This window comes from Syngnathus leptorhynchus, chromosome 15, assembly GCF_054491065.1.
Source record: "Syngnathus leptorhynchus isolate UIUO chromosome 15, UIUO_Slep, whole genome shotgun sequence".
NCBI lineage: Eukaryota > Metazoa > Chordata > Actinopteri > Syngnathiformes > Syngnathidae > Syngnathus > Syngnathus leptorhynchus.
In genome coordinates this window covers 3,734,951-3,835,967 of record NC_141209.1, presented here as the reverse complement: position 1 = coordinate 3,835,967, position 101,017 = coordinate 3,734,951, and the positions used below count along the sequence as shown (strand labels likewise).

The 101,017-nt window shown below is 42.0% G+C and overlaps 9 protein-coding genes and 1 long non-coding RNA gene across 15 annotated transcripts; 7 read left to right on the top strand and 3 right to left on the bottom strand.

Moving 5' to 3' along the window:
- Window positions 1-1,020: 1,020 nt before the first annotated feature.
- On the top strand, window positions 1,021-7,545 carry LOC147045180 (uncharacterized). Of its 2 annotated transcripts, XR_015068379.1 has the most exons (4): window positions 1,021-1,711; window positions 1,848-1,937; window positions 2,163-2,294; window positions 6,327-7,545. It is a non-coding gene; the product is annotated as an uncharacterized LOC147045180 (long non-coding RNA). The 2 variants fall into 2 exon arrangements; XR_015068378.1 differs by having other exon boundaries at window positions 1,021-1,937.
- A 2,818-nt stretch (window positions 7,546-10,363) lies between these two features.
- id3 (inhibitor of DNA binding 3) lies at window positions 10,364-12,416 on the top strand. Of its 2 annotated transcripts, none has more exons than XM_085931962.1 (3): window positions 10,364-10,927; window positions 11,035-11,113; window positions 11,945-12,416. In XM_085931962.1, the coding sequence occupies exons 1-2, from the start codon at window positions 10,616-10,618 to the stop codon at window positions 11,086-11,088; spliced, it is 366 nt and encodes a 121-aa protein (XP_085788088.1). In that variant the 5' UTR covers window positions 10,364-10,615; the 3' UTR covers window positions 11,089-11,113; window positions 11,945-12,416. The 2 variants fall into 2 exon arrangements, with proteins under 2 accessions (XP_085788088.1, XP_085788087.1); XM_085931961.1 differs by having other exon boundaries at window positions 10,374-10,927; window positions 11,035-11,109.
- Window positions 12,417-14,215: 1,799 nt separating this feature from the next.
- e2f2 (E2F transcription factor 2) lies at window positions 14,216-20,961 on the top strand. 2 transcript variants are annotated; one of them, XM_085932723.1, is made up of 7 exons: window positions 14,216-14,986; window positions 18,150-18,240; window positions 18,302-18,521; window positions 18,615-18,776; window positions 18,856-18,970; window positions 19,234-19,399; window positions 19,554-20,961. In XM_085932723.1, the coding sequence occupies exons 1-7, from the start codon at window positions 14,738-14,740 to the stop codon at window positions 19,814-19,816; spliced, it is 1,266 nt and encodes a 421-aa protein (XP_085788849.1). In that variant the 5' UTR covers window positions 14,216-14,737; the 3' UTR covers window positions 19,817-20,961. The 2 variants fall into 2 exon arrangements, with proteins under 2 accessions (XP_085788849.1, XP_085788847.1); XM_085932721.1 differs by having other exon boundaries at window positions 19,539-20,961.
- A 2,361-nt stretch (window positions 20,962-23,322) lies between these two features.
- Window positions 23,323-36,344, top strand: asap3 (ArfGAP with SH3 domain, ankyrin repeat and PH domain 3). 2 transcript variants are annotated; one of them, XM_085931538.1, is made up of 26 exons: window positions 23,323-23,692; window positions 25,601-25,673; window positions 26,824-26,969; window positions 27,191-27,265; window positions 27,655-27,704; window positions 27,990-28,107; window positions 28,921-29,006; window positions 29,249-29,324; window positions 29,926-30,012; window positions 30,074-30,183; window positions 30,516-30,585; window positions 30,715-30,802; window positions 31,194-31,242; window positions 31,671-31,837; window positions 31,956-32,089; window positions 32,805-32,896; window positions 32,964-33,144; window positions 33,488-33,573; window positions 33,723-33,838; window positions 33,906-33,973; window positions 34,068-34,175; window positions 34,242-34,455; window positions 34,553-34,820; window positions 34,993-35,194; window positions 35,373-35,500; window positions 35,689-36,344. In XM_085931538.1, exons 1-26 carry the CDS (start codon window positions 23,567-23,569, stop codon window positions 35,690-35,692), a joined length of 2,922 nt encoding a protein of 973 aa, XP_085787664.1. In that variant the 5' UTR covers window positions 23,323-23,566; the 3' UTR covers window positions 35,693-36,344. The 2 variants fall into 2 exon arrangements, with proteins under 2 accessions (XP_085787664.1, XP_085787663.1); XM_085931537.1 differs by having other exon boundaries at window positions 23,325-23,692; window positions 35,373-35,504.
- A 2,621-nt stretch (window positions 36,345-38,965) lies between these two features.
- LOC147045176 (uncharacterized) lies at window positions 38,966-40,258 on the bottom strand. Its single transcript, XM_085931543.1, has one exon. The coding sequence runs from the start codon at window positions 39,947-39,949 to the stop codon at window positions 39,311-39,313; it is 639 nt and encodes a 212-aa protein (XP_085787669.1). The 5' UTR covers window positions 39,950-40,258; the 3' UTR covers window positions 38,966-39,310.
- Window positions 40,259-40,853: 595 nt separating this feature from the next.
- LOC147045175 (kelch domain-containing protein 1) lies at window positions 40,854-43,954 on the top strand. Of its 2 annotated transcripts, none has more exons than XM_085931539.1 (13): window positions 40,854-40,969; window positions 41,190-41,310; window positions 41,379-41,449; window positions 41,756-41,873; window positions 42,040-42,152; window positions 42,231-42,318; window positions 42,394-42,552; window positions 42,616-42,674; window positions 42,740-42,849; window positions 42,924-42,996; window positions 43,081-43,165; window positions 43,230-43,282; window positions 43,363-43,954. In XM_085931539.1, exons 2-13 carry the CDS (start codon window positions 41,203-41,205, stop codon window positions 43,511-43,513), a joined length of 1,188 nt encoding a protein of 395 aa, XP_085787665.1. In that variant the 5' UTR covers window positions 40,854-40,969; window positions 41,190-41,202; the 3' UTR covers window positions 43,514-43,954. The 2 variants fall into 2 exon arrangements, with proteins under 2 accessions (XP_085787665.1, XP_085787666.1); XM_085931540.1 differs by having other exon boundaries at window positions 43,211-43,282; window positions 43,363-43,510.
- LOC147045174 (uncharacterized) lies at window positions 43,514-45,285 on the bottom strand. The gene is made up of 3 exons (XM_085931541.1): window positions 44,638-45,285; window positions 44,353-44,420; window positions 43,514-44,250 (listed from the first exon to the last, which is right to left on the bottom strand). The coding sequence occupies exons 1-3, from the start codon at window positions 45,106-45,108 to the stop codon at window positions 44,151-44,153; spliced, it is 639 nt and encodes a 212-aa protein (XP_085787667.1). The 5' UTR covers window positions 45,109-45,285; the 3' UTR covers window positions 43,514-44,150.
- A 6,996-nt stretch (window positions 45,286-52,281) lies between these two features.
- Window positions 52,282-88,514, top strand: LOC147045172 (uncharacterized protein C14orf132). The gene is made up of 4 exons (XM_085932452.1): window positions 52,282-52,343; window positions 73,704-73,767; window positions 76,084-76,248; window positions 87,009-88,514. The coding sequence occupies exons 3-4, from the start codon at window positions 76,222-76,224 to the stop codon at window positions 87,243-87,245; spliced, it is 264 nt and encodes an 87-aa protein (XP_085788578.1). The 5' UTR covers window positions 52,282-52,343; window positions 73,704-73,767; window positions 76,084-76,221; the 3' UTR covers window positions 87,246-88,514.
- Window positions 53,144-56,016, bottom strand: tunar (TCL1 upstream neural differentiation-associated RNA). Its single transcript, XM_085932724.1, has 2 exons — window positions 55,987-56,016; window positions 53,144-53,329 (listed from the first exon to the last, which is right to left on the bottom strand). The coding sequence occupies exons 1-2, from the start codon at window positions 56,014-56,016 to the stop codon at window positions 53,144-53,146; spliced, it is 216 nt and encodes a 71-aa protein (XP_085788850.1).
- Window positions 88,515-98,564: 10,050 nt separating the features above from the next.
- Window positions 98,565-100,111, top strand: bdkrb2 (bradykinin receptor B2). Its single transcript, XM_085932271.1, has one exon. It carries the CDS (start codon window positions 98,565-98,567, stop codon window positions 99,591-99,593), a length of 1,029 nt encoding a protein of 342 aa, XP_085788397.1. The 3' UTR covers window positions 99,594-100,111.
- The last annotated feature ends 906 nt before the right edge of the window (window positions 100,112-101,017 follow it).

Below are 101,017 nucleotides of genomic sequence, written 5' to 3'. Positions count from 1 at the left end.
TGTCTCTCATTTTTCCGAAAAGCTCAGTACAAGAACTGCGTTCACAGAAGTGTTGACTCATATAAATGTTGACTGTAGGTGAGTCTCAAACTAAGATACTTGGAAGAATCTTTGCTTGACCACAGTTGAGTTGTAGTCATTACTGTACATTCTAGTCAGCTTGAGAGCTAGCATGCCAGCTAGTAAGCAACTTAGCATGTTATCTAGCATGTGAGCCAGCATGTTAGCTAGCCGCTATCTCCCACTAGCGAGCTAGCTTGCCCGTGGACTGACATTTAGATGGGACAAAGCTTTATTTAATGCAAAAAAGTGATTTGCCGTCATCTTGTGGCATTCGTAGGCAATTTAAAATCTATTTTTAAAATATTTGTTTACCTTATAAAGAGCTACAATTCAGTTTTTTGGTCACTAAAAAGGTGAGAAAACGCTTTAGTGGAGGTCTGCGCTCTGCGTGCCCTTTCTCTCGTAGCATGCGGGGTTTTTTTTTTTTTTTTTTTGCAGCTGCCAGATGTGTTTTGCATCCTCTCCCTCCGCCCCCTTCTGGTTCCTGCACGGGCGCAGGGCCTCTCTATCGGAGCGCCGGGGCTCCAGGAACCGGAGCACAGCAACGCCTCTGTGTTGCCCAGAGAAGCGCAGCCTTGTCTGGGTTGCTGCATCTGCGGCCCTACAGGGCGAGCTGTGGGAAGAGGGCGAACCCCGGGGTGCGCCTGGTGTGCGTTAGCCTCACACATCCTGCATTTCTACCTCAGCCGCAAATGCCCGTGACAAAATATAACACTAGATGACAGTATGGGGACATTCACACCGGTAAAAACAACAGCCATAGGAATACAGCGTGCTCCTTTGGAGCTGAGGGCCTTCAGCGATGCTACGCTAACGTCCATGTCTTGTTCTTTCTTAACACTAACGGGTTAAGGGCGGCTGTGGAGGAGGGCAGCACGTGGCCACGGGGCCCAGTTGGCTTGCTCACTGGGCCGCCAGCATATTGGCTCACTTCCCACACTGTGCACCTGGTAGCCAGTGTGCGTCCGCCCATGCTAGCTGACACACACGCACAGTAAGTGCAGAATTAAGTGCAGCGAGTCATTGTCACAATTGCCACTTAGCAACGGGCGGGCTCGAGACATGGAGGATTCGGGCTGCCGACTTACCCTCACCTTATTCTCATTCTGGTATCATCAAAAAGGTTACATGTGGAACGTGATCGTTGTTGGGCTACGTGAATTCTGCCTAGCACCAAACGGATTTATTTGTTACTGTACGTATCCATCTTGTCATTTACAGTTGGAGCATCGAATCACTGCTCCGTATTGCTTCTTCCCATCTTATCTTTATCTGTGCCGTCCATCTGCTCGCAGGCAAGCCACGCCTCGCCACCGTTGCCGGCATGCCAGTAAGGCCTCCGTTACAACACAACACAGGAAAGTGCCGTTGCGCAACGTTCGCTTTTCTCAGGTGCCACGCTCATGACACACACGTACTCAAAGAGGACGTGCGTAGATGGCGTGTTTTCACAAGCTCGCACAGCGGCCTGCACCTTTTCTATCTGCAACACATTTGAAGGGCATGTTCCTTTACATGCCAGTTAGGGAAGACACAATCATGGTGGAGGATGACAGATCAAAATGAAAGGAGATTATGATGACGATGATGATCATGCAAGCAGCTGCTCCGTAACACCCACACTCTTCCTGCTGCACATTTTGTGTGTGTGAGTAAACTCAAAAGTCTACCGCAAATTCTTCCCGGCTAACTGTGACACATTTGGGTTTGTTTTTTTCTGACAATTTGATGAGTGCAATAATGCTTCTCCTGTCTGTCTTGATCGACGCTATTTAAATCTTTAGAACATATCTGAGAAACGAAAGCCACCTCAAAAAACATCCGGTGGAAACTCTGGCCTACCAAAGTCAAGTCAGTTGATGGAAACGTTTGAGGTGAGTATGTGGCCGTCCTTGAGGTGTCGGCAGGTTGCACATTTCTATTTGTGTGAACAGTGTACTTGCGCATTTGCTGTGTTTGAATTCTATGCATGAGTCAAACTTAAATTGACATGGAAACTATCAAATCTGATGTGTGGAGCGTCTGGTCACCGCCTAGGGTACAGCGCCGCTCCTAGTTATCATGCGAACAGAGACAACATCCCGCTTTGTGGTTTCCAGATTGACACGCTTGTTCTTCTGAATCCGGCTGCGTCACTTCCTGCATTCTCTGACGAAAGTGAACGCCATGCAACAACGTCTTCGTCATCTTAGACGCATTCAACTTTTTCTCCATCGGCCAGACAGTTGGAGGTGCATTCACCAAAGTCCGAATCCACCATTAGGACTAGTTAATGGGTGAAATAGTTAACCTGTCTGTAAAGCTGTGGTTAAAAAAAAAGAAAAGAAATAATGCTTCTCAATTGTTGGTAGTGCCCTTCAGCTAGCAAAAAAAACAATTCTTCCTTAGTGCTACTTTAAACTAGATTATTGCACAGCCTCAGTCAAGGTGCTGCAAGAAGCTGGCTGGGCCTGCGGTGAGCCACAGACCAAAATAACTGATACACCCTCGCCCCACCACCACCACCACGACTCGTCTTGATAAGAACATGTGCATCCACCCACACATCAAGTCCCGCTTGCACCAAGCCAGACTTTTTTTTTATGTAAGAAAAACTAAATAAGAGAGGTTGTGCTCAAACTGGACTTTTCATTACGATGCAATCATTCATCTCAGGGTGACGTATTTGACCCAAACATGGTGTAAAGATTAAGAAGCATTTTGCAATTGTGATCATTTCGAGTAAATACATTCATCTCCCTTTCCGCTGAGCTGTGTCACTTTCACTCAATGTCTCAATGTCGTCTTTTCTAGCTGTCAAGCTGGCATAGTGGCATCATTCTAAAACTGGTATTAGGCATTTCCTGCTGCGTCCGTTGCTGTGTGTGCTTACGTGTGTGTGTGTGTGTGTGTGTGTGTGTGTGTGTGTGTGTGTGTGTGTGTGTGTGTGTGTGTGTGTGTGTGTGTGTGTGTGTGTGTGTGTGTGTGTGTGTGTGTGTGGGGCGGAACGCACCTGGTCGACGCAGCTGTGGGGATGCTAGCAGGGGGGAGAGCGACCTAGAGGAAGCAGAGGAAGAGAGAGAGAGCGGGATGGGAGGGAACCAAAAGGAGGCCCTGTGTGCTCAAGCGCTGGGTGACCCGTACGGGTTGAAACGCACCTAGAAATGAGGAAGAAATTGAATTCTGGAACAGATTTGCTGCATTGTTTTCGAGCAAACTAACGATACTAAACAAAAGGCTTGGCTTGGGTGCAGTTCGTCCGCATCCCTATAGGGGGAGCAAGCCATCCGGTTGAAGGAGATAACGCTTCAGTGGTGACGCTCATCACAAATCAAAAGTGATTGTTATTATTCTTACAAACGTTAATGTTGCCGGAAAGAATATAGCTGGGGGGGTGTCATGGTTGGTCAATTAAATTTGTCTTTTTAAAAAAAAAAATCTGAGGCGAAACTCGCTGCAGATTGAATTGGACTTTGGAGGTTCCACCGTATTAAAGTGACCACGTGATTATTGTTAGAGCCGAGATAAGAAGTGACAAAACAAGTGTTTGCTCCCTTTTATCAGTCAAAGTGCACACAGTTTCTACAGGATATATTGCTGAGACACACACATGCATTCTTAGCCTGGTCCACAGCTGGATGAGTCAGGAGGAGTAAGCTAGGGAGGTCAGGCGACCAGGTCAAAGGTGACACTACAGAGAAGTGTGATAGAGGAAAGAGGAACATTCGTGCACACACATACACACAACGACAGTTAATGAATGATCAAAACAAACTCCCTCTTCATCAACATGTCGCTCAAACAAATTTAGCCTCATTATTTAAAAATATTGTTTGTGCCTTTGCCAATTAATCGGCCGGCTGATGAAATCAGCCCATATTAATTATTTCCAAATTGGCGATTTTTTTTAATAAACACATTAACACAACGTAAGACAAAGATAACATTTTACAATCCCCAAATTCAACAAAAATAAATCACTCTATTTTCGCTGAGTATGTGTTTTGTGAGAGAGAAACTCTGTTGCAAAGTTTAACAAATACCAAAAGACAATATTCTTCTTGCAACTCATATCTTTATTAATGTAAATGTTAAGGGACCAAAAAATACTTTGCAATTGGTCATTTGTAACTACATTTTTAAATTCACTTAAGCATTGGCTGTTTTTGAGTGTTTTTACAGTGCTAAACTTTCCCGTAGCACTAAAACTCTTATCAGCTAGTCTCCTCGTGTTTAATTGCGGCTGTGATGTTATCAAGATAGGCTAAGCAGCACGCACGATCAGCGATGCACGCTCGTGACCCCGAGTTCAATTAGCTCCGGCATTTGATGCCGTGACCCGTGCTGCCCCTGCTGCTGGGCACACGCGCTCGCGGATGCTCCCTCATCAATGCAGCCTTTGGAAAAAAAAGCCAAGAATAAACATGTAAGAAAAAAAAAAAAAGATGTATTTTCTGGAAAATTATTTTTACTGAATAAATTTGCAATGTAGTTAACTCCCATTTGATTGTTCATTGCAACAAAATAAACATTAAAAAAAAAATGCCACTTTATGTATTTTAAACAAAAAGGCCTTGCTAGCTTAATGCTAATTAGCATTTTTTCACCGACGGATTAAACGCCAACAGTTCAGCAACAACATTTAGACAGACAATAAAACAGTTTACATTTCATTATGACAAAAAAGTAAAATACTGTAAAAAAAACAAGATTTTTTCAAATCTGATATCTGATGTTGTGCTTTAAGCACCATGACCTTATACCAAACTAATGCACAACCGCAATTACTCGCTACAGTATATGTAAATGGTGGCGGGGGGTCACAGGGATGTTCTTGACTGTGTCATCTCCAGCAGCTGTTTCCCCAAAACCCTGTGTCGACCCACCCCCCAACCCCACCCCTGCGCTTCACAATGAAAGCAATACAAAGCAACAGGAAGTGCCTCCCGTTAACTGGGGGCCCAATCAAAGCCATGATTATTCCCTTGTCAGACTTTTGACAGGAAATAGCTTCTCTGGAAAAAAAAAAAAAAAGGCAGCTGTGCAGGGAGTGTGCTCTTATTGTCTCATTAGACTTTTTTTTTGGTCTCTTTAACTCGTCGGTCGCTGTTGACAAAAGGCTGTGTAGCCATTTTTTTAGAATACGTTTTCACATTTATTGTGATGCCCTCGCATGGGGGAAAGGAGAGCCAAGGTGGTCGATACACTTGGAGCTGCTATCAGCCACAGCTCGCACACAGATACTCACACACAGACTAGTTATCCCTGTACAGCATAAACTCTATACATTGTGCTTTTAAAAGACACAGAATTACATTTCACATGGTTGAAAAGAAGCTAAAAATGGCTCTGGATAAGGTTTGCAGATGGGGTGAAAAACCGCAGGGTCCGGCTCAGAAAGAAGATAATAAAAAGTGGCACTTGAAAGGCCGCCGATAAGCTTCACAGCGAAGGACGTATCACACGCCAGCGAGAGATAGGCCCCTGACAAAAGGCAGGCGAGTTAAATTGATCATATTGTATGGACGAAGCCAGCGTCACTCTTCGCCACTCAGCGGTAATACAGCGACCGGTTGGACCTGATGGGCCTTAATGTGACAGCGGGCCAAAGCGTGTGTGTGTGTGTATGTGTGTTGTCTTGTAATGACTGTTTAACCACCATGACGGTGCTCACCTGTGTCAACGCGTAGCGGGACTTAAGTGAGTTAATTATTGCCCCGCAGACGTCTGCAGCAAGGGGGGCGGCGATGGGAGGGGGCACACAATTTAGATTAGATAAGCAACCGCTTCAAGTTCTACTGTTTAAATGAAACAAATAAAGCAAAAGGAAACATGATCTAATTCAACTTAGAACAACTCTCTTTTTTTATTTTCATGCTTCTTAACTGTAACTGTGTAGAAGGCATCGAAGCAACGATGCTTTGAAATAAATGGTGGCCTTGGAGGAACTCGACGCTCTCAGCTTTCCAGTGCATGAGACACAACTTCCTCAGTCCTCTTTGAGTTACTCTGGAGGAAGCAGTATTTTTAGCACTCTTGAGTAATAAGGAGCAGTATTTCCAGTAAGTGACAGCACAGCTGGAGAATGTGTGTAGGAAATGTCCATAATATCAAACAATACACACACACACCGTAGACGGGGTTGAAGTAATTTGGGGGTTCTTACAGCAGTGATGGGATGATACTAGACAACGGTCCAGAAGCAAGGTCGGGGGGGGTGGGGTGGTTGATTAGCCACGCAGCTTAGTTGTGCATGTGTGCATATGTGTGTGTTTTTTAATCAGGTCACTTGAATCCCAGACCTTTCTTCTCCCACTCTGCCCCCTCCCATCTGAAAGACTACAACAAGGATGACCGAGAGGGGCACCGTTGACCCAGATTGAGAAATTGCAAGTGTGTGTGTACGTATATATGCATGTGTGAGAGATCTAAGATTTTTGATGACCCACTTGACCTAGATACACGATTGACACACACACACACACACAGGTGCAGATATACCCACTAGGGATGTAGTGTGCCTTTGTGAAGTGTGTCCAGCTGAACCCCTGCAGCATCACAGCATTTGCGGTTGTTCTCTCATTTGTTTGAAGCGTTTGTCAGCGTGACCATTTCTCAGCACCATTTAAGTGTCGCTCACATTTATTCCGAGTATTTTCTCTTTAATTGGTGATGCAAGATCCCCACCACCCTTGTCTCAACTCGCTGGATTTCTATATGAGCTAACTAGCTAGCTATCTGTCATTTAGGAATGATCAATGACTCTATTTTAGTACACACACACCGTGAGACTATTTGAATCGGAACCTCTCACTGTAAATTCTCCTCCCATTGAAGGCCTTGGTGTCTATAGGACAGACGGAAAACACCATCGACCGCTAACTCGCACCGAACGGAATGGATGACCATTCATGGAAGCGCGGCAGGGGCCTAATCTCTCCATTGCGCTCTTTTGGGAAAGTCGAATAAACACGACAGAGCAGCTTGTGCAGACATGACAAAGGCAAGCTGGCCTCCTCTTGGTCCACTCTGTGATGTGAGACGGAATCCACTCTCACATGCAGCGGGAGCTTGTGCAATTATTGTCTGCGGGAAAAACACGTGTTTTAAATTAATCCCGCTAATGACTCAAATGTCACAACTTGTTGCGGTTTGGATTAAAAGTCAATAGTTGGGTTCAGGTCAAAATTCCATTTCTGAAACATTCGGTATAAGCTATTTTCAATGACATCCCTGATATAAATAAGTCGTGCCAACAATTTACCAACTTTAGCTAACACAAAACCAGGTGCTGACACTTACCGGACGGCTATCGACTACACGGACCGTTCCATTCAGGGTCGAGTCAAACGACAAAACAAAAGTGTGACCAGCAGCTGGTAGTCTCCATCGCTGAGTCACATCGCGAAATGCTTGTTTTGGCCCCCGCATGCTGGTGGCTTTTTGCCGCCCCCTCCTTCTCTTGCCACCTGCCGTACGTGTTGCTTTGCCTCCATTTATTCACGCGTGTCAAATATTCTCATCCAAGGACGCTGGCAGGGTCACCTGACTACATCAACAGCCTCGTTCCCACGCAGAGAAGCCAAACCGGTGTAGAAGTGGAGTTCTGGTTGACAGGCATGCGCTTTGTAAGGCCTCAAGTCTATGGTGGCCTTTTTCCTGGAAAATAATTCCATGCTAGTAGACATTTAATTTAACAGGATTATTATTACATATGATGCAGCCTTTCCCATTACATGATTTCGGTGTTCAAAACATTCATAAAACATGTATTTGTATCGTCACTCAGCATGTTTCACAATTAGTAGGAAATCATAACAAAACTTATTTTTCAGTACAATAAACTCCATGTTCTAAATGTTTTTTTTTTTTTAAACTGCTATAAAAACTGTATTTATGTACTGATACCCTGCCAACATGGCCGCCAAGTAGAAATGGCAGTTAGCTGGGCTGCTACAGCAGGCTGACTGATGTGTAACTAATGGGTGAGGAAAAAAAATTATAATGATTGCATTGAAAGGCGTTAAGAGCTTCACAGCCCCCAACATGCTATGCTACAAAGGTATTTTTGTAAAAAATATCAAAATCATTTCACACTTGCTAGCCCTCGCTTGATTATCATATTTTGTGGAATATATGTGAAAAACAAAATAATTTTCAGAATCTTCTGTTTTGGCTCCAACGTGATGATTTGACATGATCTTATTAGTGGAAAAGCGCCGTGACCTCCCAGGATGACACGCAGCTATGACATCACCGCATATCTTTGCAGACGCCACAACTTTGTTGGTGAGTAAGATGACCTTTTACTTTAGTTTGTTGACACGAGTCCATTCAAATGGCTTCAAGCTTATTTTTTGACATTTTTGGGCATGTTTAGTTTGTTAAATATATACTAGGATTGTAATTTGATTGAGCAGAGAAGAAGAGAAGGAGGAGTGGAGTGGTGATCATTATGCGTGGCGATTGTTGATGGCTTGATTGTCTGCGTCCAGCTGCAGGGAGGAGGGAGGGAGGGAGTGGGAGAGAAGAGGGGAAGGAGGGGGGAGGCAGACTCACTGACGCCAGGCTCGGAATTCTCCCATCCATTGAAAGAGAGAGGCGATTGTGTCCGTGCTCTTTGCGGGGCAAGCACCTGATCCCGCACGTGCGCATGCGTCAAGTCAGCTGAGATAGTTTTCTATGAAGTACCTGAAAGTGTTACTTGAGTTTAAAAAAAAACATTAAACATTTATTAAAGTTTGTGGTCTTGAAATTTTCAGTTGGATCAATGTTTTTTTTAAGTTTGCTTTTCTACTGTCATAGATTTTGGTTTTGTTTTTTACTTCAATGGGATCTTAAAACATCCATAGCTGCACTTAAATATGAACAGTTATTTTATCATATTAAATGTACTTAAGTATTGGTGTAGAAATTATCATTTTTATTGATTTTCATTTTAGTGTTATTTTTATATCTTCGTTTCCATCACTTCATACTCTTTTCCTTTGTGAACAAGAAACTTTCACTTTTATTTTGTTATAATGACGGTTTGGGGAATTGCATAGATTATTTTCATGAATTGTAGTAAAGTAAAAGTGAAAGTTGCCAAAACTATAAATAACAAGTAATCTTTGTTACTTTCCCACCATCTCTTCATGGGAAGTTTGAAAAGTGAAATATTTATCCACAAAAAGGCTCAAAATAAGTCATATGCATCTTAAATCATACTTGGTATCATCACACTATCCCATTTGACAATTTTCCGCCATAACTTTACATTTAGTTTCTAACATTTTGGCTTTATGGCACTTTTACGCACTAATTTGAAAGGTAGTATTGTTGATTGACAGCGGGTAAGGGCCAATCAGAGCATTGAGCGTCTCTGCGCGAGGGCGGGAGCAAGAATCGACGGGAAAGGAGGGAGGGCTTGTGAGGGGAGGACGCGTCGGCTGAATGGATGACGTCGGGAGGCTGGCGCCAGCATGTCTGGGACTGGCGCGTTAGATCAACACAGCTGGGCTGGGATAGGACACACAGCTGGCTAGCCGCTGCATTCCTCTACAAAACAGGATTGTGTGTGTGTGTGCGTGTGTGTATGTGTGTGTGATAGAGAGAGGAGAGGAAAATAAGACATAAATATAAGGAGCAGAACGGGACGTGCTTCCCTGGCAGCCAACTTGTGTCTGCAATTATTTCACTGCTGTTGTTGTTTTTTTCTTTATACTTTATCATTCATTTATTTATTTGCTATTATTATTTTTTTTTACAAGAGACAGATGTGCATTGTGCGCTATGTGGCAGAAAAAAGTAGCTAACAAGAATAAGGCACCACTTGAACTTTTACCTTCATTGTAACTGTCTGTAATACTGTACTAACTGTAATATTTTAACTATAAAGTTAAATGGGCCGTGTAATGTTATTTTAAGGGGGGGGGGGGGATTATTTTTTATTTTTTTGCTGAGGTTGCACGTTTTTAAACCTATTGCAAAATGTTTAGACTGTGATGAAACGTCTTGAGGCAGCATATTACGCAAGAAACTGATTCGGTCTGCTGAAACAGGAATCAATAGAATAGGTTAAACATTCATAGAACATTGAAGCAATCAAACTGTTTCATCATACAAATGTAATGAACAGTGAGTCAGCGCAATGGATAAAATAAATGTTTACATAAAAAGAAACCAAAATATTTTGAGTAAACCCGTGAAAGAAATATTTGAGAATTTCAGTTTTAGATACAGATAGAAAACGAGTTTAACTCTAACCCTAACCCTAACCCTAACCCTAACCCTTTTCTCACAACATTGATACCTCTTGCTCGGAACTACCTGGAAAAGCTCATTGACAATCCCTTGAAGGCAACCACGGTCCATTTCCTCATTCTTCACCACTAGGCGGTATCTGCCAATGAGAACCCGCCTCTATTCGCTTCTGCCAATTGCGACGCGGTGCTTCTAAATGGGGGTGGTTTGACGCTCACCGTATATAGGCGTACTGTAGCGCTTGTCTTGACATCAACGCAAAAACTCCTCTCACTAAGGCGGAAGTTAACAATCCGAGAAGACTCTTCTTTATCTGTCATAGTCCGACATGAAAGCCATCAGTCCCGTTCGCTCAGGAAGAAGCTGCTACAAGGCCGTGTGCTGCATATCGGAGCAAAGCGTGGCTATCGGCCGGACGTCAAAGCAGCAGCAGCAGCAGCAGCAACAGCAACACGCGTGTGTGGAGGTGCCGGCGGGTGACATGAACGACTGCTACTCGCGTTTGGCAGCGCTGGTGCCGAGCATCCCCCGCAACAAGACGGTGAGCCAGGTGGAGATTCTGCAACACGTCATTGACTACATCTTCGATCTACAAATCGCACTCGAGGCCGAAGAGGCTCCGAGGCGCTTGTCGAAAAAGGTAAGCAGGTTTGGACTCGTATATATTGAGTCATTTGGGTGCGAATTTAAAAATAGTCAAAAATACAACTAAGTTTTGTTAATTGCATCTTGGATCTTTTTTTCTAGACTGCTGACCTGACCAGAACATTCTCCAAAGATGAAGGGCGTTTGTGCCATTAGGATATCTCATGTCTCATCATGGTAGGTACGACTTTTATTTCCCTTAACCATTCAAACAATCTTTATTACTAAAAGTTAGACTGGGGAATGTTGTTTTACCTTGAAATGTTCACTAATATACTGTCATTTGGGATGGAGAACGGTGGGCAACATGTTGTGCGTGGGCCAATATGTGGCCTACAAGAAAGTACTTTTCCACCATTAATTGTAAAACAAATGATTCTAATTCAATTATAATAAATATTTATTATTTTGTTGCTTTAAAGGTTGCTTGAATTGACTATTATTGAGATACAAGATGGTGGTCGTTGACCTGTCAATTTTGACCTTTTTGATCCCATTTCAAGGCAGATATAGAGAGCAACATCTGCATGTTTTTTACTGACATGATTTGGATGTAATATGACTACTTCATGAATATTCATTAACGACATTTAATAATGTTGGTCTTCCGCTTGAAATGTTCCGACCGGCTGCATTCATAGCCACACTTCCCATTAAGCTAACAGATGATGAAAAAACATTTTAGTCCCTTAGGTGAACATGAACAAATGTTTTCCCTGCTGTTAGAAAGCTGAAGAACTGGCCTGGCTTTGATGAAAAAGGGTTGTAAGCGTGAAATCACGTGAAAACGAAGTTAAGATAAAGCAGCCCATTGATATGTGTGGACAATCCAAAGCTACGGCTAATTAAGCAAGACCCGGCTTCCATTTGTAAAGCGGATTCATCGCTATCTGCCCGGGGTTAATGAACGCTCCACGCTCGGCGCCAGTCTGTCTGCGGCGCTGGCCAGATAGGGGGAGGAGCGAGAAGCAGGAATCTCGACTTGACTTTTTCTTTCCTTCTCTCCATGCAGGTGCAGGGAAACACATGTCTCCACTTCACTGCAGGCCAGAAGAGCACGCGGGGGGGTTAAGAGAGGGTGGGATAGGTATGCAGACGAGATGGAAAGCGATGACTGGTTTTCTGCTTGCTCCGTCCAGGATGGACACATCAACACACCAAAGCTTCATCAGGCCTCCATTTTGGATCCATTCCTATACTGCACCTTGAAATATTTGCATTCCAGTTGTCACCCCCATTTGTTTTCTCACCTCCATACAACACATGTACATATCTATTAGGTGTGTATGTGAGGTTTCTTTTTTTTTTAATTATTATTATAACAATCCAGAAACTCTATAATAGAGTTACTTGTAAACTGTCTGTGGGGATTGTGTTATTTCCACAGATGATATTCCACTGAGTTTCATAAACTCTTTACTGTAAAGTTTTTTGTGTGTAATATGTTGTTATGTCATGGAATAAACACAGTTTAAAAAAAAAAACAGGGTGGTTTGATGCATGTGGTGTAGCGAGCAGTGTGGCTACCACAGGATGTGTATGGGTGGAAAATCTAAAGCGGGTGGGGGCGTTGCAAGGGGGGGCGGATTATTTGATTGAAAATTTAGTGCTGGAGGCTTTCAAAAAGCAATATTGAAAGTGAAAGTAAATTTAAATATGCTATATTCTGTGCCTGATTAATTGGGCACTGCTTATGAGTAAGGACGTCACCAAAAGTCACTCAAACTGCTGACTTGAATGTCGTGAAGTTTACATTTGACATGCAGCGTAAAAACAAACTGGAAGTTAAGGCATTGTAGTTTTTTTCTTTTGTGAGTAAACAACGCCCCCTAGTGGCACTCACTGCCAACTAACTGGCTCGTCTAACACATTGGATCCATTCTCTGTCCAAAAGTTTGGTAAAGTATATATGTTTGTATTCTATTGTTTATTGTAAATTGTCATCCGTATCTCATCAATTACAAAATGATTTAAAATGAGTACGTGTATAGCCTGAAATGTTGGTTTTTGGCGCCGTCTAGTGGTATTAATGAGCTATTTCCTCCATTCTTTATGATACAACACTGACATCTAGTGGTCATGTGTTGTACTGCATACTGTGCAGTACACCACCAAACTACTCTAACTACAACTAAGTAAAACTGCTCAGCAGAAGTCACGTGACACATAATTAGAGGCTTTCTTTTCGTCCCATAGTGTATGGGTTAGGGTTAGGGTTAGGGTTAGGGTTAGGGTTAGGCATGTTTTTTATTTCTAGCACAGCAGGTTTTGAAGTGTCTTACTTTTTAGTTAGGTTTGACCTTAACTGAAATTACTGTTGACTTGTAAAAATATCAATAATTATTTTAAAAAAATAATTTAAGAGATTGTTGGAGAACTGATGATGTCAAGATGCATGAGGGGGTTGCCAATGGATGGATGGCGGTGGGGGTCATGTCATATGGCCTAGTGTGTACGTGTGACATGCATGTGTGTATGTGTTAGGGGTGGGCCTGTTTTCATTCAATATCTCCTCCTAGCCAATAAGCAAGAGTGCTGCTACTGGATGAATCCAATTATCACACAGAAAAACTCTCCTCCTGCCAATGGCCACAATAGCCTTTGTGTGTGGGCGCTGACCCTTTTTTTTTTTCAAGCCATACATACTCGTATTGAGTCTGATGGAGTCCATGAGGCAATATGTAGCGTTTTCTGCATTTTAGAGCATGCCCTCTTTGTGTTTGTTAGGTCATTGTTGCTATTGTGTGCTACATTTTGGTAGCTACATGCAAATGCAATGGAGGACATTTCATTAGAGGGTTGTTACATATTAAAATTACACAGCAGTAGGTTCAATAGTAATATAAAGAATATAAATGACAATCACTGATCTGCAGCTGTTGATTATATAATTTGTACTATGCAATATATTTTGTACTATTGTATGTTATATAGATATATGTTTTATGTTTTTTTTTAATATCATAAGTATAATCATCACAAATAACTTAAATGAACACTTTAGTGTTATTTAATCAAGCTCATCTTCCCTAGTGTATATCGTGTACTGAGTGTATGGTACAATACTATTGCACTGATATCGTCCTTGGTAGCTTTGAAATATAACATTTCAAAAACAATATTAAAGTTATGTTGGTTATATTCTTCTTAATCGTATTCAAAGTTTCGCTTTTTGTTCAGTTTCATCCCCAGAACAGTGTGTCCCCAAAAGAAACAAAAAGAGCCTACTGCCTCTTTAAAAGGACCCAACACGCCTCGCCTTCCCCCTCCGTGTCTACTCAACTGTTTTATGCAAATGAGGCAAGGCGAGCGTGCCGCCGGCCAATCAGTGACGAGCTCCCACCGCGGGAGCTCTGAATTTCGCGCGACGAACTTTGGCGCTAAAACGCGGACTTGTTCTTGTTGAATGGAGAAGGGAGCCTGGTGACTTCGGGGCGGATTGGGTCACACTCAGCACAGAAGGGTGAACAAAAAAAAAAAGAAAAAAAAAAGCCGGAAGCACAGTCCTGCAAACCCTCGGATGTCTTTTGTGCGAACCCGTGGAACTTTAAACACACTTTGGCGAACTTATTTGTACGTTGTGCGCAATGTTTTGTGACTTGCGAAGTGTATATTTCTGCACTTATCAGACTTCGTTCGCCTTTTGACTGACGTCACCGCTCGGACCCAAACCGTTGTTATATATTGCGTGTATTCTTTGCATGTTATTTAACTTTTAGAATTTGTACTAAGTGTAAACTTTGCGTTTTTATATATTTTTTTATTGTTCGATTATTTATTTGAAACGGGTCCTCCTTGCGGTACAATGATGCGCCTGCCGAAAGGCGTCTCTCCGGCGTCGGGACTTCCGTGCAGTCAACCCAAGATGAAGCTCCTGGCCGGTGAGTTCTTCAGCACCGGCTTGTCCAGTCCGCCTCTGAGCACGGTACCGGTGGGCTACTTCAGCCAGATCTGCCCCAACACCGCTGCGGTGGAACAAAGAGCGCACAGCCTCTACTCGACCCCCCACGGACCCGATCAGAAACCCATCAGATCGACTACCGGACGGCTGCCGGTAAGGAATCGAACAACACAAACCTTGTGTGCCTGTGTGAGTGTGGGTGGAATAATGTGACACTGGTATGCATGTTTTACTCTGTGTTGACGTAGAAACACACAATAGAGTCAAACATAGTTGAAGGGGTACATACCAGGGAAACAATTACAGAATATGAGGAAATAGGCTCGATTAGTGTTGGATGAATACGATACTTTGATAAAAGTCTTCCGATACTGGACAAAATATCATTATAGCCTATAGAAAAGTTATTATTGGTTCTGTGTTGAACCTATAGCCACTGATACCAGACCTCCAGATACACTACATCATATCCTTGATCAAAAAGTTTTTGTTATGGAAATATTAGATTTTTTTTGTAACTTTTATGGGAAGCACGATTATTGACTGATGGAAGTAGAACTAGAATTGTTTGACTTTTTGTCCATCTTTTTCGCGATGACACTCATGACAGTTGCTCCACCTGTCTCCCTGTGTAACCTGTTCACCACAGGAGGCAAATGGCAGGTTCAAAGGTCATAATAGGCAATTGCTGAAGTAGACAAGCGCAAGTCAAGTCGCAAATAAAGTCCGACGTGAACTGTTTTACCCCCACCAAGCTGCCCCATAGCAGCTGTTCTATGCCAAATCGGGCCAAAGCTAAAAAGGTTAAGGGGGTGACATAATGGTTATGTTCAGATTGCACTGACCCACCCCTCGTCCTCATGCCTGCCATCGCTATTAGCCGCCACAAGAGGATTAGTAAGTACAGCGAGGGGGACACCTGCCCTTGGAGACAGCGAGGTCGGATATTCCAATTAGCTTAAACAGTGCGTTTAATTTTAGTGGCAGATAGCTTTTATTGTAGTAGTGGGCGACAAGTTGCTGATAAGGATGCAATAGACTTGGAGTGTTTTTGGACTGATAGTGGTCTTTAACTCCCTCCCACATATGTGCACATGCTTGTGTATAGTATGTGGCATGTTTGTCCTTGTTAGGTTTAGCTGAGTGTGCATAAAATTATTAGACCTGATTTAAAAAAAAAAAGATGAAATTGTCACTATGATTATAGATGGATGTCTTTATTAACACCAAATTGTTTAAATTAGCTTAATATGTAAAAAAATAATTTCACCCAGTTTTCATTTTGAAACCATATTGTGGCAATGTATGTTTCATTGCTGTAATTGTTGCAACACAGTCTATTGTTCAATTCCTCTTTGGCTCGATGTCCTCATGTGACACGGCGGCTTGACCAAAGTGCCGGGAATCTTCCAAGTAGTCATATTAGCTTGAAAACAAAGTGGTGCTTCATTGAAGCTATAGAAAGTAAAAGGACAAAGTTGAGTTTAGTGTGTCAATAAGATTGTAAAACGAAGGTCATGTATGACTAATGGAATCACCTCACTGTAGTAAAGGCTATCAGCGAGTTGATAGTGGTGTCAATGTATCAAAAAACATTCTTGATTTTTCACTTTCACATTTGACAGTTGCTCCTTACTTTAAATTGAGTGGAACGGACGCACAACAGTCAGTGTTTAGCCAATAACAGAAAATTGATGGCTCTGCCTGTGTCCCACGCATAACCAGCGTATTCAAGTGGCAAGTCAAAGAGTTTTTTTTTTTTTTTTTTTTTCTTCAAGTCAACGCATGTTTGTTTGCATTGTTGGAACCACCACGTTGGACTTCTCCAACATTGTTGCTCTGATACAATGATGACAAGGGTGTGGTAGTCAGGTGGGGGGGTGTTAAAGATTTTTTTGGCGGGCCTTCTATAACTTGTTCTTGTCTTGGATCAAGCCTGACAGGAAATGTTTGCTGCCGGTGCTGGTAATGTTATTTTTATGTGACAACAGAAATTCTGCGACTGAGGCGGATGATCATGTGACGCTGCTTGGGTGTAACGGCGCAAGCAGGCGGGGTGAGGTCGCACTGAGGTTGCCGTGATACTGCAACACTTGCAGATAAACTAAAAGGAGCAGAGTTTTCTGTTTTTCTCACTGGAACTCTAACTAGCCAAACAAACCACATAGTAGCTTACCTCCCCTCCTAATGTCATATTTCACTTCTGCTGGAAAAACATGTCATGGTTCTTAAAATATAAAGGTCCAATTTGATCATAATGGAAAATGGTAGCGTTCTTTTGACATTTTACATTAGCCCACATGCTTACTATCCATTCAGTAAGTCCAGATGTCGCTAGCTAACAGGTGGACGCGTTGTCCTTTAGCACGCTAGCACAATGGCGGCTTTCACCGTCTGACACAACTCAGCACATTTTGCATTGCCAGCTGTCTCGAAAAATTAGCAACAAGTAGCTTCATGGAAATAGCAGAGGAGTGTAGAGTTGCCAAGTTTTTTTTTTTTTTTTTACTGTGGAGTAAGATGGAACAACACAAAATGAGATCCTAAACGTTGGCAGCTTGATGTCTTGCGGCATCCAAACACACTCTCAAAGCTAGCATCAAACCACAATGTTTAATTGATTCCAACGTATGACCTGTCAAGCAGGTTTGATAGCTAAGGCAGTTTCCCCCCTACCTTTTATTTCACATTAAACAAATCTCACGCAACACCATCCGACAAGAATATCCCGAAAAGCATGAATGAACTGTGTAAAGTTTTGTTGAACACAAAGCTAATTTGCTAGCGCAAGCAAACTTTAGCCCATAATGGATGAGGGCTAAATTGTACGACCTTTCACTCGATCGTTAACGCTGATGAGAAAATAACTAATTAAAAAATTATTTTGAGTTATTTTAATCAAGTGAAATGAAAGCATCCCTGCTGTTTTAAGCTTTTAATTGTAAACTGACAGTTTAACACAGTGTGTGTTAAACTGTAAGAGAAAATGCTTGGGGGTTTTTTCTGAGGAGTTCAGGCGTTGTGCAAGCAGTGAGTTGAGAGATGTTTTAAAGTCCCCAGCCTTTCTTCCACCCCCTTGTCTAAGTAGCCCCTCTTGAATTACTTGGGAAAGTGTGAGGGGATGCTTTGTTCCTGCTCTTGAGGGCTGTTGGCACATTTATGACGGGCCTGCATTGTGGCACACGTTTATTATTTAACTCTGGATTCTTTCTTATTCAGTCAGTAGGGCTTGTTACTAAGTAGTACTCCGCAGACTGGAATAGAAAGTTCCAATTTTTATCTTTTATATGTTTGCTTTAATCTCTTCTTTCTTTAGGCTAAAAGGAAGTTGGATCTCGAAGACCCAGTTTTCCTCCCCGAGTTCCGCACCCCTAAAGGCAAAGGCGGCTTTGCGGCAAGTCCAAGAAGTAAGAATTTAACACTGTCTATTTTTTTATTTCAGGGTACTAAAGATTATTTGCCTTTCAGCTCCAAAGTCGCCAGGTGAGCGGACGAGGTATGACACCTCGCTGGGTCTGCTGACCAAGAAGTTTGTGGGCCTCATTGCCAAGTCCCCTGATGGCGTCCTGGATCTGAACTGGGCCACGGAGGTGCTGGAGGTCCAAAAGCGGAGGATTTACGACATCACCAATGTCCTGGAAGGAGTCCAGCTCATTCGGAAAAAGTCAAAGAATAACATTCAATGGCTGTAAGTTGCCCCCCGGAATTCACAATGACCTCCTCTAACTCAGGAATGTCAGATCAGCTTTTAAAACAAACTCTAATGTGTTTGTTCTGGTAGGGTTGGAGATGTGTTCGAAGGCGGCACCAGCGGAGGAGCGAAGGCCCGAGCGCTGCAGAAAGAGCTCGGAGACCTGGAGCGAGCCGAGCGATCGCTGGACGAGCTCATCCACTCGACCAGCGCGCAGCTCAAACAGCTCACCGAGCACAAAGACAGCCAAAGATATCCTTCAGATAAATCCAACCTCTTCTGGATCTTCTTCAATTGTTTTCTTCTTTGCCCCTTAACTTGACACTTGCACGCTAGGCTACGTGACGTACCAGGACATCCGGTCCATCAACAGTTTCCGAGAGGAGACGGTGATCGCCATCAAAGCCCCCTCCGAGACCAAGTTGGAGGTGCCAGACGCGGCGGGGGTGAGGAACCGTCTCGTTTGACTCTTGACCATTTGACACTCTTCTGCTTTCTCTCGCTCTCTCCTTCTCACCAAAAATCCACTCTCCACTTTACTTCCTTGACACCGATTATAGGCTTTGGTGCCATTTTTGGCACTTTGGAGGGTTATAGGAAAAAGACAAAAAATAAATTCGTTTTGGGTAGATATTTAGATTCTTCCATCCCCTCAAAATAGATCTTTAAAAAAAATGTCATTCATTGATAGTTCTTTTTTTATTGTCAGGGTTCGTTACAGATCTATCTGAAGAGTAGTAATGGTCCTATAGAAGTCTACCTGTGTCCAGAGGAGGGTCTCGAAGACGCCAGTCCGGTTAAAAGTTTGGTCACACCAGAAAAGACCACTGCAACACCGGCAAGCACCAGCTGTGTCAAAGAAGAACCCGTTGAAGGTAAGTTTGGGATTTTTCTTGGTTTAAACTTAGGGGTAGAAGCCACTGTTAAGGTTTTAAGATCGGGTTGAAAGAATGGCTTGGGTTTCCAAACAAGTTCAGTCAGGATGCTTTTATTATCTTCCCCAAACAAACACAGCGAGCATTTCCACAGCAGCTGCTGCGACCTCCTCCTCATCATCATCTGCCTCGCTGCTGGATGTGGAGCATCTGCTGGGTTTGCCCCCCAGCTTGCTGCAGATGACTGAAGACCAGCTACCCGGCACGTCCTTCTCCGCCGACTCCAGCGAAGGCGGCGGCGCTCCCTTTGTCAGTTTCTCCCCGAATCTGGACCATAGTGACTACTTGTGGAGCCTGGAGGACGGTGAGGGCGTGTCCGACTTTTTCAACACCTACGACCTTAATGATCTCTTGTAAATGAGAAGATGACAATATGGAGCCATGTTAGCCCCGCCCCTCCAAAAAGGTTGTAGGAGTTGATTGGTTTGCGGCGGAGTCCCACCAACAGGCCGGAATATTAGGTACACACCTAAAATTTCATCGGTGGTCATATTACATTTGCAACAATTCTGCAGTTAAAAAGGCCATTTGAATGAAAACAAAATGGTGAAGAAATTGGTTTCTCATTACATTTTTGGTTTTGACAATTAATGGACAATTAATAAAAAAAGCCATTGATTAAAAACCTCAATTTAATTGGCCTTATTTTGGCATCGAAATAGCATTTTCGTTTTTTAATATCAGAAATATGTCCAAAAAGGAATCAATCATTACATAGAATTGATGAAACTGAAAGAAGAGTATATCATTTGTTTCACTCAGGAATTTTCTTTGCCTCCAAACGTCTTGGCAGCCTTTGGCCCACAGGGGGCAGCATTGTTGTGTTTGCTTTAATTGCCCTTTGAGATGCTTTACAGCAGGTTTGAAACATTGGAAAGGACGTAAACTAAAGCCATAATACAGCACACAAAAGGTCATCTGCAGTCATTTTGTTAGCAATGTGAAGTATTTTCAACTTGTGTTTTTAGAAGGTGCTAAAGTGTCATTAATGCCAAGCTAATAATAAAGAAGATCAGGCACTCTTGCTTATTTGGAAGCTTTGATTCCAAATTGGCACAAATACTATTGTATTTCTGAGGAAGTCATTTGTGTTTTCCATGACTATTTGTTATGATAATATTTGATATGTTGGGGCTTTTAGGAATAAGCTAATGGTCCTGTCCTAACAAAACTTGAAAGTGTGTATGTGTGTTTGGGTGTGATGTTTTTTTGTTTGCCAGCATGGGAAAATAAGTCTTATCCAGTGTGTGCCTGAGTGATTTTGTTTTATTACCAGTTTTGTTTTTTTTACTATGTAGATTCTGAGAATTTGTAGTAATTTCAATCAGCAATGCATTATAGTATTGTACATAGAGGATTTTGTATTTATACCTATTTTTGCTGAATTGTTTTCATACAGGCTTTTTTTTTTGTAGGACATGCAGCACTTAATATTTTTGTAATAATGTGTTTGAAAATGCAGAAATAAATAAATAATGAAGCCATTGCTACATCTCCACTTCTGCAGTATTTCTCATTTTAGAGAGGAGGACTTGCTCCAAAGATCTAATGAGGAGTGACATCGAGAGAAAAGGTGGACACGAAGCGTGACAACGAACGAGGAGCAACTATGAACCCACTTGGCTGGGTGGACAATGGTGGGTGCGTGGTTTTCTACAACTTGAAATCCCAACAAAAGACTGGACCCCCCAAAAGGTCAGAGTTTACTAGGTCACCGATGGAGGGATTTCAAAGTGTGTTTAGTGAGTGCAAATACAAGCAGACAAGATTCAAATTATTAGACCAATACTACCATATTTAAATGATTTCTTTTTCATTCATGAGTGTTTTCATAAACTGTCGTAATGGCGTCTGTTTTCTGCAAACGCTGACACCAGGTGTCGATTAGCGCTAAGTATCTATTAGCCAAAGCTGCATGTTTAGTTAACTGCAGGCTATAAAATGCATCATACACAGCAGACTTTCTTCGGTCTTAAATTGCTTGTCTAAATGTGCCCTTTGTGTGCTAGCATGGCAGGAGGTCATCAGTGAACTGCACTATAATGATGGGCATATAATTTAAATTATGGCTTCAGGAAGTTATATTTTTACGCTCAACTAAGTAGCACGTAGGTCAGTCTTTCAGCATTTATCTTCAAACATGTCAGAAATGTTTAGTCAGGCCCTAGTATTGGCTAGTGATAAAAAAAGTGCTTTGGCGCCACATGTAGACAACCTATAAAGAATAAAGTACACGTGTAAGCCTGTCCGTAAATGCATCACGCTGCATTTGCGGTTCAAAAACAGGTTAGACAACTAAAGATGGTTTGATGTTTTATTCCCATGCACCACCCAGTTCTATTGTATTTTTGCTGAGTCAGGAAATCACAGACATTTTGAAAACGGTCCAACATGTTAAACAACATCAGTTAGCAATGAATTAAATATCCAATGTCCGTTTTATTTCAGTCTCGGTCATGCATGTGGACCAGAAGAGGGGCCGCATTACGGTAAAACGGTCTCCTTGACGTCGCTCGTAAATTGATAGCAGAATCCGGTGGAGCTGAGTCAACAAGGGGGAATGAAGAGAAGGAAGGGTGGGAGGGGGGGTACATGGTCGTCCTCTGGACTGCTGGGAAGTTTACTAATCTTTCGGGAAGATCTCTGCTGCTGCAGAGTTTCGGTTCATAAACGAATTAGCAAAGTGAGGCTATATTCAAATGTTGCTAACAGTTGTAATATAGTCTGCCTTTAATTCTGTAATTCTTTAGCATACCACTAGAGGGAGCTATGACAGGTTTTACTTTTTCTTCCACTCCCTATTTGCCCTCAAATCCCACCTTTTGCCTTTAGGCTTGGGATCTGGCCAGTATTCTGGTGCTTGGCCAGAGCAGACCGGTTCGTTGGGTTCGACAAAAGCTACAGCGGCTTGAGAAGGCTGCACAAAAGCCGGGCCTCTTTTCAAGGGGCCACAAAGAAACTGAAGGAGGGTATTGTCGGGACATTGCATGACATCAGCCCCGGACGGGCATGATGTATGCAGTATGCATAATACACCTACATTATACGGACAGAAGTATGCAGACGAGATTTAATGGATGAATTAATCAATCAGTGGGCTTAAGCCAATCGGAATTCTTCCGGCATTTGAGGTTTCCGATTCTGTGGAAAAACTTTGGGGAAGGCACGTACAGCGGACATAAAGGCATGCTTGGATGAGTTGGTGTGGAATAATTTGACCCCATCAAACATTTTTATGTTGTTTACCAATGGCCAACATGGCTTCTATGTCCAATGACTACTTTTAATGTACGCACAAAGCAATCAAAGAGGTTCTGTTGAATTTTTGGTTGGACTTTGAGGCCTCGCTTCTTTGTGAGTGAGCTCTAATGATAAATAGTGTGTAAGTGTTTTGCGCATGTGGCCGACATGAGGCATGTTTGTGTTGGCCTTCACATTAGGCCATGTGTAAACATGTACAATGGCACACATGCAGCAGACTTCATTGCCAAATGAAGGACAAGCGGCACAAGAAGGAGTTTGTCCATTTATGTGTGAACACAGCACCAGTGTTGTTGTCTATTCCCCCTGTTTTTGGGTCGGACAGAAATCCGAGCGTGTTTTAAACCAGCTGATGGTTTGGATTTATTCAATAGTAGATTGCAATACACACTGTGACTTTTGATTTTTCAGGAAACTCTTGTGCCATAAAAAAAAAAAAAAGTGGACATACAGTGCACCTAATGCAAATAGTAGCGGCTGGAGCAGTCAGCTGAGTTACCATGGAAACCACACACCATCCAACTGTGGCAAAGGAGAGATGAGAATAAGTTTGGAAACTTGAAGTGCCACAAAAACATTCCCACGTGATGATTGCCTTCGCTACCTCCCCCTTCTCCTTCTTTTTCCTCCTCCCTCTAGTCAGTGTGGCGCACAATAGAGTCAGAGTGTGCAAACACGCACACACACACTTCTTTCAGTTTGGTCTCGAGCACACTTTTTGGAGAACTTTTACGCGCCGCTCTTTGGCTTCCAATGGGAATTAATTGTGCGGATTTTGCGTCGTTTCTTGGAACGCAGTGATTTGTATTTTGTTCCTTTTGTTTGGGGAAAACTTTTGAGGCAAACATGCCGGAGAGTATCAGCATTTCGGACTTTGTGGTTTTGACCAATGAGGATCTGTCGTCACCGGCCACGTCCACTTTCCAGGCCAAAATGAGCGATTGTCGGAGCACAGTGTCCGCCGTGGAAGAGGTGAGTGTCCATAGTGTTTACCTGCAGCGTGCATTCTGGTTTACTTCCGTGCAATGCTCACCTTTAGACTGACCTACTTATTGCTGGTTTTCGTTTTGCTGTAAACCTACTCTGGTATGCCGAATTGGGCTTTTTTTGTATTAAAAGGTGTACAGGTGTACCCTAACCCTAACCCTAACCACACACACACACACATATATATATATATATATATATATATATATATATATATATATATATATATATATATATATATATATATATATATATATATATATATATATATATATATATATATATATATGATTTGGTTTATTAATTTGTTTATTTATTTCATTTTAGTTTTTAAAAGTTAACTGTCTGATTAATCGACTATTTGAATTTTTATTCTTCCAAATATTGAAATCGGCTTCAAATCGGTTAAACCCCATTTGAAATACTGGTCACTGTTTGCAAACCTGTTAGGTCGTTTTAATGGATGTGTAAATGGTCACCCTGGATTTGATTGGCAAGTGGCGACCAATCCAGGGTCAACTGTACCTGAGAAATTGCATCATTGTTTATGATCAGCAAATGCTTCCTTTTTCTTGAAGTTGTCGCAGCAATAGGATTTGGATGGACACATTGTATTTATACAGCCTCTTAGCTTGAAGACCTGTTTTCCCCCCTTTGTTTGTTAGTCTAAATGCTGTTCTTCCGAAGCTTCTCGGCCAAAGGAAGAGAGGCAGGGGAGACTTCCGTGAACTTTGCCATTAAGCAAATAATCCACACCAGTTAGTCCTTCCTCTCCTATCTTGTGCAAAACAAGCAGTCAATGCTGAAAGATTCTGGCATATCTTTGCAGTCTTGATGAGTCAGCAAGAACATCACAGCATTATTGGAACCCATTTGAACATGATGAAATCAGTTTTTTTTTTTTTGCAAAGTCAGCAAGATGATCACAGCATTATTGGAACCAAATTGAACATGATGAAATCTTTTTTTTTTCTTCTGCAAAGCATATCAGTGTCTAGGACATGTCGATTAACTGTGAGGGGCTAACATGTGGACATGATTGTGGTTTGCAGTTTAGGCAATAGCTTCCCCCATCTCCCACCCCCAAGTGCACTTCTGGAGCTTGCTTACTAACCAACTATGAGATGACGAATGTTTTTCATCTTACGTATCATTGCTGTCATTTCCAGGAGATGTTTTGCAAGAATACTCTAGAGCAAGGTTTTGCAAATACATCATCATGCCCCCAACGTGGCAGTTGTTGATGAAATATTACACTTGCTTGTACACTTGCCCCAAGCCTCTTTCACACAGAGATCCTGCAAATTTTAATTACATTATATTATTAACTTTCCTGGTGATCTTTTTTCCTCTAAGTTATTTTTAACGTTGCATCTTAGGGTTAGGGTTAGGGGTTAGGGTTAGGAAAAGTGCAGAAAGTGATGGAACATGCAAGTGAATTGAAAAAAGCCGTCTGCCCACGTGTAAACACCAAACAGTCGTTTATCCTGTGCCACCAACACACTCCACTTTAATCACTTTCCCATTCTCTGAGTCACATCTCACAACATCCCACTCAGCCTTTTAATTAGCGGACCCACTCTTGAGGGTTAGCGGGGGAGATGGGAGTGAACGTCACCAAAAAAGTGAACGAGGGCGCTTAAACGGGACCGCCTAACGACACAGAGTCTGTTAGGTCTGAATTTCTGCCTCATTAAAGTTGTAAAGTAACGCCTTATGTCTGGATCAGCGGAAAAGCGTGTCTGCGTGAGGTCGAGTAAACAATTTTGAAGGCTATGTCATAAAATTGAATGCAAAATGAATGAATGGATTGTTTACATTTTCAATGCCAAGTTCAGAACATGACAACATGCCACCTTAATTGGCTCCTAATTTGTTGTGTTGTTTTGATAGTCCCTGGAGATGGATCACGCCAGTCTACAAAAGATGAAGAAGATGATCAAAGCCATCTACAACTCGGGAATCAGTGAGTGTTCAAAATTTGCCGCCTCGTGTTTAATGTCGTCACGCCGTTTTGCGCTGGCTAGACTTTGCTAGCGTGTGGTGTGTCATCTGTTGATGTTAACACTGTATTTGTCTTTTGTTTTTTGTTGACTGGGTGTGAAGCAAAAAAAAAGTTCATTCATGACCTCGAGTAGTGCAATCAACTGTCTGGGGGGTGGTTTGATTCATAGGAAAGAGACAGGAAATAAAACATTTGACGTCATTTTGTGAAATTGTGGCAGAAGGCCAATGTCAACACTATTTTGAAAACTGCCCATTGTGGTCAGTTTTATGAAATTAGCTTCGGATCTTTTCAAAATGGACATGGATGATTAATTCTTACAAAAAGCTCAGATTGTTTCCAAAATGAGTTAGAGGGGCATAGTAGTACTCTCTGCCTCAGATTGGGCTCACTATTTGGCAAGCATATCTAAAGACATGTCCGCGTGTTGCACAGTCTGAATGAATGTTCAGAGGCCAAGGTGTAAATGGCACGCGCGTTTTCCGTCAGCCGCCAGTAATTGTGTGTGTGTGTGTGTCCTTGAGTAACACATAGCAGTTCCTCGTGACGTTCTCTAAACTTCCCATTCCAACCCAGAAGTGAGTGAGTCAGAGATCTGTTGCCCAGAATTCGGCCAAGCATACAGCATAAATTGGAGTTGTAGGAGAGGATTGATCGTAAGCGCCCGCCTTCCACCATTATGTTGTTTCTCTCTTTAATCACTCTCGATGGAAATCGTATATCAACACCATGAGTCAGCTGAGCTGCAAGCCATTCCTGGCTCACATCTGCAAAAACACACATATATGCCATCGAGTCTTCCCTTCCCGGTCGCCCGAACCTCAGAGAATTTGACTGCAAAGTTGAGTGTGTGTCAACAGAGGAGCTGTAAAGATTCATTTCATGTGCACATTGTGTGATACTTTCACGCATGTCGTCTGTTTTCAATCTTGTAACCGCTCTGAGGTCACAAGAAAGAAAGGGCACAGGGAATGTCATTTCTTTCCACAAGATAAAAGAGTTCCCGAGTGTAGAGGACATATGAAAGTGTTTGTGTTTTGGCCTCACTTTTGAGTGCCCTAGATTTCACTCTCTTGCATGGCTCTGAATAACATCATATTCATTCTCGCAGCTCACATGGAAGCCAAGGAGCAGTACACAGAGGTTCTGGAGAACCTGGGGAACAGCCACCTGAGCCAAGACAACAACGAGGTCTCTACGGGCTTCCTCAACCTTGCCGTCTTCACCCGAGAGGTCACGGCCCTGCTCAAAAATCTGGTGAGGAAAGAAGGAGGGGTGGAGGACATTGTAGCTACTTGACATTCATTTAGGGCATTCTGGAGCACCGCCTTTTATTTATTTTTTCATTATTTTATGAGTTTTTATTATCTTATTTTATTTAGTGTATGACCTCTTATGAACCTCCTATAAACACACACACACACCCAGAGTTGAAAACCTGATATATGGTACTTGTGCTGCGCTCTGACACATTCCAGGTGCAGAACCTCAACAACATCATGGCCTTCCCTTTAGAAAATGTTTTGAAATCGGAGCTGCGCGACAGCAGATTGGTGAGTGAAAAGTCCCCTCGAATAGTCTCCAAACAAGCGTTTGACCCGCTTACAGTTAAACAAACTTTAATGAAAGAAGAGCACTCGAGAGTTAGGGAAGTCAGTGAGTGATCCTAATAATAAAAAAGAAGAAATGTCTTTGAGTGATTGAAGACAATTGGGGAAAAAAAAATCCTAAGCAAATATAACCTGCTTATTGTTTGACTGTAATGGTCTCCATGGTACCAGACGAGCAAAAGAGTGACCTCAGCTAATGTCACTGGTAGTTGGCGGAAGCCGGTTTAGCCAGATAGCAGACGAGTTAAGTGTTAGCTGAGCTATGATGATGCTCCGTGCAGTCATTTTTCAAACTTATCAATAAAGCCGTGCCTTCTATGTGTTTTCTTCAGGAGCTGAAGAAACAGATGGAGAGGAGCTGGAAGGAGTACGACGTAAAAATGTAAACACCGTACACAAATTGATTCTAAAATACATAAATTAAAAACAAATGTCATTAAAAAAAACTTAGATTTCTAGCCACATATTTAAAATAGTAACCAAGCTTACTTAATAGACTATTTGTTCTTTGAAGTAAGTGCTAATGCTAATTTCCTCATGATATTTTTTTCCAGATGTTTCACTTGTTTCTGCTGAAATTTTCCTTTCATCCTTCATTACTTCTAACCACACCGACTTAAAAGTCACACTTGATCGATTCCATGCCTTACGTCATGTCATGCCTTAGAGCAAAACTGGAGAGGGAGCGCAAGGAGAAGAGCAAGCAGCTTATCCGGACGGAGGGATCAGATGGAGGAGAAGACATGGAGAGGGAGAGACGGACTTTCCAGCTGCAGATGTGTGAGGTGAGTCGCCAGTACAAACAATACCTTGCACATACCTGAAACCATTTTTACCCACAAAGACATGGGTGGTCTTTTTCTTCTAAAAAGCTTCCAAATGATACTTCCAACTTGTTTTAGCGGAACATTATGAGGGGGGAGGGTGTTCCGGGGGGAGTCAGGCCGGGATCTAGTTGGCTGAATTTTCGTCATCCATTCGGAAGAGCCTTTTGCTGGTCCAAGTGAATGCTGACAATTTTTTTTCACAATCCACAACTGGACCTGAGTCTGCAGTTTCCAGTCTGATATCAAAATATTAAAAACACCAACCAAGTGTATGCTAAAAAAAACCTCCAAAAGATTTCAAAGATCTATTATGAGGCTCCTCAGGGTTCTAATCTAGGGACTTTTTAATCCATCCATCTGCTGTATCAATCTAGCCTAAAAGGTTCTTATCTCAACATTATTTCGGCCATGACATGTATTTTTTTCAAACCAACTGTGTATATTTAATGTTTTTGGGGCTCAACTTTCTGTCTGCCGTCCACCTTCTATTCCTGATTGACAACAATTGAGGAGGCAGTTCAGTTGGAAAGTGGAATTTCCGCTTGTTGCAAGCTGCTCCACCCAACTGCCGCAGTCTATGCGCGCGTGTCATCTCTTCCTAGCACAACAGAATAACGTCATTACTTGCCTACTTACCTAGTGGAAAATCATACACACGATCGTCATCTGCTTTATTTGCACAATCTCAATCAAATTTCTGTGATTTGGTGAATCATCAATCAAAATGTCAACAGCCAAAAACTATGTTGTTCCATTGTTGTGTATTTTCAGTACCTTTTGAAGATCCAGGAACTGAAGGTCCGTCAAGGCCCGGATCTCCTACAGAGCCTCATAAAGTTCTTCCAAGCCCAGCTCAGGTTAGCCATTTTCTCTTGCTGTACTTTCCACCTATCAACATGGTGTCATATAAGGGGGGCGGGAGTGACCGAACAACTCATCTAGTGTCCGTCTTGGCCTGAAATTCTTTTTCTGCTGTTGGTTAACCATCTTGCCAAATGGACCCATACCAGCGGTTTGAAGCGGACTGCTTGAGCGTGTGATGTTATTTGGACACCATGAGTCATCCTGTCTCCCCCCCCCCTCCCTCCTCTGCTCTCAGTTTCTTTCAGGACGGTTTGAAAGCAGCAGAGAATCTTGCTCCTTTTGTGGAGAAACTGGCATCTTCGGTTCACACGGTAATAAACAGTCGCTTTGTGCCTGTCCTTTTTTTTTTTTTTTTACTCTAAAATGCTGAAGAATGAAATGGATTGAGGATTGTAATATTGGAAGTGTTTTCGAAAAAATAAAAACAGCTTGACGTCAAGTTAGCTGAATTTAAAATGAAGTACAAACTAACAAATGAGAAAAGGGAAGAACTAAGTTTAGCCTGGGTTGTTAAACAGAGTCTTCGTGAGCATTATGAATTGCATTAAACTTTTGAATCTCAAACTACCCGCAAGAAGCAAAAACAACTGCGAGCACAAGCCGAGATTGTTATTGGAAGACATATTTCCCTGTCAGCATAAGGTGAACGCCAAAGATTCTGTCAAACTTTCCCTTCAAACTCTCCTTGCTTGTTCCGCTCTGCTCAGACCTGCCCTGGAAAGGTGGCCGGAACAAAACAAAAAAAAAAGCCGTTTAGATGTTTTTCTGGTTTGGCATAGGTTCATTCAGTTCAAGTTCACATTTGTTTTGATGGAAGTCATGAAAATAAAATTCAGATCATCTGTTAAAGATGGCTAACATGCCCATAATTTCTTTTGATGATCTTTTCTGATGTTTTTGATTTTGCCGTAGGTTCGCCTCGACCAGGACGAAGAAGTCAAACAGCTCACTCAGCTGAGGGATTCTCTCCGCTTGCTCCTGCAAGTGGACGGCAAAGAGGTAAATTTTGAAACGTTAGCGGCACGTTCAACATGGTGTCATCATTTCTTTCCCCTGCCAGGAATACCTAAATAGGAAGAACTCGGGAAATGGCTACAGCATCCACCAGCCGCAGGGCAACAAGCAGTACGGGACGGAGAAGTCGGGTTTTTTACTCAAAAAGAGTGACGGGTGAGTAAAATCGGAATTATATCTGAGAGATGCTAGAAAAGAAGGAACAAGAAGGGGGAAGGTAGTCATGATGGTGGGGGCAGGGTAAAAAGGGTCTCATACTTGCCCCCCTTTCCCTCCAGCTGGTTTCCATTACCCTGACATGAAGATTCAAACAGGGGCCCCTCCTCTAAATTTAAGTGGTTTTGTTGAGTGGACCCAGCTTTTGGACACAAACAGAAAACTTACGTACACTTAGAGAACATGCATGTTGTCCCATGTGTATGAAACAGGGGAGGGTTAAAAAGGGCTTGGCAGAAATGATCATCACTGCCATTATTTTTCTTCAAAAGGATCAGAAAAGTGTGGCAGAAGAGGAAATGTGGAGTCAAATTTGGCTGTCTAACCATCTCTCACAGCACGGTAAGGATCATAAATAAAATGTGTAGAACGCAACACAATAAGCATTTATCAGTCCTGCAGTGGTGAATTTCTTCTTTTACAGTAGCACATAATAGTAATAATATATTTTTTAAATGTGTGTGTTTTCAGATCAACCGACCACCAGCCAAGCTCAACCTCCTGACCTGTCAGGTGCGACCGAACCCGGAGGACCGCAAAGTCTTTGACCTAGTTACTCGTGAGTTTTATCTATGGCCCTTAACCCAGACTTCCTTAGCATTCTTGAAAAGATTTCAGTTTTTGCCACAAAAGAATAGCAAAATGTGTCCTAAAAAAGAGTAATAAATCTTTTTTTTAAATTTAGTTTAGCTCTTATACTGTTGTGATATTTTATTATTTATTCAGTAATTGTTATTGTATTTTTATTACTTTTTTGTACGATAGAATAAAAATATTTGTTCTACTTTTTTCTTAATGCTATTTAAAAACAATATTTTAGTGTACTATTAAACTTCCTTTCACTTTCACTTCTCGCCAGAAGTTGGCTCATCTTTTTCAGTTAAACTGTCCAACCGTCACTTTTGGAAAACAATGTCAACTTAATCATTGCCACTTCTTGTTTTCACCAGATAACCGGACATACCATTTCCAGACAGAAGACGAGCAGGAATGTGTGATGTAAGAATTAGATTTCCTTATCTCTTCCTCATTGTGCTGCAGGTCAGCACATGTCATGCTCTGTTAATATTCACCTTAGGTGTGTGCTTCAAGGTCGACTATGAATAAAATAAAAAATAGGCGAACATTTTTAGATTCCATTTCATTAGACAGTACAGCTGTTCCTAATAAAGTCCATCCAGAGTGTCATCAGATTTGGACAATAGTGGGAAACTAAAGAACATTGAAATGGGAAGGAAAGCACCATTAATAAGATCATTTTTAGTCCAGATGGTCTTGGGTGGGAATTCCCTCTGTGCCTATCATGCAAGAAAGCTTTGTGTGTTTTCATGTGGAAACGGGGAAAAGTACACAATAGACAACTGGATAATTAGTTTCATGTTTTATGGCACGTGTCACACGCATTGTCTAAAAATCGTGTTGGTCAGCTGGGTGTCGGTGCTGCAAAACAGCAAAGAGGAGGCCCTGAACACGGCGCTTGGAGGAGACCAGCTCCACCTCCAGGATAGCGGCCTGCAGGAACTTTCCAGAGCCGTTATCGGAGAGCTTCGCCACATGCCCGGCAACGAGGCCTGCGCCGACTGCGGAGCGCCAGGTCACAAGACTTTTAATTTAAATGATTGAACATGAATGCCAGTACAAAAAAGTCTGATTTGTTTCATCATATGGCGTTCTTATGTGGATTGACTTTTGACCCCATCATTTCATCATAGATCCAACATGGCTGTCCACTAATCTCGGCATCCTGACCTGCATCGAATGCTCGGGGATCCACAGAGAATTGGGTGTCCATTACTCCAGGATCCAATCACTGACCTTGGACCTGCTGAGCACCTCCGAGTTACTGGTACCAATGTCATGCACTAGAGACAATAGACATTTGCACAATAGAAAAAAAACCCGACATGAAATAAATCACAGTCAAAAATAGAACGCAAGCTAACGTACTATCCTGTAAATAATATGATGACTTCTTCACGCCACATTGCACAATAGATTCAATGATTCATGTCATATGAATATGTTGGCCGTCCACAATGGAAATAAACAGTATCACTAGAAATAGTCCACAGTTAAAAAGATTTCACGTGTGCTATGACTATGCCATCGCTTTTGTTCACGGTAATTACTGATCACTGGCGCAACAGAAATGAATACAACTGGCAACGTTGTTAAGGAAAATGCCTCCTCTTGCTGCAATCGAAATAAATACTTCAACTAGAAATAACCCACAGTCAAAAAAAAGTCCCAGGCATGCTCCGTCATGCTTGGGCAATCATCTGCTTTCTAATTATTGACAACTACCACCTTGCACAATATTCCACACTATTCAAATCATTTTGTTTCAAAGAGCACTTCAAAAATAATTGCAGGTGAAGCAAGGTGATGAACACAAATAAAGCAAACAGTTGGACAAAACAGTAAAAAAACGTTTAAAACACTTTAAAAAGGGCTCTAGTATTGAGCCTTGTTGAACACCCAAAAATTAGAATGGGTTTTAAGATACGTTTTAAAAACTTATGTGCACTGGGAAGTGATTCCATCATTTTTGTTTGTGACAGCTGGCAGTTAGCATTGGCAACACAAGATTCAATGACATCATGGAGGCGGGTCTTCCAAATGACGCTGTCAAACCTTTACCACAGAGCGACATGTGAGTCCAGTTTCTTATTTAAAATACCATCAAATCCTAAATATTGAATTTAAAGGCGCTCTTCCAGGAATGCCAGAAAGGAATACATTGTGGCCAAATACGCCGAGCGGCGCTACGTCCTGCGTAGGGAGAACACGGAACCCGGCCAGCTGTACGACGCCGTGAAAACCCGGGACATGACGTCTCTTCTGCAGCTCTTCGCCGAGGGGGCGGACCTCGCCAGACCGCTCTCGGTGACTGATGGGCAGGTGAGGACCGTTGACACAAGTGCAAAAATAGACCAATAAGTGACTGTGATGTCATTGGATACATTTCTGGAGAACATTAAAAGAAGTTTCTGCTCAGTGTTAACCGAGTGGGCGTTAAACCGGGTGACTTTGTTTGTACTGGTTGGACGTCGTTTGTTGTTTCAGCTTTGAGGCCGGAGCTGGTGTCTCCGGAGAGTGAAGGAGACAAGCTGGTTGAATTACACGCATGCTCTCCATTGCTTTGTTTTGCTTTTATCGTCTTGCGAGCGTGCATTAATCTGTACGGTGTTTTCAGATGTTTATGTTTTGCCCTCCTAATGTTTCTTCATGTTTTCCGGCCAAGGCTCTGAAAGAAACCGCTCTTCATCTGGCTGTCCGTCTGGAAGAGAGAAGCTCTTTGGCCATTGTGGATTTCTTGTGCCAGAACAGGTCAGACATAAACACAGAAGGTGGACACTTTGTTGACTCAGCAACACTTTCTGACATTTTAACCAAGTGGGAGAGGACGTGGAAATGGGATTACCAATATTGTGAAAATCTGCATCGAGTGACGCTTGGCGGTGTTTTTGCCCCGATAGCAACTGCTTGGAGAAGAGGACGACAGAAGGCAACACGGCTTTGCACTACAGCGCCCTCCATCACAAACCCGAATCACTCAAGTTGTTGCTCAAAGCCAAGGCCACTCTTCACATAGGTACCAACTACTGCATCTCGTTATACATTCGGACAATTATTTTTATAATTGTAATTGTTGTGTTTAGTGAACTCTGCGGGAGAGACGGCCATTGATATCGCCAGGAGGCTGCAGCACACGCAATGTGTTGAGCTGGTGAGAATTCCACACTTTCTTTATACCAAATGCTTTCAAATAGCCAGTTAAGACTTTTTTTTTTTAATTGTGATTTCTGTGTTTGTGGGAAAAGTTGGAGTTGGCCCACAATGGAAAGTTCAACTCTCAGATACATGTGGAGTTCATGTGGGACACTCAAGCTCAGGAGATTTACGACAGCGAGGATGACCTGGACGAGAGGGTAAATATCTCTGAGCTGTGCCAAGGCACACATTTTACACAATTTTTTCTTTCTTTTTTTTTGCAGGTGAGCCCCGTACCCAAGAACCGCTCTCCGGTGTCGTCAAATGGAAGCGCCGGAGCCCGCTGGAGTGTGATGAGCGGCACCGGCGGGAACACGGGCGGCAGACCCTGTCAGACTTACGAGAACCTAGAGTTCCTCTACAGAAATTCAATGGCCAACGGCGCCCCCTCTGGCGTATCCGTGCCACCGCCGTTGCCTGTTAAATCCACCCCGAAAGGTAAAAACTATTGTCATGGTAACCAAGAAATCTCAGCATTACAACCTGTGGTGCTTGGTCAATACCTGCCCACGTTTCAATTTCTTCTTCTGTTTAGGTCGCTCCGACCCGCAGCTATCGGTCTCAATGCCGGACGTGAGTCTTCAAATTCCCAGAAGAGCCTCCAACCCGTCCGCCAGCACCCCTGGCTCGCAAGCCAGACAGAGCCCCCCTTCGCCCGCCGTGGAGAATCAGGCCCCGGCTGGAAAAGCTAGCAAGGGAAGCGTGATGAAGTCTCAGAGACATTCCGGGGAAGTGCAAGTCGGCAATGCTTGTGGCTCTCAAAGCACCGCCACGTCCTCCCAGAACCACATCGGGCCTGTCAGGTACATTTAAGTTTCGCTTTTCTTTTGCTGTCCATAAATGTGACACTATTTTTTACATTTTTAGCTGTGTGTTGCTTCTTTGTATATTCATTTTCCTGATCTCTTTTGTCTCATACACCCAACATAAATAATATATATATGTGCTTGTGACTGAAATCCAACTTCCTTCCAGTTCTGAGAAGACCACATCTTATCGTCGCACCAGCAGCGGAGGAGGCAACCAAGGCAAATGTGCCGTTTTGTCGCCCACCAGCAACCTAGAGGAGCCATATTGTACTCTGGGAGGGAATTGTGCCGGGCTCGGCCAGGTACCCATTGCCCAGTCTTCTTCTCCTGGTGTCACCCCCGCCCTGCGACCACGACGGAATGCGATGGTACGCCCACTGTGGTGTAGCTGATGATGACACTTTGAGGCCTGACCAATTGTCACTTATCCCATAGTCATTTTAGGTTCACCCTGGAATTTCACCTAAAACCAAATACCCCCACTATTTTTTTTCCAAAATGTTCTTCTACAAAGGATTATCTCATTCTATCCTTTTTGACCATCAGGTTTCGGGCAGCAGGCACCCCCAGAAGCGAGTCAAGGCTATAGTGGATGGTAGACCCACCAATTCAGAGCAGCTGACCTTTTTTAAAGATGAGACCATTGTGGTCACGGTCTCTACTGACCCTCACTGGTGGGTAAGTGCAACTATCATCTCTTGTTTTATTTATTTTATTAAGGTTATGTTTTGTTTATCTGAAAAGCTGAGTTTGTTTATACTTCCTACATGGCTTTTTATATTTTCACTGGATATACACAAGCTGAATATTTAGTGCATTATTTTGAGAGATGTTTTTAATTTATTTATTTGTGTTTCAACAGGTAGGTTACATAGAAGGGGACTCGTCCAGGAGTGGGACCTTCCCTGTCAATTACGTCCAGAAAGTGGCAGATGAAATACGTCTGCGAAAGACAAACTGAACCAGCATCGGATGCTCGTTGGCTTCTTTCACGTTTCGGTGACCAAGTGGATTTGTATGCTGTTTTCCAACTCGGATTTACTCAAACTGGAACACGGTGAGCAAATTCGGGACATTACCCGCTAGAGGACTACACAATGAGATTTGAAATTGCTGACTTTTCTCAGTTTTCTCAAATGTTTTTATGAACAAATACGGAAGGCGTTGGCCATACGCAAACCTTTCCTTACATTCCGAGCCTATCACTTTTAAATATGCACTTTAATCTCACATGGAAAACTTCATGTTCATGTCACCATCCAGTGTAAATCCAGCCACAGGAATACTTGCTATATCAGTGATTACTAAACATAGTTACTGAAAGTGTGTGTGCATCATAGACACACATTTGTACTTATTGTACATATTGTAAATAGCTACTGGTATTTAGATTTTTTTTTAATACTTTCATATCACAAAAAAAATTGTAACCCATGTAATGTTGATTACTGTACATACTAGCTGATGTGTATATATGTCTAAAATGTGTGTGTATGTAAAATCTGTATTTTTCCCCGACATCCACAATATTTGTCTGTTTATTATTGTACTCAAATTGACATTTATTGTCGATTGTGCAAATTTAATATGTCGAAAGCACCATACAGGGTTTAATATCTCCACGCTGGACGCTTTATTAGGTACGCCTTCACTCAGTAGGAGTTGATAGACGCAAGTAGAGCAGAAGCGGTAAAAAAGAACAAAGCTTCTAAGTGCTTCTTTTCGCTCCATACAAGCACAAATCGATTCAATTATTCAGTGCGGCCGGCGTTCGCTGCACGCATTCCAAACATAAAGCGCTTCTCTTTTTCTTGTAAGCGTTGCGTAACGCACGGTACATTTGAATAAAATAAACACACTGCTGTCTATTGCTTCTGACCACATTGTGCACTGCCTCTAAGATCTGGATGGGTTTTTGGCGCTAATGTGTGCACAACACACCGTGCTAATCCGTGAAAAGCAACAATGAATACATCTCTGGGTTTATTTAAATGGATACACTATTAGTGGCTCTATTTAAAAGCTAGCTGTGTAAAATGAAAATAGAAAAGAGAATGTTCAGAGATGTGCCCTTAATGCTTCCATCAAGTGAGCAACAGGGAAAACATTTAGCTTAATGGAAGTCTGTAAATCCCGCCGTGAATATAATGAGTGCTAAGATGGAAGTGGAATGCATTTCTAGTTATTTGCCATTAAAAGATGCAGTTATCTAACTTGGATTTTGAATGCATCACCCCAAAGAGCATTGAGAACTGCTGCTCATACAAAGAGATGCTTTTAAAAAAAAACACACACATCAGGCATCAAAGGCTGGTAGTAAATCCAAACAATTAGGAATTCACATAAAAACAGCTTTGAATCTTATGTAACATTTTTTTTAATCATTAAGCCAGTTTAATCCTAACAACATATCCTTTTAGTCTTGTACATAGCGGCGCTGGGCTTACACAATCAAGAGTTAGTATTTGACTTTAAATGTGAAACAAAAGTCAGCAGAAAATAGAACAATGTTGTCTTTTTTTGTTCTATGTGGTAGAAAGCTTGCTTTGAAAAAAATGTTTGTTCTGTTAGCAAAGCGTGGCATTAAGGCTGTCAATTTAGAAATGAACACCAACAAATGTACAATCCCCACGAGAACAAAACATTCAATAATATACAGCAATTTGTGACCCAAAAAGAGGGAATCAGTACATATTATAACTCAAAAAGGGGAATAAAATAAGATATTCCTGTATTTGTCAACTAATGAATAAATAGTCAATATTTATTTTTCTATTGTTTAACAGAATCTCTATATTATTGTTCTCCCAATATAATAAAATCTTGCCAACCAGAGGGCCAAATAAAATAGAATTGCAAACAATATATTTAGTTTAAAAAAAAAAAAAAAAAAAAAAAACACACACTTTTGAAAGAATACAGTACATTCATTCTAGAGCTCTTTGGGAAACATTGTCCTAAAAGTAGAGGATCCGATTTGAATGCGGTACCCCGACTAACTTTGTCAGCAGATTTATCATTGCCGATGCACAGACATTGAAGAAGGCAGATGAGAAGCTAGATATACAACATTATAGTTTGAGCTATACACTGTACATACATATATAAGGCCTAATCTGAGTTAGCTCCTCGCTAATAAGAAGAAGCGCTCCCTTGGCAGAGTGGAATGCTAAGAGAGATTTTTGTCAATCGTAATGTCGTTATGGCTATTGATGTGAAAGATGAGAACCGTCGGTCTCCGCCTAGCTCGTCTCGTCACAATCCTTCCAGCCCTTTTGAAGAGTTGATACAAAAAAAATCAAATGTGTTCTTTGACAGTTTTGTTTCTAATTTGAGAAAATGCTGACTAAGCATTCTGCGTTAACTGGATTTGAGGTTTTTTAAATTTTTTATTTAATTTGTGTGAAGGATGGTTCTAAAATATTGATCTAATAATGTCCAGTTTCCCGCTCCTGCACTCACAGATTGAATTCTCTTGAAAGCCGAGCTGAGAGGATGCTCAGCCTTGACCTTTGAATTCCAGGAATAGACGTCCCTGGCGTGTATGCTCTGTTTCGTGTGCATACTCGCCGGCCACAACATTAGATACACCTGCAACCATATGACTAGATACAAAATGGAGTATTCATTTTGCAAAAAAGAATGTCCACAAAATCACTTACAGTTCGTCTGGATATGAATTGTGCAACTAAGATGATGATATAGTATTATTTATTGATTGGATTATTTGCGAATTTTTATGGGCATCTTGTTTGTATATCAGATGGGTGTACCTAATGATGTGTCTAGAATCTTTGTGAAGCATGCAAATTGCACTACAACATTGCTAAATATATATTTTTTTATGTCAACCAAATCCCAAAGCGTCTTTAGCCAGATACATTTTGTGCGGCTGTGTGGAGACAAGCTTGAAGAGCAAACAGTGGTTGCCAAGGAGACTGGAGGCCACAGGTGGAGTCGCGTCAGGATGTCGCGTCTCCTCCTCCTCCCCCTCCACAATGATGAATCAGAGACGTCAAGGCACATCTTTTATCTCTGTGTTGCCAGGTCTACTTTTTAACCTATCTTGAGTTCCTGTACAGTGAACCCCCACTAGATTGTGGTCAGGGGCGACAAGCAAGTACGCATAGCCTCCTATATATATAAATATCTCCTTACTCTATGGTCTCTCGATATTGTGTCTTTTTTCACCTACCGCAAATGACTCTGGAATATACATCAACTAAATGCAATCTAACTCTATACTCAGCTGTTGTGAATCCTGTCATACGTGACTCATCCATGCAGCACCATGCATCGCTACCCATTCTCTCGTCAGTGTTGGGGAAAAAAAGCAGCAAGGTTTCCATGACAACGAGGAAGAGCATCACTTGGATTGATGGGCTCCTGAGTCCTTTTGTGCAGGCACTCCAACAACCCAAAGGACCAGCCTCAGGTTACGAGCGCAAACAAGCGTAGATGGCGGTAGGTCATTATCTTTTGCCCTACTTGAGCTTCACGGGCCAAGGCAGGCATGTTCGGAGTCCCAGCATGGAGGAGAACACAATGGTGGGCCGGTGCTTCTTGAACTTCAGTCCCTTCTTAAGTCGCTGGTTGCCCTCGGCCACGTAGATCTCACTTTGCTGGGCGGCACCCGATATCCTGGCCAGCCGCTCCCCGTGTACCACCACTTCCTGCTCGGAGTGCACAAACACCTCCCGCAGCTCCTCTAGTCGCCTCTCCATCTCTCGTACGACCCGCTGGCGCTCCTCCACCTCCAGGAGGCGCCGGCGAGCAGCTTCGAACTCCATGCTGGAGCTCGGTGTCACTAGCTTGGAGGACGGCGCCGTGGCCGAGGCGGACCCCGGTTCCGAGGCGCCAAGCATGGCGCCCGTCACCCTCCGGAAGTCACCCATGGAGATGGAGCGACGGGTGGCCGGCGATGCCAAAGCCAGGAGGGCGGACGCAGAGGCAGGCATGGCTGAAAGAGGGGAGTGGGAGGAGGAGGAAGAGGATGGAGGAGAGGATGGACGCAGCTGTAGGATGTCCTCGTCGGGGTCTTCATCCTGAGGGGACCTCTGTCGTCTCTTCATGGCTGCCGGCGAGTCACCTCCGATAGCGATGCGTCCCTGGTGCAGCTCCATTCATCAGTGATGAAGGATGCGAGCTTCTCTGTCTAAAAAAGGGGAGGGGGGATCACAGCCTCCTCGAAGCTGATTGGCTGGTTGGCTCACCAAGCCTGCTCGCTCCTGATTGGCTGGATGGCCACTGTGCTGCCTTCACTTGCTTTTTCACCTTGAATGTTTTTTTAAGCAGATGATTTATTTAATCCCCCTCTCGGTTACATCAAAATGACTTTTCTCTTTCTTTTTAATTTAAGACAAAACATTTCTCCAGAGCCTATAACTTTCTCGCCCCAGCAATAAAACATTCCACAATGCCCACACCTAACCCTAACCCTAACCCTAACCCACACCACACAGAGCTACAAAAAGTAATTGAGGTCCAAAGCAATGTTTTAAAATCGGCTTTTACTAAACTTTTAGGGATGAAGTTACACAGCTGCTGTTGGTATATTTGGTATAATGCCTACTTTTTGGGAAGGAAGATTGGTTTGAGTCCACAAGATAATCACTCACTCCAAACTAATCCTACATGTGCAATCATCACTGGCAAACAGCAACTGGTCTATCTGCAGATGCACACATGCAAAACTGTATCTATGGACTCAAAAAAAATATCCTGTCCATTGGAAATAATGTATTCCCGCATTTTGTCTCGGCTCCCTTTAATAAGCAAAACAATGTGATTAAAGCTGCATGGCTTCCTATCTCCCAAAGTACGCCCTCCCTCTGTTTCGGATTACATTAATCTGTTCCATTTGTATTTAGTGCACAAGCGCCCACAAGGAAAGACTTCAACCTCCACTGGTGACTATTTCGCGCATGTGCGACAAAATATATTTTATTTTGAAAAAAAAAAAGCATCCCGGATGTGTAGAATTAATTTGAAAAGACTCGCACTGGATATGGCGTATTATTTTGGGGCCGTTTTTTTCACGCAGGTATGTGTCAGGGATCTACGGAAGAGGATTAGGGATCCCTGCAGTCGATGACATGTTACGTTTTCGAGTCATCCCGGCTTCAATAACATGAGAAGAAACAGTAAGTTTATATACTGACTTTGAATTGTATTGTGCAAACCTCTTCAAATTAACTGCTATTATTTTTTCCTACTGTTAGCCATTTTTGCTTGTATTTGTATGTGAACTTGAGCGACCAAAACAAGATGGAGGTGTATTTGTTAGTTTTGCAATCTCAACCCGAGCAGATTTTTTCCTGAATTGAACATTTTTACTGACTCCCGGTTGGTGTTTATATGTAGCCGCCCGGCTGTCATGGAATTGTCGCTGTTCGAGAGACGCTCGGAACTGGTAGCCCGAGAGCGCAGCGGCCACACGGCGGTGGTGGAGGGCAACCTGCTTTATGTGTGGGGAGGCTACATGGTAACTAACATAAGCACTTTCCTCCCATTGTTCTTCTTCCACTGATATATTCCTGTTGCTCTCCACAGTCTGTTGATGAGGACGAAGTGTTCCTACCCAATGATGAATTCTGGGTGTACGATCTCGTGCAAGGAGAATGGTAAGAATATTAATATATAAAACCACACAATGTAATATCATCATAAGCCATTGTAATATTATCTACAGGTTGAACAGTATCACTGTGGTAACATAAGAAAATACAAAGCTACTAAAATGAAACAATTCAAATGAATTGCACAAAAGTTGAATGCTTGGGAAAACTTAATTCGGTTTGAAATATTAAATGTAATTTATTACAGGATAAAAAGAAAATGTGAGCATTAAGTGTTCTCAAAATGACAGGCTTTATTTTTTTCTTTTCAATGGGTGTTGTTTTTTTAAATGTTTTTCTCCCTTCTCAAAGGCAAGTGTTCCATATGACAGGGGAAGTCCCACCATCCATGTCAGGTGCCTGCAGCTGTTCCCTAAATGATCACATGTATATATTTGGAGGTTGTGATGACAATGGCCAGACCAATCAGGTGAGATTTAACATAAAAACTAGATGTCACCAATATTTTCTGAGGTAGAGGGGTCTGGAAATTAATAAACGAAAAAATATGATTGCACATGTACACACCCTTATAATTGGGATTTTATACTGTGCTCAGAATTAATCACAATCAAACTCGTGTTCATTTGCAACAGATCTATCGCGTCAACCTGGCAGGCGATCATTACGCATGGACCAAAGTGGAGCACCGCGTCGGTTCGGCGCCATCGCCAAGAGACAAACTGTCTTGCTGGGTTTACAAAAGAAGGTGAGGACAGTAAATATACACGACTTCTTCATCTCAGATATTTAAATGTTTTCCTTCATCCTGCTTCATGTACTTTAGGATAATCTACTTTGGAGGCTATGGTCACAAATTGCTGGCAGAGGTTGATAGAAGAAACAGGAGCTTCATTGTAGATGATTTGTCGGAGGTAATTTTCAGACTTGACGGTTTGGTTCATGTTTGACACTCCATCAAATATTTTGTTTGTTTGTTTTGGTTTTAGGACATTGTGTGGGGTTGGAATAATGAGGTTCACATATTTGACCCCACACAATCCAGTTGGACTCGCCCTCAAACACACGCCCGCGCTCCAGCCCCCCGAGCCGCCCAGGCCTGTACCATGCTCGGAAATCGGGGATACATTTGTGGCGGACGAGTAAAGGTGAGAGACGGTTTTCTGCAAGTGTGTCACCTAGGGAGTTAATCTCAATTTTTATGAATGCAGGAAACCCGAACGAATGACATTCACTGCTTAGACTTTGACTCGTGGACGTGGTCAGAAATGTAAGTCACTGCAACGTGTGTCACTCTTGATCGGAGTCACAGTCTTCTAAATAAATTATCTCCAGAGTTCCCGTATCCAGCGTTCCAGTTGGCAGGTCATGGCATTCGCTCACAGCGGCGTCTGACAACACTTTGTTTTTATTTGGAGGTCTCAGCGTGGATTGCAAACCTATGAGTAAGAACTTTTTGTCACACTTTGTGGGTCTTTTTTTTATTGATTCCTATTCATTTGTATGTCTGCATTGCCAGGTGACGCCTGGCTCTTTGATATGCCGACAAAGAGATGGAGAGAAGTTCAGCATCCTTTTAAGAACAAGCCAAGGTGTATTAAGAGTTGCCTTAAGCAGACTTAACAAATGTTATCTTTGGGGAGTTTCGTCCATATTTGTCTTCTGCACAAATTCAGGTTGTGGCACACGGCTTGTCCCGGCAAGGACTCTGATGTGATTGTGTTTGGAGGCAGCTGTGATTACATCCTCCTTTTTGACACTGTGAGTACCATCTTTTCATGTTGCTTAGTAAAACGAAATAAAAAGCCACTGTTGCTGTCTACAGGGACACTGCAATGATGCACTCGTCTTCCAGATGGCGCCTTACCCACTCTTCAGGTAAATCCTCTTGTTACCTTGACGTGCAAGTTTTTCTTTTTTTTGCCACTTGCTGCTGAACCTTTGTATGCTTCCTACAGGATTTGCGAGGACTACATCGCAAAGGAGGCAAGCGAGAATGAGGTGCTCCGAAAGCAGCTTCCACTTCTTCCTCCCAAATTGTGCGCAGAGGTACAGAAGAGAATGTCTTTCTACAGGCCTTCAAAGAAACAACACACGCAAGTTCTGTAAATGCCAACTGTAATACAGTTTATTTTTAATTTTATTTTTCCTCACACGGTACTGTGGTTTATTCTTAACGCTGAACCTTGAGAGCAAATATGTCTTATGTTTTAAATACATGTTGAGAATTATATTTTTATTGTACAAATGTGAAAATCTTACGGCGCCGTTCGCCTGCTCATTGTGGTGATTAAATAGCACGTGACAAAATGGTCGACAGTCTCGTTCTGGTGAAAACTCACCGGTCGTTAACAACTCATTGGTTAATTTTAAGATTATGTTTCCACTAGATGGTAGCAGAGCTCCATGATTAAAAGAGATGCAATTGGTTCCAATAATGAGAAATTTTGGCACACATTCCTTTCTTGAAAGGGTGGAGAAGTTCTGCTTTAGCTGTGGTCAGGAAGGAAACCTTAAATAAACATGGCAAGCAGCAGCAGCAGCATACGCCTTCCTTTGGTGCTGCTTGACCTAAAACAAATACATACCATCTTTTTATTCCCAACACAAAGGTTAAACATTAACGCTCCAGATTCCAAAAGCACACAAAAATAAGGAGAACCAGTACAATACGAATTGGCTACACACGTTCCTGTGCAAACAAACAACAAACACAATGAACTTAGCGTTACGTAGAAAGGAGGGGTCAACTAAATTCCCTCTCAATGATGTCCATCAGTTCTTCTTCTGAGCCGTCATAAAGGATGACTGGTGTGGCGAGGTGGGGCGTGTTATGGCCAAAAGTGCTGATGAGAGGGGATAAATAAGAGTCAGTGTCAGTCAAGGAGGATGCAGTAGAGCGACCCAAGTGACGTTTTTCGTCACCAAGATGTGAGTATTCAACTTACGTCTGTGTTGGGGATAAGGGAACAACATCTTCTCTTGGTCCTGTGGTCAAGAAGGCTTGAGGAGAACACTGACCAAGAGACGCAAACAGAATTGTTTACATTCTGTGCTATGATCTTCCAGCCATGCAAATACATCATTGCAGTTAAATGTCCAATATTTCTCAAATGTTAACAGAAACAAACAAAAAGTTTTTAATTAGCTGCAACTATTCAAAATATATAAACATACTGGCCAATATTGCACTGCAGGAGTTATAAAGAAATAATTCATGAAGCCGTCCTTACATGAGGCGGAGGTGCGAAGGCATCATGTCCCCTCTGGTTGTTGCCTGCTCCCCGGGAGCCTTGTGGCCCCTGTGTCCCACCGAGCCCGGAGGAGGAAGAAGAGGCAGAAGACGCCCCCTGCTGCTGCTCGTCTTCATCCCCGCTACTGAAGTGACACAATCCGTATGTCCTGGACCTCGTGAACGCCTTCTTGGACGCCGCCTGGTTCTTCTTCCCTCTCTGGCGAACCGCCTCCTCCGCCTCGCCGTAGCTGTCCAGCTCGGCGTCTGCATCGTCGTCGTCTCCAGAGAGCTGCGAGTCGTGGCCAGCGCTGTGGCAGTCCATCGGTGATCGGCGGCGTGCATGGACCCTCAAGGCGTCGAAAGCGTCTTTTTTGGAGGGAGCGTCCGAAGAAGAGACTTTCTTTGCAGGCTTGCCATCGCCGAGCCCCGCAGGTGCCACTTTAGTTCCGCGGCTCGATCCGCTGCCCATCTCGAAGTTAAACTACACAAGTCATCTTAAAGTCACCTCGAGAGTCGCAGTTAAAGTTAAAATATCACACAAAAGTAACAAGTCCGCTTCTGTTTTGACTTTAAAGTCACTTTGTTAAGCGCATGTCCTTAAGACCCAAACGGAGCTCCTCATAAGGATGTGAAGCAGCGGCTTGGTTACATAACACCACTTGGACACAGCAGCACATGGGGGGAAAAACACTCCGCCTTCTCATAAAAGGACAAACATGCATCCTTGAGCTTTCCAGCTTTTTTTCCCCCCCTCTCTCATGGTAGCAAAAAAACTCAATAGTAAGAAAAACAAATTAAAACATTTTTTTTTAAAAACGATATTTTGAGATATAGGTCATAGTGACAATTTTGTGAAAACTAATTTCAACTTTTATATAGATATAAATGAAAATGTAATATGCGAAAAAGTAATATATTTTTTTAATACTATTGTGCGAAATAATATAAATTTTCGTCCGGGTTTGTTGTAAAAGGTGTCTGAGGACGTCTGCTTTTGCGGTATCAAGCAGGGGCCATTACATCACCCTATACCAATAAAACAGTCGGGGTGATTTATAAAGCATCAGATCATCTGCAAAGAGAAGCCCTTCGCCAGCCTGTGATCAGCTAATAAGACTTTAGTGAGGTCAATTGTGATCTCCTTCTACCCTCATCCACTTTTTTTCTTCTTTTTTTTTAGAGAAAGTAGTAACATTCCTTACTGACAGCAGATTCATTATGAAGTTTTGTGTGTGTGCGTGCGTGCACGCAGGCGCGTTCCTGGTCCACTTGCATATACAAAAGACACAACGGGGGCATAAGCTTGGCCAAGTAAACCCCCCCCCCCCCCCCACCCCCTTGCCCAATCCTCTCCAAGTCAAAGATGTTTGCTATGTTTCATTAGCAGGGTCCCTGTGTTGCCTTTGTGCAAGCACCCATGCGTGAGTATTCTGGACCGGGACCAAGTCAAAGACACCTGCGCAACCTTTTCAAATCTTCCCAAATTGTGGAGTGGGAAGCATTCGAGGAAAGGAATTCTGACCCAAAATGTCATTGGATGGTAAGGTCTTACGCACTTGTTTGGCAACATTGTGTCGGGTGGAAAACATGAAGCAGTGGAAATGTCAAATTCGATGCAAAATCTGCATTAAAAAAAAGTCAGAGATACGTTAATTATTATTAGTGTTGGAGGTTATTTGCAATCGCTTGAACTCGCATGTGGCAAAAAAAAGAAAACTCCAGGTCCAGAATTAGAATCCCAGCCAAATTTTAGCTTTAGCCACAGGTACTACTAATCAACCGGCAGGTAAACGAGCTAGTTAGTGAGAGCTCGTTCCCCTGCTAGCTCGGTTCATAGTCTCCAGTTTTGCTACCTCCTTTCTAAGTTGTGTTGTTTCCACTCTCCCCCGTGTTCAAGTGTGACTTATTATAAAGAGATGAGGCACACATCTGGACAAAATGTCAACAGCTTCCAGACGAGTGGGGAGGAGTCTTTGGAAAAAGATGAACACCACAGCCCAGTATACTGCATAACTGTGGCATTTTTTTTCTTTTTTGGACAGCTTCACTCTACTTCCTGCAGAGAAGAAGAGGAGTTACTACATTGACAAGTAAGAGCTCCATTCACCACTCACATGGATTTCTGTGATTTGTTTTTAGGCCACAAATGGTGACCAGTCCAGGTTTTCCCACAAAGCATGTTGTCATTGTTATTGTATGCAAGTCGAATAGCAGAAGCATTCTGTAACTGTGATGTCGGCACGCAGTTGTGTCTTTCGCCGCTGGGCAGACCTGTTGAGGCTCTGGCGATGGTTCGGGTTTTGCATTGTGTGCTAATTATTTTTGCGTGAATTAATTTGTATTTCTTGTTGTTTGTACATAGTTTGTGGCGGTGTCTTATTGGTATTGAGTTACAATAGAAACCAAAAGTAAATCCAATTTCGAGTGCACTTCCTGTTTCTGAAAAAGAAGCGGGAAGGTGACATAATGCAACAGAACGCTAGTTAATGGCCGACCTTTGACACGTCATCGCGACGTTAATTGAATAGGTTAAGTAAAGTACCCGGTTGTTCACTGGCAGGCCAAAGTGGTATGTATTTGATGTGTATGTTTTGTAAAGCTAAGTTTATATATGTATTGTCTCACCAGTTCTACGGTGTGGCTGTGACGTCAAAGAATTAAGATCACACTAAACATCTGGAACAAAGAATTCTTGTCATTCCATTAGGACTTAGTAAATGTGTTTAGATGATACGATTCATTTATATTCTGCTCTTGAAGGCTTTTTATAAACAGGTCAGATAGAGCCTAACGTTTCAAATTGATTTGATCTGGATTAAACTATTCCAGGTAGACGGCGTTTTTTGGGAGAGGGTCCAAATTTCTATAGTGTGATGATATTAAAAAACAGCAGGTGGCACCATTGCTCAGTATAATTTAACTTCGGTTGAACACCAAACATGACATGATTGATATTCAAGTTAGTTTCATTTAAATAGGCATTTAAATAGACATTTTATATATATTATATTATTTCATATCTATCTAAAGCAACAATCATCAACATAAGAAACTAAGAATATATGCACACCAGTATAGAGTATATCTGTTTACATGAGATGCTCAACTGTTGCTAACATCAATGCTATTTATTAGCTTGTCTATGGTGTTTTGCATTCTCTGTTAGCGTGTGAGACAAAATTCTTGAGTTGCATCGCTCGTATCACAAAGCTCTCCAGTATTTCTAATAATTTCACCCTCTTGTGTAAACCACACTCTCACCAGCACGGTTAAGTGTCATCCTTTCCAGACAAAATGGCCGAGCAATCAACAGAAAACAATTAGTGCTCCCCTCAGCCTCTGCGAGCTGCTCGATAGCAGCATGTGCTCACTTCCTAATTACTTACCAGGCGAGAGGCTTCATTGTGAGAGTTGGAAGGAAAAGTGGCTGCTAATCAATCCGCGTATTATACCTGAGCCTGTTTGTCAGCTTCCAAATGTGTCGGACGGCTCTATGTAATTAGCTTCTCCTACGTGTCTATCAATGTCGACCAATTATGCTCCCGTAATTACCACACTGTTGTTTTGTCACCATTGACGTCTCGAACGAGCGTGATATCGATTTTGATTTAATTAAGGTGATGCGAGTGGATTGAACCAAACGGAATTATTCCACTTTGAAAATATATCGACATGCGAGATATATATATCGTTAAAGGGAGTGCCACATTAGCCTTTTGACAAGTTCATTCAACTCATTGCCTCTAGAACTTGGCGCTACCATATTCAATCGAATCCCACTGAATAGAATCAAGCCCCCCTTAAAATAAACTGCCTTTGTTTTGGCATTCTTGATTGGAAGACGAGATCACAAAATGCTTTCATGACAGCCAAGAGACAACTCGACAGAGAGCACAGTCTGTGTGTGCGCTTGTCTGCGTGTTTCCTAGAGAGAGCGATGGCGTGGGCAGTATCCGAGGTATGGAGGAGGCTCACCTCTATTATCTGCTCACATTGAACACCTCGGCACTGCCCGCCTGCAAAGAGACGTCTACAGTATGTAGTCTTCATTTCTTTGACATCCACATAAAGGGGGAATATTTGAAACCAGATGTCAGGGAGAAGAATCATTACACCAAAACTCATTGCAGTCATAGCGAAGCATTTCTTTTGACTGTATTATGTCATTCGAACTCAATTTTTTTGCAGTAGGAAAAAAAAAAAGCCCTTCCAGTTCCAAATTATACCCTAAATTGTGTGTACAGCTTTGGTAGTCTTTTTTTCTTATTTTTAAATACAATTTGTATTTAGTGGTTTTGTTTTCCTGCAACAACAGATGCCTTTCGCTACAGCAGCAGCTAAAAGTAAATTAAACCCCTCTTTGAGTCGGGCAACAATCCAGTGGAGAAAAATTGAATCGGGCAGCCGCAAGTTGAGGGGACGGCAAGGTTAAGAAAATACAACAAAGGCGTGCAGTGTTTTCATTGAAAATCAATACTGTGCTTCTCATTAATGTCCTGGTGCTGCTGCATTAAAATCATACCCCCCCCACATACACTCAGGAATATAAAGGTGCACTGTAACTTCTTAAATAACTTCTTGGTTTGCTGATTAATGCAAAGGGTTACACTTCTGATTATACTTTGGATATATTACCACGGTAGTTGTTAATTAGGCTGTGGTAAACCCCATTTACAACCGTGTTAATCCCTTGGATAGTTACAGTATCTGATTAGCACCTGCACTAAACAAGCCGTCACATTAAAAATTACTCCCCCCAAGCTCAATTAGATCTCAGTAAGAGCAGTTAATTACGCCATTGGCCAAATGTGTGTCACACCTGGATTATTATTATTATTTTTTGCCAGTGTGACATCGTATGAGGGTACCGTGCCTCGGTGCTGACTGAGACGAAGGTGGACGTTTATTAGCAGATGGGGGAAAGGTCCACTAGGGAAAGGCGCCGGCGTGACATTTTAGAAGTGCAGCAGGGCAATTAACTGGCATTGCTCACTGGACTTGTGTTGTGGATCAGCTCAGGAGTGCTTTGATTTGGATAAAAATGGCTAGCTAGCTGGCTATACTGTCAAAATCAAGCCAATTTGGGTAAAAAAAAAATTGACAACCTTCTGGGTTGTTTACCACTGGTAACTTTTCGGTGACCTGTATTGATTGTTAGTTTCTCTTGACTAGTATTTGAAGGACTTGTTTGGCAGCATTGGCTGGTTCGGCTGGAATGACAATGAATTCCAACCTTTCACCATTATGAAGCCATGAATACAAAACCTTGCTAATCATCGTGTTGCCATTAACTCCCCCCTTCCCATCATAACTCTCCATCCTGTGGTAACGTTGCCGCCTGAAGGTCACGGCAGCCTTTTAGCATCGCATGCCATCGAGGACTCTTCGTGGCTGACCTTTCGGCATCTGTCACTTCACAGGCCAGCACCGATCTCGATGTAAGATCGTGATTGCCTGGAACCTCGCCCTGCCTTGTCTTGATTGTACCCCCTGTCCATTTTCAGATGACTTTGGGCCAAAAGCGAGGCGCTCACTGGAATAGTCGTCTGGCAATTGCACAATGTCTTCCAAACCTTTATTGAGCCAAGTTTGCAAAATCTTATGACACACCACCAAACAAAAATATCGCGAAAAAAGTATCAATTAAATATTACGTAAACACTCCTGGGATGTTCTGTCATCCCATCGTTCGTAAGCCAAGGAATTCAATGGACTTCTCAGCTCTGTGTAAAGTTTGTATTGTCTGTTAGTTTTGACACTGGTGTATTCACATTTGATTAAGTGTCGCCGAGTCCCATCGTCATATCTACGTCGCGCCGCAAACACAGAAAAGATGACAGGTAGACGGACGAACGGGCATTTTGACGCCCGAGGGCGGGGAGCGGTGGGCAGTCATGCCGCTTGTGTTGACGGAGCTTTTATGTGAGTGATTTGTTCTTGACGGCATCTGCTCATTAATCTTTTACATCTTCGCCTCTGGTTGTTATTTCTCAGAAGTCAGTCAGCATCTCCTCACTTATTTTGACAGCAGCAATTACTTTTATCTTCACCACAGAAACGAGGGATGGCGAGCTAAAGGTGGACAGCCATTGTTGTCATTTCCCCTCACCTACTTCTGAGATTTTATTTTTTTTGTAGGAGCTGAGTTTTTGCCCAATTGGTAGCTTAAAGCTGCACTTGGTAGGATTTTGAGTTTCTTTGCTTATGTTTTTCCTTTTTTTGTTGTAATATTAATATTGTCACGTCGCTAGCCTAAGGATTGCATGTAATTAAAATGTAAAACCATTTAATTAAACTGTCTATTAATGAAATAGCATCTTGGTGACTTTGACAGATTAATTAATTAATTAATTAATTTTACATTGTATGACATTGTTCGCCACACTCTTGACTAACATTGAACTTTGTGCGATGCAGCGTCGCAAACTAATAGGCCATTAAACAAAAGGCCATTTAACAAGTCCCTAAATAAATTAGTGTAACTAAATAAAAATGTAATTGAATTAAAATCCTATTAAGTAATACAAATTGCTGTTTGATAAAAAAAAAAAAAAGATGAAGACCTTCACGACATAATCAGCCATGAAAAAAATGATAGCAGCATGATACGAGTCTTTTTTTTCAATAAATATTCCAAATTGTGTTTACAATGAGTTGCTGATCCGCATTTGAATTCTGCGGGTTGTAGCTGACAGTGATTTTGAAGGGTGCGCCTGCTGAGTCCAGGTGAAACAGAGTTTAAAGCCAGCTGAAGGGCATGCAGGAATTCAAGCAGCTGGGGTGCCTCAAATACCCTTTTGATGCTAATTTGCACTGTTAAAAAAAAAAAAAATCTCCACCAAAAGGGATTAAATCAGGTGTTAACAGAGAGGATCAAGGAAGGATTTTGACTTAAACAGTGTGTGTCCTTAAAGTGAAAAAGTACACAAAAATAATAAAAAGTTAAAAAGTAGATTTATTCAAAGAGATTCTGTTTGTGTTTCAGTGCTGTCGCACCATCCTGCTTCGTCCTGCAGATGGATTTGCAGCTCAGTAGAGAAATACGTCACTCTGGATGTGCTGTAAGTCTTTCAGCTCTGGTTTCCTCCTCCATCTTCTCATCTTGTATACTCGTCACACTTTGAATTATTATTATTTTGGTTCTCTTCAATGCACCAATAGTTTGAAAACACAGAAAATAATGTTTGTGTAACAGGGGCGTAGCTAGAATATTTTCACACCAGTGAGGGGTGGCCAGGGGTGCCCAAGCATTATTTGATTAATCATTCCTGGTGGTTATTTTTTATCATTTGACAACAAGTGACATTCGCATGTGTTATTTTGGTCAAAGTGAGAAAGGCTTGCAAGGTTTTATGAATAATCATAACAAGCAAAGATCCATCCTTGTACACCAACATCACTTTATTACTTGGATGTTTTCTTTTACAAAAAGATTGCAGTATGAAAAAAAAAAAAAACCTTACATTTGCAGGTTACAAGTCAAGGAGTGTTATTTGAGATTACACTTCAACAGCTGAATAGTGTCAATACATTTCAGAAAGATAGCTTCATCACAGGTAATCAACACTGGCGATAATGAGGAATACATTCGGGATTCTCTGTGTGCTTAATTGGCCTTCCTTTTTTTCCCAACAGAATCCGTCATTGATCCGCGTTAGAGGCGTGCAGTCCCTACGGTGGTCGGATGAGGATGCAGCTTTTCCAGTAGGTATCGTTTCACTTTCCCGTTTGGTCTAATTTTACCTCCTTCCACGAGAAGGTGATAGTGAGACGCTAAAAGGTCTCAGGCACTTTTTGAAGTCATGAGGTTTTTCACAACGTAGTCTTGATGATGATTTATAGCTATATAAATTAAAAAAATCTTAGACAGTAAATTAGTTGTTGACTAGAATACTTGAATGAAAAACTCATGCATTGTCCCCTCCGCTTGTCAAAATCAGATGATCTGATTTTGTTGGCTTTAATGCTTCAGGGCATTTGGGTTGTTGACATTAAAATTCAATCAATTATTGAATCTGATGAATGCTGGACTACTTGGCTTCAAGTAGTTTGCTATCTGAAAGAGAAGGAATGGCCTTTGATCATTTCAGCACATTAAACTGACACCAATTTTACACACACCCCAGCCACACTTACATTTTTCCTGAAGAATAATATAAAGAAACTTTAATTGAACAGATCTCAAGTTTTATTAAGAAACACACCTCTAGAAAAACTCACATTGTTCATTCCGCAGAAATAAGTCTGAAATGCGTATTTATGAAGGTACAGTACAGTCTTATAAAAGGCTTTTTCCAAAAGTCCTTGAAGTCCTTTGTGATCCATGTGAAGAGGGCAGCTGCATTTTAAAGTTAGCATGAGCCTCGTGCGTTCTGTACAAGCGAGCCAGTATTCAGATTTGCACATCCACTGCACGGTCTTGGATCCCATTCGATCCCGTTCCTGTCTTTGGTCCGCCTCTGTTGTCCTCCGGTCTTCATGACTCTTGTTGATGTCGAACGCCTCTACAGCGTGGTGTAGATGTAAACAAAGATGATGACCAGTAAGTTAAGAATAGTCCCGATGATGCCCAACATGGCCAAGATGGTCTCCTCTTTGCTTTCTTTGTCTTGGCTTCCCCTTTCCTCATCACTGTAGACAGAGTTGACCATTTTCCCTGGAAGCATCTGGAGTTTACGTCTCACACCTGTCTGGAATGAACATAGAAATAGTGTTGAGGGGTATTCTTTGCAGTTTGAAAGTGCCCAAATCAGAAGTTTAATCAACATATTCTGCAAATGAAAACAGTCGTTTTTGAAAGTTGGGTCTCCCAGCTAGCTAGAAAGCTAGCTAACAACAAGCTTGGGCTACAAGTTCAGCTAATCATGTCGCAGAGTCACTACTAAGTCTGTAAATAAGCTACATTTGGATTAAATAAGTTGTTTTCTTTTTGTCGTTGAACAGAAATAATAAACCCGGGCCCCCACACCGCTATATCCCTCCAATCTGTAAATAGTAAATAAATAATTTCAGTCATCTTGCTTCTCGCACGTTGCACCGCGTTGCTGCCATCGTGTTTTATTCACGACGGCGAGAATTATTTTCCCATCAAAAATAAATTACGTGGAGGCATTTTTGTTCTTTAATAGAATATCAGCCATCTGCTTCATTCGAAGCGCATGGCGATGAAACATTCATTGTCTTTGTCTGTCGGTCAAAGTGGTCTCATGGTTGGAAATAGCAGGTTATCGGATTCGCCTGCATCTGTTGCCATTAAAAACGAGTTTCAACTAGTTGGGTATAGTTTTTGGAGCCTGCAGTAAGTAGCAGTAGTATGTTTAATTTTTTTGGGTATAACCCAGAGGCGCAGCAGCTTGTGCAAGCTGGCATCCAAAAGCTCTCAGGAGAAACGCGTTTTCTTTTTGCAGGTCAGTGGGTTCCACATGACGACTAGCGACAGCAAAAGCTTGTAGACACAAAATAAACTTCTTGACAGGATTTGAAAATCTTGTAGTGCGACGCTAGGTGTAACACGTATGGCGGCCTTCTAAAATGATATCATATGTGAATACATTTTAGTATGAACTTATTATCCCCTGATAGGAAAAACTCTTTTGTTTATTGCTATGAGCAGAGAAAAGATCATTTTCCCTTCCCCAATGGCTCCGATTGATTAGTTATTTGACTTTGCCCCCATCCGGAAGAAGTACAGATGATTCTGTTATCTCTCGCTATTGATTGCTCCTGCTAGTCATCAGCTCGTTTGAACACTTTCACGCCTGATAAATCCGGGCCGTGCTTGTCAAGGCCGCTCAGCAGTCTAACCTTTTTCTTTTTCCCTGAGTTATTATCCCTGCGAGATCGGGCTCGCACCTGCGCAGCAACAAGCCCGCAGGCTTTACAAACAAAACACAAGATATAAATATAAAAAATAAAAAAAGGGCAGACAGAAGAAGTGATGCCAGACAACAAATCCCAACACTCCTGCCGGCTTGCGCCTAATAGCGAACATCCGCAGATCAGTGGAGAGTGAAACCATTTGCCACGCGAATAATCGGCAACATGTCAAACAAGGGCGCCAGATGCTAACGCGCTCCGACAAGGCACGCTCGCTTTTGGCGTGGCGGAATGCGCATGCAGGTGCACGCCCACCGTCATACACTCGAAGATTAGAAAGCGTCTCGCGCTGTCAACTGGAAGGACGATCCGGTTTCTTTTCGGTCTTTGACGGAATGACATTGTTGTGTTTACAGAAAATTGTGAGTGATTGCCTGTCTTTGCTGTTCAAACTGTAAATATCTCAAAACAGGTTATCATGTCAAACTTATCTAACAAGAGTACATTTAGAATTAAAGGCAGGCGAATATTTCCACTAACAACCCAGGCTAAACTCTAAACTCACAAAAATTGTCAATCAAGAAGCCTAATAGATTGACAAAAAATTGTGAACAAAGACATTGCTAAAGTTTCAAACTGATGCAGTATAGCGCCAACTACTGCCCAGGAGGACTTTGTCAGATTTTTTTTTGTGTGCCTTACGTATGGTATCAGGAGCTTCCATTTTAAAATAAAGCCAGTATCGATATTGACAACTAGTATCATTCTCACCCCACCCTAGTTATTAACTTTTTTTTTTTTTTTTTTGTAGTGCGAGTTAGAGAATCACTAAAAGGTAATGACCTTCTTTTACACTATGCGAAGATGAGTAGTTAATAGCAATGAAAACGGGCAGAGAGGTTTCAATTAGCCAATGTGGTTTCCTAATTTTATCTGGGCAGCACAGAGGATGGGTTGGTAGCACGACTGAGGTTCAGGGTTCAAATCTCGGCCACGACCTCCCTGTATGGAGTCTGCATTTTCTCTGTATTAGTTATTTAATGCTGTCTCAGCATTTCCAAAGTTAAGAATTTTCCCCCAAAATCTGATTTGTCAAATAAAAAAATAAAAAAAGTTTTGGTTGCTTCAGGGGGTAGCAATAAGGCGCTGGAGGGGTCCATGCAACCAGAATTTTAGAAATACCTCTCGCTATGATGTAATGTCTGACAAGTGTGCCATGATGTATTGAATCGAAAGGCTTCTAAAGGTCAAGCCGGAAAAAAATGAAAAATGCACGGCTGAATAAATCCACTCAAAAGAAGCCAGCATGTTGCCGAGGGTCAGACGTCAATTAGTCAGCGTTGGCGTTCCTTAAAAGCCACTTCAACTTGTTAAGATCATGCATGACATGACTGGTACCACCCGGAGCGCCTTTTCTGACCATCTCCATTAATTATTCAACCCCCCCCCTCCCGTCTGCTCTCTATATTTCTTTTACAAAGTAGCCATAACCACACGTCACACATACATTTAGACTGTTAAATTTGCTTACCTTGCAAAATATCAGGAATAACATGGACATGCTGGAGGTAGATGCTTCCCAGGAGTACACAGACAACTAAAGTGACGGCATCACCCGGCGGGGGTCACTTGTCGTCCGAGTGCTCCACTTGAATGTTCATCTCTCAACTTGCCGTGGCTTGAAAGCGCAGATTCTTTGTCTTCTTCTTGTCTGGGTGGAAGGATGTTGTCAAGTTGAAGATTGGATGATGGGCTGATGTGGGCGGGAGCGAGAGAGTGGAGCTATGGCATCCGTCTTTCCTCTCACTTCTGCAAACAGACAAACAAACAAAACACTCGCCAAAAAAAATAAAAAATAAAATAGTTTGCATGCCCTGCCTTGCGAATGACTTTTCAGATCAAACTTATTTTTTGAAGCGACTTTAGTCAGGAGTGCCACGAAGGGCACCCGTCACCTTGCGCTGCTATCAGACAAGAGGCATCCCCCTATTCACTCCCTTTCCCTCGCTTTCTTACTCCCTCAAACCCCCCCGCCCCCCCCACCGCATATTAATGCAGCTACGGTTGCCTGGCAACGCACTCGAGGGAGTCACACACACACACACACGCGCACACACACTCGCACAGCCTGGCGACAAGAAGCGATTGTGACAGAGGCCAGGATGAGGGCCGATGGTCTCCTCTGGTATCTTCGGAGGACTTGTGTGTGTGTGTGTGTGTGTGTGTGTTTGTGTTGTGTTAAGTGTGTCTGTTACACTTATAATTAGGACTGCGAGTTGAGAAAATCAAATTGCGATACTCCCCCCCCCCCCATATTACAATTACAATTAAATTTTTTTTTTTCAAGGACATCTGCATTACAATATTGGCTTGTTATACATAAATGTTTTTGTCTTTTACCTTAGGCTTATGCTAAATTAAAAGCAAATAAATAGTTAATTGTTTTTATTTAAATAGTCATTTTCAAGTTCTTGAGCTACTGCTGTATCGTGGGAATTGTCGTCGCTAGCAAAATATTATCATAATTTTGTTATTTTTTTCCTTTTCCTTACATCGATTCCGATACTTGCAAAATCCACCATTTATTAGCTGGCTAGCGCCATCGCGCCGTCTTTTACAAGGCGATGAAGCACTAGGACAAATCGTCCGTCCTTTCCCTCACGTCACCTCTGCTAGACTAAAGGACGCCGGCTTTCAGTGTTTGTCTCCCAAGAAGAAGAAATGACTCACACACAGAGGACAGACTGAACATTTCTCATTTTAAGACACTTCCACGCCTTGAATATTTATTCGTCTTTATCAGCTCGCGGTAAATTTAATTGTAGCCTCTTCCTGGAGAATCTAATAACATCCAATACGAGTGTTGGATCATATTCTGCCTTAACGGAGCTTTCTTGGTATTTGGAAAGACATGTTTGGCTTTTGTGTTGAATCTCTGAGACGTTTTGTTTTGCTCTTGGACTGGTTGAAATATCATTTTGAATTTTGAGGCATGAACCAGGAAATACACTGGTCCATACGGGATCAAAGAGTTGCTATTCATCTTGAAATTTCACGCCCAATAGCCCAAAACAAAGCTTACACCTATAGTAAAATCCATTTACCAGACACAAATGTGATCAGAATATTAAAAGACACAAATACATTTTAAGTTATGAGCAGAACATAAAACATTCCTTTGACCAATATTCCATTATAGGGTAGCGTTTCGTTGCTCGCGGATATGTTTGAAACGTCAAAGGGCTGACAACAAACAAGGCCGCGCGCCGCTTTGTGCCGCAAATGACCTGCAAAGTCCAACAATAAAAATGGAAATGTATAAGGACGATTCCACCCCACCAAGTGGATGCCGCTGGTGTGCATAATGCGATGCCTCCTCGTGTCACTTCCTGCAAGGACGTTTCTGATAATTAATCTGGGTTGCCATCAAATTTTGTAAACAAATCTGCACGGAATATTGTGACGTGTTTATTGGGGGATACAATAAAATTAATATTGCGGTAAAATATCACATTTGCAGTGTCACGTGATTTTTTTCTTGTAGCGTCATTTGTCATATGATTTCCTCCGGTGACAAGTTTGAGTTCATTAATTAATCCAATATTTGAATTAATTTTGCCGTCACAGAGACAAAAACACATAAGGTGCAAGTGTCAAAAGTGCTTCACAAAACATTTTTGTTTGATTAATTGCAAAGGATGAACTTCCCTAATAGACCTTTTGTGGGGTAAATGGAACTAGTAGCACAAATTTCAACAAGGGATTGTCTGAGCGACCTAAATTAATGATGTAATGGGCAAGGAACACACACCTGCTCTTTTTTTATGTGTCGGACCGACCGTCCTTTTCTGATTTGTCCTTCAGAGTACCGCCGCCCTTTTAAATAATGATCAAAGCTGTAAAGTTTAGCTCAGTGAACCTTCTTGTATTTCTATTCAGCCAACAGTCCTTGAGTCAGGACTCGAACCTACATTTGTTGCAGGAATACGTTTCAGATCCACAATAAGTAGGTGAAAAGTTGAAATATTGAGAAAAAAACTTTTTTTACATGAAGATTTTGGAGATGACTTAAGATATATACTTTGAGATAAAGCATGGTCCAGAGGCACGATACCATTAATCCTAATTAGCCAAGAAAAAGATGAGATTTTTTAATTTATCTAAATAATTAAAACTAAAGAAATAAGAGACAATTTCAAATATTTTTTTATTTCTGTGCTGCCGAGAGACGGATGAGCTTCTATCGTAGGCCGGACAGTGTAAAAGCATTCCGGAGGACGCATCGCTCGGAATGGGAAGCTGAGGAATCTAAAAGGCGGGAGCCCGAGGAAAGCCATTAAAGATTGACTTTTGATTGAGGTGTCCTCAAATCTGATTGAATAAAAAACAAAAATAGAATTGCTGGACACACTGAAAAGGCAAATTTACTCCGAACGACTTGATGTAATGCTTTTAGGCTTGATTGGCTAATGCTTGCAGCGGGCAACTCAAGACCAGACATTTTTATTTTTAAATTAAATTACAATTATTAAATGTGTAGCTCGGTAATCAAATAAGACATCACATGTGTACTGGAAGTCAAATTTGACCTCAGTTCCGCATTTTAGCAGTCCGTCTTATCTGCCTTCAAGTGCATGAACGTCAAAGATCCATTTGGCTGGCAGCGAATTAGTTAAGCGGCTAAAAAGGCCGGATGCTACTTGTCAGCAGGAAGTTATAGCTACACTGAAAACCAAAGTGACAGCTGTCTGTCTCCTTCCCCCGAAATGCTCAATTAACCCTTCTCAACCGCCGGCGTCCATTGGCACCCGCATGGCGAGAACGCGAGGCACGATGCATCTCTGATAATGAGGCTCCATGAAACGCTGGCACGTTCCCCCGCATCTCTAGAGATCTATTGTGCCGGGAAAAAGACCCCGGCGGCTGTGGAAACTAATGAGAGCTTTAAGGCGTTTTTAACATGAAAGTGTGCGAGACGATCTGAATTTGAGGCAGGCTACGGCTACATCATAAAAGAAAATGTTACCTCAAACTCTAATGCATTCAAATGTATTCTATTTAGTGAAAAGCACAAACAAAAAGAGAAGTTTTGATTCTCGGCTTGTTCGCAATTCAGACGAAGGGTCTCGAGATCATCTTTTGTTCCATGCGAGGAATGCAACACTCTGATTCCTTTATTAGCTTGTGTAAACAACACCTGCAATGTTTGTTCTTGTATAAAACAAATGTGATCTCTGGGCGTCGGCAGTTTTCGTAAGACTTCTTTAATTGTCTAATAAGTCATTTAAACGTCAATTCTTCTGTATTGACGTACAGAGATACTGAAATATATATTTTTTATTAACCCGAAAAGCTCATAAGAGAAAAACAAAGGACATTTACGCAATATTTAGTTTTCATTAGTTTTATAACATTAGTTAACATTTTTTAAAAATCATCAATTCTATTTTGTGACAAAATATTTTTCTATTTTAAAAAAAATAAATCTTTTTTTTGTAACTTAAAATAACCTCGGTGTAGGCTGGAACTCCATGTCTCCATGTTAACAATATGCAGACAGCCCGGAGACAAGGTTCCGATGTCATGTATTGTTCAAGAAAATATGTTCATGTCTATAATTGAAGTGCTTTAAGCATTCATTACTTTTGTGTTTGTATAATTAATACAATAAGGCTTTATATACATATCTCTTCTGGCACTTTTATTTTTTATTATCCTTGAATGTTAAATTCTGTATGGGGTAACTTTATTATTAATTTTTTTACTATATCATATTTTTGTAGCAGTTCTGTCTGATTTATTGGATGTTAAGCTTGAGTCAGTAAGTCAAAATTTCACTTGGGTCTAAAAAAAAAAAAAAAATCTTCATATCCAAATTACTTACGTCAAAAGATCACTGACATCGAAAGAGTAATAACGCAATAAAAGAACGTGGGATAGTTTCTCTATGACAACCGCTTTAATATATTTCATAACAAAAATTGTTTTGACTAAATGGCCTCATTATGGAAAATACATGTGCGCAGAATCGTGCAATCTTGAGCTCAATTGATGGAAACAGATGACAATGAGTTGCAAATAGCCCTCGCCGATGAATCACTGTTGATTAATAGAAATGAGCAGTCCTCGCTTTCTTTCCTCTCTCTCGTTTTCTCTCTCTGGATGGAACAGAAGGTGCTAGCAATAAATCATGTGTGGCATACCAAAACATAACAGCCTCTCAGCTCAGGGCTACTCAAAATGGAGACGTCGGGAAGTCCGCGTCCTGCCCCTTTTAAATCTCCCCAAAAATATCAATTCGCTTATCGAGCTCATCGCCCCCCCCCTCACATTTCTTCCGTGCCCGTCGCCTAGAAAGACACCCCCCATCCTGACGCAATAAAAAGTCTCCTTCCCAGCTAATAAATAAGAAACCTAATAACGAAGGACACAACTGCATTAGTCCTCGACATCAAATGATTATCACGCCTCCAACACAACACAAGTTGGCCAAGTAGGACACAGTGAGAAATAGATCGTTATCTGACTGAACAAAAAAAAACAACTGAGGGATGAGGCCTCCACTTCTCGGGGAAAATATCCCGCCTCTCTTTCATCCTTTAAATACGTCCATGGATTCAGTCGCATCATATGGATATTGAAGTGAGGGATTTACCGATTTAGAAGGATTAAAAATGCATTAAGGATTCTCCACGATTCTTTTTTGTACTCCGGGAAACAATACGCCAGGCATTAGCAATCGATGACGGTTAACTTTAGAGAGAGTTGGAGGCCGGTTCGTGGGATTTTATTCTATCATTACTCTTTTTAAGATTGCTCCCCCTGTGTTTGTTACACTTTCGGAATTTAGAAACATTCAATTTATGAAGGACTCCTTGAGAGGTCTATACCCTCGGAGACCAAAGATAGTTTGTCCATACTTACGGTTATTTTATTAAATACGTTGGAACTGAATCTGTTCAAGGATTCCGGTTGGTTTCGATTTTTAGAATTTATAATTGAAATAGAAACAATCTGATCCAAAGTTGTTGCGCACATACGGCGTAAAGTCCAAGTTAGTATTGACCGCACTGCCGAATTGTCAAACACAAGCACCGAGCCTGACGCCGATATAAAGAAAATCGAGCATCCTTTTAATCTTCCCCTCTTGTGATTTGGAGGGTGGCCTCGGTTGCTCTTGTTCATCTTGGATAATAGTTTTCCAAAAGTCCAACAAAACCACCAGGGGTGTTTTTGAGGGGGGAAAAGACGAGATCAAAGCAGAAGGCGCTCTCGCTTCCTTTGACCAGAAGCACCGCGAGCTTCATCTGCCCCCCAAATAATATGACCACAGCAGCCAATTAAAGCATCAAAGCAATTCGACTGGATTCCAGCCAACCCCTCTGAAAATGTTTTTGGCCTTTAATACGGCTCGCAAAAAAAAAAAAAAAGAAAATCTTAATTGGCTGAGTGAAGGTACAGCAAGAGAGGCAATGTTGTCATTTTAATAAGTCTACTTTTAGCCAGCCACCAATTAAAACTCCCAAAAGAACCAAACAAGTCTCTGAAGACAGTGCCCGCAAGGTAATGATTCAGTCCCTCGACTGCTGATAAGCTTTTGGCAAAAAATGCATGCTCGCCATTTCTTGACTGATAAGGAATGTGTAATTTCATAAACATTTAAATTTCGTTGAGGAATCGAATTTCAACTTGCACTTAAGACTGCTTTTAATCTAAGTTTTCCTCCTTCCAAGTATAACGTCCAGTTTTGCAGCATTAGCATCGGCAACTCTTAATACGTCCCATTGAGTTTATATACATCATCGATGGCACAGCGTTATACATCTTCTCGGATGGTCGCCTTCTGAAGCTCCTTGATCTCATCAGCACATTTTGAGACTGTCCGTACAGTCTCGCTCTCACCTGTTTTCATAGAACTGCATTAGCAACAAGCTTTTGCTGTGTCAGCTTTATTTAGATTTGTAACAACTGCCATAGTTGTGGAGAGCACAAACATCAAGGCGGAAAAATAACGTTTAGTGGGAGATGGATGCTTCCTCGCTTAGCTGCTATTGTAACACTCAGTACGAGAATAAAAATAATCCATAGAAATAAAATTAATCATTAATATTTATATTGATGTATTTCATTGATTTATTTTATTTATATTTTATTGAATTGATAAATAATCAGTAATATTTATATTTATTTACATATTTTTATTTCTGTATTCTTTTATTGATATTTAATTAAATTAATAAATGGTTAATAAAAAATATGTTTTTGGTATTGTACTCCAGTCCTACAGATGGCAGTGTTGCCCATTAGATATGTTTACAAATAAAGGAGAATCCGTGTCCTTTGAGAATGGCTTCACTGTCAATTCACATTCCAGAGTTAGGCGAATCTTTCGACGAGAGCAAAAGCTGCTATGAGACAAATGCCTCTTTGGATTGATATTGTCACCATTGGTTACATGAACAGTTGAGGATCAGCAAATGTTCATCTGGTGCAGGCAGGGTCGCACAGCCCCGGAGCGAGTCCGAGTAGACGATGGAAGCAGCCGTCAATAAGAGTCAGCCAATTAAAATCACTCTTCATTTAAGTCCTGATCTCTATTGATCTGCCTTTCACTCCTCATCTGTCACGCCAGTCGACTGAGTGCCTTGAAGGCTCCTGGGCATGCTTGCGTTGATGTCTGAGTAGCGCTCTCGCAGCGGCCTCTCGGTAGAACCAGGTGGGCGGTTCCGCTCTGTCTTTATAGAGTGGGAGAGAAGTAGACTTCATTTGCATAAAGATTTGAAATGTAACCAGGAACATGCCTGATGATGTTGCTGCTGCTGTTGGAGATAGCAGGCGTCCAATATTATATCTTCGCGATCTGCTTTGACTTCCGATGTCATGATTTTCCTCTCAAATTAGCCTTGGCGAAGGTCCGCGCTCGACCGAGTTGGATTCTATTAGCCGTTTCCCCGACGTTCTTTGTAGTGTTCCGTCTCAAAAATGTCCATCACTATCCTACCAATGATCAGCATCGTGTGAAGGTCAAACAGGAGAAAGGCTTTTTCTTCTCACAATCTTTTTCTCCCTCCTTCTCCAAAAGGAGGGGGTTGGTGGTCCTGACTTGACATGAATTGTAAATGAGCAGATAAAAAAAAAAGTGTGGACGTGAGCTTCCATCTATACTGCTCCTATTTTTTTCCTCTCCGCCTCTTGTGTTTTTGCTTACTTTGATTTAATAGTGACTGGTAAGCATGTCTAAATATGAATAATTCCAACGCGTGCAGATACATTTCTCAAAGGCCTTGAACTGACATCGTCTTCCCCAGCGAGCACATGCTTCAACTTTCCGCTTCAGCACCTTTTGATAATAATCTGACCTCGACTTGACTCCAAGTTTGGGCTCGGCTTCCCGAAGCCCGCCACGCCGCCTCACAAAGGTTATTTCGTGACAACAACACTCCTCTGATGTTGTTTTTGACGGTTTCATCCTGGAGTGGAGCCATGTTTTGTGTTCTCAACAAATCCCCTCAGTTCACATTAAAAACTGGCTCCAGATGCCACCTCTGCTCTCATCATCATCTGCTGATAAAGAGCTTCGCGTTAAAAGGTCACCTTGACAAGGTGAAAAGCTGTAAACAGAAACACAACCACATAAAAAAATGGGATCCATCTTATGCAAACAACTGCGCTATCCTCTTTAAGTTGACTATTCATAAAATATTGATTGGATGTTGCGTTCTCAATGCTAGCATAGTGCTAACGCGACATAAGAGGTGTTCAGCAACTAAAATTTGTGACAATTTACAATGCAAGTTAACTTTAGCCATCTTCTACAAACCAGTTAGGGTAGAGAAACGCTGCTTGCGTTGTTATGCTAACTCCCCTCCCCCCTTCTATAGCATTGTATATAACTTTTTCTTTGAGGTCTTTCGGTCTTCCGGGAGCCGGTCCATATTTGTGACATTTAAAGCCAGATATAATTAAATATTTACCAAAAAAAGTGTGTAGTCGTGCTGTAGATGCGTTCCACAATAATAATTGACGATTCGAACGTTGAACCGCCGTTATACTATCGAGGTGGAACGACGTACATTGCGGCATAAATTAAAAATGCTAATATGGAGGTTATTGCCTCACCATGGCAACAGTTTACCAGTCACCCGGTGGCATGTGGCAAGTGCCGATGTTCCAGGCACCACCTTGTTTAGTCAATGATTAATTACTGCACTGATGAGATGCGAAGGCGGTGAAAATGTCACAAGGGGGCCCACATCACGTCGAGACGCACGCCCGGGTACCAAGCACCAGCTGCTCGCTGCCTTTTTATGGAGTCAATCTGCCTGGGCCACACAATTCTGCATGTTGGAACTAAGAGCTAACTGCTTTAGCTTAGCTTACTAGCACCACGGATAGCGACTAAGCCTCGTGTTGGTTGATGATTGGTTTTGGAGTTTTGGGGTGTGGCTCAGAGAAATTGATCAGTTAATACTAGGGGGGGGGGAACAAACGTGTGTTTCTCCAGCTAACTCAACAATCAATACGAACTTGCAGTAAGTGAGCAGTAAACAAGTGCCAATTATCAGGACACCTCGATAACAGAGCGAACGAAGCTCCTCCCTTTTACGTTAAAGACGTCTGCAGCAACCATTTGTAATCATAGAAGACGAATCGAAGAAAGGTATCGCTTGATGAAAAGCCCAAATGACAAAGCAAATTTCCCAGATGAAAAGCTCCATTTAGCAAAATAAATGGAATTGATGCATAGGATGCCCAGTGGGGCAGAAAATAGTTAAACTGCGGCTTATTTGTATTAATCATAAGATGTGCTGACAGCTTCGGTTCATCCTGTTCTTATGAGATGAAGTGATGTTTTTCTTTCTTTCTCTAATTAACTTGGGACAAAAACAGGAACAAATGCAATTTTTCTTTTTGGATGTACTTGTCAAATATGTTTTTTTAGAACATCTTTTGCTAAATCAGCTCCTAAAATAAATAGACCCCCCATATATATTAATAATGACTGATAAGTTCCTTCATTAACAAACTACTTGACATTTTGTGAACCAAAACTAAATGGAGCGTGTGCCTTAAGGAAAAAGAAAAACAAAGAAAATTATGATCACAGATTTTTCTGTAACGTATTCCCTGCGATAAATGCTGGCACACCACTGTAGGCTATTGCGCATTTTGATGCGGTATAACTTTCCTGAATTCACATCAACGCCCACTTTTTGGAAATATGCAAACATCAGGCGCACACTTGGCTGAACAAAGCAAAGCTGACACACACACACGCACTAGTGATGTAAAGACACAGCACAATAAGGATTTAGCTGCTCATTGGTGCTGCAGGGAAGCAAAAGCGGGTTCGCTGCCCCAGTGGGTTGAGCTTGCTTGGGGATCAATGGTCATTAATCTTTACAGAGAGGCTCCGGCTGCACTTTTTAGGAAGGAAAAAGATTGCTGATCCAAATATATAAGATGTCTGTCTGCGGGAAAGAAGCAATTTTGTCCAACTACTTCTGTTCTTTACACTGAGTATGTATTTTAATTAATTTCTTTTTAATTTGAATTTTTTTTCATTCTACATTTCATATCTCAACGGTGTATTCTTTTTATGCTCTGGTGGTGGTAAAAAAAAAATATATATTGACAGTATGGTAATGATCGCGCTTATGTATTGCAGTGATGCAATACGGCATCATATTAAAATGCTCCCATGTACTCTAGAACATCAATAAACCAGACATATCATTCCACCAAATATCATAAAGGTAATTTCATCCTTCCTCCTCCCCCCAGACAATTACCATGAAACCAACTAAAGAGCCAGGAAAAGACTTCCCAACTGCCGTGAAAACTATTTGAGCCACGGAACATAATGACTTCAATGTGTGCTTCAGTAGTTTAATGAATTTGCACATGTAATAATAATAATTAGCCTTGTATGTGACACCTACACAATACAATAATTGAACATTTTAATGTGTTACAGATGGTATTTTAATGCTACTTTCACATCAATAGCAGGCAAAGACAACTATGATATACACTCAATAAAGTTAGGAGAAAAAAAATAATGGTAGGATGCAGTAAAAATATTACTGTGACCAAGTGGGAAATGAAAAATTATCATGAGAAGCAAATCTTTTTTTTTTTTTCATCCCTTGGTCAATAACACAAGGAAAGCCAGTGAACTTTTTTTTTTTTCACATTGGACTCATTCCTCACCAAGTTTAATTAACGCTACAGTGGAAATAAGAAAAGTGCCTTTTTTGCCTGCAGGCATGCAATTTTTTTGTACCCAATAACTTTACTTTCATTACCTTTTTTTAATCAAGCAAAACATCCTTTTTTTTCTTTTATGGAAAAAAGGAAGACATTAGCCTAAACAGGAAAATATGGTGAAACAAAACTCTAACAGAAAATTCCCCCATAAAAGTTTGCACCATGCTTGCTATGACATGGCGACCAAATTGGCCAATGACAATTTTGGGCTCTTTGACCAATCCCCCCTGGTGGAGACCCCACCTCGGGGCAGGTGCACAAAAGAAAGTATGGATTGATGGTTGGAAACATTAGTTCCAGTATCATGCTAGAATAATATTTGCTTGCTTATAGAAGGGGCTGGTGCTGCATTTTCTTTTCTTTAAGGAAAAGAAATGGAATCTACTCCCATACATGCGGACTGAGCAATAAATCACTGCGCGATTGTTGTCGTCGTTTTCATGCATACAGCAACAACGCATCTTGTGCGTCTTTGCGTAAATCTAATTAACCTTAACCATATTGTGTTGTTCCATCATAAAAACAAAAAAATCCCTCATTCAGCTTGTTTGAATAATTTTTACACAGTGGAGAGAGAAAAATAATCAAGTGCATATGGATACTCAGTGCGCCCCATCGGTCTTAAGAGAATTCATTTAAAGTAAATGAACTTTTCAATTAGTCTGACACTTTTTCTAAGCACAAATAATCATAAAAAGACAATTAAGCCAGATGGGGAATTTTGGTTATTACATGCACATATCTCAGTGTTTGTATTTTCTTTTAATAATTCAAAGCCAGAATGAATGTTTTCAATGAAAGTCAGTTTAAGGTGACCCAGTTCATGGTTCTAGATCTCATCTGTGGACACATGAAAGACCTCAGCTGGATGTGACGAAAGTACAAAGTCTCATTACTTCCATACACGCTCCAAAATCGCGAGCGGTACAAATGTTCCCGCTAATACTCCACAAATTGCACACAATGTCGTCTTTCTATGACGACGTGTCGCAATAATGAATTTTGATCAATACATACGTTGAACTTCACATGCTCCCCTGCACGATGCAAGTTTGTAATGATGCGTATTCATGAGCGGCATAGAGATGATTTATTGTCGGCGTTTTGTTGCATGCACAGCGTTTGGTCCGTCATTTCAGAGTCTCGGCATGCCATTAAATAACTTTTAACGTCCATTTTGCGCTGATGTTGATGTGCCCTAAAACTCCTCACAGGCAGTAATAGGACCCGGGCTGACTTCTAAATTTGGTTGGGGTCAAATAGATGGTGACAAAGCACTACTTCTGTCCAAATGGAGTTATTTATCTCAGAGTTGGAACTGTGCCATCCGTTCAACTTTGATCACAATCATTAACCTTTCCCGTCCTTTTTGAAAAAAAAAGTTCCAGATTAAACTGTATGATTGAGGTCATGGAGAACCCATCAAAACATTTGCTATCCAAACAAATCAAGATGAGCTGCACGCAGTCATTAGCTGACGCTTACCGGCAAACGTCAAGCTCTATTATTGTTAGGGTGACATTTGACTCATCGCTCTGAATATTCATAAGTGCTTTGTTTTTGCAAATGATCGGAGGCCGCGCTCACGTCCGCAGCCTTTGAATTAGAGTGTCGGAAAAAGGTCTAGTTTTCACCGGGAGGGTTTCCCTAGACGCAAACTGTCTGGGAAAACATAGACGATACGTGACAGGGGAAATGAAATTAAACAATGGGTGTCCTTGACTAAAATGTTGTCCCGTTAGCTCAACAATATCACACGATATCATCATGATTCCTTTGTTGTCGGGCCAGTTCTGATTTGCTGTGCCCATTTCTCATATGATCATCTTCAAAATTATGTGGATATTTATATTTTGTAGAATCGGTAACACGACACAAAAAGATAGAAGCTAAAAACTGCTAGCTAATTTATTGCTAACGTGCTAATGGGGGGGCAGTACTTCTTCCTGCAGAACAATTAGTTAAGTTAATATTTATTTTAGAACCCCACATCACAAAAGCTTGTCAAGTTTTTTCTTCTTAATCCGAATTGATCTTCCTCAGTATTGTGCTCCCTGACTGCAAAATCTTACTTTGGGAGATTTCTGTCTGAGCCTCGGCTTACGATACTGTGCTGGGGCTTACGTACGTAAAGCTCTACTCAAGGCATGCAAATGCCAGTGGTGGAGCTATGGGAATATGTTTTGATCACAAAAAAATTTGCGCTTATGTTAGCTATCTTTTAAACAACATTTTTGCTTTAGTTCAAGAGTTGAATTGGTAGTACTGGGACTGTTGTGCTGTTGAATATGCCGTGTGGCTGGAACGTAGAAAGTGAAGAGTCAAGCTCGCACTGGAAAGGACAGATCGCAGCAAGCATTTTTTTTAATAATGCTGAAGGCAATGTATCAAGATGAAGTCAGACAGCTAGCTCAGCTAGCCTGGTGAGGGTTAGCGTTGGCAGAACAAAGACTTGCTGAGAAGCCGCAAGCAGCAAAGATCACTTCGGGGCACGGTGAAACTGACAAAACCGACTGTTTGTGAGCATCTTGTGTGTGGATAACGGCATACTTTGAAGTATACTAGGTTCATCAGTCTGAATTAAAATACTCAAGAAAACATGTAATGGCTAATTTGACTTTGAAAGCTGACTAGATTTAAGTTTGATCAGCCTCACAGAACAGATTGTTTGACCTTTGAGGTACCATTGTGTTTATGAAGTGGAAGCTAAAGAAGTAAACGGGTGAGAAATCTATGCTTTTCTAACGACTGGCATGGTCATGATAACCTCAGCAAAATGGCTTTTGCTCTTCCACTGCTTTTTTTTCCCCCTCAATTTGATTTGTACCCAGAGGAGAGGAATGGCTGGGTGCTCCCTAGCTGTATGATTAAGTCAAGGCAGAGTCAAAGGTTTCAGGTGAAAAAAAAAAAAAAAAGCCAGCTGACCAGGAGCAAGTCATATTCAAGGGCTGAAACACCTCAGTGCACTTCAATCAGTCCGGGCGCCGAGGTTCATGCAAGTTGAATGTGCATTTGTGCGTTCCTGCTGTTTGAATCGTGTCTGCTACAAGCATGCAGCGTTTTTTTTAATTTTCTTTTGCATTCACACCGCATAGTAAAATTATAAAGTGTACAAACAAGTCTTTGAATCGTTGCTTTATGTTGAAAGCTTTACATACGGTATAGTAACAGATGGCTTTATTAATGATCCGATCAATACCTGTGTTAAAAAGGGTTGGCTCCACTTCCCGCCAGCCCATAGTTGTTGTTGATTAATGGACGAGTGAATTATAAATGAATCATAATCAAGACGCCAATAGCTATTATCCCAAGCTAATTCACTCCCCGTAAAATATGTCAAAATATGTCACTGGCCAGTTGGACCAACTAAGAAATATGAAAACCCACAATAATTGACTTGGATGGTAAATTAATATATTTTTTTGGGGTCTTGCAAATCAGAGGGGGAAATGAAATTCTGGGCTTCAACACAGCATGTCATTGTTAGAATTCTGTCATGCATTTCAAGATGTCTGCACAGTGTTATTATTATTTTTTTTTGGAATGCTTGTTAAAAAGGGATACTGTACAAAAGCTGTACCGAGTCACACTTGAACAGACCCAAAAATGGCCTGGCAGCTTTATTGCTTATACTGGGCTCCAGCAACTTCAGCTGGCTGGAACAAAGAGCTATACAGTGAGCGTGAGTGGGAGGCAGATGGAGGATGTTTTGACAGCCTTTTATTGAGTGTGATGGAGAGAAGGCACACACTGCCCTCTCCTGGAAGCCACAGAGAGGGTGAATGAAAATTGCATTCATTTTTGCATTCGTTTTATCGTATTTGTTCTCTAACAATTGATTATTAATTGACTACACATAAATCAACAAATAGCAAAATTATGCAGTACAAAGTAGTGCAGAAAAACCCAATGCAGGAAGGTCTTAATTACCCAATATAACCAATATTGTGAGTGTCTTGATCATCTGCTGACATCTAGCGGCCACGGAAGCAATTGCACGTCTACACAAGCTTGACAAATGGGTGACATGTCATGTTAGAAAGAAGGATGTGGCGCCCTCTAGCGGGACAAGCCCAAAAGTAAAGATGCGCATCTTTGCATTTTAGAGTCAAAAACCTGTTAAAATGGGAAAGTTGTAGTTTTTGAAATTGTTTACCTCGGTCCCATTTGTGATATCACAAAAATCCTCGGTACCTCAACCCCACTGATTGCGAGCGTTCACTGCACCGCCATGCGACTCACGTCAGTTGCGCAACGTTTGCAATTAACGATGATGAATTATTCACGTACACAAAGGGAAGCACTACATTAACCGTTGGGCCCCACGATAGGACACGTTCTCGACTCGCGTTAATGGAATAATCGTCCCCTCTCATCTCGTCACCGGCGGCAAATGAGCAAACGTGTGAAAATCACCCACTCCAAAAGGTCGTGTTTCATTTTCTTCACTTTGCGGGGTGATCATGAGGTCGTGCTCATCATCTTCGGCTCATTAAAGAATCACTTCTATGCCGATGACGCGTAAATCTCCATAATACTTGACGCTTATTAATGCTCGCGAGTTCTCACTTAACTTCACTGTTAACTTGGGAACAGACTTTTTAATGATGTTTGGACATCTGCAAGTTGATCTCCAGTCTGTTGAACAGATGAATGTAGACCGGCCAGGTATTGCCGTGTCACAACCGGAACGTAAGAAACAACATTGTTACCGACTCTGCCTTCAACCACAACCAGTAAGGGTGGAAAAGTTACGCAACTGTGTGTCAGGGGCGTGCAAAGCAGGGGGCTAATGGGGCGGTGGCCCCTGGCATCCAAAATTGGATCAGTTGACCATACGTACAACTGAAAGTACTTTTTTTTGTTCCAGTGTGTACTCATAAGCCGCCCCTGCATACTTGAGCCTAAAAGTGCTTTTATAGCAACATGGAATTTTTTGTGTCTACACGCGAGCCATAAATCTGACAAAATGACTAAATCTCTTTGGGTGGGGCAGGCACCCCTAATGGTTGCGTAAAAAGTTTTCTTCCAGGCTGCCTGACCTTAAAGTGCTTAACAGCAACTTAGAAAAAAAAGTGAGACCAACAACGCTCCCTTGAAAAAATATACAAATGCACAACAGCGGCAATAAAGCAAGTGCTTAGTTTACAAAATATAGGTGAATAACAGTTCAGGCCAATTTTGGGGCTCCCAAAAGGATGAACAGATTTAACAAAGCCATGTGTGTACATACACACAGGTTGGGGATACTAGTTAACCAAGAATTGTAGGACATACACACGCACACACTTAGACTTGCACACATTCAGCTAGGAGTTTCATGCACGGCTGCAGCCGACACGAAAAATGCATAGCGGCTTGCGGGCCCGCCACGATAAAAGCAAGAGTGGCAACACAGGGGCACGCAAGCGGCAGCCTCTCGAGCCAAGCCGCCTGCGTCTTTGTCATATTAAAAATGAAGCCGTAACAGCTTGTCACAAGGCGCATTGCCTCTGCATTTCCTGTTTTTGTGTGTGTTTTCCCAAAGGGGAGGAAACGAGGGAGAAGAAAAAAAAACAAACCTTGTGTTGTGGAACTGGCACACCTTCCTCCCCTCACAGTTGATAGCGAGACTAGCGCTAAATTGATGACGCTTCATCCGGATTAATAAATTAGAGAGCCAACTTGTACCGGAATACATTTACATCTAGATGAAATTACGTCTCTGACACACAAGCTCATTACCGGATCTCACTGCCTCCTCGGCTTACCTAGCTCAAATGAAGAACAATTGGAGGTGTGTCAGAAAGGTTCCAGGACAAAAGATGTATTGAACTGGAAAAAGTGTGGCAAAAAAAACAAAATGTATTTTTTTAAATCATTCACTCCCATTGACGGCTAAAGATCCATTTGAACTAGTCGGTCAGTGAATGAGTTAATACTATCCATTAAATGCACTTACTGTTTTATTTTTTATCCTTTTTCAAAATCAAATGTGGCCTTTTGAGGCCCGGAGACAGCAGCAGATGACAAAAAGCCCATCTGAAAAGGGCAACTGACTTGAGAGCAGGAACATCAACACCTGTCATCTCTAACCCTCCAGATGTCCACCCCCCCCACCCCCCAAAACAAAACGCCTCGTGACGCTCATCCATCACTCGGCCAAAAGTCACGGCCTTCTGTTTCGCGCAGCGTTGGGAGAGCAAAAGCGCGCAAGGCGGAAGCGAGAGGCGAAAGGTTAAGCTCTGACAGCGCGGGAGGGGATTCTGGCTGTCAGGTAGACACTTTGAAAAGGCAGAGAAACGTCTGCTGTTTATACTTTACAGCTGGTAATAAGGACGAAGCGGCACTGTCAAGGACCCCCCCACGGGTGGCCGGCTGACGGACACTACGTGTTATTTGCCATAAATCACAAAGAAGTTAGTCCGTGTGGCAAATAGCTTGTCGCTATGACACAATAACACAATACCCCAAATTTCTGTTCAGCCTTTTGCTTTGCATTTTATTAAAGCTCGACGCCATAAGCTAGTAAACGCCGTGTTTTGACAATTACCGAAGCGTCTAAATCAAAACTGACATGTATCAAATGCCCTTGAGACGGTCGGCGCTGTACATCAGAACCCCCCCACCCCCCACCCTCCCTTCAGCTAAGTAATAAAATCAAGAAAAATGGACTTGTACTAAAAACATCATATTACATCTACTGTAGCCTGTTTTGATCCACGCAGATGAATCACCTGTTGTCCTTGAGTGCAATTTGCGGTTCAGCGTCACCTCTGACCTGGGAGGGGAAGTGTGCGTTTCTATCGGCCAGTAGGGACGCTTGTAAGTGTGTTGTTTGTACACATACGCACTTAAAAGTCAAGGCGCACGGCAACCAAGTCAGCAGAGTGTAAAATGAGAATTATACCTTGGCGCCGAGACCCGTCCGTCAGTCAGTTTGTTTGATTTGGAAGTGCATTTGCAAGCATAAACACTTTTTTTTTTTATTCTTCACAGACTCCATGAAAAACCTTCATATTTGCAAAATTCCAACAGGACACCCCTAAATCCCTTAATCATGGTAAGTGAATACCATTATTATGTTTTGCAGGGTGTTTGTTAAATCTTTGGATTGGCTTTCATTCCGTTGGAGCTTTAGGGTTAGGGTTAGGGTTAGGGTTAGGGTGTGACTGCCCATAATTAGCTCACGATATTTATTCAAAGGGATGACATGCCGCAGGTACGTGACTGCTCGTATTACAGCTTCAACACAATCAGTGACCAACCGCTCACCCACTTGGGACATGGCCCTTCCACAACAAACAAAATAATAATTGAGAAAAATAATAAAAATAACAAAAATAACAAAAAATGAGAAAAGTAGATTCAATAAAAAAAATAATACCACCACACAAATAAGTGACTATCCTCCCACATCCCATTTGTATTCATAGTTGCCTATAAAGGTTTCCCACTGAGAAAATTAATTTTTCGACTAAACTGAGGTGAGATCTGATATTCTGATATAATTTTGCCCAATGTGACTTTGCTCAATTCTCTCAGTCTGACGATCCGCTATCAATAAATTATTTTGGAAGGGGGAAAAAAAAAAGAAACATTAGTTATTAGCACTTTTGCCTCAAGTGATACTTAAAATTCATCAGCTTCATTTAATGCCAGACTGGCGGCATCTTCACCCCAGGGAAATCATGTGACACAGCAAAAGTCATTTACTTCTTTTTGTGCTTGGCTTCCTTCCCATGTCCTCCGTGCGCTCCGTCCCATCCTAATTTAGGACCACTCGCTCTTCCAAAATCCACTTGTTTGATTGGCCCCGCGTGATTCCTGGGGTGTGTGTCTGTCAATGAGATTCATTCATCCCTTTCTGGGCTCATCACGTCTCACCTTCGAAATGTGACTGACTTTCAGGTGTCCTCTTTAGCACGCGCACACAAATATATTTGTATTCAAATTGAAGTGTGCCTAAACAAACTTTTGTAATTGCTTCGGTTGCATAACACACACACACACTCACACAGTGGCACTCGGCCACACTGCCCAGTGTGTGCCAATGTGACAATATGCTTGGCTTTGAGTAGCAAATTGAGGGCAAACCGTCCTCTTCTTTTGTTGTGCACGCACATATGTGAGTCACCAAATTGATGCTTTCGGGTAAAATTCAGGATGAACTGAAATGCTCTCTAACATTTACACATCAGATTAATTTGACCTCATTGAAACTTTTAAATTCATGTCCAACTGGTGAATGCTCAGTTGGAATAAAAAGACAGAATACAAATTGAATTTCATTGCCGTAGCTAGAGGGTGACTGTGGGGGCACTGAACCCCCTTCTTTGAACTATGCTAGGAACCCCAGGTGCCAGCCCAGATATATTGATCTTTCCAAGAATTCCTTTTCACATTCTCTCCGTCCACCATAAGGAACATCTCGTGAATTTTTATCGGTGTTTTTTGGGGTTTGTAAAAAAAAAAAAAATAATACCCCTGAGATATAATATATTCCCAAAATGGCTTGAACTCAAAAATCCTTCAATTGGATTATCAGCCTTCTTCTTTTTGATGAATTAAATATATCATATATGATATATTATATTTCGATGTTCAAACAAATATTATTCATAGCGTCTGACATCTAGCCATCACATATAATCTCCTACACACAAAGGTAAACAATCTTATATCGTGACACATTTCCTAAAGACTTGATCCGCACACGCTAACGCTATATATAAATACATATAAATATCTCTAAAATCCCCAGCACGCGCCCAGATGACAGAACACATCAGTCACACTGCAGGCAGTCGAGACGTTGAGTCCGACGAGGTGGCATGACATTATTCCAACTCATTAGCATCAACCTGGAAAATCCCGACATGACAAGATTTTTTATTATTCTAAAAATGCTTTGCAGCCGTTTTACGGCGTTTACTTTTTCGGGCAATGCTAAACCATTTTGGGATGTTACATGTAGATTTTCACTCTCCGTGGCTTGTCATGTGGGTGCAATTATTTGAGTGGCAGACCCCCTGGGAACTTGCAACCCACACTCCACTTTGCACTAGAAATGTTGGTGGGAAGACAAAGTGCTGTAGCCATATCAGATTTGTTTCTGTCTAGAAATGCCCAATTTGGCCCGACCCATATGCAGAAGAGAGCGAGGCTCGAAAGCGAGACTATTATGTGTCAGAGCGTCTGCCTCCACTCTCCTCCACATCCTCTCACGCCGCTTCTTGCATCCACATCTCCGCCTCCCTCTGCTGCCTCTCCCTCTTGTTATTCACCCCTCCTCCTCCTTCTTCTTCATCCTCATGTGAAACGTGCAACGGCGCTCGCTCGCTTGCCTAACTGCGTGCGTGTGTGCGCTTCCAAACAGGGGAAGAGATTAAAAACAAAAACGGGGGCACATGCTCAATGAGGAGGTGAAGGAGAAAAAGAAGAGGAGGAGGAGGAGGGTGAAAAGCGCGCGCAGGCTTTTTTCACTGAGTGCCTTCGCCCTGAACCGAGCAACAGCATGGATCTCTCCTTCATGGCCGCGCAGGTGAGTCTTCATGTTGGAACTTTTCATTTTAAGGCTGCTCTGTTGGCTGCGTGGGCTTTGAAAAAAAAAAAAAAAAAAAAAGCCTGTCTTCCTAGAATGCAACTAAAACGTATTGCCCAAACTACTTCAGGCACACTTTAAGTGGGGCGTACAATATTTGATGTACTTTATTTGCCAGGACAAAAGCGAGAGTGGCAATAATCAAAAATTGAACAAATTCATCTTAGTTGTCGTAAATTCTCCTCTTCTGTTGGTGATATCGATGATGTGTGTCACGTGTCAAACATGCACATTACAACGTATTTTGTACAGGCATTAATGTGTATTAAGTCCCATTTGCTAACCAAAACAGCAGTCCCTACCAAGTTAATGTCATTAGTGTCTCATATAACTTTTAAAGTAATAAGACAAAAAATAGGTATAAGTGCTGATGTTGTCTGTAGAGTGAGAATATTTAATTATTTTATACCAATAGTCCAGTAAATAAACATCCCCAGCCATCGTTAAGGAATACGGTAGTAATTAAGATCAAAACAAGAGACGCTCAATATTTGTAATTAAATGTTATTTGCTGTACCCATGTGTCACGATGTAGTCTGTTGCCCTCAATTGATTTTTAGGATTCAATATTGAGAGGCTCGAGTGTAGCCACCGTGTCCAAATACTTGCAATTAGTTTCTCAGTCTTTGTGATGTTATCTCCAAACATGCAGAACCCGTCCTATAGAAACGCAACGGAGCATGGCCCTCTTCTATCCCCTCAATATGGATATTAAGTGAGCGAGCGCCTCCCATTCGCTAATTGTGCAAACTTTCCGTGAGGGAAATATTAAAAGGGCTAAATTATTCGCCTCACGAAGATGCGTGTACAAACAATGTCACAGCGGTGAGAAGAGTGAGAGTGGCGGAAGAATTCCCAAAGGGGAATTTCTTGGAATCATATTCATAACTGGTGGATGGTTGGGTCGAGATCCGTGGGTTCTGTCCATTCTATAGCTTGACCTCATTACAGCCCATCCTGGCAGACTTTAAGGCGAGAGGTGGAGTAAACTCAGGGCAAACGACCATTATGGTCAATTTAGAGTCTTCCATTATAAATTTCTTTGGAATGTGGGAGAAAACTCAAAGAGGCAAATTCCATTTCGGAGACCCTAAGTGCATCATTTCCATCAGGAAATTGAAATTAGCTAAAAAAAAAATACATTTTTGAAAATTTTATTTTTGTGTTGCACAAACAGGCATGAGCATATGATGTCATTCCTAACCATAATTATATCATCAAACCATGACACGGGTCTATGGATCCAATCTCACGAGAGTATTAACATTTACTTTGGTTGCTTAATTGCCTGCTTGCTATTGGGAAAAGATGCGTGGCGAAGCTAAGCCCTTAGTGGAAGATTTTCTTATTGATGGGTTGAAGGGTAGGTCAGGCTCTTTGCGGCTCAGTCTCACACGATTGAGCCATCATGTTTCCGGATAGACACGATCCATTCAAGTGTTCTTTCCCGACACTCCTACAATCAGTCGTTAAAAGCGGCGGTTTTTAATGATGGCGAGGTGTCGCACGTCATGCTCGTCGGGCAGCCTCAGCTTGGTTCGATTTATGGGAAGGTGTGGCAACGACTGGCAGAACAACAACAGGATCCATTTTTAGCATTGATCACACGCTGTAATTAAACACTTGACTGAACCGTGAACACCGATTGGTTGATTGGCGCTCTGGACGTTATTAGCTTTTGAGTCGTCACCCATAAGTAATACATCATAGATAACATCGTTAACTGTTTACTTTTCAAACAAGCTATAGCAGATGTAAACTTTTAGCTAATTTACAGGTAGCCAACTAAATATGATTATTCTATTCTTTAATAAGTCAATTCATGACTTTACATAAACTAATTAATCATAAATAAATTAATAAAGCCAACAAATTGGCAAGCTGCTGGCAACAACACTAATTAGTTAGCATAGCTAGCTTTCTTACAATACATGATTTTGGAGTCATACAGGAAGTCATTATCGTGAACTGTGCTCACTCCAGAAGGGACTCTAGATAAACTTGCAAAGTATGTGGCAATAACATCTTTCTCACTTTCCACGATGCTATCGGTATACAGAAGCGGTGCCTTTCTTAAGGAAGTATGAATTATGCATTGCTGCATATATTATCTATTCCCACTCGGTGTGCGACTATTTCAAAGCATCGTCTTGTATTGATACAGCCCAGAATAAAGTAGATCTATGATTCGGGGTGAAGTAATGACAAATATCGTCATAATGCAGTGCCGCGCTGATGCTCGCGCCATTAAAATGCATCATCAAATGCAAATGTGAAATTAGTGCGCGAGTAGGAAAAGAAAAAAAGACATTTGACCCAGATGACTCAGATGAGATATGATTGTGTCAGTCTGGAAAAGTTATCGTTACACATTTGAGAAGCAGTAGTGTAAAACGCCAAATTGACATCTCCTCTTTCAAATGTGACTTCAAACTAGTTCTGCGCTGTGTGCTTCCTTTTAGTTTCCTTTATCGTTCTAATTTTATTTTAAGCGAGCGTCAGCGAGAACAAAACTCAGCTGGATGCTATACGCGCTATATGCTAATGTCAAATTCCGCTTTTCGATTGCCTCGGGGGATGTGGATCCATACTTTTCAGTCATTATTTTACATAGCGCCTCGTACATTACTTCTCCATTATTTCAGCCTGGCAGCTCATTTGTGTCGACCGCATGCAATAATTTCAGTTACAAATGGTTCCGATTTCACTCCTTCTCAGAAAATGTCAATTATATCCCATGTGTTGCTTTGGCATGGGGAGATTTATAGAAGTTATTTTCAATCACGCTCGTCAAGCTGCCGGGCTCTCGGTTAATGGTTTGTATCAAGCATACATGAGGGTGGGACCGTGTCATTTCGGATTCATGCAAGTTTAATAGCGAGGCGATGAATCAGGCACTTACAGTGCAGTGAAGTTGTATTACATACAGACATGATTCCGGATGCTCACTGCCGGTACGCTTGAATGCTGGTGAAGTACACGAACTTTGATTTGCCTGAAAATGTTCAATTTTTCATGCCAGCGATCCCCCCCAAACCGCATTACCTCCCCCGGTGCTTTCCTGGCTAAGACTGTTTTGCTGAGTTAAAAGTCTGAAATGCGCTTTCTCGGCTTCAGGCTTGAAATGTGTTGCACTACGGTGTCACGGTTTCTCACACCATTCACAGTCAGGGTTTCGGGAAATAAAATGCAAAACCTTGTCCAGCACACTCAATACAAGCAGGAACAAATGTAAGTAAGAAAAAAAACTTTGCTTTTTACTTACTTTTTTTTTTTTTTTTTACAGTAAGCATGCCGATTAATTGTAATCTCAATCGTTAAATACGTAGTTGTGAGAAGTGACTTGTGGCAAAGTATCAAGGGGTCTAAAAACACTAAAACTGGTCAAAAAGTTACAGGTACCAAAAACTGTAAAGCCAAAATTAATGGTGCTGTGTTTTGTTTTTGTCTTTATTGACATTCCATCCATTCTTCATGGCACATGCTTGCACTTTACCCACTGCAACATTCATAATCACTCAAGATGGAGGGCATGCCTCTGAAGTGTTGCGCTACGTGTATCTAGGCCAACATGGTGCACGTGTGACAAACTCCAAGTAGAATCCCCCCTACTCTTGCAGCTCATCTTGCCGCAGGGAAATATGTGCAGCAATCATTCGCAAAGGCCGAAGCCCACCTGCCGCAATCCATGCCGCGCGGTAGCAGCTACGCCCACGCGCTAATTTCATTTTACAGCTGTTGTGTTGTCAGCCTAGTTGCTATTATGGAATCGCAAACTGTCATATCAAATGCTTGACGTGTTCAGCGTGTTGCCAGGCAAGAGATATTTTGCCGCCCATTCTTATGTGATTGCCATGGCTGCCAGAAACATCATTGTAATTAGCATTGTAGCATTAGCATTCCGGTGCCTCTCGTTCCAATTTGTCCATAATAGTCCCTTTTAATTTATAGTTTCCAAATCCAATTCTACTTAACTTAAATTCCGCTAACCCGGCTACTGTTTGGTGATGCAGAATTTATTTTTACATACAAATGTCGCAAACCTTTAAATAATCTACATATGACATAAATAATAAATGCAGTTTTCTGCTTGCGACCAATATTAATGTGACAAGTTTGCCGCTGCGACCCGATGACAACCGTACCTTATTCAGATCCGAATCTCGACAGCCACATCCATAAGCGTGCATTTGCATTAGTGCAAGAAGGACAATTAAGTTGCGCAATACCTCATTTTTCATTTGATAATGAGACCAACTGCAGACCAATACCAGAGTGACACATTTGTAATATTCATAGCGTCAGCGAATGGAGCCGATGGCTCACATGTGTGGAAGATGAACAAGCATTTGAAAGTTTGTTAAACAAGTTTCACGCTGCGGAAAAGGTGACCATGCTGTGTAATTTATTTAAATGTAATTCCGCCGGAAGGCCGCTTGTTTGGTTTTGGGTCTTTTGTCAACGTGTCCAGATCTGCGTGGTGAATGGCCTTCTGAAATAATGGGGAAAATTGCACTGCAAGTTAAATATACAATGTGTGTGTGCATCCTTACACACATTTTTAATACAAGTTCACCTGAGCGTGCTTTGTTTGAGTTTATATAGCGTGGCTGCAATTTGATATTGCATAGTGTGGACAGGAAGTGGAGGGGCACTTTGGAAAAGTTTGGCCAGGCCAATTTTAACATTTATTTGCAATGATTCCAAGTTTTGCCCTGCAAAAACATGACCTTGAGGGTTGATAAGATTTAGTTGTGGAGAGACGATCGGAAGTACGATAGTTCTTGAGGAGGTGTGTTACCTTGGCGTGTGATGAGCAGCAAGCTTTGCGCAGCCTTCGGGCGCTGGATTAGGAAAAGATGGCAGAACGATAATGACAAGGTCGCGGAGGCCCGGCCGGAGCTGCGAGTGGTGTCGGTCGGCTAGCGTAACCCCGAGTGCTCGGAAGTTGTTGTCGCGAGAGACAATTGACGTGTGCTGAGCAGATTGAAGTCAAGGCAACTTGCAAAGTCATTTCGATAAATAGAGCAGAATGTTCCCTGGGCGTTGTGGTGTACAGTCCGGCTTTTTATTTTGATGCTTTCGCACCAGTCGTTCTCCTCTAATCAAAAATATAAATGTGAATTAGTTTTGAACGTCTGCCAAGATGGTCAGATGGCGATTGCTCGTTTACGCAAGAGTAACATTCCAGCGAAAATAAAACTTCCTACATTGAATGCTAACATTAAAGCAGCTGGAACCTGAAAAAAGAAATGCTCAGCGGGAAGGCACAACGCAGCGGGGATGAACAATGCAATCGAGTGACGAGGATTTAAAAGGGCTGGATGAAAGAAATTGAGTCGGACGTGACACAGCTGGATAGAATGCACGGAAGGGAAAACAAGTTGACGGTTCTTACAAATCGCGGGCATCCCATAATATTTAATGACTACAAACTTTTTTTGTGGAACACATCCCAGAAAACGCCACAAAATATTATCAAGAAACTTCATGCAAAACAAACAAAACACCTGCTATTTTATTAGTCATGTAATCCTTAATGAGCATTGTTCCGGTTACTCATCTTTCCCGCCTTTGTTTTTGTGCAAGCGCGTGCAATAAACAGCGCCTGTTGTTCTGCAGAAGAATGTGAAAGCATCAGTAATTACTGCTGAGCTTGTGTACATGCAAAAAAGAAAGCAAAGTAGAGAAGAACTGTTCTGGACAAAATGCCATAGGGTCAGGTTGTAGTGCTTTGTCATCTTTTTTTTTTTTTTTTTCTCATTGTCTGACGGTGACTGTCGCCTTGTATTTGTCCACAATAAACAGCCAACGTGTGCATAAATCCACATTTTCACATTGATTTTCTCACTAGTATCCTTATTTGGTCTTTGCGTTACGTTACCTATCTCGTAGAACTATTAACTTTATTTGATTTAAATGACAAAAAAAATATAACAAAAATTATATGTAATATGTTTTTCAAAGGTTTTGTCATTATTTATTTTTTTAATTGATCAAAAGAACAAAAAATATCTAGGGAAAAATCATTAAAATTGTATTTTATATTTTGTTTCTATTTTATTTACTTTTAAGTGATGAAACTTAATTACTCATTTAAATAAAATACCCCAATAATTAAATTTAAAACATATATATACAAATTTAACATGTTAAAAATCATAATTTATTATATACATGTTTATTTTAAAGACGTAATTTTTACTCAAGTATCCATTGATGGCTGGTTTTGTTTCTGCAGCACTTTCATAGCATTGAATCAGGGTTTGTTGGGGGGAAAAAAAAAGAAGAAAGATGTTTGTAATGTTTAATGCGCCAAGACCTGCCCTGGGCACCATCCTCCATCTATATGTCGCTGCAGCCAGCCAGGCAGCCAGAGAGGTGGCATGTGACTTTGCTTTTGAAACGGCATCACAATGCAAGATGCATGAGCAAATTATTTATATAGGTTTAGAATAGGTGTGCAAGGAATGCATTTGTGCACCATGATATGGTTCTAGGGTGTAAAGTATAGCATGAAACACATGCTGCGCAAAGCCAGCTTTATTCATATTTAAAATATGTGCTTCGATTAATGATTCATGGCCTTTGGCTTTGAGCGAAAAAACGCCTATTACGTCAGTTTTCAAGAGGGAAAGGAAAAAAAAAAAGTGATGGATACTGCTGACAAAGATACAAGGATGACTATCTTCGCTTCTCTTGACATTTGAAACCGTTTGAAATAATGTAACTTTTTTTTTCAAGTTATAAAGAGACTGTCTATAATAATGTGGACAGTAGTTTGTTTTTTTGTTTGCACAGGCATTAGCGCTACCTTCACTGTTCAGAGCAACAAATCTCATCAGACACCTTTATAAAATAAATAGATCCAACTCTAACCGTCCTGGAGCAAAAAAGGCTTTTAACATTAATACACTGAAGTATTTATTTAATTTTAGGCTAGTACTTTTGTCACACATTATGTTAGCATCATTTGTTGTAGCCTAGTTTTAACAGAGTGGTGTGCAGTGTTACCAAATGTATATTATACACCAATGTTTTATTTAGCTTAGCATTATCCTTGCTAACGGGAAAAACAAAGCAAAAAAAACAAAACGAATGGATGGTAGGATTCATTTGATTGTACTTAATTTTAAAGTTAAGTTTTCTGTGACAAAATTGCATCTTATTAAAAACTATATCTGTATATCATCCTCAAAGGCGTTTATTGCATTACTAAATGTGACAAATGTGCTTTTTAATATTTGGGTTTTGTGGTTTAGGTGCAATAAAGCACAATAAATCTAATAGACGAGAATGTGTTTTGCTCGTCACACAACCTCCGTGAAGGTGAATGTAATAAAATTTTATTCAATAAGTGCTCTTCACATCAGAACTTAAAAAAACTTTTGTATCATAGATTTTATTTCGATAGGACACTGTTCAAATTAGATTTAAGAAAATCACTTTATCTTATTTGGGTTAAGTCCAAGTTCTAAAGGAGGACTCTGAAGACATATTTGAACGTAACCAGTCCAATTGTGCTTGGGTCCACTTGACACTTTTATGAATGAATCAGTGCCAGAGTCAAAAATAGTCAAATGTATGCATGGGAACATGCGCGCAATTTGTCGCTCCTCCCATCTGGTGAGTACAAGAAATCTGTTTTTGCTTACAGGATGTGGCGGGGGGGCTTTTCCAGTTTCATAATTGATGCACTCCATCACATCACATAGTTGCAGTTGTCATGCAACTGCAAATTAGCGGCGTGTATTAGCAGGCAATGAGCCCAGATGCGAACATGCACTCTTTCCCATTTTGCATGTTTGGCAAAGCATTTCCTCCGCGCCTTTGTTTTGTTGGTACCGTGCCGCCACCATGATTCAAGAGCTTAGTTTAGCATCATCATTACTTCTGCACAACTAGTTTTTTCAGTCTTCTCACATTATTTTTGTATGTAGACAATTTGTGATTTTAGTATTGGCACATTAAGTCACTGCACAATTTGTCTTTGCGAGCCACATAAAATGATATGGCGGGCTGTATCTGGCCCCCGGGCTTTGATTTTGACACCTTTGCTTTAGTTGATGCGCCATTTCTCATTTGCATTATTGCAATGATGCAAAATGCTTTGGTGGCGAGTTGAATAACTGAGAAATCTTAAGACAAACGTCTCAACATTTTGTGAACAAAAGGTTCATCATTTCTTGTATCAGTGCTGCCTCTCAAGTGTTGACACAAACAGGCGCGGGTGTCAAGTACAGATCACGTCACACTTGTTCTACTGAGTTATAAGATTTATGAAAAAAGGGGGAGAGACGAACCGGCGGAGACTAGAAATGGAGGAGAGAAAAATCAATGAGAAGCAATGCTGTAAATCTAAACAGCGGGAATCGGGCTTGAAAGTGGAGGTCTTAACACGACTGAGAGGGTGAACAAGCTTCCTTAAAACCGCCCCGCAAATCTCCCGGCAGATTTACAGTCAGACGTTTGGGCGATACGCTACAGAGTAACGCTGCACACACACTGTACATGTTTTGTCTTCAAGCGTCGGTAGTCTTGAACAAAAGGAGCTGCTACTCTTTGTGTTTATAATCTGTCCAAATCTTTTGTCGCTGTGTCCTTGGGCAAGACACTTCTCACATCTTGGTCATCATTTTAAATAATAGTGTTTTCAATTGACATACCTGGTAAAGCAACAAAATAAGATAACATTTAAACAAAGAATAGGTGCAGTTTTATCCAACAGCTTTTGCGTGTCATCAGCAACAAGTGTATTCTCTACACTACAGGGGTCGGACCCCGGTGTTTGTATTGCTCCCCGACCCGAGTACTCTGAACAGCTTGTTTCCTGATGAGGACACGAGGCGACCCCCTTTTGAGAGTCTTTTCAAAACATCATCGCCGCAGGCAGCAAGCAAGTCACATGAGAGCAAGAGAGAGATATACATAGTTGCTTGTGGATTTTTGCATTCTCTTTGTTGCGTAACATTTACATACACACGTTGTTTACGGCGGTGTTAGGAAGTCGCTTGAGCGAGAACTGAACTGGTGGGGGAAGCAATTGGATGGATGGATGGATGATGGATGGATGGATGGATGGATGGATGGATGGATGGATGGATGGATGGATGGATGGATGGATGGATGGATGGATGGATGGATGGATGGATGGATGGATGGATCTAATATGAAATATATTTTTAATATTTTTGCAGACAACAAGGACCCATGTTCATCGGGACTTGTCCATTCTGTGAGAATTTGACAGATGGGTTAGTTTCAAGTTGTAAATAGGGAGAACATAATGTAACAGTTGCAGCTGCCAGGATACATTCCCCTTCGCCGTGGATCACAAATAGTAAACCATCTGGCTGAGGATCACCCAGACTTGTGTTTTGAAGGAAAACATATCTGATGTAAGCACACAGCTATTGGGCAAAAAAACAACGGCGGTCCAATTTTTTTCTTTTTTACTGAGCCGTGTCCGTCGGTAAGAATTTTAAAAGGTGTGTCACTCTTTTTTGGATTTCATACATGGGCCTAACAGAACCTGACAGGAGCGTTTCTCACTGTCAGCGCAAGTATCTTCCGCTCGAATGGAGAAATTTGGGGATATCCGGTTGGAGATGGCGGGACGTTTCGGTTTAGGGGGAAACAAGAGTGCAGAGTGTGTTCGGCAGAGCTTTTAGCCTTTTATTTCAAATACGAGCCGACAGAATTACTCCCACAATGCATTGCAATTCTAGGCCGAATAAACTAGTTCATTTGTTTGAGACTAAGTCAATTATTTTAAAATGTGTGAATTGATGAAGAAGTTGGTATAAAAACTGAACTTTGAATTCCCCCACTTTGCTTCTCCGCCATGTCAAGCGTTGCCATACGGTTCAGCGCCACTGAAGGTACCGAGCCATGAAATGTCAATACCATTAAAACATCAGGGGGATGACCTTCTTCTGGTCACCTAAGAGCTAAGATGATATTTTGTCGTTAGCAACCGGCTTCTTGAAACAGGCTGGAGCTGTATCCTCGTAGAAGAAAAAAAAAAAAAACCACGTAAATGCCAATTATGAAATATTGAGAAGCTCGCAACGTCGACTGGAATATCTTCACACACTTCATTTTATTCAGTGCACTTCACAATTTATGCAAACAGTTCGCTTCTGTGGACAATGAGTTACTGAATAAAACATTGATTATAAAGAATGGAGACAGACTTGAGAGCTTCCCTTCGCATCAAACCAAATGCTGGAGAAAGAAAGTCCATGAACAGAAGCTCATAAAATCAGCGGCATGTTAATATGATCTGATGATCGAAGTTAACAGTTAGCTTGCCTGTAAAGGCACCACTCACACGCACACATATTTGTCTGTGTGTGTGTGTTTGTGTGTGTGTATGTCTAGGGGAATTTTATTCGTTTTTGAGAGGGGGGGCGATGCTCAGGTTCACAAGACGCGGCGCACGCCTGTCTGCCTCCATCATGCTCATGTTAACAGCAGGCGCTCCACAGGATGTGTCATGTCATTATTAGAAGAGAGAGAAAAGAGAGAGCAAATATGGAAGCATGCATTTCTGTATATGGCAGAGTGCAACATGCCTAAGAGGTATTTATTGTTTTGCATTGCTTCCAATTTTCCAGATGAAGCCTGCCACACAAAATGTCTTCATTATAGTAAAGCACCTGGAAAAAATTTTTTTTATCTGTTTTGTTCTGGTTCAGATCCCAGTCATGACGGGAGCCTTCATGGACTCGTCGCCAAACGACGACTACAGCGGCGAGCACTCGCTCTTCAACTCATCGGCCAGCGTCCACGCCGCCGCCTCTGCTGTCTCCGTGCACGGCCAGCCGGATGAATCGCAATCCATGTCCAGTGACGCCATCTGGCTTTGGATCGCCATCGTGGCCACCATCGGAAACATCGTGGTGGTGGGTGTGGTCTACGCTTGCACCTTCTGAGACAACATCATCTGAATCATTCAAAACTTTCAAATCCGTCTGGACGGACTCGTCTAACATCGAGACTCCCGCTTTTGTCGGATTCTACGATATGAGGATAATGCGCCGTGGATAAAAAGAAAAAAAAGCTCTCTCCGCTAAGAATCCGAGGAATGTTGCTCCCTCTTAAGTTTCTTTCCATGTCTCCCCCGAAGAACACACTCTCACTTGTCATGTGGAGATGCGAATGGAGATTAAATGGGGCTTGAGATTTGGGTTGATCCGGGGACCGCCACAAAGCAATTTAGGCCAGCGCTGTTTAATTATGCCCTCCGACTCGGATGGCGAATGTTAAAACATTTACAAGGCACCGGGACCGGTTTCATCGGAGGCGGCCCCGGGGCCCGTCCGCCATTAGGGCACATGTAAGGAGACTCTGTGGAGCAGACGTGCCAGATGACTTCATCATCATTGCGGTCCGGTGGCGAAAAATCACATGAATATCAAATCCGAAGGCCTAACGAGGCAATAATTCAACGTTTAGGCTTTTTACTTGTTTTATCTTTTCCCCGCCACCGATGGCAGCCATTGCTCATCTTTGACAGGGTTGCCGCGTGTCGGACCAACAGGAGTGAAGCTTCTCCCCGCTTTGGCAGCGGGTGGACAATCTGCTCAATGTGACCTTGAGGTTTCATTTCATGAAAGCATTAGAACCGGTCCAAATAGTTTAGTTTGTAAAGTTTGCCGTCTTTTCAAAGGACTCCAGTATTTTGTTGTTATAGTGGACAACAATTCAATGAAATCCAAACACGATTTTTGTTTCTCTTACATTCACGCAAAATGTACAAGCCTGTTGCCTTTTATTCATGTCCACTCGTTGATGCTTTGACTTTTTCATTTTTCTGACATATGAACTTGAAGTGACTTTGGCGTTTGAGTTCCGTAGCCTGCTTGGTATTCGTCACCACATGTTACGATGATATGAATATAAACTAGCCGACACTGTTTTGTTGCAATTTAACAATGGTGACTGTTTCTTTTCAGGCCTGCTTTTTTATCAACTGTGTAGAATTATTGAGACTATGTTGTAAATTATAGACACAGATAATCATTTTTCTGAAAGGCGTACGCTTTTAGATTTGTCGCATTATACGGATCTAATCGATACAGATTTTTGAGAAGAGCCGTGGCAAGGTTGTGATGGCGGCCGTTTTGACACGGGTTGTTTGGACGTGGTATTCTTATGCACCCCACCAAATCTGTAACCCCCTTTTTTTTGTTTTTCTGAAGATGAACAGAACATTTTCAGCGGTAAAGCAATGTAATATAATCTTGTGTTCTAGTAAATCAACTTGATTTCTAAGCTATCTGACGTCCCTTGATTTGTTTTTCCCATAAATCAAGGATGAAAGATGTAGAGACATTTTAACCGCAGGAACATTTTGTAACCTTGACTACTGAAGTTTCCTACTGCCGGTTTTCAATGGAAAGAAGCAAGTTGCATCATTTTTCTTCAAGTGGAACAAGGTTATCAGGAAAAACCTTGTCCCTGAAATAAACAATCCAAGAGAGTTGTTCTTTACACAGCGACTGTGTTTCGTGCTCACTAAGGCCTACAAATCTCTGCTGTTCTTTCTTCAGGGAGAAAGAAGTAACGTCGGCGAGATTTACACATTGCATTTGTAAACTCACTTGTCAAGCGACGCGCCACCTTGCAAGACCGAACGAGCCGCTGCCTCGCTCCCCTCCCTGTAAACCACACGTCCTCCAAGCCCCGCACTGATGGGGCGGCTTGATTCGATCAACCCCCCCTCCCCTCTTCACATTCACCCGCGAGGCCTTTCCATCCCCTCTCGATGGAAGCGACAAAGGTTGTTTTCTTGTTGCTTTCAGCTGCTTGTTGAGTGGAAAAGATGTGACTCCTGGAGGCAGCGTTAGATTAAATAGAAAATTACAAGGTCTCGCTGGCGCTAATGTATGTTAATGCATGGGCGCTTATTAGAGTCTCAGGTGGCAAATCTATAGCGGCTAACTAAGACTTTACCAGATAAGGCTTTCTCGGGACAGTGACTAATAGACACCGATGAGAAGCGATTCATTGGTTTGGGGTGATGATGAAACTAAACCCAAGATAATCAAAGCCATCCTGTCAAACTGTCAATTTTGGTCACCCCTAGTGGTTGGTTCAAGAAGCACATCTAGTATTGATTAAACAGTTTTTGAATATTGAGGGAAAACAGCTCACGTACAAGCGCTCGTATATCCGGCGACCATTTAACAACGCTGAACTCCCCAAAGGACCCGCATGAGTCTTTTTTACACCACAATTACAGATATCTCCTTGACGGCGGCGACCACTGGGGCACACAAACACGGCAGCGTTGTAAACCGATGTAATCATCACACCAGTGGCAGACTAGAAACCCCCACCTCGACAACCGCCCCAAAAGGAACAGTGGGATTTGTTCTTGATAACGTTAGCGGGAAGAGCAGCTTGGCGAGAAAAGGATTTGAGGTCATCTGCTGCCATGGCAACAGCCGACGAGAATGGATTTGGGTTGTATCTTCTTGGCTCGTGGGCTGACATTTCTGGAACTCACTTGTGTTTCAGCCTCTTTTGTTTCAACTCACAAAGACTGCTGTTATGGGGGATCATTACAGAATCCTTGTGAATCCTGCTAATTATCTTTTTTTGGGGGGTAATGTTACCATTGCCTGATGGAAGCTCAGAACTGCAAACGCATCAAAAATGAAAAACCATGTCACGAGTGTGCAGAATTAATGCTGATGACTTTGAGTTCAACAAGTCTATTCGCTTGAGCTGCTCCATTAAACCATATAGTGTACGTACTTTCCATGCAATATATGTGATGGTTCCATAGCGTAGTCCTTAGTGCTCTGGACTCTCACCCCAAAGACCCGGTTTCAATTCCCGATGGGGCCAAAATTTTATTTTATCATGGAAAAATTTGTAACACAGGTTCGGGTTAGAGCTAGGCTTAGGGTATGATAACACCATCAACTACAATCTAACAAATACAAAATTAAAACATCAATGTCGGCATGACGTGTGTCGGCTGGCATAGCAGCTCACTCACTAGTGAATCTTTGCAAACAAACCTGAAAATGGTGGTGTACCTAATAGAGTGTCCAAATGACGTCAGAGATCAAACAGCCAATCAGAAAGTGGGGGGTTGTTTGGGTGTGGCACTTTTCACTTTCATTTAAATTTTGACCATGATTTGTCCCTAATGAAGTGGCCTGTGATTAGGTACACCTGAAAATGGCGGTGTACCTAATGGAGTGTCCTTGTGACGTCACAGATCAACCAGCCAATCAGAAAGTGGGGGGTTGTTTGGGTGTGGCACTTTTCACTTTCATTTAACTTTTGACCATGATTTGTCCCTAATGAAGTGGCCTGTGATTAGGTACACCTGAAAATGGCGGTGTACCTAATGGGGTGTCCTTGTGACGTCACAGATCAACCAGCCAATCAGAAAGTGGGGGGTTGTTTGGGTGTGGCACTTTTCACTTTCATTTAACTTTTGACCATGATTTGTCCCTAATGAAGTGGCCTGTGATTAGGTACACCTGAAAATGGCGGTGTACCTAATGGGGTGTCCAAATGACGTCACAGATCAAACAGCCAATCAGAAAGTGGGGGGCTGGGCGGGTGTGGCACTTTTCACTTTCATTTAACTTTTGACCATGATTTGTCCCTAATGAAGTGGCCTGTGATTAGGTACACCTGAAAATGGCGGTGTACCTAATGGGGTGTCCTTGTGACGTCACAGATCAACCAGCCAATCAGAAAGTGGGGGGTTGTTTGGGTGTGGCACTTTTCACTTTCATTTAACTTTTGACCATGATTTGTCCCTAATGAAGTGGCCTGTGATTAGGTACACCTGAAAATGGCGGTGAACCTAATGGGGTGTCCAAATGACGTCACAGATCAAACAGCCAATCAGAAAGTGGGGGGCTGGGCGGGTGTGGCACTTTTCACTTTCATTTAACTTTTGACCATGATTTGTCCCTAATGAAGTGGCCTGTGATTAGGTACACCTGAAAATGGCGGTGTACCTAATGGGGTGTCCTTGTGACGTCACAGATCAACCAGCCAATCAGAAAGTGGGGGGTTGTTTGGGTGTGGCACTTTTCACTTTCATTTAACTTTTGACCATGATTTGTCCCTAATGAAGTGGCCTGTGATTAGGTACACCTGAAAATGGCGGTGTACCTAATGGGGTGTCCAAATGACGTCACAGATCAAACAGCCAATCAGAAAGTGGGGGGTTGTTTGGGTGTGGCACTTTTCACTTTCATTTAACTTTTGACCATGATTTGTCCCTAATGAAGTGGCCTGTGATTAGGTACACCTGAAAATGGCGGTGTACCTAATGGAGTGTCCGTGTGACGTCACAGATCAACCAGCCAATCAGAAAGTGGGGGGTTGTTTGGGTGTGGCACTTTTCACTTTTTGTTAACTTTTGACCATGATTTTTCCCTAATGAAGTGGCCTGTGATTAGGTACACCTGAAAATGGCGGTGTACCTAATGGAGTGTCCGTGTGACGTCACAGATCAACGAGCCAATCAGAAAGTGGGGGGTTGTTTGGGTGTGGCACTTTTCACTTTTTGTTAACTTTTGACCATGATTTTTCCCTAATGAAGTGGCCTGTGATTAGGTACACCTGAAAATGGCGGTGTACCTAATGGGGTGTCCAAATGACGTCACAGATCAAACAGCCAATCAGAAAGTGGGGGGTTGTTTGGGTGTGGCACTTTTCACTTTCATTTAACTTTTGACCATGATTTGTCCCTAATGAAGTGGCCTGTGATTAGGTACACCTGAAAATGGCGGTGTACCTAATGGGGTGTCCAAATGACGTCACAGATCAACCAGCCAATCAGAAAGTGGGGGGTTGTTTGGGTGTGGCACTTTTCACTTTTTGTTAACTTTTGACCATGATTTTTCCCTAATGAAGTGGCCTGTGATTAGGTACACCTGAAAATGGCGGTGTACCTAATGGAGTGTCCGTGTGACGTCACAGATCAACCAGCCAATCAGAAAGTGGGGGGTTGTTTGGGTGTGGCACTTTTCACTTTTTGTTAACTTTTGACCATGATTTTTCCCTAATGAAGTGGCCTGTGATTAGGTACACCTGAAAATGGCGGTGTACCTAATGGGGTGTCCAAATGACGTCACAGATCAAACAGCCAATCAGAAAGTGGGGGGTTGTTTGGGTGTGGCACTTTTCACTTTCATTTAACTTTTGACCATGATTTGTCCCTAATGAAGTGGCCTGTGATTAGGTACACCTGAAAATGGTGGTGTACCTAATGGAGTGTCCGTGTGACGTCACAGATCAACCAGCCAATCAGAAAGTGGGGGGTTGTTTGGGTGTGGCACTTTTCACTTTTTGTTAACTTTTGACCATGATTTTTCCCTAATGAAGTGGCCTGTGATTAGGTACACCTGAAAATGGCGGTGTACCTAATGGAGTGTCCGTGTGACGTCACAGATCAACGAGCCAATCAGAAAGTGGGGGGTTGTTTGGGTGTGGCACTTTTCACTTTTTGTTAACTTTTGACCATGATTTTTCCCTAATGAAGTGGCCTGTGATTAGGTACACCTGAAAATGGCGGTGTACCTAATGGGGTGTCCAAATGACGTCACAGATCAAACAGCCAATCAGAAAGTGGGGGGTTGTTTGGGTGTGGCACTTTTCACTTTCATTTAACTTTTGACCATGATTTGTCCCTAATGAAGTGGCCTGTGATTAGGTACACCTGAAAATGGCGGTGTACCTAATGGGGTGTCCAAATGACGTCACAGATCAAATAGCCAATCAGAAAGTGGGGGGTTGTTTGGGTGTGGCACTTTTCACTTTCATTTAACTTTTGACCATGATTTGTCCCTAATGAAGTGGCCTGTGATTAGGTACACCTGAAAATGGCGGTGTACCTAATGGAGTGTCCGTGTGACGTCACAGATCAACCAGCCAATCAGAAAGTGGGGGGTTGTTTGGGTGTGGCACTTTTCACTTTTTGTTAACTTTTGACCATGATTTTTCCCTAATGAAGTGGCCTGTGATTAGGTACACCTGAAAATGGCGGTGTACCTAATGGGGTGTCCAAATGACGTCACAGATCAAACAGCCAATCAGAAAGTGGGGGGTTGTTTGGGTGTGGCACTTTTCACTTTCATTTAACTTTTGACCATGATTTGTCCCTAATGAAGTGGCCTGTGATTAGGTACACCTGAAAATGGCGGTGTACCTAATGGGGTGTCCAAATGACGTCACAGATCAAACAGCCTATCAGAGAGTGGGGGTGAATGCGGGTGTGATTTTTGATTATTTGATTTATAAAAAAAAAAAAAAGAAGTGCTTATAAAAAGAAAGAGAAAGTGTCTCCAGACCATTTTAGCCAATTTGGTTGTCACTTTCAATCTCAAACTATTTATAATGTTCAGGAATAAATAATGACCTTAAATGTAATGTGCATGTTAACAAAAAGGTCAAAACTGCATAAAAGATATACATTTACAACGTCGCCATACAATGTCATTACCGACATTTAATGCTTTGCGCCTGCAGACATTAAAGATGATAATGAAACATAACGACGACCATACTATAGCACACAGATGTGAGGGCGTAGAATTCAAATAACCTCTCGATTTTATTCCATCAGTATGGTGAAGAATTGAACTGCAAACGCATCCAAAATGAAAAACCATGTCACGAGTTTGGCAGACTTAATGCTGGTGTTCGTCTGCTCCATTAACCCATATTGTGTACGTACGTTCCAGGCACAATATGTGTGGCTCTGTAGCATAATGGTTGGTTCTCTGGACTCTCATCCCAACGTACGGAGTTCAAATCCGGATGGTACCAATTTTAGCATGGAAATATTTGCAACACAGGGTTATGGTTGGTACAGGGTTAGGGCAAGGGTTAGGGTTCGTGTTGGAGTGGGGTTAGGTTTAGGGTGAGGGGTTAGGATTGGGTTTAGGCTAGGGTTTGGGTTAGGGCTGGGGTTAGGGTTGGGATTGGGGTTAGGGCTAGGGTTGCGGTTAGGGCTAGGGTTGGGGTTAGGGTTGGGGTTAGGGTTAGGATTGGGGTTAGGGATAGGGTTAGGGCTGGGGTTAGGGATAGGGTTAGGGCTGGGGTTAGGGCTGGAGTTAGTGTTAGGGTTAAGGTTGGGGTTAGGTTTAGGGTTGGGGCTAGGGTTAGAGTTAGGGTTAGGGTTAGGGTTAGGGTTACACGTTAGGCACTCAGCTACAAATGCATCACGACCCTGGCGAAAGCACGCACATTTTTTTTTTTCAATAGGGTAAAATGGAACACATTGGCTATTCTATTGACAATGTACTGAACATGTGAGGCAGTCGAACAAAATGCCGAACTGTTTTTTAAATTCTCCCCGGAAAGATTTTTGGGGTCGAAAAGTACATGTCCGGGGAAAAGTAGGACATGTACAGAGAAAATTTGGTCACCCTAATTGAATCCAGTGGTTGTAGTTTTAAATGTTGCTGAGGTGGACTACTAAGACCTGTTCCTAATACTTTTGACTTTATGGCGTTATTGTGAGTTGTAGTAAAATGTCAGCACATCCACTATTTCTCCCGTACACTTGTCTTTTTGAATCAAAAAGACGCTCCAGAGACGACAATTGCCGTGGTGGCGAGAAATCCCGTCAAGAGATACTCGACGGCCTGCTTCACTGAGAGGATCATCATGTTGTCAAAAGTCATCCCGTCAGTCGTCGGGCAGTCGACCGTCTGACGCTGACTCTGTCGCCTGCCAGTCTGCATCTCATACAGTAGAACAAACGGCTTGAAAACCTGACATTGATGTCCTTGTCTATGGGACCAGGCACTTAGGTGAGATTCCTTAAAGGAAAACTGTAATCCCCCCCCCCCGCTATTCATAGTGTTCTGAACTCTCTCTCTGGAATGTCAATATTCTCAACAATCAATCAACTATGTGGCTCATAATAAAATGTGAAATGAAATTATACAGCTGCATCAGAGAGGGAAACGCTCAGGGCGAATTGATGGTTATATGCATGACAGGTGCATTCAGAAATAAATGTAAAGTAATCTTTTTTTAATCCGACACTGCCCTCTGCTGGATCTACGCGGAAAAACATCCTAGTAACTCCTCGAGGGTCAGACACATTGAGAATTTTGCTCTTCAGTTTCAGAGCGCTTTAAGAAAACTCCTTAAATTGAACAGTTGGACATTCAAATATTCAAGGGTCAAACTAAGTTCACCTAAGTACATTTTAGGTTCATCCACCATTGCAGTCAAATTTTCCCATTCAAGTGGATGGTTTACATCTCACTCTCTAAACTACAAACGTCCTGGACCAGAAACATCTTAAGCATATGCATGTTTATTTATCACCCTAGTCCAAGTTTTGCTTTTCCTTACACGCTGTAATGATGTTGCAGACATTGAAACCCAAGTCGAGGAAAGTACCCGAATGGAGACAACTAGCCTATCCAACTGGTTCCATGGAGCCCAATTGTGGTTTTCATTATAGAGCCATAAATATAACATGAGCGGGGTGGTCTGTGTGGTTTGTGTCACTTTGCACAGTATCCAAATCATTGAGATGAGCTTTGTTTCCATGACAACCGTTAGCGGCATCTCACGCTGTCAAGTTCGATTGGAGGTTAGCTTTCGTAAATCCAAACCCGAGGTTGTCTCGAGCTTAGCTTCCTCTTCAAAAGCCCCACGACTCTGGCAGACAGCTGCGAAAACAGGCCAGCCGACTCGAAAAGAGTTATGAAACAAGCCGCAGGGAAGGGAGCGGCTCGGCGTAATCGAGCTGAGCGCCTGCGAAGCATGTTAAACGACTATACAGACTGAGTATGTTTTGGAAGAGGCGCACGGGCCTGACCCATTACGGCCCATTGCACACCAGTGAGACATAACACACTCTAACTGGTTCCATAATTAGTCAAGGGACTTTCGGCTTGTCACAACAAACATGTGTCCAATATGTAATAAAATCATTATATCTTATAATAGCCTCTAGCTTTTGACGCGGCATGGGAACACAAAGCCTGCGGTGGGCAGGGACTGATTAAAAATCGTGAGGTCTCCCTGTCATTGAAAATAAATAAACAAATAAACAAAAATACAATAGAAATAAACCGGGGGTGTGGAAACAACAAATGAAGGGTACATACTTGTATGGTGTGTGTGGCGTTATCAGTGCTTAGTCTAAATTCATTGGAGCCAGCAATTCACTTTATAAATTTTATTAGTCGATAATGATAATTTACACCACTCGTCTGGTTTTTGGCGTCATGAGACGCCTCAATAAGAGGTGGGAGTTCAACATGGCAACACGTGCGTGGAACATGAAGTAAATAGTGCAAGAGGTTGCTAAGTAGGGGGAGCTGCTGTGTTCTTGAGATTCATCTCAACAGTTTCCTTTTTGTTTTTCTCCATCTTAACCGTTTTGTATTGGCATCCTGTTGCGCTTGTGTTGACGTTTGACTTTTTTTTTTTTTTTTACAGTGCATTTCAACAATGAAATGTCAGCTTTTATTTAAGGCGGAACCCTAGATCATCCATGTTAAACACAACTGTGACATGTGATTGTGTTGCTAATCTCAAAGTTTTAACAGGCTAATCTCAAAGTTTTAAAAGGCAACACAGGAAGGACAAGGAAATAATTCATCCGAAAGTCTCAATAAATCGCTCTCTCGAGATTTGTACAGTTACAGGAAGCAAACTGCGGGCAAGAGATTGGTGCCACTTTACGGACCTATGAGGACTGAATGCAAATTTTCTGGAGCCATTTTGGACCGCACTTTCTTGTGGTCGTGGATATGACCAAGCAGTTGGGTCTTGACACATTATCGTATGATCTCAAACACGGAATCAGTGCTAACTCCCATAACGTCCTTTGGGAGCAAGTGCATTAGCCGTAATGAGCCGCGCTGTGAGAATTGGACGGCTCACAAATCGCTGTGTTGCTCCTTCAAATGTTAACCCGAGATTGCTAAAAGCGCACTCACTAAAAGCACCACTCATGCTCATGATGACTCGAAACTGAAGAGGGAGAAAGAACAGAAGGCTCAATTGTTTTTAGACTAGCATCAGAAAAAAACCCATAAAATTTGTTCTTAGTTTTTTTTAAAAACAAAGATGTCATATTTGCAAAAGAATTATTTCAGAACATTCAGCGAATCAAATCTGCGCCACAACTTAGACCACCAATTAGCCGGTCTAAGGTTGAGTCTATATGTTTTTTTTATTTAATTCACAAATGCAAATAAAGGACATTTGCACAAGTAAAGTGACTAAATTCACACAGTAATTCCAAACTATGACACCCAAACATATGAACAGTAACGTACCAAAAATTCAGACATGATGTTACAGTAAGTCAGTGAAAAAATAAAATGGATAGCTGGAAAAAAAGAGCGCAAAGGAACATATTTTGGCTGACATCACTTCAGCTCCGGTTTCATTCAAAAGAGCGAGTCACAGAGCGAATGGGCGGAGAAGGGGAAGCTCGTCCGACAGCGCAGACTGCCATCTGCACACTTCACATCTGGACGGAGTTTACTCAAGAGGGAAATGGCTCTTCAAACTACAAGGTAAACGCTTTCACATTGAAATCATATTTATATCATAATGTTAAATTTATTACTACTGACCGGACTCTCTGAGCTGAATTTTACAAATGTTAAGCATTTTGTACATTGCAATTAATCACAAAAACTAGAATAAAAACCTTTTACCACACGATATTTTTTTAACATGACTGCATATAGCCATATAAAATTCCATTTATGTTAATCTAGATATTATGTACATAGATAGCTAATACTATTGTACAGTGCATGATGTCATTAAACATGTTTTTAGGGAAATGAGTCAAAGAAAATTTGAAAATATAAATATTTAGCACAGTCTCTCCTGTGTTAATACAGTCAAAGTGTTGTCATTATTCCGCTGACGTCGTCTTATGTAATCAACCAAAACAGACGAGCAGCACGACATCTCATAATGTACCGTGTCCAATCTAAATCCCCCTCCGGGGAATTACAGTCGTGCAGACCCGAGCCGGTTGCTCATTATTGCAGCTAATTCCAATCTACTGTATATGGCGTGGACATAAATTTGCACGCTAATGCAATTAGACTGCTCATACAAAAACACACCACTGTAATACTCTAATTGACTTCCTGTAGCTCCTTTGAAAGTGGTTAACTTTTATGATTAAGGTCATTTGGTGAGCGAGCAGGCCAAGGATTTATTGTTGAGTTACAAAAAGATCAAGATTGGACTTTTGCTTTCCCCCCCGTAGAATGCCAGAGCTGAACACCACCACGCTTGCAAATTGGACCAAAACTGGCAGCGTGGAAGAAAGCTGCATCGATCCCCATGTTTGGAACGCGCTGACCAGCAGCCAGCCCGCCTACATGGCGGTCATCACCGTGTTGGGAGTGGTGCTCAACGGCTTTGTGCTGTTGGTCTTCTGCCTACAAAAGAAGTGCACAGTGGCCGAAATCTACCTGAGCAACCTGGCGGCCGCCGACCTCATCCTAGTGTCCTCTCTTCCATTTTGGGCCGTCAACATTGCTAACGATTTCAACTGGCCTTTTGGAGTGGCCATGTGTAAAATAGTCAACGCGGGCATCAAGATGAATGCTTACAGCAGTATCTACTTTCTGGTTCTGGTGAGCATGGATCGCTACCTGGCGCTCGTTCACCCCATGTCACACGGGCGAATGCGTCGACCAAAATACGCCAAAGTGGGCTGTCTGCTGGTTTGGGCCTTCAGCTTGTTGCTAGGGGCCCCGACGTTGGTCTTCAGGCGGGTCAAGTATTTTGAGGTGTACAACGTGCACGCCTGCGTCTTGGATTTCCCCAGCCACACGGTGATGCTGCTTTGCGACGTGATGCTAATTTGCTTTAGTTTTGTCATCCCCATCACGATCATCTCGTTCTGCACAGTCGAGATCATCCATGTGTTACGTAAGCCCACCGTAGATAGGTTCAACAACGAGAAGAGCGAGCGAAAGGCCACCACGCTGGTTCTGGTCGTCCTGATTGCCTTCCTTGTCTGCTGGATACCGTTTCATGTCATCACCCTGCTGGATGTGCTAATCAAAGCCGGCGTGATGGGAGGGTGCCAACTGGAAGCTGTCATCGATATTTGCAGCCAGTTTTTTGACTACCTGGCCTTCTTCAACAGTGTCGTCAATCCCATCTTGTATGTTATCGTTGGGAAAAACTTCCGGAAAAAAGCTCATGAAGTGTGCAAGCAGTGGTCCGTCAGTAGCTTCACGTCCACGCGTTCGCACACTTCTGCGACGTTGAGGACGTTTGCGTAAAGATCTGAGCCCACCCAGATGTTCAAACTGGAAACTTCCCACTGCATGTAAAAATTGTGTTTTGATCGTAAAATCTGTCTGTTGATGAAGTACAATCCAAAAGTCCTTTCTTGAAGTGCGTTTAAACGTTTGAGCAGGCAAATGACTCACTCATTGTCCATAGTTTCCAGTGGTGACACGCCATGGTGCTGCCTGCCTTTTTGTTACAATCAAGCAACCCACTCGGTGTTGACTCAGAGGTCTGTGGGAGGTTGCGCAGACACTCTCCAAAATAAAGGCACGAAATACCAAAAAGGCAGTCGGCCGTGAACCACATGCCAGGGTAGTGGATGACCGCGAGATTAGTTGACCTCAAAGTAGAATTTTTTTTTTGAGTTTGTCACATGTGTTTCTGTTTTTACAATGATGATGCCATGCATTGTTTCTATACTATACAATAATCGTTGATTGAATGAGAGCAAATCATTTGTTAATGTGATAATCATACTAAACCAAGTGCCTGCTTGTATTTATTAATATGTGATGCATATGAAGTATAAACATAAATTAAAAGCTGCATTTGCACAATCGAAAGGTGATTATGGCTTTCATTTTTTTTCTTCATCAATTTGAATGGCTTCATTCTGTCTAACTGCACTTTCCAAGAAATGGTTATTACGGTAAAAATATCAACAAATGCAGACTAAATCAAATTCCCTTGGCATAAAATCTGCTTTGGCGTAAAAAAGTTGTGCAGAGCTTCAAAACTGCATGATTACACACTAAATCAAACAAGCAAACATAACCACCCATAAAAAAATAAAAAAAATGGGTGGGTTGCCTCAGGAAGGGTGTCTGCTGTAAAAAGTGTGCCAAACACAACATGCCAGGAACTTGCTGTGACAGGCAGTGTTGCCACATTTTCAACTTTTTCAAAGTTGTTTATGGATAGTTTTTTTTAATTAAGAACAAATTAAAGACGACCTTTCTTGACGTCTATATTTTAAGGAGTCCACTCAACACAAACAGCTACTCTCTTTTGTAAATAGAAATCTAGGTGCAATATGAATCTTCACCGTTAGATGTCACTAAAATCCACATAACTACCCGAATGACACGTTATTGCACCTTTCCATTAATTCTAATTAACAGGGACTCCATCAATTCAGATGTGTGTCGTCATCATGCTTTTCAGTGACTACACTTCTCAATTAAGTTTTTATAATCTTGAGATGACAAAATATGACTTCCTCTTTGTGTCATGTCAGTTTTGTCAACACTGACAAATTGAGACTGGCCCTCCTTCTGGGGCCGCCCCGACCTGCTGAGGAAGGACGGCCTTCATCCTAACCGTGAAGGCGCCTTCACTCTTTCTAGAAATATAGATTACTGTTTGAGCCACTCATGACAGGTCACCTTAGAGCAGGCCGGATCACAGGTGATTA

Coding starts and splice junctions, on each gene's coding strand:
- tunar (XM_085932724.1), bottom strand. CDS start 56,016: ATGTCCATGTTATTCCTGATATTTTGCAAG. Junction 53,330..55,986: donor TATTCCTGATATTTTGCAAG/GTAAGCAAATTT, acceptor TGTTCATTCCAG/ACAGGTGTGAGACGTAAACT.
- LOC147045175 (XM_085931539.1), top strand. CDS start 41,203: ATGGAATTGTCGCTGTTCGAGAGACGCTCGGAACTGGTAGCCCGAGAG. Junction 42,553..42,615: donor TTTGTGGCGGACGAGTAAAG/GTGAGAGACGGT, acceptor TTATGAATGCAG/GAAACCCGAACGAATGACAT. Junction 42,850..42,923: donor CGTGGATTGCAAACCTATGA/GTAAGAACTTTT, acceptor CTGCATTGCCAG/GTGACGCCTGGCTCTTTGAT.
- LOC147045174 (XM_085931541.1), bottom strand. CDS start 45,108: ATGGGCAGCGGATCGAGCCGCGGAACTAAAGTGGCACCTGCGGGGCTC. Junction 44,421..44,637: donor CCTTCGCACCTCCGCCTCAT/GTAAGGACGGCT, acceptor TCTCTTGGTCAG/TGTTCTCCTCAAGCCTTCTT. Junction 44,251..44,352: donor CCCTTATCCCCAACACAGAC/GTAAGTTGAATA, acceptor CCCTCTCATCAG/CACTTTTGGCCATAACACGC.
- LOC147045176 (XM_085931543.1), bottom strand. CDS start 39,949: ATGGAGCTGCACCAGGGACGCATCGCTATCGGAGGTGACTCGCCGGCA.
- id3 (XM_085931962.1), top strand. CDS start 10,616: ATGAAAGCCATCAGTCCCGTTCGCTCAGGAAGAAGCTGCTACAAGGCC. Junction 10,928..11,034: donor CGAGGCGCTTGTCGAAAAAG/GTAAGCAGGTTT, acceptor CTTTTTTTCTAG/ACTGCTGACCTGACCAGAAC.
- bdkrb2 (XM_085932271.1), top strand. CDS start 98,565: ATGCCAGAGCTGAACACCACCACGCTTGCAAATTGGACCAAAACTGGC.
- asap3 (XM_085931537.1), top strand. CDS start 23,567: ATGCCGGAGAGTATCAGCATTTCGGACTTTGTGGTTTTGACCAATGAG. Junction 25,674..26,823: donor CATCTACAACTCGGGAATCA/GTGAGTGTTCAA, acceptor TCATTCTCGCAG/CTCACATGGAAGCCAAGGAG. Junction 32,897..32,963: donor CCTTTACCACAGAGCGACAT/GTGAGTCCAGTT, acceptor GCGCTCTTCCAG/GAATGCCAGAAAGGAATACA.
- e2f2 (XM_085932721.1), top strand. CDS start 14,738: ATGATGCGCCTGCCGAAAGGCGTCTCTCCGGCGTCGGGACTTCCGTGC. Junction 14,987..18,149: donor CGACTACCGGACGGCTGCCG/GTAAGGAATCGA, acceptor TTCTTTCTTTAG/GCTAAAAGGAAGTTGGATCT. Junction 19,400..19,538: donor CAAAGAAGAACCCGTTGAAG/GTAAGTTTGGGA, acceptor AAACAAACACAG/CGAGCATTTCCACAGCAGCT.
- LOC147045172 (XM_085932452.1), top strand. CDS start 76,222: ATGGATCTCTCCTTCATGGCCGCGCAG. Junction 76,249..87,008: donor TCTCCTTCATGGCCGCGCAG/GTGAGTCTTCAT, acceptor GTTCTGGTTCAG/ATCCCAGTCATGACGGGAGC.